Source organism: Loxodonta africana, chromosome 2, assembly GCF_030014295.1.
Source record: "Loxodonta africana isolate mLoxAfr1 chromosome 2, mLoxAfr1.hap2, whole genome shotgun sequence".
In the NCBI taxonomy this organism is placed as follows: Eukaryota; Metazoa; Chordata; class Mammalia; order Proboscidea; family Elephantidae; genus Loxodonta; species Loxodonta africana.
This window is the reverse complement of record NC_087343.1, coordinates 94215399-94359577: the sequence shown is the minus strand read 5'-3', so window position 1 is coordinate 94359577 and position 144179 is coordinate 94215399. Positions and strand designations below refer to the sequence as shown.

The following is a 144179-nucleotide window of genomic DNA, read 5'->3' as shown; positions in this document are numbered from 1 at the left end:
GTACTTCAGGTACCTGAAGGCTGCCATCATGCATTCACATTTTCCTTCAACCATTCCTCAAAAAATGAACCTTAGTATCCTGTTTGCTTTTACGTGAACCTATCTTAGATTTCTTATGGTGCATAATATTGAATAAGATATTTCAATTAACACAGCTAAAGTCTATACATTTTCTGATTGTACATATACATTGCAGGAATTAATGAAAATTACTCAGAAAAACACCAATAATGCATAATTTCACTACACAGAGGAAACTTTTTTTATGTTTATTTTTAAATAGTCAAGATTATACTGCATATTGCAATTTTTCTTACCTTTCATGTAGCATATCATGAGCATTTTCTCACGTCATTAACATATTTGTATATGCATATTTTTCATTTTAAACTCAATACTTTATTTTTAAATTGTATGAGTTTTTTCTTTTTTTTTTAGATGTGTTACATGGACATGGTACAAAATTCAAATGCCCTAAAGGGTTTACAGCAAAAAGCCGCAATCCCTGCCTTCTAGTTGCCCTGTATGTATAGACTAAAATTATCTGTTTGTTATGAATTTTCCCAGAGACAGTCCAATGAATAAACTATAATATAATAAATATAATATAGTGTGGTACAATATAAGATATTTCAGGCATTACTTTTTCAGATGCATAATTTTCTTCTTTGATTATGACATTTCATCACATGGCTGTACCATGTCTTTTCAATTACTCATCTTTAAAATTTTTTCCTATTATAAAAAAAGCTACTGTGGAATTCTCATAAAAAGACCAGACTTAGTGGCCTGACTAAGACTAGAAGGACCCCAGCGGTCATGGTACCCAGACCTTCTGTTAGCCCAAGACAGGGACCATTCCCAAAGCCAACTCTTCAGACAGGGGTTGGACTGGACTATACGATAGAAAATGATACTGGTGAGGAGTGAGCTTCTTGGATCAAGTAGACACATGAGACTATGTGAGCAGCTCCTGTCTGGAGAAGAGATGAGAAGGTGGAGGGGGACAGAAGCTGGCTGAACAGACACAGGAATACAGGGTGGAGAGAAGGAGTGTGCTGCCTCATTAGTGGGAGAGCAACTAGGAGTATATAGCAAGGTGTGTATAAATTTTTGTGTGAGAAACTGACTTGATTTGTAAACTTTCACTTAAATCACAATAAAAAATTTTAAAGAAATGCTAATGTGGACTGCCTTATATGTAACTTTCCATAAACATTTTAGAGTCTTTCTTTCTTTCTTTTTTTTAGAGGTGAAGTTTCCATATTTTTCTGAAACAAAAAAGGCATTTTTTAAAAAAGAAGTATAATATCAGGAATACTAACCTCTTTTTTTTTTGACCTTTTCTGTTTTTGAGAATATACACAGCAGAACATACACCAATTCAACAATTTCTACATGTACAGTTCGGTAGATTCTTTATTAAAGTAGACACCTAGAAGAAACCTGCTGCATCAAATAGTACAACTTTCCAAAAAATTAGCATTTTTTTTGCACCAGCCATGTGTAAGTGTCCATCTTGCCACACCATCAAAAGCATAGAATAATATTGTTTATTGATTTTTTAAAATGTGTTGTCTCAATTTGCTTACAACTGAGGATAATTTTTTCATATGTTTTATATTTTATATGTTCACTTGCTATTTTTATTTCCTCCTTTGGGTGTTCAAATCCATGTCATTTAAAAAAATCAGTATGTATGAGCTATCTATAAGAATATTGACCCAATGTCATATTTGTGGGAAATATTATTTGTCCCGCATATTAAACTCCTAAATGTGCTTTGGAAACACTGGTGCCAGTCCATTCCATACAATTAATGTAGTTAATTTTTTTTTAATTTTTACTAAATATAGGCATTACAGTTAACATTTATGTTGTAATACATTTGATCTCTTTACAAGTCTATTTTACTCACCAGGTTGTAAACTCCAAGTCCAAGGAACCTATATTAATCATCTTTCTATAGTTTGACATGGACATTGACCCGGAGTAGATAGTCTATAAATCTGTGACAAAAAAATGAGTGAATAAATGAAATTAGTTCGTTGGACTCTGCCTATATGGTTACAGGCTCTCGAAATCTTATGAATTCTGTAATGACCACCTAGAATTTAAACCAAAGTTAACATCAAGCTCTTTTAAAGTTTGTAGAACATCCTGCCCTTTCCAACTTTGAATCAGGTGAAAATTTGATAAATATGCGTTCTGTATCTTCATTCATGTCAATGAAACACAGTGCTTGCCCCCATAGCAACTGTGGATCTATATTAGAAACCTCTGGAGAGGTTGACTGCCATTCAGGAGTCAGAATTCTTAGGGGTTAAATCACTCAGCCATTTGCCAAAAATGAATTCCCCAAAGATACTAACATCTAGCCCTTTTTGCTCCCAACTTACAAGTATATGATGAGAAATATCAGTAAATACCTTTTGAGCCCAGATAAATATTGTCTGCTGAATTTTATTGCTGTTTGGAAGAAAATAACGTTTGACTGAAATGAATTCTTGTTGGTAAATCCACACTGTATTTGATTGATTAATGCTTTCTTTTACAGATAATCCCAGAGCATCCTTTTAATAATTCATTTGGTATGCTTGCTTAGGATCAAGATGATCTTGGCTGAGGGGTGAGAGTGATTAGAGGTGTTGGAGAATCTCAGTTGGATGAGTAAAGACCTAATCAAGTATAGATTGGAGGTAGGAAAGAAAGATTTCCATTCCATATCACTGGAACAGCTTTAGTTGTTCATGTTGTTTTTAGGTGCCTTTGAGTTGGTTTCAGCTCATAGCGACCCTGTGTACCACAGAATGAAACACGGCCTGGTCCTTCGCCAAGCTCACAATCGTTGTAGTACTTAAGCCCATTGTTGCAGTTACTGTGTCAATCCATTTCATTGAGGGTCTTCCTCTTTTTCACTGACCCTGTACTCTACCAAGCATGATGTCCTTTTCCAGGGACTGATCCTTCCTGATAACACGTCCAATGTATGTAAGACATAATCTCGCCACCCTTGCTTTTAAAGAGCATTCTGGCTTGTACTTTTTCCAAGACAGATTTGTTAGTTCATGAGCCTTCCTTTACTTCTGAGGGTTCGTAACTGCCTGAGAATATTGAAAAAGGACTTTTTCCCTAAAGTAGTTTGGATAGGATAATAAAGTACCTAGGTACAGGCAGCAGTTACTCCTGCCACAGACCAAGGTGTAGTGAATGGAAGCATCTGTTAATCAGCCAGAGGCTTTCCTGATCACATGGACCACTCTTTGGAAGGAATCTTCAGGTATTGACTTGGAAACCCTGGTGATGTAGTGGTTAAGAGCTACAGCTGCTAACCAAAAGGTTGGCAGTTTGTATCTACCAGGCACTCCTTGGAAACCCTGTAGGGCAGTTCTACTCTGTCCAGTAAGGTTGCTATGAGTTGGAATCGACTAGACAGCAATGGGTTTGGGTATTGGCTTGGCAGTTACATGGCTTCCTGGTTCTGGCAATGCATGGTAACACTGTTGGATCTCTTTCAAACCTTGACAATCTCTGTCAAAGCAGAGACTGTGGGGTCTGTAATTTACTAACTCCACTCTAGTTCACATAGCCTCTTCAAGGAGTCCATGGACCTTCTACACCCTCCACCACTCACTTCATAATCCCCCATTCCTGCAAACCAGGAAAACCTAATCTTTAAACTCCTGTGTATTCATCTTACCTAAAATTACCACAAACTGGGTGGCTTAAAACAACAAAATTTATGCTGTCATAGTTCTGAGGCCAGAAGTCTGAAATCAAGGTGTCAGCAAAGCTGCCCTTCCTCTGAAGGCTCTGTTCTTTGCCTTTCTAGCTTCCGGTGGTTGTTGGCTTTCCTTGACTTGTGGCTGCATTACTCCATTTTCTGCCTCCTTGGTCATATTGCCTTCTCCTCTTCTCTGTGCTCTCTTCTGTTTGTTGTTGTGTGCCGTCAGGTCGATTCCAACTCATAGTGACCGTGTAGGACAGAGTAGAACTGCCCATAGGGTTTCCTAGACTGAAATCTGGATGGGAGCAGATCGCCAAGTCTTTTCTCCTGTGGAGCCGCTGGTAGATTTGAACTGCCAACTTTTTGGTTAGCAGTAAGCACTTAACCACCAGGGCTTCTTCAGTTAAATCTAAACAGACCAAAATATGGTCCTCATAGACTTTCAGCAGGATGCCGTAGGTAAGTGAACATGATGCCCTGTGGGGCGGTTCTACTCTGTCCTATAGGGTCATTATGAGTCTTCTATTTTATAAGGAAACATTCATTGTATTTAGGGCCCACCCAGATAATCTAGCACCATCTCCACATCTCAAGGCCCTTAAAAATTAAATCTGCAAAAACCCATTTTCCAAATAAGGTAACATTCACAGGTACTGGGAAGTAGGACATGGACATATCTTCTTTAGGGCCGACAATTCAACCTGCTACATCTTGTTTAAGAGTACATTTTTTTCCCTTCTTTCAAGCTTCGCTTACTGAAACTTCGAAGAAAATTACAAAACCTCTTCTTTCTTCAGCACTTTAGCTTTTAAGATGTGTGTCTCCTCATTAAGAATTTCTTTAGAAAATTCAATCAATTCCTTTGTTTCAGTTGCTTTTTTGGGTGATTCTCTCTTCCCTGGGGCAAATGAATGCTACAAAAATGAAAAGAAAGTCACTATGACAAAAAGTAAATAATTCAGATCTTAAGATCTCCACTTTTCAGGCAGACAATTGCCCGAGTTTGGTGTTTTAGCACCTCTTCTGTTTCCCACAATTCCTCAAAGATGGGGACAGTTGTTCTCAAATCTCATTTGTACCTCCCCCTGCATCTCCTTAGCCTGGAGTAAATCATTTTATGTCAGATAATACACTCTAAGTTGGAACCATTAGATACTCTCTTACAATGTCTCCCTCCTATTTGAGAATAGTTTTTCTTCCTGTCAATATTTATGTTACTGTTTTAAGTAATATTAATAAGTTGCCACTTATTGAGTCACTATTAGGAGCCTGGCTATATGTTTGGACGTATTGCTTCCATTGCTAGAACAATCTTATGAGAAAGATAATGGTTTCTCCATTTTACAGATGGGGAAAAGAAGGCCCAGTGTAATATAGTAAGTGTTGAAATAAGGAAACAAACTCAGCCCTGACACCCAAACTCATGTTCTTTCTACTATGTCAGACTAATTTTCGGGTTTCCTTTGTAGGGAATGAAGCAAAATAGTAGTTGGGGAGTTCTGCATTCTGTCAGCTCTGATCTTACACCAGATGCGGCAAGTGGACTTTTCCCTTCCTTGATCATCTTCTGCCTCTGAGCAGAATCTTAAAAGGCCCATTCTTTGCCCTTTCTTAGCATTTTTTGCAAGTCTCACCTCATTTGGGGGCTTCAAGTTTCTTGACACTATACTTTAGTGCCCAGGTTACCTTCTTATAATTATCCTTGGTATGCGGTTGCTTTCTCCCAATGTTTCTGTCACTTCCAATTAGCCAAGCTATTCCTTCTTTTTGGTCAGAATTAGGTTCGCCAGTTGCTCCTACTACCCGCTGGGACATTCAATCATGAGAAAGGCAAGTCAAAAATTTGTCAGAAGTTTTGGTTTTAGCCCAATGAAACTTTTAAAAGGTGTCCAGTGATTTGAATTTTCTTTTTTTTGGATTGCGGTATTGCTACAAGTATCAACAAATAGTATACTGTAGGGTACTACGGTATCAATAATGAATTCTTTTATTAACAATTGTATGTGGCAGAACATGCTTGAAACCAGTTTTAAACGTCTCACATAAAACACGCTAAAGCAGTTCCATACTTCCTATTGTCTATATGTACACCTGGTCATTCTAATACATTTCCCTTTCTCATCCTCCCCCCACAATGAAGAATTGTGTCCAGAATTAATTTATTCGTATATCTCATTTTGAGCATAATCCCAGTCCAGAAAGGTAGGAGGGGAGAGAATACGACTTCTCTAAATTAAAGTACAAGTCACAAAGCCTGTGAATTAAGGTCGTAGAGCAGAGGGCCTGTGAATTTCAATGGGAAATATATTACACTTCAGTTTCTGCTAACCTGTAAGTGATAACCTGGGTAATCAATTAGCATTTCCTTCAATTGTGAATTTAGATCACAGTGTTTTATTAATACTGATATTTTTATCAGTAAATATCATAGATTATTTTCTTATCATGTTACTATAGTTGCAGATATCTCGAAATACAATTGGTATTACTTCAAAACTACAGATAATATTAGCCCCCCTGCTAGATTGTGTTATTTAATGTATAAAGAGGCACATATATAGCATACATTTGTTAAATGTTTTGATTACTGTATTTTAGCATAATTGGTTTCATTTATAATCCTATGCATTTTACTTAAAAACATTATTTTGAAAAGGCCTCCAGAAGCATCACCAGACTGCCAAGGGGATCCACAGCACACGTGCACGCACATACACGGACACACACACACACAAAATGTATGCAATATATATATATATATAATATGTACATATATATGTCGAGGATGCCTATTATAGACTCTGGCTCTGTGGCTAAGGGCATGTATTCTGGTGTCACACTGCATGGGTTCAAATTCTCTGGCTTAGATAAGTTACATACACTCCGATTCTTCACAAATGAAGATAATGATACCTACCTAAAAGTCTTGCTATGAAGAAGTGAAATAATATCTGTAAAGAGCTTAGCACAATGTCAGGCACACGGTATGCTATTTATCTCCACATCCGTCCAGTTGATAAGGGCTTCGTTCAGATCCTGTTTATCCTACATACAGTTTTTTTTTCTTTTTTTTAATGAGTTGTCACTGGCTTCATTTTAAAAGTTTATTATTAAATATTGACTAGTTTCAAATTAATATCTATAAAATACATGTATAGTATAAGGAAGAATGATATAAACAGGACTTATGTATCCTTCATCCAGTTTAAGGAAAGAAAAAAGTTTCCTTAAAAAGGATGAACATGTAATTTATTATCCAAACTGGGATACACTTGGGAGTGAAAGAGGGTGCTATGAGTCGTTACACTAAGAAAATAGGCAAACTAGGACTGTCCCAGGCAAACAAGGACTGTTCTGGCCAAACCAGCACGTATGATCACTCTACTTTTAAGTTCTTTGTATATCCCTTCCTTATTCCATCCCCTTCTCTCTTTAACCTGTTAACCCGTTGCTGTCAAGGTGATTCTGGTTGCTGTCAAGGTGATTCTGATTCATAGTGACCCTCTATCTTGAATTTTATGGCTATCATTCTTTTGCTTTTGTGATGGGTTTGCTTGGGAAGATAAGAGCACCACACTGGCCTGAGATTGCCCTTTTATGTCACTTCTGAAGCCAGGTCATGGCACGGTGGCTTCTGCATCTCTCTTGGGTTACTTGCACTGGGGGGAGCCAGGCAGCACTATGGAGAGGTGTTTGTGAGCAAGCCATCTTGGAAGTGATCCTCTAGGACCCGTTAAGCCATCAGATGATTACAACTCCGGTCGACAGTTTGAATGCTACTTCATGAGAGACTCTGAGCCAGAACCACTCAGTTAATTTGGCCCTGGATTCCTGACCCTCAGAAACTGCATGAGATAATGAATGTTTGTTGTTTTAAGATGCTATGCTTTGGGGTAGCTTGCTACACAGCAATAGAAAACTAATATAGATTTTGGTACCTGGAAGTGGGGTGCCAACATAACAAAAGCCTAAAATGTAAGAGTGCCTTTGGACAGGCAGTGGACAGAAGGTAGAAGGACTTACAGGAGAGTGTTAGTGAAAGTTTGAAGAGCCTTGAAGAAACTGTTTGTAGATAAATGATAACCTTTGTGGAGCTGCAAGTGACATCTTAAAAGAGTAGAAAAATTTTATTGGAAACTGGAGGGAAGCAGAATACCTGTTATGTAGTCACAGAAATTTTAGCAAATTTGTCACCTGCAGCTATGTAGAAAGTAAAAAATACACCTAATGAACTGTGTAATCAAGCTAATGAGATTTCCAGCCAGACGGGTAAAGATGCTACCTGGTTTCTTCTGGTTGTTTACAGTAAAATGTGAGAGGAGAGAGAATTAAGCTAAAGAAAGGACTGTTACACAAAAAAGGAGCCAGAACTTGCTGGATTTGAAAATTCCCAGCCTCTCCAAATGACAAACTTTCTTCAAACGACAAACTCTACTAAAATTAGGAAGTGGCTCTGAGCAAAGAACAAATTCATGACACTGCCAGGAAAATATGAAACTGAGGGTATAGTTGTAAAGTACTTTGCTAAGATCTCAGAAAGATTTTTATTCAGTCAAAAAGGGCACACCTCACAGAACCTCTCAATCAAATAACAGAGCATCTGAGAAGCTTAAGGGTATTGAGAAAGAAGTTTATATTGAAAAAGATTATGGGTGTTGCTTTTGTCTAGTGGAGTAAATTCCAGTAAGAATCACAGGAGACCCACAAAGTTTTAAAGAGAATTGTATCAGCAGAAACACTACCAGCTTGGACTGTAAAGGGACAGAGAGAGTGCCAAGTGAAAAGAGACTTTTGAGCACCCAAGCTTCTATAGACAGAAAGCACACAGATACAACTACACCCCTGCAAATGTGGAAAAGGAAGGATGACTAAGTAGGTGACTCTAAGAGCCCAAAAAGTCAAGATAACAGCCATTGAGAATTACTTCCTGGCCTTGATACCTAATCAAGGAACTGCCAACCTGGGCCCTGCTGGATTTCAGAATTTCTGTGAACCTATGTGCCACTAGCCCACGCCTCCCACCCCCCAGTTATCCTATCCATATTATATTGGGTATGAGGGGGCAGGAAATGTGTGTCTTTAATTTACAAATTTTCGGATCAAGAGGAACTCTGTTTAAGGAGCTGTACTTCCTTAAGTGCACCTGAAGAGACTAACCCATACTTGGACCTGATTTAGATGATGAGATTCTAGACTTGGAAATAATGCTGTAACGGAATGAAATTTTCTTTGGAGTTTTGGGAGGGGATAAGTGTATTTTGCATGAGAGGAACGTAAATCATTGGGGGATGGATTGTGATAGCCAGCCTCCAAGATAGTCCTTGATGACCCAATTCCTAGTATTCAACTCTGTGGTGCTTATTATAGTAGAAGGGATGGCATGTCACTTTGAGACGTTGTGGCTTCTACCTTTCTCTCTTGGATCACTTACTCTGGGATACATCAGCTGTCATGTTATGAGGACTCTCAGGCAGTCCTGTGGTGAGGGAATTCTGGGGGAAAATTGAGGATTTCTGCTAGTCAGTCATGTGAGTCGTCTTAAAAGTGACACCTCAAGCACCAGTCAAGGCTTCAGAAGACTGTGGCCCAGCAAACAGCTTAACTGCAAATCCGTGAGAGACCCTGAGCCAGAACTACCTAGTTAAGCCCCTCTTGGATCTCAGACCATCTGAAACTATAGTTGTTGTTAGGAGCCATCGAGTTGGTTCTGACTCATAGTGACCCTATGCACAACAGAACGAAACACTGCCCCGTCCTGCCCCATCTTTAAAATCATTGTTATGCTTGAGCCCATTGTTGCAGCCACAGTGTCAATCCACCTCGTTGAGGGTCTTCCTTTTTTCCACTGACCCTGTACTTTACCCAGCGTGATGTCCTTCTCTAAGGACTGATCCCTCCTGACAACATGTCCAAAGTATGTGAGACACAATCTCGCCATCCTTGCTTCTAAGGAGCATTCTGGCTGTGCTTCTTCCAAGACAGATTTGTTCGTTCTTTTGGCAGTCCACATTATATTCAATATTCTTCGCCAACACAATTCAAAGGCATCAGTTCTTCTTTGGTCTTCCTTATTCATTGTCCAGCTTTCACATGCATATAATGCGATTGAAAATACCATGGCTTGGGTCAGGCACACCTTAGTATTCAAGGTGACATCTTTGCGTTTCAACACTTTAAAGAGGTCCTTTGCAGCAGATTTGCCTAATGTAATACATCTTTTGATTTCGTGACTGCTGCTTCCATGGGTGTTGATAGTGGATCCAAGTAAAATGAAATCTTTGACAACTTCAATCTTTTCTCAGTTTATCACAATGTTACTTATTGTTCCAGTTGTGAGGATTTTTGTTTTCTTTATGTTCAGGTGTAATCCAGACTGAAGGCTGTGGTCTTTGATCTTCATTAGTAAGTGCTTCAAGTCCTCTTCACTTTCAGCAGGCAAGATTGTGTCATCTGCATAATGCAGGTTGTTAATGACTCCTCCTCCAATCCTGGTGCCCCATTCTTCTTCAGATTATTTGCTCAGCACACAGATTGAATAGGTGAAAGGATACAACCCTGACACAAACCTCTCTTGACTTTAAACCACTCAGTATCCCCTCGTTCTGTCTGGACAACTGCCTCTTGACCTATGTACAGGTTCCTCACAAGCACAATTAAGTGTTCTGGAATTCCCATTGTTCACAATGTTATCCATAATTTGTTATGATCCACACAGTTGAACTCCTTTGCATAGTCAATAAAAAACAGGCAAACATTCTTCTGGTTTTCTCTGCTGTCAGCCAAAATCCATCAGACATCAGTAATGATATCCCTGGTTCCACATCCTCTTCTGAATCCGGCCTGAATTTCTGGTAGTTCCCTGTTGATACACTGCTGCAGCTACTCTTTAATGATCCTCAGCAAAATTTTGATTGCGCGTGGTATTAATGATGTTTTTCTATAACTTCCGCATTCAGTTGGATCTTCTTTCTTGGGAATGGGCATAAATGTGGATCTCTTCCAGTCAGTTGGCCAGGAAGCTGTCTTCCATATTTCTTGGCATAGAAGAGTGAGCACTTCCAGCACCGCATCTGTTTGTTGAAATGTCTCAATTGATATTCCGACAATTCCTGGAGCCTTGTTTTTGCCAGTGCCCTCAGTGCAGCTTGGACTTCTTCCTTTAGAACCATCAGTTCCTGACCATATGCCACCTCTTGAAATGGTTGAACATCGACTAATTCTTTTTGGTATAATGATTCTGTGTATTTCTCCCATCTTTTGATGCTTCCTGCATTGTTTAATATTTTCTCCATAGAATCCTTCACTATTGGAACTCGAGGCTTGAATTTTTTTCTTCAGTTCTTTCAGCTTGAGAAACGCCAAGCGTGTTCTTCCCTTTTGGTTCTCTAGCTCCAGCTCTTTGCACATGTCATTATAATACTTTGCTTTGTCTTCTCCAGCTACCCTTTGAAATCTTCTGTTCAGTTCTTTTACTTCATTATTTCTTCCTTTTGCTTTAGCTGCTTGACATACGTAAGCAAGTTTCAGAGTCTCCTCTGATATCCTTCCTGGTCTTTTCTTTCTTTCCTGTCTTTTCAATGACCTCTTGCTTTCTTCATGTATGATGTCCTTGATGTCATTCCACAACTCATCTGGTCTTTGGTCATTATTGTTCAATGTGTTAAATCTATTCTTGAAATGGTCTCTAAATTCAGGTGGGATATACTCAAGGTCATATTTTGCCTCTCATGGACTTGCTCTGACTTTCTTCAGTTTCAGCTTGAACTTGCATATGAGCAATTGATCGTCTGTCCCACCGTCGGCCCCTGACCTTGTTCTGACTGATGATATTAAGCTTTTCCTTTGTCAAATTGATTCCTGTGTATCCCATCTGGCAAGGTCCATGTGTATAGTCACCGTTTATATTGGTGAAAATAGGTATTTGCAATGAAGAAGTCATTGGTCTTGCAAAATTCGAACATTTCGATCTTCAGCATTGTTTCTATCACCAAGCCCATGTTTTCCAACTACTGATCCTTCTTCTTCGTTTCCAACTTTCACATTCCAATCACCAGTAATTATCAATGCATCTTGATTGCATGTTCGATCAATTTCAGACTACAGAAGCTGGTAAAAATCTTCATCTTTGGCCTTAGTGGTTGATGCATAAATTTGAATAATAGTCGTATTAACTGGTCTTCCTTGCTGGCGTATGGATATTATCCTATCACTGACAGCATTGTACTTCAGGATAGGTCTTGAAATGTTCTTTTTTACAATGAAGGCAACACCATTCCTCTTCAAGTTCTCATTCCCGGCATAGTAGACTACATGATTGTCCGATTCAAAATGGCCAATACCAGTCCCTGTCAGCTCACTAATGCCTAGGATATCGATGTTTATGTGTTCCGTTTCATTTTTGACAATTTCCAATTTTCCTAGATTCATACTTCATACATTCCAGGCTCCAATTATTAACAGATGTGTGAAGCTATTTCTTCTCATTTTGAGTCGTGCCACATCAGCAGATGAAGGCCCCGAAAGCTTTACTCCATCCACATCATTAAGGTCAACTCACTTTGAGGAGGCAACTCTTCCCTAGTGGTCTTTTTAGTGCCTTCCCACCTGAGGGGCTCATCTTCCAGCACTATATTAGACAATGTTCCGCTGCTGTTCATAAGGTTTTCACTGGGTGACCCTGCTGGTATCTATCTGAATACCAGTGGCATAGCTTCCAGCATCACAGCAACATGCAAGCCCCCACAGTCCGAAACTGTAGAGGTAACAAATACTTTTAGTTTTAAGCTGTTAAGTTTTGGGGTAATTTGCTTCATAGCAATAGATAACTAATACAAGTTCACACATTTCTATTGGTTCATAGCAATCTTTTAAGAAAGTCTCTTTTAACCATTCGGCCCTCCATTTTCTCTCTTTCTGTGTCTCTAGCATATTTGCTTAAGTTAATTTTTCCATAGATTGGATTTTGTTGATTGCATAGTGTGATGTTTAATATGTTCTCTATATTTTCTGTAACTTGGTAAATGGATCTACAGCCTCAATGTCAGGTACAATTTTTTTTGGCAAAACTTTTTAATAGGTAGCGGAATATTTCCATTAAGAGGAACAATACTTGCTTGTCTGTCAAGTTAGCAACTGTTGAAGTACAAGAGCAAATCCATTTATTCATTAGGAATTTCAAAATGGCAATTTCCTAATTCTATAATTGCTCTTCATTGATTAGCTGGAACGTGTATATAAAGAGAAACTTTCCCCTCATGTTCTATTTTTTTTTAATTGAACTTTAGATGAAGGTTTACAGAACAAACTAGTTTCTCATCAAGCAGTTAGTACACACATTGTTGTACGATATTGGTTAACAACTCCACCACATGTCAACACTCTCCCTTCTCAACCTTGCGTTCCCTATCACCAGCTATCCTGTTCCTTCCTGCCTTGCAGTGCCTGCCCCAGGTCTGGTGTAACCCTTTAGTCTTGTTCCATGGGCCTGTTCAATCTTGTGTAATACTCCACTGTGTGCATGTACCACAGTTTGTTTATTCATTCATCTGTCGATGGGCATCTAGGTTGTTTCCATCTTTTTGCTTTGCGATCAATGCTGCAATGAACATGGGCATACATATATCTATTCGTGTGACAACTCTTATTTCTCTAGGATATATTCCTAGGAGTGGGATTGCTGGATCATATGGTATTTCTATTTCTGGCTTTCTAAGGAAGTGTCGTATCATTTTCCAAAATGGTTGTATCATTTTGCATTCCCACCAGCAGTTCATAAGAGTTACAATCTCCCTGCAGCCTCTTAAACATTTGTTATTTTCTTTTTTATTGATTCTTGCTAGTAATGGCAGGTGAGATGGCATCTCACTGTGGTTCTGATTTGCATTTCTCCAATGGCTGGAGATCTTGAGCATTTCCTCATGTGTCTGTTAGCCGCTTGAATGTCTTTGGTGAAGTGCCCGTTCATTTTCTTTGCCCATTTTTTAATTCGATTATTTGTCTTTTTGTTGTAGAGCTGTTGGATTTTCTTGTAGATTTTAGAGATTAGGCCTTTGATATGTAATAGCCAAAGATTTTTTTCCCGGTCTGTAGGTTCTTTTTTTACTCTTTTGGTGAAGTCTTTGGATGAGCATAAGTGTTTAATTTTTAGAAGATCCCAGTTATCTAGCTTATCCTTTGGAGCTTGTGTGTTGTTGGCTGCGGTTTGTATCCTGTTAATGCCGTGTATTAGGGCCTCTAGCATTGATCCTATTTTTCCTTCTATGAACTTCATAGCTTTTGGCTTTATATTTAGGTTTTTGATTCATTTTGAGTTAGTTTTTGTATATAGTGTGAGGTATGGGTCCTGTTTCTTTTTCTTTTTCTTTTTTTTTGCAGGTGGAGATCCAGTTTTGCCAGTACCATTTGTTAAAAAAAAAAAAAAAAAAGAAATCTGCCAGATGCTCCTTGGAAACTCTATGGGGCAGTTCTACTCTGTCCTATAGGGTCGTTATGAGTCGGAATCGACTCAATGGCACTGGTGCTGGGTTTATTTGTTAAAAAGACTGTCTTTTCCCCATCTGATGGGCTTCGGGCCCTCATCAAAGATCTGATGACCATAGGTAGATGGATTTATACCTGGGTTCTCAATTCTGTTCCATTGGTCAGTGTGACTGCCGTTGTACCAGTACCAGGATGTTTTGACTACCATAGCTGTATAGTAGGTTCTGAGGTCAGGTAGTGCAGGTCCTCCTACTTTATTCTTCTTCTTCAATAGTGCTTTACTTATCCAGGGCTTCTTCCCTTACCATATAAAGTTAATGATAAGTTTTTCAATTTCTTTAAAGAATGTTGTTGGTGTTTGGATCAGTATTGCTTTGTATTTGTAAATTGCTTTGGGTAGAATTGTCATTTTCACAATGTTGAGTCTACCTATACATGAGCATGGTATGTTTTTCCATTTATGCAGATCTCTTTTGGCTTCTTTCAGTAGTGTTTTGTAGTTTTCTTTGTACAGGTTTTTTACATCCCTGGTTAGATTTATTCCCAAGTATTTTATTTTTTTAGGGGTTATTATAAATGATATTGTTTTTCTCATTACCTTTTAATTGTTCTCTTTATTGGTGTATAGGATGCCAACTGATTTTTGTATGTTTACCTTGTATCCTGCAACTCTGCTGAATCTTTCTATCAGTTTCAGTAGTTTTGTCACGGAATCTTTTGGGTTTCCTATGTATAGTATCATATCATCCACAAATAGGGAGAGTTTAACTTCTTCATTACCAATTTGGGTGTCCTTTATTTCTGTTTCTTGCCTCATTGCTCTAGCTAGGACTTCCAACACAATGTTAAATAGGAGTGGTGATAAAGAGCATCTTTGTCTTGTTCCTGTTCTTAAGGGGAATATTTTCAGGCTTTCTCCATTAAGAATGATGTTGGCTGTTGGTTTTGCTTAGATACCCTTTACTTTGTTGATAAATTTCCCTTTTACACCTATTTTATTGAGAGTTTTTGTCAGGAATGGGTGTTGGACTTTGTCGAATGCCTTTTCTGCATCAACTGAGATGATCATGTGATTCTTTTATTTATGTGGTGGGTTACCCTGATTGATTTTCTAATATTGAATCATCCTTGCATACCTGGTATGTTCCTACTTGGTCATGGTGTATTATTTTTTTGATATGATGCTGAATTTTATTGGCTAGAATTTTGTTGAGAATTCTTGCATCTATATTCATGAGAGATATTGGTCTGTAATTTTCTTTTTTTGTAGTGTCTTTACCTGGTTTTGGTATCAGGGTTATGCTGGCTTCATAGAATGAATTTGGAAGTATTGCTTCCTTTTCTATGTTTTGAAATAGTTTGAGTAGTACTAGTGTAAGCTCTTCTCTGAATGTTTGGTAGAATTCTTCAGTGAGGCCATTTGGGCCAGGGCATTTTTTGGTTGGGATTTCTTTTAGTTACCTTTTCAGTCTCTTCTCTTGCCGTGGGTCTGCTCAGATTTTCAATGTCATTTTGTGTTAGTTTGGGTAGGTAGTGTGTCTCTAGAAATTTGTTTATTTCCTCTAGGTTTTCAAATTTGTTTAGGTATAGTTTTTCATAATACTGTGTTATAATCCTTTTAATTTCAGTTGGGTCTGTTGTAATGTCCCCCATTTCATTTCTTATTTGGGTTATTTCTGCTCTCTCCTGTTTTTCTTTTGTCACTTTGGCCAGTACTTTGTCGATTTTGTTGATCCTTTCAAAGAACCAACTTCTGGTTTTGTTGATTCTTTCTACTGTTTTTCTATTCTCTACTTCACTTATTTCTGCTCTGATCTTTATTATTTCCTTTCTTTGGTGGCTGTGGGCTTCTTTTGCTGTTCTCATTTGTTCAAGTTGTGTAACTAATGTTTCAATTTTGTCCCTTTCTTCTTTTTTGATGTGTGCATCTATTGCTATAAATTGACCTCTGAAGACAGCCTTTGCTGTGTCCCAAATGTTTTGGTGTGATGTGTTTCCATTCTTGTTTGATTCTAGGAACTTTTTTTATCCCATCTTTGATTTCTTCTATTACCCAGTCGTTTTTAAGCAGGGTGTTATTCAGTTTCCATGTAATTGATTTTTTTTCCTTACTCTTCGTGTTAATTTCTACTTTGATGGTGTTGTGGTCAGAGAAGATACTTTGTATTATCTCAATGTTTTGGGTCTTGTTGAGGGTTGCTCCGTGGCCTAAAATGTGGTCTGTTTTGGAGAACCTTCTATGTCTGTTGCAAAAGAATGTGTACTTTGCAGCTGTTGAATGGAGTGTTCTATATGTGTCTATGAGGTCAAGTTGGCTGATTGTACTTTTTAGCTCTTCTGTATCTTTGCTGACTTTCTTTCTAGATGTTCTGTCCTTTACCGACAGTGGTGTGTTGAAGTCTTCTACTATTATTGTGGAACTGTCATTTTGTCTTTTCAGTGCTGTTAGAGTTTCTTTTATGTTTTTGGAATGCTGTCACTGGGTGCGTAGATGGTTATTATGGTTAAGTCTTCAAGATGGATTGTCCCTTTAATCATTATATGATGGATCCTTTTTTTTATTCATTCTGTCACTCTCTGCCTCATGTACTATCTGGTTACTCAGTGGTACAGTTCATACAAGAAGGACAGGATAAATGCTTAAATGCCTGTAACGTAGTAGCAACAAACCTCATCTATATTCAGGAGGAAGGATGAGAACCAAGATCAGCACAAAGCTAATTTCTATGAGGTGGAGGTCAGACATACATCCACTCTCCAAATTCTTCACCATTTCGGATGCCAGCTGTACTCCCAGTGGCACTCTCTACTTCTCTGCTGGGTTTGATGATTCATTACAATGACCACACAGAACTCACAGACCATACTCGTGATTACGTGGTTTATTAGAGAAGTAAAAGGCTACAACTTGGGATCAGGATCAACTTGCAAGTAACAGGATACAACTCAGGAGACAGGATACAGTTAGTTAATCAAGACACTTTCCAACCAAGACAGCGCTCTACTTCTCAGATATGCCTGTAGGCAGGTGGCCCTTCTCTAGGCCATATCCACTTCTGGGCCGTCTCTCTATCTTGCATGCCACTGGGCAAGTGTTACAGCTCTCTAACTTCACTGACAAGTGGCTGGAGGCACACCACTCAACCAGCAAGCTTCTTGCTGAAGGCACTCAGCTCTCTCGATCTCCGTGGGTTAGCAAGCCCACCAGAGCCAGCTCACACCAGTCTCTTGGTTCCTGCCATTTGATCTGCTACTGCTGTTTCTCTGCTACTGGGCTCTGCTGTGGTTGCCACTGTTTCTCTGCTGCTTGTGCAATCTCCAATGTTACAACTTCTGTGTTTAGGAGGTTCTCAGTATAGGGACTGAGTCGAAAGAATATGCTCCAATCCAAGCTCTTCTTCTTGATGGTTGTAAGGTTCCCTTAACCTCTGTGGAATTGGCCCTTGTGTAAGGAAACCCCTTGTCAATTTCAAGGCATGATCCTCCCACCAGAACCACTAACTGACCCTTGGTAGGCCACAGCCACTGAATTTGCATAGTAGTTGACAAATTCCCTGAAAGATCACTTAATTCTACTGGGCGATTTTACACACCCTATTTGCATAGTAGACTACCAATCCCTTTGACAGTGTGTAAAATAGACCAATCACAAGGCAAGCTGCAACCCAGCCAAATATTTTTGGCAGAATTATAAACCTAAGGCCAGAAAGGCCATATATGGTGACAAAGCAAATGTACTGCAATACTTTTTTAAAATTGGTTTTCAGAACAATAAATTGATTTCATACCATCCTCTATGGTTGACCAACTATATACTTTTTGTTTTACTATCATTACGAAGTCATAGATTTAAAGACATTTGATAAGTTTTAATTCATTGCAGTTACTGTCCTTACTGATACTCAAATTGTACCATTTTTGGCCAATGGGAGGCTTTTCCGTTTTCTCCTGAGTCCGTTTGACATGACTCTAGTAGTCTGTGATAGCTTCCTTGCTATCATACACAGCAAAATGTTCCATGCTCATCTTGTCCATTTCATGTGTCTGTCTGAAATCAGCCACTACTCCAAGAGTTTGTGGTGTTTCTTGATGAACAGAGGTTCAGAATTTTAATGTATTTGAATCTATTCTTTCTTTATAGAGTTTGCGTTTCCTTACCACAAGATCGTAAACATATTCTCCTTGGAAACTCTGTGGGGCAGTTCTACTCTGTTCTATAGTGGTAACGGTTGTTTTTTTTTTTTCCTTTTTTTTTTTGTAAATGTGGGTTTACTCCTGGGCTCACTATTCTAGTAGAAATCAATTTTTCTACCCCTAAACCAATATAGGACTACCCTTATTACTATAGTTTTTTTTTTTAAACAGCTTTATTGATAAATAATTCACATACAATTCACCCATTTAAATTGTACAAGTCAATGATTTTTAGCATATTCACATGTATGTACAACCATCACCAGTCAATTTTAGGACATTTTTATCATCTCAAAAAAAAAAATTCATATTCTTTAGCTATCACAACACCCCCCCCCCCCCCGCCACCCTTCCCTGTACCTCATCCACCAGTGGTAAGCTCTAATCTATTTTCTGTCTCTATAGATTTCCCTATTCTAGATGTTTTATATGCATGGAATTATGCAATATGTGATCTTTTGTGAATGGCTTCTTTTACTTCTCATAATATTTTCATGTATCAGTACATCATTCCCTGAATAATATTCTATTCATGGATATACAAAATTTGTTTATTTATTCATCAGTTGATAGACATTTGGATTGTTTCCAATTTATGGTTATTATGAATATCTAATTACTACAATTTTTTAAAATAATTCTTGATATCTGATAGGTCAATTCTCTCCATCTTAAGTCTCCTTCTGAAGTATCTTGAATTGTTATGGCCCATTGCTCTTTCATATAGATATTAGAAACAGCTTGTCAAGTTCCTTGAAAAGTTCCTTTGAGATTTTTATTGAAATTGCTTTAATTGTGTAGGAGAGAACTATCTTCTTAACTCTAGTGTCTTGTAACACTTGACCATGGTATATCTTTCTTTTTTAATAATACTCTTTAAAGTGTTTCAGAAAAGTTTTATAACTTTTTTCCATATGTTTTATATCTTTTCTGAATTTGCTCTGAATTTGCTCCTAGGTAATTAATATTTTTAAAATGGCATAGTAAATGGAAGAAGGACCTGGTAATCTACTTCTAGAAAAATTGGCCAGTGAAAACCTTATGAATAGCATTGGAACATTGTCTTATATAGAGCTAGAAGATGAGCCCCTAGGGTTGGAAGGCACTGAAAATATGACCAGGCAAGAGCTGCCTCCTCAAAGCAGAGTCGATCTTAATGATGTGGATGAAGTAAAGCTTTTGAAACCTTCATTTGCTTATGGGACATGCCTCAAAATAAAAAGATACAGCTACAAATATCCATTAGTAATTGGAATGTGGAATGTACAAAATATCAGTTTAGAAAAATTGGGAGTTGTCAAAAAAGAATTGTAATACTTGAAGGTAGATATCCTAGGCATTGGTGAGCTGAGATGGACTAGTATTGGCCATTTTGAGTTGGACAACCATAAGGCCTAATATGCCAGGAATGACAAATTGAAGAGGACTGGCATCACATTAATTGTCAGAAAAGAACATTTCAAGATCTATTCTGAAGTACAATGCTGTCAGTGATAGGATAATACTGCCTACAAGGAAGACAAGTTAATATGACTATTATTCAAATTTAAGCACCAACCACTTACACCAAAAAATGAAAAAATTGAAGATTTTGATCAATTTCTGCAGTCTGAAATTAACCAAACATGCAATCAAGATACAATGATAATTACTGGTGATTGGAAAGCCAAAGTTGGAAACAATAGTTGGAAAATATGGCTTTGGTGATAGAAATGATGCCAGAGATTGCATGATAGAATTTTGCAAAACCAATGACCTATTAATGAGAAATACCTTTTTTAAACAACATGAATGGTGACTGCGGAAACCCTGGTGGTGTAGTGGTTAAGTGCTATGGCTGCTAACCAAAGGGATGGCAGTTCGAATCCACCAGGCGCTCCTTGGAAACTCTACTGGGCAGTTCTACTCTGTCCTATAGGGTCGCTATGAGTCGGAATCGACTCGATGGCACTGGGTGTGGTTTGGTGAAATGGTGACTATACGTGTAGAGGAGCCCTGGTGGTGCAGTGGTTAAGAGCTTGGCTTCTAATCAAAAGGCTGGCAGTTCAAATCCAGCAGTTGCTCCTTGGAAACCCTATGGGGCAGTTCTGTTCTGTCCTATAGGGTTACTATGAGTCGAATCGACTCAATGGCAATGGGTTTTCAGCAGTGACTACACATGTGGACCTCACCAGATGGAATACGCAGGAATCAAATTGACTACATCTGTGGAAAGAGATGATGGATAAGCTCAATATCATCAGTCAGAACAAGGCCAGGGCTGGGTGTGTGCATGATGGTTAAGTTTGTGTGTCACCTTGGCTAGGCCATGATTCTCAGAGGTTTAGCAGTTATGTAATGATGTAGTCATCCCCCATGATGTAATCTTTTGTGATCAGTCAACCAGTTGTAGGGGGAGATTTCTTGGGGGTTTGGCCTGCATCGAATATATAACCCAGTGCCATCGAGTTGATTCCGACTCATAGCAACCCTATAGGACTGAGTAGAACTGCTGCATAAAGTTTCTAAGGAGCACCTGGCAGATTCGAACTGCCGATCTTTTGGTTAGCAGCCATAGCACTTAACCACTACACCACCAGGGTTTCCACTGGATATATATATATATATATACACACACACATATGGACATTTTGGCAAAGCTCACTTGCTCTGGGTCCTGCACCCAGTTTGTCATCCTCTTACTTCCAGTTTTTGGGACTTGAGCCACTGGCCTGCCATATTGCCTGCTGATCTTGGGATTTGTTAGCCTCCAAGCCTATGAGCCAATGGCCTACTCTCTGACCTGCTGATCTTGGGGCTCATCAGCCCTTGCAGCTACATGACTCAGGAGAAGCCTCCAGCCTGACACATGACCCATGGATTTGGGACTAGTGAGCCTCTACAACTGCATGAGCCATTTCTTTGAGCTAAACCTCTCTCACTGGTTTTCGTTCTCTAGAGAGAACCAAAGACATTTGGTACCAGTTGTGGTTCTAGAGACACAAAATTGTAATGATGAATTTTCTAAATTGGTTCTCAAGTCTGACTAGTCTTACAGATGCCGATGACTCTCCAGTAGTAAAGTGCACAGCTAATACATGGTATGAAGTGGCAATATTAATACACAAAATATCACCACAAATAGATCAAGTATTGGTTAGAAGTGAGGCTCTGGGTGATCGCATGTTCGATACTTTCCTACAATTTTGTGAAAATGAGAATTATAGGGAAGCTGGTTGGTTGGTCTTCCTTTCACTAGACGGTGGTAAAAGAAAGGGATGAGCTCAGGGCTTCAGAATCACAGCTCAAGAACCACAATGAAAGACTTCAAAGTTGCCACAGAGCTGTTATTGGCAAAAATCAAACCTAGTCTTATCCTGAGTGACTGAATTACGGTGTCAATTGAATTCCTAACCTCAAATGGTGTCTGAAGTTAAAGTGAGGGCACTGATTCAGAAGAAATGGGATCTGGAAACTTGGGATGGAGACATATGGGCAGATAATCAGGAAGCTGAGAACATGGACCCCCCTAAATTCCATTGAATCACTCCTGACAAAAGAACCAGCCTTCTTATTACCATCTGAAGAGATCACTCCATCTTTATCTGCTAAGTTAGCCTCCCCAGTAAAACTATTATCACTTCCACCCTTATTTGATGAGACTGACCCAGCTGTGCCTGAAAAGTCTTTGTCTGATATATCGCCTGGTGTATCACATGTGGCATTGCCCAAGGTAGATGCCTTAAAAGACATTCCTGAATGTTCCCAGGACCCTACACCATCACCTGTTATTGTTTGTAGACCTATAACTAGGCTTAAGTCCCAGCAAGCCCCAAATAGTGAAGTACAAAGTGTGACTCAGGAGGAGGTACACGACACTCCGAAATAACTGCTTGACTTTTCTAATACGTACAAACAGAAACCTAGGGAATTTGCGTCAGAATGGCTATTAAGGGTGTTGAATAATGGTGCAAGGAACATAAAGTTCTATCAGTTTGAGTTTATTGATACAGGCCCCTAAGTACAGATTCTTTATTCAATGTTCCAGCTCAAGAGGTTAGGAAAGGATCTAATAGTTTATTTGGTTGGTTTGCTGAAGCATGGATTATGTGGTGGCCTACACTAAATCAAGCTGAAGTACCACACCTGCATTGGTATACCGTAGAAGAAGGTATCCAAAGGCTTAGGGAAATTGGCATGGTAGAATGGATTTATCAGGTTAGACCCACAGACCCACACATGCAGGGCCCAGAGCAGACACCTTTTGCCATGCTGATGAGGAACAAATTTGTGAGGAGAGCCCCAAAATACTTGAAGACTGCTGTGATTGCTATTTTATGTAAATCAGATTTGACAGTGGGAAATGCCCTAAGTGAATTAAGACACCTAACTATAATGGGGCTGAGTGGACCCCAGAGTGGTAGGGGCCAAGTGGTGACACTCAATCAACAAAGACAAGGTTGGCATGGTTACCATTATGGACAGCAGAGTCAAAGCAATAATTAGAATCCTCTGACTCATATGGATTTATGGCCACTTAGTCATGAGGTCAGGTTATTAAAAAAAAAAAAAATTTTTTTTTTTTTTTTAGCTCAGGTCTGTCTCACAGTGGGCCCAGTGGGTGCCTGAACCCATCCTGTAGTGATTTCCCCCATTCTAGAATGCAAAATTAGAATAGAAATACTCAGCAACTGGCAGAACCCCCACATTGGATTCCTGACAAATAGAGCAAGGGCTATTATGGTAGGAAAACAAAGTGGAAGCCATTAGAACTGCCTCTATCTAGGAATACAGAAAACCAAAAGTAATACTGTATTCCTGGAGGGACTATCAGGAGATTCGTGCCACTATCAAGGACTTGAAGATTGCAGGGGTGGTGATTCCCATCACATCCCCATTCAACTCGCCCATTTGGCCTATTCAAAAAATAGATGGATCTTGGAGAATGACAGCGAATTATTGAAAACTTAAACCAACTGGAGCTGCATTCCAGATCAGGTTTTACTGCTCTAGAAAATTAACACATCTCCTAGTACCTGGTGTGTGGCCATTGATTTGGCCAATGCCTTTTTCTCAATTCTGCTTTCAAAGGAATACCAGAAGAAGTTTGGCTTCACCTGGCAAGGCCAGAAGTACACCTTCATGTCCTATCCCAGAGCTATATCAATTCTTCAGCCCTATATAATCATTTAGTTCACAAGGACCTTGATTGCCTTTCCCTTCCACAAGAATCATACTGGTCCATTACGCTGATGAAATTATGCTGTTTGGACCTAGTCAGGAAGAAGTATCAATGACTCTGGACTTATTGGTAAAATTCTTGCCTGTTAAACCCAAAAAACCTGTTGGTGTCCAACTGATTCCAACTCGTAGTGATACGATAGCACAAAGCACAACTGCCCTATAGGGTTTCCAAGGAGTGGATTTCCAAGCTTGTGGATTCGAATTGCTGACCTTTTGGCTGGCAGCCAAGCTCTTCAACCACTGCACCACCTGAGCTCCATTTGTCTGCTAAAAAACCAAAACCAAACCGACTCATAGCGACTGTATAGGACAGAGTAGAACTGCCCCATAGAATCTCCGAGGAGCGCCTGGAGGATTTGAACTGCCGAACCTCTGGTTAGCAGCTGTAGCACTTAACCACTATGCCACCAGGGTTTCCTATTTGTCTGCTAGAGGTTGGTAAATTAATTCCACAAAAATTCAGGTGCCTTCCACTTCAGTGAAATTTCTAGGACTCCAGTGTTGTAGGATATGTCAAGGTATTCCTTCTAAACTGAAGGATAAGTTGTTACATCTGGCCCCTCCTATGACTAAAAAGGAGGCACAACACCTGGTAGGGCTCTTGGATTTTGGAGGCAATATATCCCTCTTTTGTGTGGGCTACTCTGACCTATTTATCAAGTGACTCAAAAAGCTGCTAGTTTTGAATAGGGCCCAACAAAGGCTCTGCAACAACTTCAGGATGTCATGCAAGTGGCTCTACCTCTTTGGCTATATGATCCAGATGATTCAACAGTGCTTGAGACATCAGTGGCAGATAGAGACACTGTTTGAAGTCTTTGGCAGGTCCCTATTTGTAAATCACAGCACAGACCCATAGGATTTTGGAGCAAAGCCCTGCCACTCTCTGCAGATAACTACTCTGCATTGAGAAACAGCTTTTGGCTTGTTACTGGGCCTTAGCAGAGACATGAATGTTTAACCATGGGACACCAGGTCACTATGTGGCCTGAGCTACCCCTCATGAACTGTGTGTTGTCTGACCCAGAGTCATAAAGTCAGAGTTTTACATTAAAGAAGTGGTATATATGATATCAGGCCCGAACAGGACCAGAAGGCACAAGTCAGTTGTATGAGGAAGTGGCCCAAACATCCACGGTCTCCATTCCTGTCGCATAACCTGTCCTCTCCCAGTCTGCACCTATGGCCTCATGGGGAGTTCCTTATGATCAGTTGACTGAGGAAGGGAAAACTTGCACCTGATTTACAGATGGTTCTGCGCAATATGCAGGCACCATTTAAAGTGGTCAGCAACAGCACTATAGACCTTTTCTAAGACCTCCCTGAAGGACAGTGGTGAAGGGAAATCTTCCCACTGGGCAGAACTTCTAGCAGTGCACCTGGCTGTTCACTTTGCTTGGGAAGAGAAATGGCCAAATGTGCAAATGTATACTGATTTAAGGGCAGTGGCCAATGGTTTGGCTGGATAGTCAGGGACTTAGAAGGAACATGATTGGAAAACTGGTGAAAAGGAAGTATGGGAAAGAGGTATGAGGACAGGCCTGGCTGAATGAGTTAAAGTGAAGGTATTTGTGTCTTATGTGAATGCTCATCAAAGGGTGGCCTTGACAGAGGAGGATTTTAACAACCAAGTGGATAAGATGATGCGTTCTGTGGAATCCAGTCTTTCTCTTTCCCCAGCCGCTCCTGTCATTGCCCAATGGACTCATGAACAAAGTGGCCAAGGTGAAAGGGATGGAGGTATGCAGGGTGTCTTAGGCTGGGTTCTCCAGAGAGCAAAACCATTGAAGTGTCTATATCTCTCTACCTATATGTGTATATATAGAGAGAGAGAGAGACAGAGAGAGAGGGACACTGAGATTTACACCAAGGAAATGGTTCCCACAGTTGTAGAGGTTGCAAAGTCTCAAGTCTGTGGTAAGGCTGGAGGCTTCTCTGACTTATGTAGCTGCAGGGGCTGGTTAAACCAAGATTGGCAAGTCAGGCGCAGGTCTCTGGCTCACAGGCTGTGGAGCATGAAAAATTCCAAGATCGACAGGTGAACTGGCAGGCCGCTGGCTCACAGACTGTGGAGGCTGACAGATCCTACGATGGGCAGGTAAGCTACTAGCTCAAGTCCCATGAACTGGAGGTCCAATGAACAGGAACCAACTGCAGGATCCAAAGCAAGCAAAAGTCCACGAGCCTTGCCAGAAAGTCCACCTATATTGGATACAGACCCGTGACCCCACGGAATCTCCCTTTCAACTGACTGGCTACTAACAGCAGATCCCATCATGGAGGTGATCACATTATATCAGTTCTCATCATGGAGGTGATTACATCATTATCTGACTGCTAACCTACATCATAACTGCCAAACTACTGAGATTCATGACCCAGTCAAGTTGACACACAACCTTAATGATTACACATGGGCTTAGTAACATGAACTTCCAGTCACCAAGGCTGACTTGGCTACAGCCACTGCTAAATGCCCAACCCGTCAGCGGCAGAGACCAATACTGAGTCCTCCATGACACTGTTCCTTGAGGCAACCAGTCAGCAACCTGGCGGCTGGATGATTACATTGGACTGCTTCCACCATGGAAATGGCAGAGTTCCTTCTTACTGGGATAGACATTTACTCCAGATACAGAATTGCCTCTCCTATGCATAATGCCTCTTGCAAAACTGCCACCTGTAGACTCAGAATGCCTTATCCATCATCATGGTATCCCATACAGCATTGCCCTGGATCAAGGGACTCACTTCACAGCAAATGAAGTATGACAATGGGCCCATCTTTATGGAGTTAACTGGTCTTACCATGTTCCCCATCCTTCTGAAGCAGCTGGCTTGACAGAACAATGGAATGGCCTTCTAAAGACACAAGTACAGCACCAGGTAGGTGGCAATACTTTGCAGGGTTGGGGCAATGTTCTCTAGGAAGCTGTGTATGCTCTAAACCAGCAACCAATATACAGTGCTGTTTCATCCATAGCCAGGATTCACAGTTCCAGGAATCAAGGGGTAGAAATGGGAGTGGCATCACTCGCTATTACCCATAGTGACCCACCAGCAACATTTCTTTTCCTGTCCTCCTGGCCCTAAGCTCTGCAGGTCTAGAGGTCATAGAAATGTTTCCACTTGGATACACAACACAGATTCTATTGAAATGGAAGTGAAGAAAGCCATCCAGCTACTTCGGGCTCCTCAGGTCTCTGGATCAACAGGCAAAGAAAGGAATCAGGATAATGGCTGGTGTGATAGTCCTTGGCTACCAACTGGAAATGGAATTGATGTTGTATAATGGAGTCAAAAAAAGAGTACATCTGCCATACAGGAGCTCCTTTAGGGGTGACTAGTCAATGGAAAACTACAGCAACCCAATTCTGACGTGTCTATCAATGGCTCACCCACTTCAGAAATTAAGGTTTGGGTCACCCCACCAGGCAAAAAACCACAACCAGCAGAGGTGCCTGTCGAGGGTTAAGGGAATACAGAATGCATGGTAGAAGGTGGTTCTAAATACTGGTTACAACCACGTGACCAGTTGCAGAAACAAAGACTGCAATTGTTACGAGTATTTCTTCCTTGTGTAAGTATCTCAAATATTCTTTTATTTATAAAATGTAAAATGTAAATGATGCTAGTACATTTTTGGTTGTACACCTATTAATTATATCATGTTAGGCACAAGTTTGACTTTGTAATTGCCTTTATTTAAAAATTGTGTATGGTTTAACACATGCACAGGTATTAAATTGTGAAGCAACGGACTGTGGTACTTAAGGTTGCGTGTCAACTTGGCTGGGCCATGATTCTTAGTGGTTTGGAAGTTATGTAATGATGTAGTTTGGCAGTTATGTAATGATGTAGTTTGGCAGTTATGTTATGGTGTAGTCATCCTCCATGATGTGAGCAGCCAATCAGTTGTTAGCGGAGTTTCCTTGTGGGTGTGGCCTGCATCCAGTAAATATACGTTCTAGCAGAGCTCACTTACTTGCTCTGGATGCTGCATCTGACTCGTCATCATCTGACCCCCGGTTCTTGGGACTTGAGCCAACTGGCCACCAATCTTGGGATCTGTCAGCCTTTGTAGCTTGTGAGCCAGTGCCCTGCTGTTTTACCTGCTGATCTTGGCATTCATCAGCCTCTGCAGCCTGTGAGCCATCAGCTTGCCATCTTACCTACAGATCTTGGATTCATCAGGTTCTGGAGTCAGTAAGCCAGTGGCCTGCTGTCTGACCAGCTGTCTTGAGTTCATCAGTCCCTGCAGCTACGTGAGTCAGAAGAAGCCTCTAGCCTGATGCCTGACCCACGGACTTGGGTCTTTTAAGCCTCTACAACTGCATGAGCCATTTCCTTGGGATAAATTGCTCTCTCTTTCTATATATATACACACACAAACACACTTCATTGGTTTTGCTTCTCTAGAGAGCCCAGCCTAGGACACTGCAGAACACACCATCAATTGCTCATATGCAAGTTCAAGCTGAAGCTGAGAAAACTGAAACAAGTCCACAAGAGACAAAGAACAACCTTGAGTGTATCCCACCTGCATTTGGAGACTATCTAAAGAACAGATTTGACACATTAAACACCAATAACCAGATGAGTTGTGGGATGACATCAAGGATATCATACATGAAAAAACCATAATGTCATTAAAAAAACAGGAAAGAAAGACAAGACCAAAATGGGCATCAGAAGAGACTCCAAAATCTATTATTGAACATAGAGTAGCTAAAGGAAATGGAAGAAATAATGAAAAGAGCTGAATAGATGATTTCAAAAGGTGGCTTGAGAAGACAAAGTCAAATACTATAATGAAATGTACAACACATGGAGTTAGAATAGCAAAAGAACAGAACACTCTTGGCATTTTTCAAGCTGAATGAACTGAAGGAAAAATTCAAGCCTAAAGTTGCAATATTAATGGATTCTATCAGTAAAATACTGAACAACCCAGGAAGCATCAAAAGATAGGAGGAATATACAGAATCACCGTACCAAAAAGAATTGCTTAACATTAAACCATTTCAGGAGGTACCATAAGATCAAGAATCGATAATACTGAAGGAATTTATCCAAGCTGCACTAAAAGCACTGGCAAAATACAAAGCTCCAGGAATTGACGGAATACCAGTTGAGATGTTTCAATAAACAGATGCGACACTGGAAGTACTCACTCATCTATGCCAAGAAACTTGGAAGTCAGCTATCCGGTCGACTGGAAGGGATTAATATTTATGCTCATTCCAAAGAAAAGTGATTCAGCAGAATGAGGAGATTATTGAAAAATATCATTAATATCACATGCAAGAAAAATTATGCTGAAAATAACTTAAATACAGTTATGCCAGTACATTGACAGGGAACTGCCAGAAATTCAAGCTGGATTCAGAAGACAATGTGGAATGAGGGCTATCACTGCTAAAGTCAGATTGATCTTGGCTGAAAGCAGAGAATACCAGAAAGATATTTTCCTGTGTTTTATTGACAATGCAAAGGTATTTGGCTGTGTGGATAACAAATTATGAATACCATAACGAAGAATGGGAACTCCAGAACACTTAATTGTGCTCATGTGGAACCTGTACATAGACCAAGAGGCAGTTGTTCAACAAGGGGATACTACGTGGCTTAAAATCAGGAAGGGTGTTTATCAGGGTTGTATCCTTTGACCATACTTACTCAATTTGTAGGCTGAGCAAGTAATCCAAGAAGCTGGACTATACGAAGAACGCCACATCAAGACCAGAGGAAGTCTCGTTAACAACCTGCAATATCCAGATGATGCAACCTTGCTTGTTGAAAGTGAAGAGGGTTTGAAGTACTTCTTGATGAAGAACAAAGACTACAGCCTTCAGTATGGATTATGCCTCAACATAATTAAAGTAAAAATCCTTACAACTAGACCAATAAGCAACATCATCATAAATGGAGAAAAAAATTGAAGTTGTCAAGGATTTCATTTTACTTAGATCCACAGTCAACACTCATGCAAGCAGGAGTCAAGAAATCAAATGAAGTATTGCATTGGGCAAATCTGCTGCAAAGACCTATTCCAAGAGTTAAAAAAGCCAAGATGTCACCTTGAGGACTATGGTGTGCCTGACCCAAGCCATGGTATTTTCAATTGCTTCGTATGCATGTAAAAGCTGGGCAATGAATAACGAAGGCTGAAGAATTGATGTCTTTGACTTACAATTTTGGAGAATATTAAATATACCATGGACTGCCAGAAGAACAAAGCTATCTTCAAAGTACAGCCAGAATGCTCCTTAGGAGGATGATGAGATTTCATCTTATGTATTTTGGACGTGTTATCAGGAGAGACTAGTTTCTGAAGAAGGAAATCATGCTTGGTAGAACCCATCGCCACGGAGTCAATTCCAATTCACAGTGACCCTATAGGACAGAGCAGAACCGCCCCATAGGGTTTCCATGAAGCAGCTGGTGGATTTGAACTGCCAACTTTTTGGTTAGGAGCCAAGCTCTTGAAGACCTCAATGTGATGGACTGACATACTGGCTGCAACAATGGGCTCAAACATAGCAATAACTGTGTGGTTGGCGCTGTACTGGGGAGTGTTTTATTCTGTTGTACGTAGAGTTTCTGAGTAGAAAACTACTGGACGGCACCTAACAACAGTAAATAGTATCTTCAAAAAATCATGTTCTAGCAGTTAATTTCTGCTGAAGAAAAATGCAATTCATTTTTATATATTGATATTATATCCAGAATCCTCACAAAAACTCAATCATATATTTGTAGATTCTTAGGTTTTTTTCATTTTCAATCTTCATATCTTCTATTCTTTGTTACTGCCTATGTGACCTAGGATCTACAATATAGTACTTATTCCTGATTTTAAGACTCAATAAAAACTAAATGAACATGTAAAGCTAATTTGTTTTAAACAGATTAGTTTTGTAACAACTTTATTGTCTCGATTATGATGGTGACTTAAAGAATTTCTTGACATAAGGTTTTATAAGAAGATATTATTATGTTATCTTACCTTATCCATTGCTGTCCAGTCAATTCTGACTCATAGCAACTCTATAGGACAGAGTAGAACTGCCCCATAGAGTTTCCAAGGAGCACCTGGTAGATATGAACTGCCGACCTCTTGGTTAGCAACCAGAGCACTTAACCACTACGCCACCAGGGTTTCATTTTATGTACATTAGTGGTCCTTAAAAATGTGCTTTGTACAATTTGTATATAATTCGCAGGAGGTATTCTACCAATTAATCAGATAGGTGATGTAGTCCTAGATATAACAGTAACCAACATATAAAGGAAACGGCCCAAGGAAGGCTACTGAAATATTATATATCACCACTCCTGACATTACTATCCTAAAACCAACTTTTATATTTTGATTTCTTCACTTTTACTCTTTGCTTTATAGTTAGGATTCTTCTTTCCAAGTGAAAGCAATCATAGATGGGACAATTTTGCATCCTTTTCCTGTAACTTAGAAAATAAACAATTTCCCTTGGAAAGACTAGTCTAACAGCTTTTTAAAATAAAAAAAATTTTTTTTTAAATAGCTAGATAATATTTGACTAAGTATACATGAGAGAATTTATCCATTCTCTTACTGTTGTATGTAGATCGTTCCTAATTTTTCACCATTATAAATACTGTTACAACTAACATCTTTATCCATTAAACATTTAAGGGTAATTTAACTGAAGTGATCTTGGCCACATTTATTTAAATGGTTATTTCTTGAGCTGGTGTGTGTGGATGTGTTTCTGGGGGATGGGAGGGGGCAATATCAAAACAGGGTCTCAGCTTTAAAGGCATTTACAGTCTAATGAGAAAAACAATACATATTGTAGAAAAAAAACCCACCAACAACTAAAAGGCATTATATACAAGAAAACGTATAATAATCCCATTCATTAAAGGTTAAAAAAAAAAAAAAGGGTAGCTAAAAATGCCTTACAACAGGAGCTAAACAGAAAAACCTTTTGGAAAAAATATGAAATTGGACTTTGAAAATGTGATAGGTCTTAACAGTTGAAAGTATTCCAGGTGAGCACAGGAGTGAAGAAGGAAATAATTTTTTTTTCTCAGAATCTTTCAACTCATCATAAAGCCCTAATGATAAGCAATAAAAATTTCTCAATGTTGGGCTCCAAACTCAATAGCCAAAACTACTCATTTTTTTTAATCTCCATCATCAACATCTTTTTTTCCCCTTTCATAATTCTCTTCGTTCCCTCAACTACCAAATGTATCTTTGTCAAATACCCCCATGCATTTTAAATACCAAAAAAAAAAAAAAAAACCCAAACTCATTGCCGTCGAGTCAATTCCGACTCACGGTAACCCTATAGGACAGAGTAGAACTGCCCCAAAGTTTCCAAGGAGTGCCTGGTGGATCTGAACTGCCGACCTTTAGGTTAGCAGCTGTAGCACTTAGCCACTGTGCCACCAGGGTTTCCATATTTTAAATAGAAATAGGTAAATCCCTGCACTTCAAGGTGTGTAATCAATACCAAAGCTTATAATTATTGCACAGGATAAGAAGAGGGGGAGACATTGCCTTAAAACATATACTCTACTATTTTAATTTTTAAAAAATGATTACTTGTGTAACAGATTCCTCACACTGTAATAGAGATAACTCTGTGAAATAGATACATTAAAGGATATTAACTAAGGGTTATCAACGTGCCATATAACAAATAAAGAACATAGAACTCCATGATCTATTAAAAATGATAAACATAACGAATACTGTGATTTCCTTTTGTGGTTTTATTTTGGCAGGAATGGATTCCACTGATAATAATTCCAATCTTACTGCTACACAGGAGATGCTTTGTGAACTTCAATGAGGCTGCCAGGTTTAGGATAGATTTAAGAACCACTGTGTCAGGAATGAAAGAGTAAGAATTCACTGGATGCGTTGTCACTGACAGGGTGATGGCCACTTTCCTTCTCCACAGTTTTTTCCTCAAGGATAGAAGCTGCTTCCCACATATAATCAGCAGACAACCCCAACTGCTCTCTACTATATTTAACCATCTGCACATGCCCTCGGGCTTGTCTATTTACAATAGCAGAAGTAGGACCCTTAGGGAAGTTCTGGATTCATCCCCAGCAGCAAGTGTTTAGCAAACTACTCCCCAACCCCAACCCACCTCCAGCTGTTTGTCAGTTCTTATGATTCTATTTCTTCTCTCATTGCCACCTATTCATTTTCCCACAAAATTTAGAGTAAAAGCAACATAACTCATACACTAGTTTCTAACCCCCTTTATAATTTAAACCAACAGCCCTAAGCATGCTTTGGTGTCTTTGGGCCATTTATAGCTCAAACATTATGCTCTTCAGATACTTTGACATGAAGAGTGAGACAATACCCCTACCTCCCCAACCGTTAACTTCTTCTGAAGCTTCCCAGTCTCTCTCCCCAGTTCCAACTTTAAGACATAACAATACATAGTAAAAAGAAATCCATGGATTAAATTGCAGATATAGCCACGACTTAAATAAGGATCCTCAAGTTGTGAGATTAATTTATAGGTTGAAGGTACTCTGTATATTCCAAGCCAGCCTCTAGTGCAATGTCTCATATAGCTAAATAAAAAGGCAGAAAGAGTTGACGGGTGCAGATTTGGAAAAGACAACACAAATTAAGAGGCATATTGGTGTTTCGCTTCTTACCACCCGATGCTAATTTTTTTTTTTTTTTTTTAACGAAAAGGAAACCGCCTATATTGGTGTGCTAAATGAACAGAAGCCTCTTCCTGGTTTCTCTGCTCTTCGTCCATGTCCTTCTGGCTTCAGTTGGTATCTGTGAATAGTGAAAATACTTCTCAGGATCAGATTTCACTGCCCTGTGAAGGGTGGAGCAGAAGGACCTACTAAGTCAGGGAGCAGAGACGACAGACGGACAAGTCGACTGAGGGGCAGGTCTGTGGAGATGGAAGTTTTCTAAGAACTGCTAGGGTCAGAAAAAAGGGAAGGTAAAAAAAAAAAAGGCGTGGCTGAGCTGAAGCAATTATTATGTTGCCTCAGCACCGGCACCGCCTGTGGTCTTCGCCCTCACTAAATCCACTAGCTCTGGGGTCTGCTCCCACCCTAGCCACCAACCTGTACCACCATAACCTCTCAGAGGAAGGATGAGCTCTGCCGAAAACACCAGCCTACCTCAGGATTCTCGCAGGCGCTGCAACGGCACGCGCCCCGCCCACTTACCTGTGCTGCGCCTGCGCCTCTCCCGCACGTTCTCAAGGTCAGCACCGCCCCCAGCCCTTGACCTAGCGCCCGCGGAAGTCGCTTTAGAGGACGCCTTGCGTCTCGTCACCTCTGCGTGGCGTGGGGTCGTCTGCGTTCAGAGGGGGGGAGGGACTTCCTGTCTCGCGCGGATAGAACTTCCGGCAGAGCCGGAAGACCCGCTCCCTCGCGGCCTCGAGAAGCTGCGAGACGGGGAGGGGAGGTCCCGGTCGGTCCCGGTCGGTCCCGGTCGGTCCCGGTCGGTCCCGGTCGGTCCCGACGACTCCTGGGCGTCTGGTCCACGACCTGTTCTTGGCGCTATGGTGAGTCGTCTTGTGAGGCTTGCAGTAACAGTAGTCGGGAGGGAGCAACTGGGAGGTCAGTCCTGTGAAGGGAGCCGGTTGGTGCAGGGTAGAACTCACCACCTGGCCGGGAGCGGCGTGCCCCTGAGGAAGCTGCATCAGTTCTCCCCGATAGCGAGACTCTGGCGCGGGGGTGGGGGGATCTGCCAGAAAGTGCTGAGTAGGTAGCCCTCGTGTTCTTGGCCTATTAAGTGTGTATGGCCCTTGTCGCCAGGTGGTCCCAGAGTTGACCTTTCCTGGCGGGTCACCTTGTCCCTCTTTCTCAGTCACAGAGCAGCGAACAAGAACTCCAGATTTTAGAAACGCTTTTAACCTGTCCAGGTGGATATAACGGGTTTTCTCGTTGTAGAGGATCAGCATCTGTCACGTATAGAAATGGCAAAGTCAGCTCGCCTGTTAAACCCGGTCCCATGGGAACTGTAAGAGTTACGTCAAAGATAAATCCAGACTTAGTAAGGAGAGACTGTTCGGTTATTGTAGTGCGGGGGGCGAGAGGGGCACGGAGGGGACTAAGCAAATAAGGAGACGGCTCTGACAGTAAGATCTATAAGCATGTAAAGGGGTCAGGGAAAAGGGTTTTTCTTCAATTCCATTTGCCATCGAGTCAATTCCGACTCTTAGCCACGGTAGAACTGCCCCACTGGGTTTCCAAGGCTGCAGTCTTTAAGGAAGCCGACTGCCACATCTTTCTTCCTGGTGGCTTCGAATTGCCAACCTTTTGGGTGGTTCGCAGATGAGTCCTTAACCACTGTGCCACCATGGCACCTTTTTCTTTAATAGGAGTAAACAAGGCTTCTAGAAAGAACTAGGTGTGGAGAAGTGGGATGAAAGGGTGCATGGTTGGACGGTAGATCAGAGAATATTTTATCCTGAGGCCAGCCGAGTCTAAGGGGGGGCTGCATACTGCCTCAGGCTGAAGGTGGGCCAAAGACTTAGGGAAAGGAGAATCTTTATTTTTTTAATTTTAAAAATTAACTCTATTAAAAATTTTTTCGCCTTTTTTTAATTGTACGTTAGATGAAGGTTTATAGAACAAAGTAGTTTTTCATTGAACAGTTCACGTATTGTTTTACGAGATTGGTTAACAACCCCACGAGATGTCAACACTCTCCCTTCTCAACCTTGGGATCCCTATTGCCAGCTTTCCTGTTCCTTCCTGCCTTGTAGTCCTTGCCCCTGGGCAGGTGTGCCCCTTTAGTCTTGTTTTGTTTTATGGGCCTGTCCAGTCTTTGACTGAAGGATGACCCTCAGGAGTGACTTTATTACTGACCTGAAAGAGTGCCCGGGGGCCAGTATTCTCGGTTTCTCCAGTCTCTGTCTGGTCAGCAATTCTGGTCTTTCTTTTTGAGTTAGCATTTTGTTCTACATTTTTCTCCAGCTCTGTCCAGGACCCTGTATTGTGATCCCTGTCAGAGCAGTCAGTGGTGGTAGCTGGCCTCATCTAGTTGTACTGGACTCAGCCTGGTGGAGGTGGTGGTAGATGTGGTCCATTAATCCTTTGGACTAATCTTTCCCTTGTCTCTTTAGTTTTCTTCATTCCTCCTTGCTTCCGAAGGGGTGAGACCAGTGGAGTATCCTAGATGGCTGCTCACAGGCTTTTAAGACCCCAGACGCTACTCACCAAAGTAGAATGCAGAACATTTTCTTTATAAACTGTGTTACGCCAGTTGAGCTAGATATTCACCAAGACCATGGTCCCCGCAGCCCTCATAGCCCAGCAATTCGGTACCTCAGGGAGTTTGGGTGTGTCTATGGAGCCTCCGTGACCTTGCCTTGTGTAAGTTCTGCTGGCTTCCCTAGTGCTGTGTACTGTCGTACCCTTCACCAAAGTTACCAGTGGTCTATTGTCTATTTAGTGTTTTTCCATTCTCACCCCTCCCCTTCCTTATAGCCATCAAAGATTGTTTTTTCGTGTGTGTAAACCTTTTCATGAGTTTTTACAGTAGTGATCTCATACAATATTTGACCTTTTGTGATTGACTTATTTCCCTCAGTATAATGCCGTCCAGATTCATCCATGTTATGAGATGCTTCACAGATTCATCATTGTTCTTTATTGTTGCTTAATACTCCATCGTGTGTATGTACCACAATTTGAGTATCCATTCATCTGTTGATGGGCATCTGGGTTGTTTCCATCTTTTTGCTTCTGTAAACAGTGCTGCAGTGAATATGGGTGTGCATATGTCTATTGGCGTGACAACTCTTATTTCTCTAGGATATATTCCTAGGAGTGGGATTGCTGGATCATATGGAATTTCTATTTCTAGCTTTCTAAGGAATTGCTGTTTCATTTTCCAAAATGGTTGCATCGTTTTGCATTCCCACCAGCAGTGCATAAGAGTTCCAGTCTCCCCGCAGCCTCTCCAATATTTGCTATTGCCTGTTTTTTTGATTCCTGCCTGTAATGCCAGGGGTGAGATGGTATCTCCTTCTGGTTTTGGTTTGCATTTCTCTAATGGCTAGTGATCCTGAGCATTTCCTCATGTGTCTGTTGGCCACTTGAATGTCTTCTTTGGTGAAGTGTCTGTTCATTTCCAGGGAAAGGAGAATCTTAACCAAAGTTTGGTTAACAAGCATTTTGTTCCTGTTGGTCAGTGGAGACAAGCAGTTCAGCTAATCATTTGTGAGGCAAAGAATGAGAACTTAGAGGATCTATGTCTGGCCTTGGAAACCCTGGTGGCATAGTGGTTAAGTGCTATGGCTGCTAACCAAAGAGTTGGCAGTTTGAATCTGCCAGGCGCTCCTTGGAAACTCAATGAGGCAGTTCTACTCTGTCCTATAGGGTCGCTAGGAGTCGGAATTGACTTGACAGCACTGGGCTTGGTTGGTTTGGTTTATGTCTGGCCTGTCATAGGTAATCAAGGGGGGCATCCGTGAATCTTAACTAAGTCATATGGAGAAGGGTGGTTCTTTGCAGTAAGCAGTTTTCCAGAACACTAAAGATTGGGAGGCAGGGGGGATTTAACTTTTGTTGTTTTCCCAGGATCACAGGGCTCAAGTAAAGTTCAGCATTGTCAGTTACTTGACTGTGTAAAAGGTTTCAAACCCTCGTATGCAGTCTTCCACCTTGGAATTTAGCTTCAGTTTGCCATCTTTTTTCAGGGCCACATGTGGCCAGTGTTCAGCTATTGTGCGTGTAATGAATAACTTTTGAGTGACTTGGAGACTTGACTGAGTGTGAAACAAAAAATTTCAAGGTAATGTGGTTCTTGATGCACTGTACTGGAAAACCTGTGTCTCCTTGGGTACTGTTTTTTTTTTTAACCTCAGTGAATAATATGCTTTGTATTCATTAAGATTTCTTTTAAGTCAATGAAATTAGACAGGGAACAGTAGAACTGGAAGGAACCAAAGAAAATAGTCTACCCCCCGCCCCCTCCCCCATTTTACAGAAGGAAAATAGGCAATCATTTACCTCAGGTAACAATAGTTTAGCACAGCCTGGACTAAAACTCACAACTTCTTACCTTTAAGTTCAGTTTTTGACTTTTGGGTCTGAAAAGTTTTTGACTTTTGGGTCTGAAAAGCTTAATTAAAGTCCTTAAATTCACAGTAGTCACAGAGAAGCTGAATGTGAGGTTGTTTCCAGTATTCTTTAATACTAGGAGTAGAACCTCCTCCTGCCAGCTCAAAAGAGTTTTAAGCTAGTGTAAACTCATGCCGTTTCTCAGACCATCTCTTAAGTAGTACCAGGGGCCAGACAGCTGACGATCGGTTGTGGCATTGCTTACATTTTTGGGTCAGTTACTTAAACTCAACTTTAGCTTTCTCAGTTATGAAATTGGTAATGTCTCTTTGTGTATGCCTCTGTGGTCAGTGCTTTGAATCCTTCAGAAGAGGGTTTAACCATTCAGTGAATGAACATGGGCTGAATTTAGGAATCAGCTTAGATGAATTGAGAACTTCTTTTCCACTGCATGGGTGTCATGATATGTAATGAAAAGGGTGCTAGACTTGAATTCAGAAGATCTAGGTTTTGCCCATTGTTTGAATTTGGCAAAATCACTCAATTTAGGTAAGAGTTCCAGTTCCTCCTAAATAGTGTGTCTTGAAGGGAATTAAAGCACCTTCTAGCTTATGATTATATGACTTTACTCAGGACTTTTTCCAAAATAGACCCATGTTTCTAATTAAGTAAAATTTAGTCTGATTTCTGCTGTTTTTCCTTGTTTTTTTTGGTTTATTAAGTTTGATTTATTTTACCATTTCCTTTTTTGTGTGTATAATCATACACTTGGAAGTACTTGGAACATTTTTCCGTGTATTTGGCCACGTATTTCACTTTTGTCTGAAATGCTATAGAGTGGGAAGCAGCTCTTGGGACATCTTGATTTCATTTTCATTTTAATTATATACACCATCTGGTCTTTCACTCTATGACATATTACGTACATCAAAACTCAGTAGATGCCTATGCATGTAGCAGGGTTCGCAGATTGTGAGTAAATGACAACAGGATTATGATCCACACTAAAATACTGAGTATTCACTCTAGTTTTTCTGCTTTCGCGTTATGGTGAAAATGGCGTCTGTAGAAAATTTACTAAAGGAATAAAACTTTTTGCTCTGTTGTAAATTTTAAAAATTACAGGCCAACTATAATACAGTAGAAGTCTTTCCATTTTTTAGACTGATTTTGGGAGAAAGGTAGCTTGGAGCTATCACCTGAAATTGCAGGTATCTCAGGGCCTGTTTTATGTGTGTAGCATCCTGTAGTAAGTTATTGCTAGGAATGTAAAAAATTAAAAAGGTTGCAAACCCCTGCCCTAGTCAGTCAGAGCTAACGAGAAGTTTTTTTTGGGGGGGGGGGGGAGGGGGCGGGGCATTATCTTTGGCAAAAGATAATGATGGCACTGGGTGTTTTTTTTTTAATGTGGTATGTTAGAAGAGAAATAAATGTAATAAGCTCAAAGAGTATAGAGGAGAGAAATTCTGGCTTGAGTTGGTGGTGTAGTCATGTAAAAAAAAATTTTTTTTTTTTTTTTTGTAGTAGGTGATATTTCAACTGAATTCAAAAAGCGAATTAGGACATTAGTTCTCAAACTTCAGTTTGCATAGAAATCATCTGTGACGACTTGATAAAAATGCCTGTCTGAACCCAATTATTGGGGGATGGAGTTGCAGAATCTCATTTTTAACAAGTTCTGCGGTCAAGTCTGAAGCTGGTGACCCTTAAACCACACTTTGAAGACTTTGATGGAGATGTTGAAGGTTCTTGTGTTAGCTGAGTGATAATCAAATCAGACATGTACAGCTTGAAGGATGGTTTCAGCAGTTAACCACAAAATGGCAGAGATTTGGGTTCCTTCCCAATTCTCTGAATTTCTTTTCTTCCTTCTTCACTACTTTCCTAAAGAGGCTTAATTGAAATAATATTATAGACGGCTTTCTTGTTTAGCATTTGGTTGACTCAATGTTAATTCTTAAGACTATGGTTTATACGTTGAGCTTTGGTCTATTTTGTTAGTTTAGTTCTTTGCTTTGGGGTAGAAACTTGAAGTGACTTAAATTGATTATAGAAAATTCGAAGATATTCTGAAGTGTTCATTTCTAAGAGATAACTATTGTTTTCTTGACATGAGTTTAGTCAAGAATGAACACAACTTACCCTCAAGGAGTTTCCCAGAAATAAATTTGTCTATAAACTGCCCTCCTACTCTTTCTGTATAACCTATGTTTGAGTTACAGAAAAAATAATCTTTAAAGTTCTAGGGATATGAATATTCTCTTAGTTTTGTTTGAATTGATTGTAACTTGTTTCACCAGGCAAATATTTTTAAAACAATGCTCTTTTTTAAGGACATTTGTTTAATCATTCTCTAAGTATTAAGCTTCATCTATATGCCGCATAGGAAACCCTGATGGTGTAGTGGTTAAGTGCTATGGCTGCTAACCGAAAGGTCGGCAATTCAAATCTACCAGGTGCTCCTTGGGAACTCTATGGGGCAGTTCTACTCTGTCTTATAGGGCTGCTATGAATCGGAATCAACTCAATGGCAATGAGATATGCCAGATACTATTTTTGGTAACCAGGATATAACTTTTACAAAATAATCTTTGCCTTTATGAAGCTTCTATTTTATCGGGAGAATCTGATTATAATCAAATGATGAGATAGATGCGTAATATGTCAGTAGTGGTAAATGCAACAATGGAAGATAAAGCAGAGTAAGTAGATAGAAAACAGTTGGGGTGGCTGTTTTAGAAAGAGCATTCAGGGAAGGCCTCAGTGAGGAAGTGACATTGGAACAGATTTGAATCCATATGTAAATATGTATTTTCTGTCTGGTACTTACCAGTAGAAATTTATGAACTACATCCTTAAATTATTGTAATCTATCTAAAAAACAGACAAAAAATTCACACTGTCTTCCGTTGTGTAAATCTTTCAATAAACTGATATGTCACCTTTCCAGTGAACAGAAAAATGATAGAAATTTGATTTAAAAAACCCAATGATAGCAATATTAACTTTTATTTAATAGATTGCATTTTTGTGCTACATATTTTTAGTCTTTTGAGTTGTTAACGGTTCTCAAGAGGATATAATGCACTCACTTAAAATAACCTGATTTTACACTCTGTCTTTTACTTATATAAAGTATAGTAATCCTGTTGGCAAAGTAGGTTAAATATCTTTTGTATTTTAGCTATAAACTTTAAGTTTTGGAAAAATGTCCTGGAATAATTTCAGTTTTTGTGGTACTTTGATTTGATACTCAGGATCTTAATATTGGATTATAAGTATAAATAAACAAATGACATTGAAAGTCCACTTAAACTAGAACTAGGAGACTTCTATAGCTTGGCTCTTAAGATTCTGTAACTCTGATGTGAATTGATGACTATTATTGATTTTAACTGTGTAGACTTTAGATTTTTGAGAAACATTGTGGACTTATGCTCCAAACATCCTATAAGGCACTAGGGATAAAATACTGAGTAAGATGGTGTTTGCTTAGCCTTCAAGGAAGTCGGTCTAGGAGGAGAAATAGGTACATGAACAAAACATAGTATGTTTAGTAGAATGTATATTGGGGACACAAAGGAGGAATATTCCATTTGTATGGGATTCAAAAAGGGTCTTACAAAGAAGGGTTGGTTGACTGGATCTTTAAGGGTAAGTGTAAGTTTGTATGGTAGATAAAAAATTGAATTTTGCTTGTCCTCAATAACAATAATAACTATTTATCAAGCAGTTAATATTTATCAGGTACTGTTCTAAGCCCTAGTAGTGCAGTGCTTAAAAAGAGCTTGGCTGCTAACCAAAAAGTAAGATGTGGCAGTCCGCTTCCATAAAGATTTACAGCCTTGGAAACCTATGGTGCAGTTCTTCTCTGTTCTACAGGGCCACTGTGAGGCAGCGGCAAAGGGTATGAGCATTTGATGTGTCACACTTGTTCCGAGATTGTCTCACAGTAATTCCATTTCTTTTACTCCGAGGGCCCTAAGGATTGGCTCTCTCCCTTTCCTTTCTATTTTGACGACCTATTGTTTGCGGATAGGGCTTTGTTTCTTCCCTGAGGTGCAAAAAAGAATGTAGTGTTATAGAGTACTTTGCCTTCCCTTGGATTTTAAGGTTTTCGCTGCTAGGAACATTGGGCAGAAGTCTTCTTTCCTTTCCTCCTTCCCTCCTCCCTCCCTCTTTTCTCGAAGATATTTTAGGGGAAATTGATCAAACCCTTGATGATAATGGGTTTTAGCAGTAAAAATTGTTAGAAGTAGAGAGGTTTGGGTTTTGAGGAGGAGATGAGATGTAAATCCTAAGGGACACTGGAGGGAGAAAGGGAAGCTTTACTCCACTAATAGAAATTACTTATGAAGAAGGAACTTCACAGGCTGTTCTGCTTCATATTATGTGATTGTAGACTGCCAGCAGTTAATGCCCAAATACTTGACAGTGTTACGCTGTGGCTGTTTTTCTTACCTACCAAAAAACCCAAACACGTTACCATCAAGTCAATTCCGACTCATAATGACCCTATAGGGCAGGTAGAACTGCCTCATAGAGTTTCCAAGGAGCGCTTGGTGGATTCGAACTATCAGCCTTTTGGTTAGCAGCTATAGTACTTAACCACTATGCCACCAGGGTTTTCTCTTCTTACCTAGCTAGGCTTAATACTTTTATCTTTGTGACAAGCAATAGAAGTCTTTTGAAACATTATTCTAAATTGTTTATTTCTTCATATAGTTATCTTTGTTTGCTCTTTCACAGTGTTTACTTGATTTTTGTTATCTTTTACCCCGTGAATGCTGCTGTTTGCCCCAATGCAATGATCCACTTAGAAAAAGCAATGTCATAGCTTTCTGCTTTCTTTTAGGAAGGTCATACGGTAGGATTCTATTCCACCAAAGTCAAGCTTCATTAACTTGAATGTCTATTAAGTATAATTATCATTTGAAAAGACTTTGGCTATTTTTACGTTGAGAATAAATGGATTAGAAAATGGTTCCACTTCTTTGCAGTATGTGGGCATATGTGTTTAAGTACTCCGTAACTAGAATCATTTGTTTTGGGATTCAATCTTGCTCAAAAGAAAAACCTTGACGTTTTTTCTCAAGTCTTGATTTTAGTGGAGATTAAATTCATTAGTAGAATTTTACTTGTGTTTAAAGTGATGCTTACTGACTCCTCCCTCCCGCTTTCCCCATTAGATCAATTAACATTAGGACAGTGAAGCCTCATTGTGTCATTTATTCCTAGACAGTTTAGTTGTCTGGGTAGGTCAGATGTTTCAGGTTGAATATACCAATCTTTTCTTTATAGTCTTTCTTTAGGAAGAAAGAGAAAGTAGGAAGTAATCCGGATAACTGTAATTAGAAATAATTGCTAACAAAATATGTTTTCTAATCATTAGGGTAAGAAAGGTTTGGAAACATTTATAGTAATGTCAGCCGTAACTTTGAGACTTTTTTAGTTTAATTTTTAAGATTAAATTTCATCTTTAAGATTAAAATTGTTTTCTAACTTGATTTCAACTAACATTTATTGAGTGCTTATTCTTGATTTTTATAGAGAGCTTCCCAATTAATCATTCTATCAGAAGCATTTAAGGTTATCATAGTTCTTTTTCTTGATAGCCACTAAAAAGAAAATTTTCAAATCATAAAGAATATGAATCATTTAAGAAGGGAGAATTTGCCAGGTATCTGAGATAGATTTTTTTTTTTTTTTTTAAACTGTAGATCTTTTGGCATTCACAAGTGTTCCGTGAGAGAAATTCCCACAAACCACTAATCAAGATGAGAATACTGGGCAGTGGACTAGGTCTGTTGCTTTACATTAACTTGGAACTCTAGTTTCCCTTCAGATCTCTTATAAATGTTGGTGGTGGTGTTAGGTGTCATCAAGTCAGTTCCGACTCATAGCAACCCAATGCACAACATAACTAAACACTCACTGCCCAGTCCTTCGCCATCCTTACAGTCGTCATTATGCTTGAGCCCATTGTTGCAGCCACTGTGTCAGTTCATCTCTTTGAGGGTCTTCTTTTTTGCTGACCCTCTACTTTACCAACCATGATGTCCTTCTCCAGAGACTTATCCCTCCTGACAGCATGTCTAAAGCAAGCCATCCTTGCTTCTAAGAAGCATTCTGGTTGTACTTCTTCCAAGACAGATTTGTTTGTTCTTTTAGCGGTCCACGGTATATTCAATATTCTTTACCAACACAATCCAAATATGTCAATTCTTTGGTTTTCCTTACTTATCGTTCCGCTCTCACATGCATATGAGGTGATTGAAAACACTGTGACTTGAGTCAGGTGCACTTTAGTCTTCAAGGTGACATCTTTGGTTTTCAACTCTTTAAAGAGGTGCTTTGCAGCAGATTTGCCCAATGAAATGCGTCTTTTGATTTCTTGACTGCTGCTTCTTGGGTGTTGATTGTTAGTCTAAGTAAAATGAAATCCTTGATAGCTTCAGTCTTTTCACCATTGATATGTTGCTTATTGGTCCAGTTGTGAGGATTTTTGTTTTCTTTATGTTGAGGTGTAATCCATACTGAAGACTGTGGTCTTTGATCTTCATCACTAAGTGCTTCAAGTCCTCTTCACTTTCCACAGGCAAGGTTGTGTCATCTGCATAACACAAGTTGTTAAGGAGTCTTTCTCCAGTCCTGATGCTCTGTTCTTCATTTAGTTCAACTTCTCGGACTATTTGCTCAGTGCGCAGATTGAATAGGTGTGGTGAAACGATACAACCCTGATGCATACCTTTCCTGACTTTAAACCACACAGTATCCGCTTGTTTTGTTTGAGCAGCTGCCTGTTGATCTGTGTACAGATTCCTCACAAGCACAGTTAAGTGTTCTGGAATTCCCATTCTTTTGAAATGTTATCCATAATTTGTTATAATTCACACAGTCGAATGCCTTTGCATAGTCAATAAAACACAGGTAAACTTCTTTCTGATATTTTCTGCTTTTAGCCAGGATCCGTCTGACATCAGCTGTGATATTCCTGGATTAATATTAGTTCATTTAATCCATATGAGGAAAGGATTATTATTCATTCCCATTAGCAATAACTGTACATGACAGGTTTTGATGGTGGTTTAGAATTGGTAAATCTGTGAATGCCAAAGATCTATTGTGTATTTAAAGTATTGCAATCATAGACAATAAGATCTGCTTGAGATTTTAGAGATCCTTTGCCAACTGTTGTCATTTTGTAGATAAAGAATGAGTCCCAGAGAGGGCTTGGTAATTGTTGTTAGCTAGTTAGTGACAGAATTACTTAGATCCTAATGTGTTTAATTATTTTACCCATTAAAATATACACAGTGAATGTGTCTTTCTAAACAGTTTATGTTAACATTGGGGGAAAAAAAAAAAGGCAGTTTTTTTGAATCATAGCAACCCCCCCATGTGCCAGAGTAGAACTGTGCTCTGTAGGATTTTCCATGGCTGATTTTTTGGAAGTAGATTGCCAAGCCTTTCTTCTGATGTGCTTCTGAGCGGACTCCAGCCTTTTTATTAGTAGTCATGCATGTTGACCATTTGCAGCAGTCTGCTTCCATAAAGATTTACAGCCTTGGAAACCTATGGTGCAGTTCTACTCTGTCCTACAGGGTTGCTGTGATTCAGAATGAACTCGATGGCAATGGGTTTGGTTTTTGGTTTTGGGTAGGAATGCATATTAGATTTCCTTGGTTTTTGTGCATCTTAAAAATTCAGAGTTAAACTTAAATTTTTATTTTAAAGTTATTTAATGAAGCTTTATTATTGTACTTACCCAAGTGTAATTTTTAGCTTATTTAAAAGAAAGTATTTGTAACACATATGTGTATTGAATTAAAAGGAGGGGATTATGTTGTAAAAATAGATGATACCTTTCTCTTAGATATGTAGAAAGCACAATGTATTGTCTTTTGATCTTAAAGTGAATGCTTCTTTATGGTAACGTTCAGTGCTTGCTTGAGAGTAGGAACCTGATTGTAGTGAAGTATAGTGGGCAAATTTATGCTTTATCCTTTTCTTTCATCTAAAAGGTAAATATTCATTCAACTTGTACTGAAAAATCTGTTATGCCAGGCACTTTGCTGGGAGGTGGGGGGTGGGACTGAAGAAATGAGATAAAATACAATTTTAGTGGAGAAGAGGCTCAAACTAGTGGTCACAGTTGAGTGTGATAAAGGCTATTTGGGAATTATGTATATGTTTTTTAGTAGAAGCTAGAAAGTTAAGGAAGACTTTATAGAGGATGTGAATGTTGAATAATAAGTAGGAATTGATTTGAACAAGATGATTTGTAAATTTCAAATATATGTCTTTTATTAGTTCCTTTGTATATAGACCAGTAGGAATATTTTCTACAATGTCAGAAACTACAGTAGTTAAGTAATAGTGGCAGAACTTAAGAAAGCCTTCTTTTGAACCTTTCGTTAGTTACTTTGCAGTACTATAATCAAACTTTTATTCCTATCTTGCCTAGAGATGAAGTGGCTTGTTAAAATCTTTAAAAATGTTTCATTTTCAGCAATATTTTAATGACTGGTATTGCTTTGAGATATTCCATAATTTATTCAACCTACTGTACTTGTGGAAAATTATCTTTTAAAATAACTAGTTCAACACCTATGTATTAAAATGCTTTGTAAAGTATATTTAATTAGAATGCCCTCTATTCTCGTGGCAAAAAAAAAAAAAAACCCTGCCCTCTGTTTTTGGTATTGTGTTTTTGTCTTACTAATTTATATTGGGGGAAATACTTTCTGGTAAGTTTATTTCTAAATTTAATCAAATTCTAAAAACTACCTTACACTACCACGTTCATGAGAAAGGTGGGAGCTGCTGTTTTTGAGCATAGTTTTTACCAACTTCATGTAATCCTTAAGAAATTTAGAATGTGTTAGAACATTTTGTTGAGGATTTATGCTTTTTGACCTTAGGTTTTAAACTACATTAAATTTCTTATTTCTTCTGAGTTGGGAAGTAGTAAAAATTTCTGCTTGTGCTTTTTACTTTGAAGAAGTTAAGAATGTATTTTGTGCTACTAAGCATTGATGCTGGCGAACCCAACTAATTCTCTAAACAATTAAATTTGAAAATCCACACGCGTGAGTTTTTGGGTGGCACAAATGATTACATGCTTAACTACTAGCCAAAAGGTTGGTGAATAGAACCCACCCAGAGGTGCCTCGGAAGACAGGCCTGAAGATCTGTTCTCAAAAGGTCACAGTCTTAACAGCCTTGTGGAGCAGTTCTACTCTGAGTCAGAAATGACTTGATGTCAACTAACAATAATATGCCTGAGTTCCAATCATAGTTGTTGATGATTGTGTTTTACAGTCCCCTTTCTCTCATTTTAGTTTCTTTATAATTTATTTGTGAATTATACTTTTGAGCTTTATGAAATTGCCATTTTGTAGATCAAAATAGTTAAATATCAGTGATTTCATATGATTAAATCAGTAGATCTATATTAAATATCAATAAGTGACCTTATTCTTTAGCTGCTTTCCTACTGAAGTCTTCCGTTATTTTCATTTCAGACTTAGCATAGGTCTTCCTTCGCTACTTTCAGACCAGTTTACTGTGTCTGTAAGGGCTGGAGCTATGTTTTAAAGCCATCTTACGTGCCAGAATAGCCCATGCATAATCAACCTGGGATAGACATAGTCTGTGGGAAAAAATTCTTTTTATTCATAATTATTTTAGGCAGCTTGTGTCTGCTTTGGTATTATATGGAATAATTTCTCTCCTGGAATAAATGTAGACAGTCCTGTCTCCTATTAAAGGACCTATTGGAAGTAACCATGTTTTAAAAACTCAGCTTGGGTCTGTCAGTCATCCTTGTGTATTATTTCATCAGACCTTTTCTTCTCAAGCTTTTGGCGTCTCTCACTCGCATTGCCAGAATGGTAATCCTGGTTTTTAATCTCATGACATTTTGCCTCATCTTCCTGACCATGGGTTGGTATAGTTATGCTTCAAGGTCTTCTCTCAAACTTTGTCCACTTTGGTGATTTCTTTGTTTTGATCAGCCACTTTGTTATCTTGCATTTTCCTATTCGTGTAACCTCTACCACGTCCTAAATCCGTATTGATCATTTTTATAATGTACCTAAGCTGCCGATCCATGCAGACTTGCAGTGGCTTGGCAATCATTCAGTCAATTCCTATGTTCATTTTTCCCTGTATTCTCAAAATGACTTTCAACCACCCACCCCACCCCCTTTGTTTTATAGCTTAACTCCTCACCCTATTCTGGCCTGTTGCTTCTGTTACCCTGGCTAAGTTCATATAACTTCTGAAAACCCGTTTTCCGATTTTATGCCTTTTCATATCTATCTATGCTTCTGTCCACTAGGTCTTATAAAGTTTCTTTTTATGCTTTTGATCCACACTTAACTCCTTTCTAGAATATTCAGCTCTGCCCCTAATGTTGGTTCCTTCCCTTTTGCATTAAGCATGTACACCCCCCGCCCACCCATATATATGAATCATTCTAGAAACCCTGGTTGCACAGTGGTTAAGAGCTCGACTGCTCACCAGAAAGTTGGCACTTTGAATTCATCAGCCGCTTCTTGGAAACTCTATGGGGCGGTTCTCCTCTGTCCTATGGGTTGCTATGACTTGGAATCTGCTTGACGGCAACAGGTTTATTCTTGCAGCCATCAGATTTTTCCTTTAGTGCATAGTTTCTTTAAGGAATGATTATGCCCATTATTTTCATATAATCACCTGATTTTTAATCTTACCTACTGAAACTTTCGTTACAGAAATAATTAGTAATCTCATGCCTAATTCCTTTATTTCCTCTAAATATCTTTTTTTTTTTTTTCCTCTTGTTTTTGAAGCTGTTTTAGTTCAAGCTCTTATGGTGTTGCTTGGACTATTTCTGTGGATTTTTTTTATTATTATTTAACCCTTTGTTTCCAATTACTTTTACCCCTCCCAATTTGTTTTTCCACTGTAGTGGTAGAGTTATCCTTCCAAATTACATTTGATATGGTTACTTTCAGGCATAGGATCCTGGACTCCTTTCCAAGTACTTGCAGAAAAGTCCATTTTGTGTAACACTTACTGAAATCTAGTCATGTGGAACTTTTCATTTTGGAGTCATGCCGTTTGCTCTCTTTGTATAGATAGATGTGCCTGCCTAAAATTCTCTTCCTTTCCTATTCTGATAGTAGAATACTTTTTTTTTTTTTTAAAACCCTGTGGGACTTCCTGATGTCACCTCTGTGAATCAGTCCTTCCCAGAACTCCCATGCTCCCATGACATTGGGCACTGACCTCTAACCGTACCACTTAGCACATTTTATTTGTAGGTGCCAGTGAAGTGTGGCACTTTCAAGAGTTGGATAAAATCAACACATGGTAGAAGAAATGAATTATATCCCCTTACCTGGAACTTAGATATGTATTGGTTCCAAGGTCTATGGTAGATTAGATTGCAGCCACATCAATGGTATTTACATATTGAAAGATAGAATAATTTTTAGATAAGTTTTATTTAAAGAAAGAGTATATCAGTAGGAGAGCTTATCAGTTGAAAGTCTAGAAAAACAGTTTAAATAGACAGAATTGAACATATGTATCCGGTACTATTTAAGATTGGGGGCCCTGGTGGCACAGTGGCTAAGCGTTTGGCTGCTAACTAAAAGGTCAGTGTTCGAATCCACCAGCCGCTCCTTGGAAACCCTATGGGGCAGTTCTACTCTGTCCTGGAGGGTCGCTGTGAGTCAGAGTCATCTTGATGGCAATGGATTTGGTTTTGGTTTTTTATTTAAAATTGGAAGTATTTTACCCTCTACAGAGCTCTTCTGTATATTTTATCAGACTTCAGCACTGCCTGAATGAAATATCCTTCAATGATATTTGTTGCGCTTTGCTCTAAATCACTGCTCATCAAGGAGCCCACTTGTAATTTGGCTTTCAGTGTAGCATTAGTGGAAACCCTTGTGGCATAGTGGTTAAGAGTTCGGCTGTTAACCAAAAGGTCAGAGTTTGAATCCACCAGGCACTCCTTGGAAACCCTTTGGAGCAGTTCTACTCTTTCCTATAGGGTCACTATGAGTTGGAATCGAATTGAATTGATGGCAACGGCTTGGGTTTTTTTTTGTTTTTTTTTTAGGTAGCATTAAGATGTTGGAACACTTAATATACTTGCATATCTTATCCACTTGGTAGTTTTGTATTTCACTGTAAATTAATTGATAAAACTCTTACAAGTTTTATTGTTATTTGTGTGCATTCTGAAAAGCTGAGGGTGCAGCCAAGGTGCTGTCCACGGGTGGACTGTCTGAGGCTTGTCAGCCCTCTTCCTTGAGTTGCTTTCAGTTTACAACTTACCTGTCAGTGGCTCTACTATTCTTCTGGTCACCCAAACTAAAACATCCTAAAATGACCTTTGAGACATTCTTTGGTTATATTCTACAGTTCCTTCATGTTCTGTCACATTCAAAGTTTGATTTGTTTTTCTTCTGGAGTAGCCTTTATGTTCATTCCTTCTTAGCTTCAAGAACTGCTTGTTCCTCAGGTGTTGTCTTGAACAGTGTACTTACTCTCAGTCTAATTTTCCGTATATGTTACTTGCATTATTTTATCTTCCTACCTCTGACTGCTTAGAAGTTTTTAAGATGATTTTTTTTTAACACTTCAGCTAAATACCTTCTTGTGTTTCTAAAGTCTCCCAACAATCTAACAATTTATCTCTATCATATTTCTCACAATTTTTTGCTGTATGCTAGAGTGTGCTTTTGTTGAGCTAGACTTTTCACTGTTGTCATTTAGCTCCGAATTCCCTTTTACATTTTCATCTAAGTGATTTCAGTTTTCTTAGGTGTCGTTTATCCTGTGAGATTTTCATATCCAATTTTTTGAATTTCTGTAGCTCTTAAAGTACTGTGCAATTTTGTGCTCAAGTATTGTATATTTGGTGTTACCTATTTTGTTAATCTTGTCTATGAAATAAGGAGCCTTGGTGGCACAGTGGTTAAGCACTCAGCTGTTAACCGAAAGGTCAACGGTTCGAACTCACCAGCCGCTTCGCAGGATGAAGATGTGGCATTTTGTTTCTGTAAAGATTATAGCCTTGGAGACCTTATGGGACAATTCTACGCTGTCATATAGGGCTGCTATGAGTTGGAATGGGCTTGACAGCAATGGGGTAATGGTTTAATCTTTAAGGAAGCAGACTGCCACATCTTTCTTCTGGAGAGTGGCAGGTGGGTTCAGACTGCCATCTTTCGGTTAGCAGCTGAGCGCTTAACTACTGCACTAGCAGGTTCCTTCAGTAGAGTTTACAGCCTTGAAAACCCTATGGGGCAGTTCTACTCAGTTGTAAAGGGTCATATGAGTCGGAATCAACAGCAACAGGTTTGGTTTTGGTTTTTGGTGTATGAATTAAGTTCTGTTAAGAAAAATTTTTTGCAGTAATGACGTTTCTTTAATAAATACTAAGTTTCCTACTGTGTTCTCTGAACTATTCTAAATGGCATTGCTGTGTTTTGGATATAGCAGTTAGTTAAACAGACAAATATCCTTGTGTCAAGGGCCTGATAACAGCCAACAAGATGCTGGATGAATATTAGGCAGATAGTTTTTAATATGTACTTGTTAATTTAATTTTCATTTTCTGTTTATGATACAATTTCTGTAATGACATAATTTGGATTTACCATGATTTTTTTTTTTTTTTAACATTGTTGTCACATAATGTATGTTGATACAGCTCTTATCACCAAAGTAAGAAAGACTGCAGCCCTACTCCCTTAAGAAATGCTACTACAGGTCCTCGTCTCGTACCTGGGCTGTTGTCTTAGGACTGGTAGGCTGTTCTTCGCCTGTTCTTTAAATTGGCATCCAGAATGATTTTCCACAAATACTGATCTGATTATGTTGCTTTTCATGGTTTCCTATTGCCTTCAGGTTAAATTCTAAACCAGTTAGTTTTGCCCTTTAGTATCTGGGTTCAGTCTACTTTTTCTGTCTTACCATGCCATGTAAAGCAGTTATCACTGATGGTCTACCAAACTTTTGTTGACTTATGCCTTACCTTCCAGAGTGTCTTTTCTCAGCTTTTTTGCCCTTAGTTTCCCTCTCTCCTTCTGCTGTGTTCCCATAGAATCCTCTTTCTATCCTCTTAAAATTCTGTATTATGATAGTCTGTTTACTGTCCTAGTAGACTGGCTGCTCATTGATGGCAGGGACCTCACTCCGTTCTCGCTATTGCTAGTGATCTAATGCTTCACACAGGCAATTTGTTTTTCTCAGTGCATTTGTTGAATGCAGTGGACATAGTGAAAAAAGCATTAGGTTAGAAATTAGATAAGCCTGTAACTGGGTAGTTTTGCTATCTTGGTTGTTTGGAACCTGATTTCCTCATTTGTAAATTGTTCAGCGATGGTGCATTTAAATGCTCGAAGTGTTAGTTCTAAGATTTATATGAACCAGAGTTCAAATGACAAAGTTTATGCCTTCTTTGGTAGTATGATTGTTTGAGCATTTAGAAGTCTGTCTCAACGTGCCTTGCTATCTATCACTAAAACATCTAAGCAGTTCAGAAAAAGTAGGAAGGTCAACGGGTAATGTTTTCTTTCTTTTTTCTCCCTTCCACTTGCTTAGGGAGATGATAATTGAAACCATTTGGGCTGGTCTGAGTCCCAAGTATATATGCAAATATGCCTTTTAATGGCATACAACGCATTTGTTGTTTCAATCTGTTTGTCAGCAGGAGAGCCAGTTTAATGAAACATAACAAAATGTCAACTCCACTGAGGTTGACACAACATTCAGAGTTTGAATTTTAAAATTACACCATGTATGTATTTAAGTTTTGAGAGTTTTATTGTCAGTATTGACAAACAAGATATAGTATTGCTATTTGGTGTATTTTATTTCTTGGAGAATTGTTTAATTTTCCTTGGTAAGAATTTTTTTTTCCAAGCCTACCCAGAAACTATTACTGACAAAAATTGAAATGATCATTCTTCTAGAGACTAAAGGCAAATAACTTTTCTTGCTCTTCATGGCCTCAGGTTAATAGATGTTGGAAAGGTTGAAACCTAAGTTGCCCCAACATTTCACCCTTTTTGGGTGCTTATGAGCTATTTCATAAACGACTTTCCCCAGTTCTAGTTATCAAGAGAATCAGGGCCTAGGGGCAGTAAATACAGACAGAAGCCATCTCTTTGGTCAAGTTATTGTTTTGAAGCCTTAATAAAACCATTAAGGCTACTTGAGTCAATGACCCATATGGTTGTGTGTTTGAGACTTCAGCTCTGATGGGCTTTAGTAGCTTCGCTGCGCCTTTGCCCAATTTAACAGTCTCCTGTTGTGAAATTTATGTTTAAGTTCATAGCTAAATTTGTTTAATTGTCCTCCTTCAATTAAATGGGAATAATTGAAAAATATTTAGGGAATTTGATTTTTAAATTAAATTTTTCAAAAATTCTGCTTTTGTATAAACTTTGACATACATAAATGCTAAGTTGGACAGTGAAGACAGAATATTAGAATTTATTTTTAAGTTTTAAATTATTGTACGTCTTAATGAAGGTGATGCTCTCTATTTTAATACGCTAATCCCTGGCGTGTACACTGTAATTGTCAATTGTGTAGTAATATATAAAATTTGACCTGTGCTTAATATTAACGATGTCATAAGATTGATAATATAATTCTGGAAAATGACTTCCGTTTTGAAAATATATTCCAAAGACTGTTTTCAAAACATATATGAAAAGGAATAACTGGTAAAATATTTTCTCAAAATTTTAAAATTACCTTTCTAAAAGATTATGTAGATTCTTACATTGGGCTAAAAATGACATATTTTCTCTCAGTAACGCATAGTCACCTAGCAGCAGATACATTCCAGAAAAGATTTACTGAGTTGTGTTAGAAAGTTGGAAGAATACTTTTATTATATAACAATATGTTCAACACAGTATACAGTTGAGGTTTTTGGAAAACATTTTCTGCTTCATTTAGAAAGAGGAACATGGCATAATAAAGGAACGGAGTGAGGTTGCACTTTTGCATTGAACATTTGTTAATCAAACAGTAACTGCAATACCAAAAACATGCCAGCTGTATCATAGTGTTTGTTCTTCTTAGGGTCAGTCTCTTTATCTCTTCTTTAACTCCATCTTCGAGTTCTTTAAGTTCTTTAGAACCCACTTCTCTCTTGTGTACCAGAAATACTGCTCTAATTTAGAGCACCATTTCTTGTCTGGGTTATTGCAGAAACCTAGTTGATATTTCTAATTCTAGTCAATCCAGTTTGCTGATTTTTTTGTTTGTTTTTGCCTTCACATACACCCTTGAGAGCGGGTCCATAAGCTTAGTGATTTGGAGGAAAGGGAAAGAGTTGGGCCAGATGTTCCCTTCCCCAGTTCCTATTTTACTAGATATACCTTCCAGATCAATCTTTCTGAAATACCGTTTAATAGCTGTGACATTTATTAGATGTGACTAAAGATATGATTTCTGTTGTTAAAGAGCTTACACTCCAATAAGTCATTAATACATGTTTGTGAGAGGTGGCAGATTCTGTGAGACTATCACTTATTTTATTCAAGGCTAGGTTGAGGTCTACTTTGTCCAAAAAAATTTCCCTGACTAAGAAATAAAAACAAAGCATCTTTTGTTTTTAAGCCTGTAGTCTCGAATAGACCAACCTGACACACTTGCTAATACACTTCTTGGCCTTGCTCTGGCTGAAACAGTTCTTTGTAATGGCATTCATTGTATGGTTATTGCAGAGCTTCTATCACAAACCATACAGAAAATAGGGTAGTAAATTCAGGTGATAGGAAATAGGAAAAAAAAAAAAAAGCTAAAAATGTAACCTTTGATGTTAAATTAATATTAAAATGGTCTAGACCTTAACCCAGTTGGTAGAATTCAAGGCATTAAAATATTTACAGATAAAACATTATTGGAGGTGGGCATGGTGTGTGTATATATATATATATATATTTTTTTTTAATATAATTTTTATTGTGCTCTAAGTGAAAGTTTACAAATCAAGTCAGCCTCTTCACACAAAAACTTATATACACCTTGCTACATACTCCCAATTACCCTCCACCTAATGAGACAGCCCGCTCTCTCCCTACACTCTCTCTTTTCGTGTCCATTTCGCCAGTTTCTAACCTCTACCCTCTCATGTCCCCTCCAGGCAGGAGATGCCAGCATAGTCTCGTGTCCACCTGATCCAATAAACTCACTCCTCACCAGCATCCCTCTCCAACCCATTGTCCAGTCCAATCCATATCCGAAGAGTTGGCTTCGGAAATGGTTCCTGTCCTGAGCCAACAGAAGGTCTGGGGGCCATGACCACCGGTGTCCTTCTAGTCTCAGTCAGACCATTAAGTCTGGTCTTTTTATGAGAATTTGGGGTCTGCATCCCACTGCTCTCCTGCTCCCTCAGGAGTTCTCTGTCATGTTCCCCATTATGGCAGTCATTGGTTGTACCTAGGCACCATCTAGTTCTTCTGGTCTCAGGATGATATAGTCTCTGGTTCATGTGGCCCTTTCTGTCTCTTGGGCTCGTAATTGCCTTGTGTCCTTGGTGTTCTTCATTCTTCTTTGATCCAGATGGGTTGAGACCAATTGACATATCTTAGATGGCTGCTTGCTAGCGTTTAAGACCCCAGATGCCACTCTTCAAAGAGGGATGCAGAATGTTTTCTTAATAGATTTTATTATGCCAATTGACTTAGTTGTCCCCGGAAACCATGGTCCCCAAAACCCTGCCCCTGTTACACTGGCCTTCGAAGCATTCAGTTTATTCAGGAAACTGCTTTTGGTTTAGTGCAGCCGTGCTGACCTCCTCTGTATTGTGTATTGTCTTCCCCTTCACCTAAAGTAGTTCTTATCTACTATCTAATTCATGAATACCCCTCTCCCACCCTGCCTACCTCCACCATCTCGTAACCACAAAAGAATGTTTTTTTCTCAGTTTAAACTATTTCTCAAGTTCTTATAATAGTGGTCTTATACAGTGTTTGTCCTTTTGCAACTAATTTCACTCAGCATAATGCCTTCCAGGTTCTCCATGTTATGAAATGTTTCACAGATTCCTCACTGTTCTTTATCGATGCGTAGTATTCCATTGTGTGAATGTACCACAATTTATTTAATCCATTCATCCGTTGATGGGCACCTTGGTTGCTTCCATCTTTTTGCTATTGTAAACAGTGCTGCAGTTAACGTGGGTGTGCATATATCTGTTCGTGTAAAGACTCTTATTTCTCTAGGATCTATTCCAAGGAGTGGGATTTCTGGATGGAATGGTAGTTCTATTTCTAGCTTTTTAAGGAAGTGCCAAATTGATTTCCAAAGTGGTTGTACCATTTTACATTCCCACCAGCAGTGTGTAAGTGTTCCAATCTCACCACACCCTGTCCAGCATTTTATTATTTTGTATTTTTTGGATTAATGCCAGCTTTGTTGGAGTGAGATGAAATCTCATGGTAGTTTTGATCTACATTTCTCTAATGGCTAATGATCGTGAACATTTCCTCATGTACCTGTTAGCTACCTGAGTGTCTTCTTTAGTGAAGTGTCTATTCATATCTTTTGCCCATTTTTTAATTGGGTTATTTGTCTTTTTGCAGTTGAGTTTTTGCAGTACCATGTAGATTTTGAAGATCAGGCGCTGATGGGAAATGTCACAGCTAAAAACTTTTTCCCAACCTGTAGGTAGTCCTTTTACTCTTTTGGTGACGTCTTTGGATGAGCAGAGGTGTTTGGTTTTTAGGAGCTCCCAGTTATCTAGTTTTTCTTCTGCATTCTTAATAATGTTTTGTATACTGTTATGCCATGTATTAGGACTCCTAACGTTCCTATTTTTCTTCCATGATCTTTATTGTTTTAGATTTTATATCTAGGTCTTTGATCCATTTTGAGTTAGTTTTTGTGCATGGAGTGAGGTATGGGTCTTGCTTCATTTTTTTTTGCAGATGGATATCCAGTTATGCCAGCACCATTTGTTAAAAAGACTGTCTTTTCCCCATTTAACTGTTTTGGGGCCTTTGTCAAATATCAACTGCTCATATGTGGATGAATTTATGTCTGGATTCTCAATTCTGTTCCCTTGGTCTATGTATCTGTTCTACCAGTACCAGGCTGTTTTGACTACTGTGGCGGTATAATAGGTTCTAAAATCAGGTAAAGTAAGGCCTACCACTTTGTTTTTCTTTTTCAGTAATGCCTTATTTATCTGGGGCCTCTTTCCCTTCCATATGAAATTGGTGATTTGTTTCTCCATCTCATTAAAGAATGTCGTTGAGATTTGGATCAGAATTGCACTAAATGTATAGATCGCTTTTGGTAGAATAGACATTTTCTAATGTTAAGTCCTCCTATCCATGAGCAAGGTATGTTTTTCCACTTATGTAAGTCTCTTGGTTTCTTGCAGAAGTGTACTGTAGTTTTCTTTGTATAAGTCTTTTACATCTCTGGTAAGATTTATTCCTAAGTATTTTATCTTCTTGGGGGCTACTGTAAATGGCATTGGTTTGGTGATTTCCTCTTTGATGTTCCTTTTGTTGGTGTAGAGGAATCCAACTGATTTTGGTATGTTTATCTTGTATCCTAATACTCTGCTGAACTCTTCTATTAGTTTCAGTAGTTTTCTTGAGGATTCCTTAGGGTTTTCTGTGTATAAGATCATGTCATCTGCAAATAGAGATACTTTTACTTCTTCCTTGTCAATATGGATGCTCTTTATTTCTTTATCTAGCCTAACTGCTCTGGCTAAGACCTCCAACACAGTGTTGAATAAGAGCAACGATAAAGGGCATCCTTGTCTGGTTCTCGATCTCAGTGGGAATGTTTTCAGGCTCTCTCCATTTAGGGTGATGTTGGCTGTTGGCTTTGTATAAATGCCCTTTATTGTGCTGAGGAATTTTCCTTCTATTCCTATTTTGCTGAGAGTTTTTATCATGAATGGGTGTTGAACTTCGTCAAATGCCTTTTCTGCATCAATTGATAAAATGTGATTCTTTGTTTTGTTTATGTGGTGGATTACATTAATTGTTTTTCTAATGTTGAACCATCCCTGCATATCTGGTATGAATCCCTCTTGGTCATGGTGAATTATTTTTTTGATAGGTTGTTGAATTCTATTGGCTAGAATTTTGTTGAGGATTTTTGCATCTATGTTCATGAGGGATAAAGGTCTATAATTTTCTTGTGGTGTCTTTACCTGGTTTTAGTATCAGGGATATGGTGGCTTCATAGAATGAGTTTGGTAGTATTCCGTCCTCTATGCTCTGAAATACCTTTAGTAGTAGTGGTGTTAACTCTTCTCTGATAGTTTGGTGGTACTCTGCAGTGAAGCCGTCTGGACCAGGGTTTTTTTTGTTGGGAGTTTTTTGATTACCTTTTCAATCTCTTCCTTTGTTACGGGTCTATTTAGTTGTTCTACCTCTGTTTGTGTTAGTTTAGGTAGGTAGTGTGTTTCTAGGAATTCATCCATTTCTTCTAGGTTTTCAGATTTGAGTACAGTTTTTCATAGTGATCTGATATGATTCTTTTAATTTCAGTTGGGTCTGTTGTAATATCGCCCATCTCATTTCTTATTTGGGTTATTTGCTTCCTCTCCTGTTTTTCTTTTGTTAGTGTGATCAGTGGCTTATCAATTTTGTTGATTTTTTTCAAAAAACCAGCTTTTGGTCTTGTTAATTCTTTCAATTGTTTTTCTGTTTTCTATTTCATTTAGTTCAGCACTAATTTTTATTATTTTTTTTCTTCTGGTGCCTGAGGGTTTCTTTTGTTGCTGTCTTTCTTTTTGTTCAAGTTGTAGGGATAATTCTTTGATTTGGGCCCTTCTTTTTGTATGTGCATTTATTGATATAAATTGGCCTCTGAGCACTGCTTTTGCTGTGTCCCAAAGGTTCTGATAGGAAGTGTTTTCATTCTCATTGGAATCTGTGAATTTCCTTATTCCATCCTTAATGGCTTTTATAATCCAGTCTTTGAGCAGGATATTGTTCAGTTTCCAAGTTTTTGACTTCTTTTCCCGTTATTGATTTCCAGTTTTATGGCCTTATGGTCAGAGAAGATCCTTTGTAATATTTCAATGTTTTGGATTCTGCTAAGGCTTGCTTTATGACCTAATATGTGGTCTATTCTAGAGAATGTTCCATGTGCACTAGAAAAGAAGGTATACTTGGTAGTTGTTGGGTGGAGTGTTCTCTGTACGTCCATGAGGTCAAGTTGGTTGATTGTGGCATTTAGATCTTCCGTGTTTTTATTGAGCTTCTTTCTGGATGTCCTGTCCTTCACCAAAAGTGTTGTGTTGAAGTCTCCTACTATTATTGTGGAGCTATCTCTTTTCAATGCTGATAGTTTGTTTTATGTATCTTGCAGCCCTGTCATTGGGTGCATAAATATTTAATATGGTTATATCTTCTTGGTGTATTGTCCCTTTAGTCATTATATAGTGTCCTTCCTTATCCTTTTTCATGGGTTTAACTTTAAAGTCTGTTTAGTCAGAAATTAATATTGCCGCTTTTCCTCTATTTTGATTGTTGTTTGCTTGATATATTTTTTTCCATCCTTTGAGTTTTAGTTTGTGTCTCTAAGTCTAAGGTGTGTCTCTTGTAGGCAGCATATAGACAGATCTTGTTTTTTAATCCATTCTGCCACTCTCTGTCTGTATTGGTGCATTTAGTCCATTTACACTCAGGGTAATTATGGATAGGTATGAATTTAGTGCTGTCATTTTTATTTCTTTTTTTGTGTGTTGTTGACAGTTTCTTTTTCCCACTTAATTTTATGTGCTTAGTTGATTATATATTGTCCTTTACTCATATTTGTTGTTGTTGATTTTGTTTCTGCTGAGTCTCTATTATTTTCTTGTATTTTATTTTGATGAGTAGGATAGTTTGTCTCCTTTGTGGTTACCTTATTATTTACCCCTGTTTTTCTAAATTTAAACCTAACTTTTATTTCATTGTATCGCCGTATCTTCCTCTCTGTATGGAAGGTGTATGATTACATTTCATAGTCCCTCTTTATTATTTTAATGTTGTTTTCTTTTATATAATAACGTCGCTGTTACCCTGTTTTGGGCTTTTTTTTTTTTTTTTTTTTAATAATCTTGCTTCGTTTTTTTGGATTTCCCTGTCTGGGTTGACTTCTGGTTGCTCTGCCCAGTGTTCTAGTCTAGGGTTGATACCTGATATTATTGATTTTCTAACCAAAGAACTCCCTTTAGTATTTCTTGTGGTTTTGGTTTGGTTTTTATGAATTCCTTAAACTTGTGTTTATCTGGAAATGTCTTAATTTCACCTTCATGTTTAAGAGACAGTTTTGCTGGATATATGATTCTTGGCAGGTAGTTTTTTTCCCTTCCATTTTTTAAATATGTCATCCCATTGCCTTCTTGCCTGCATGGTTTCTGCTGAGTAGTACGAGCTTATTCTTATTGGCTCTCCTTTGTAGGTGACTTTTCGTTTATCCCTCGCTGCTCTTATAATTCTCTCTTTATCTTTGGTTTTGGCAAGTTTGATTATGTCTTGGTGACTTTCTTTTAATATCTACCTCATGTGGAGTTCGATGAGCATCTTGGATAGATATCTTCTCATCTTTCATGATATCAGGGAAGTTTTCGTTCAACATATCTTCAAAAATTCTCTCTGTTTTTTCTGTTATCCCTCTCCGTTCTGGTACTGCAGTCACTCGTAGGTCATTTCTCTTGATAGAGTCCCACATGATTCTTAAGGTTTCTTCATTTTTTTTTAATTCTTTTCTCAGATTTTTCTTCAAATATATTAGTGCCAAGTGATTTATCTTCGAGTTCAGAAATTCTAGCTTGTACTTGCTCAATTCTGCTCCTCAGACTTTCTATTGAGTTGTCTAATTCTGTAATTTTATTGTTAATCTTCTGAATTTCTGATTGCTATCTGTCTATGGATTTTTTCAGGTTATTAAACTTTTCATTGTGTTTCTGAATAATCTCTCTAATTTCTTCAGTTGCTTTATCTGTGTGTTCCTTAGCTTGTTCTGCGTATTGCCTCATTTCCTTCCTGATGTCTTGAGGGGTTCTGTATATTAAACTTTTGTATCCTGCATCTGGTAATTCCAGGAATGCACTTCCATCTAGAAGATCCCTGGATTCTTTGTTTTGAGAGCCTGTTGAGGTGATCATGGCCTGTTTGTTTATGTGACTTGATATTGACTGTTGTCTCCAAGCCATCTATAAGTTATTGTATTTGTTTTTGCTTGCTTACCGTGTCATAGCTTCTTGCTTTGGGTTGTTTTGGTATACCCCTGTGGGTTGCTTGAGTGAGCTAGCTTGATTATTTTCGCCTTTGGAACTCTGACGTCCTGTCCCCAGATGTCTAGAGCTGTTATCAGGTTTATCAGTCTAGGAGTCCATTCAGTTTTCTTGTGTGAATTCAGGTCAGGTTTTTAGGTAGCTGATCATCAAGTGTGTGGTACAGGCCCTGTTCTACAGTCTTAGAGGGTTAGGGGTGATTGGCGCATATACCGGTATCTGATTGCAGCAGGGGGTCATGCTCTGAACAAGGTAGGGGGCTGAGAATCAACCCCTAAGTGTGTCTGAGGAAAGCGAGTCCCTTTTCCCTAGAGTGTGCAGGTGGGTGGGTTCTGCAGACGGACCATGGGCACCCAGAGTTTTTGGTTGTGAGGACTGGGAGGTACCAGTTATCTTTGGACCCCTGTCTCAGGTTGCTGGGTGACCTGAGTGGAGGTACCAGTCCCTAGGTCCGTGATGTGGGTAGGTGAGGACCTTGTTTAATAGGCAATGCAGTGTCAAACATCAAACACTCACTTCTCCACTGCACAGCTGAAATGGTTGGAGCTTGCCAACAAGGGCCTATTTCAGGAGACACAGGTCCATGCAGTAGGGAAAGGTGCTCAAAGTCCACGGACGGTTTATGCCTGGACAGGAGCCGCTTCTGTCCTGATCTCCCCCAGTTAGTGGAGCTATGAAATTATCTTTTCCTCCAATTGCAAATTTTTTCCTCCCCCACGGCCAGGAGGATGGCCCTAGGTGCTCAACAGGGTCTATCTCAGGCCCAGGATATTCAGCCGCTGAAGCTGGTTTGGGGGGGGGTTGGGGGGGCAGCGGTAAAATATATGCAAGTACTTTGCTTTTGCCCAACGCACCGTTCTTCTCAGGTTCCGGAGGCATGAGTAGGCTGTGTGGCTGGCTGGTTCTCCCTGAGGAAACTGTGGCCGAATGCTAATACCAGCCCACCGCCGTTGCCACTGCGGGAATGGTGCCTGAGGGCTCCCCGCGATTCAGGTCCAGTAACTCCTCTCTGCTTCTGAACGGTCTCTTCCTTCCCCTGCCCCTCAGTTTGTTTTCTCAGCTTGCCTTTGAAGCTCAGGGCTCCCAGCTTGTCACAAATATACTCCTTTCACTTGTTTTTTCGGGTCTTTGTTGTAAAGAGGGCTTGCTGGAAGCGTTTGTCTATTCCGCCATCTTGGCTCTGTCTCCGGCATGGTATATATTTTAAGAGCCATTTTTACTTCCTTTTTTCCCTCTGTCTTTATTTAATCAGTTGACCTTTTACTAATTGATTTGTAGGAACTGTCTCTGTGTGTGATATCAAATAAGTAAAATTATCTCTGTTTTAAAAAAAAATACTTTATTGTGTTTTTGATCTCTTTCCGATGTGAGTTACAAATACTTTTTGTATTTTGCTTTGCCTTTCGAGTTTGTGGAAACACTGGTGGTGTAGTGGATAAGGGCTACAGCTGCTTAAGCAGAAGGTCAACGATTCAAGTCCACCAGGCAGTCCTTGGAAACTCTGTGGGGTAGTTCTACTTCGTCCTGTAGGGTCGTTAGGAGTCGGAATTGACACGATGGCAATGAGATTGGGTTTTTTTTTTTTTTTTGGTTATTCTGTACCAGGCACAATTCCTACCCACAGCTTGATGAGGTCAGTTGAAGTGTTAGCTCCATTTGATAGAAGAGGAAATGGAGGTGCAGAATGGTTAAATAACATGTTCAGAGTCATACAGCTAGTAGATGGCAGAGACCAGATACTAACCCGGGCAGTTTGAGTCTAGAGTCCAGTTCTCTTAAACCAATATGCTATACTACTCCCTTTTAAGTTTTTATACTTTTCTAATGTGTGTGTGTGTATTTATTTATTTTTTTTCTGGGTGGGGGCACATTAGGTTTGAGGTAGCAGACCAACTTTATTTTTGGACTGCTTAGATTAGTTGCCTGGAAGACTTTTTGGATAAAATTAATGGATAAAAGAAAATTACTGAATATATGTGTTATAGATGATATAAAATTGGCTTAATAGATGGTTATTCTAAAGCTTATTCAAGCAAATAAGGTCTAATAGCCGCAGAACAACAGTAGCTTATTGGAGCCACGAATTGTACTTTTTCCTGTTGGAATCATTAAATGTTCAAATATCATCTACAAGCAGTTATGAGTTTTTCATGATTCTCTAACCCCCAGCGGAGCCCTGGTGGCACAGTGGTTAAGAGCTACGTATGGCTGCTAATCAAAAAGTCGGCAGTTGAATCCACCAGATGCTCCTTGGAAACCATATGGGCAGTTCTACTCTGTCCTATAGGGTCTCTATGAGTTGGAATTGACTCTACGGGCAATTGTTTTGGTATGGTCTTTTTTTTTTTTTTTTTTAGGTAAGAGAAGGAGGAACCAGCAAAGGGAACCGTGTAGGACTAATTGACCCTTAAGGTGAAAGTAAAGCAGGGGAGAGTGGTTAGCTGTTTGAGATAATGCTGAGATTTAAGATGAGGACGGATAATTTGGCAGCACAGAGTGATCTTGATATGGTAGCTTTTGCAGTGGAATAGGCTGCAGCAGAAGTCAGATGGAAACTGTGTGGGATATGAGAAAATGAAAACAGAACAAATCTTTTGAAAGGTAGCTATGAATACCAGGAAGGGGCAGGAGGGCTGCAGTAAAAGGGTAAATTATTAATTTTTAGAAAGATAAAAGAGATTTATAGGTGTGGCAGTGATGGTGGGAAGGTTTTTAATAGAGAAGAGGTTGGAGAAGATGAGGAAAGAGGCTATTTGGTGGTTGAGATTTCTAAAGCTCAGAGGATGCATCCTGAAGCACAGATACAGGGGTTTACTTTATATTGTAGATGCTTTATAGTAGTAGAGAATATAGAAAAAGGTGGATCCAGAAGAAAGAGACTTACTGAGTTTGGGGTTGGCAAATGAGGGCGTTCCCATTTGATGGTATTTATTTTCTCTGTGAAGTAGAATATGTCATTTACTGAGTGGAAAGTTGGAAGTTTGAGGGGGTGTTGGAGATGTGAGGAGGGCGAGGATTTGAATTAGCCATTGTGAAAAGTAGGGGGGGATAGATGAGAAAAGTTAAGAATTGTTGGACATTATTGAAGGCCCACTGGAAGTTAGTGGTGAAAACATGAGTCAGATTTTCTTTTCTAGTGACTTTTGGGCCAGTTCTGCCTTCACACTCATTATAGTTAAATGTTTAATTATTCACTACCACCCTAGAGGAAGAAAGGCCTGAGGGTCTACTTAAGAAAATCAGTCAATGAAAACCTGCAAATCACAGTGGTCCAGCCTGCTACTGATCATGGGAATGGCACAGGATTGGGTGTTCTGTTATACATGGGGTTGCCATGATTTGGGGACCGTCTCAATGGCAGCTAACAACAGCCGCTACCACCCTAGCATTAAAACATAGGTATGCCACTATTAAAACTTGCCAAGCTAGTGTTTCAAGTATGTTGAGTAAATTGGAGAAAGATGAAGTAATCACTACTTGATACCCTTAACTTATGCAGAACGTTACTTCATTCACATAGATGGTGACCCTGAGGTAACTTGTAGAGGATTATGAGACAAGACTAAATATTTGAAGTGTAAACTTATGTGGTCTTCAGTGACAGAATAACACATACTTTAATAATAAACTCATTTTTATTTCTCTTAAAATGTAATTTTCAAAATGTATAGGAGGTTTAAAAAAAAATTTTTTTTTATATAGGAGGTTTTCCAGCAATTTCCTCAAATCCAGATTTATTCATTATTAAGCATGTTTATTTGTTTTTACACAGGGTGTGATAGGCATACAGCTGGTCGTTACCATGGTGATGGCCAGTGTTATGCAGAAGATTATACCTCACTACTCTCTTGCTCGATGGCTACTCTGTAATGGCAGGTAAGGCAAGGATAGGCTGATTGTGACTGGGACTTTCAAATCTATTTAGTTTACCAGGTTGATTAACTTCCTAAAAGTTAAGTGCTAATTCTTGTTTCTAAAAGTATGACAAAGGGAAGTTTTGGGAAAATTATAATTTTCTTATTTCTCTTATTTGAGAAGTTGGTGGTTTATCTCTTTAGCACAGAGGTAATAGGGTCGTGGTCAAGAATTAAATTTTCCCTTCCCTCAACATTGTTCTGTCCATGGCCACCAAAAATACTGCATATCTTTTTCAGTTACCTTCAAGAAAAGTTGGTCAACAAGTGGGTAAGGAATTACAGTTTGAGGTGCTTAAATATTTTCACTGTGGTTGGAAAAATGGCTCAAAACATATGTTCTATTACTGGTGACTTGTTTGAGAGTTTAATATTAAAGTTGCAGGTTCTTTGTTTTACTGCAAAGAATTTTAAACTGTTTAATTTAGCAAGTAGGTGGAGTTCTTTTGCACTATAATTTTACAACAGCCCCCACTCCTGCCACAAAGGAGCTAAGTTGTCTTACTGAAATATGTACAGTAAAATAATAAACTCGGAAGTAAAGAAGTTAAATATAGGTGAGATAGTGAGGCAAAAGCAGAAGTCTGCACACAGAAATGCGTGCCAAACGTCCTGTGTAATTATGAACAGTAAATGATGAAGTTGGTACCATGACTAACTTTTGAAACTTACTCCAGTATTCATTGCCAATAAATGACCACATTCTTTATTTGTGCTTTGTATGTTCATTTTCTTTTATTTACACCCTCGAAGATAAAGAATAATGTACAGTTCTAACCTTACTAATGATTTCATATACTGTGGTAACCTTTTAATCAGGGCTATTCGATCTACAAAGTTTAAATCTCATGTATATTCTTTTTCCATATCAGTGTTTAAATAAGGAAAATATTACTTTTCCAGATACTTAAAAAATTTTCAGACCATGCTGAAATTTATACACACAGCACATACACATGTATATGTATATGAACGTATGAGACAAGAGCTGTTGAAAAATGTGTGTTTTATTAGCAAAGTAAACAATAGCTAAAAGTTTTGGTAAAAGTTGAAAGCCTGTCAGATCTATTTATAGGTGAAAACCAACTAGTTTTTGATTATGGCTTATAATAAATTTCAAACATTTGTTTTATAAATAGGTTCATTATGCCCTGTGCAATCTTGCTTACTTATTTTGCTTAACAAAACCTTTTTCTGTAGATCATGAAAGGGTAAAAATGAGATAGACAAATTATCATTAATTCTCAATTAATGGCATCTGATTTAATTTTCCACAGAGAACTGTACTTTTCCAGACTGCATGCGTCTCACACAATGAGACTTCCAGATCTTTTTTGGCTACAGAGATCTTGGCAGTCTTGTCTCATTTTACTCTATATGCATTTCCATGTTATTACGTATTCCACTTTGCATTTGTTTCTATAAAACTTATATTTACCAGTAAAACTAGAACTTTAAAGATAGAAAACTTTATTCTCTTCTCTTCGCTAATATTAGAATAATATATTATATTTAAAATCTTTACTTTTTTCACAAGATTGTGTCATAAGTATATGTATCTGCTAATTTGAGGGGAAGCTTAGCCTTTAAAAGTAACCACAAAGTTAATTTTCTTTGTTCTTCACTTGTTTCTGTAAACAGATTAACTTTAGTCTTAGTTGACACTCTTTTATGCCAAATAAGGTTCCAAGGATGGCACCCAATATTTTCCAGTATAGTTACTCTTCTGCTATTGTTAGCTTCATTTCCTCCCAGTTTTGTTTTTTTTTAAAGATCATATACCTTTCTTCGTTGTTAGTCCAGAAGTTTTCAAATTGCTGAGTTTCGTCACCTAAATCAGTTGAGTAAGATAATTGATTTTACCCTTTGGGGATAATTTATTTTTTTTTAACCAGCCTTTTTTGAAATGAAATGATAGTGTTTTAATATCAGAAATATCTAAAATCCCTGTTAAATAGCCCATGGAAAAATATTATTGATTCGAAATGACTGGTTGCATTTTAAAGCACATGATGCAGTTGGGTTGAAGGAAGAGACAAATATGAGGGCATTCTTTTTTTTTTTTTTTTAATAATTTTTATTGTGCTTTAAGTGAAAGTTTACAGATCAAGTCAGTCTCTCACACAAAAACTTATGTATACCTGCCTACGTACTCCCAGTTACTCTCCCCCTAATGAAACAGCCTGCTCTCTCCTTCCACTCTCTCTTTTCGTGTCCATTTTGCCAGCTTCTGACCCCCTCCACCCTCTCATCTCCCCTCCAGGCAGGAGATGCCAGCATAGTCTCAAGTGTCCACCTGATGCAATAAGCTCACCCCTCATCAGCATCCTTCTCTAACCCATCGTCCAGTCCGATCCATGCCTGAAGAGTTGGCTTCAGAAATGGTTCCTGTCCTGGGCCAACAGAAGGTCTGGAGGCCGTGACCACCGGTGTCCTTCTAGTCTCAGTCAGACCATTAAGTCTAGTCTTTTTATGAGAATTTGGGTTCTGCATCCCACTGCTGTCCTGCTCCCTCAGGGGTTCTATGAGGGCATTCTTTAAGGTTGCTATAAGTTGGAATTGACACAACGACAATGGGTTTTTTGGTCTTGAAGGTCCATAAAATGCTTCAAGGAATTTTGAAGGGGAGAGGCTCCTGAAGGACTTGGTAGGTTAATCATGAATGTGGCAGAAGAAACTTGTTCTTAGTTTTTGTATATATCATCTTACTATTCACTCATCATACTGGTATCATAACAAAATTGCAAATAAACATATTTTTCTTAGACATTATGGCTTCTCTTTTTGTATCACGTTAATTAATGTCTGTCCTTATCTCTCAGCAAACTCTGTCCCTTTTGGGATAGAGGGTTTGAAGTAGCACCTGATCCTAGGATGTTGATTTAATGAGTAAGCCTACCATTTTTCTGAAGGAGTCAATACCTTGAAGGAATAAGCAGTTTTAAAATTAGTAGCCTGTTGATTTTTAATATACCAAAATTGACTAATTTTCTAGCTCTTGTTAAATAACATATATTGTTTTTATATCTATTATTTCACTTGGATCTGTACACTCTGAGCTAGTTGTGTTAGGTTATGTTATGACTTCAAAAAAAAAATCTCAGTGTTAAATTTAAAAGTTCCTCACTCTGTTTCACTCAGACAGGAATCAGAGTCAAATGGAGTTAACAAACTGGTGGGAGTTGAGCAGCTCTTCAGAGAGGTCCTTCATACAGTGGTGATTCAAGGATTCAGCTGTCCTTGAAGTGGAAACCCAGTGATTCTAGGCTTCCCTCTTGCAAGCCTGGAGTCCTCTGTTAGATGCTATGTCAAGGAAAAAGAGAGTTGGCTATGGCTCTTCCAGGAAATCCTAAGGGTCAGGCTTAGAGCGGATACTCATTTCTGCCCGCATTACATGGGCCGGGGCCCTGGGACTGGTTCTGGCCAAAGTGCAAGGGAGGCTCGGAAATGTAATTTTCATTGTACCTAGGAGCAAGCTAAAGTGGATTCCTTCAGCCAAGAACCAAACAAAAACTAGTCATAAGGCCGTTTACAAGAAACAACAACTTTTGGAAGAATAGAAACTCAGGCAAGTTTTTACCAGCATGAGTTAGCAATACTTACCAGCATAAGATGGCAGCTATCATTTAGTCAAGATAAGCCAGCTTAGCTTTCAGTGACCAACTTTCCCAAAACAAAAGGAATATTAAATATGATTTAATTAAACCAGTCAAAGCAAAGGGCAAGGTACTTACTCATCTAAGCTTTAAAAGAACATTGTAACTGTAAACTCAGCACCTTATACCATTTCCAGTTTGGAATGCTCCCTGTTCGTAAACAGTTTCTCACTCAATAAACCCTGCTAATTGTAATTGACTAGTTGATTAGCCTTTTTTTCTTTTCAGTAGTAGTATATGGTTTCTCTTAACTATATCCTCATGAATTCTCTATGACCAGATAGCCATTGCTGTCAAGTCAGTTCCCACTTCTAGCGACGTTACAGGGCGGAGTAGAACTGCCCCATATGGTTCCCAAGGCTGTAATCTTTACGGAAGCAGACTGCCACATCTTTCTCCTGCGAAGAGGTTGGTGGGTTCGAACCACTAAACTTTCAGTTAGCAGCTGAGTGCTTTAACCACTGTACCACCAAGCCTCCTTCTGTGACCAGATAGCCACCTTTTATTGTAAGTGAAATTAAGGGGCACATAGCTAAGGATGAAGTAGAGCCTAAGAAATACCTATTTTTCAAAGTATACCTCTACTTGCCCTTTGAGATTAAGTCATTCCACATTACTAAATAAAAATCATCCTGTGACTGTCAGATTTGGTTGAAAGGATTCAATCTAACAGTTGCTTGGGTCACCTAAAGATAATAGTTCTATGTCATGTCCGGTTACACCACTGATTTGTAGCCAAACTATTCCCTGCATTCTATTGTAATTAAAGTTCCTTTTTGTTTTGAAGTTTGCTTGGCCCCTCTTTTCACTGAGAGGTAAGTGATAGGTTGCATTCTTTGTACATTTGAATAGTGGGTTTTGCATGAGGAGTAGGATATTGCTTTTTCTCCATAATAGCTTCTTCGCTGAACCTGCCTTTCACTTTCCTGATTGTTGAGCTCAAGCCTCATGCATTTTTCTCAGCCCCTGTATCTCCCTAGTTTCCTCACTTTGGTCTGCTGCTTCCCTTCATATGTCCCTCATTGAAAATATATCATGGTCAGATTTACTCTGATTTTATCTCATCCCATATTGGGCAAAGAGAGTGTGACTCAGAATATTCTACTAAAATTTCCAACAAATAACCTTCTTATTCAATTATTCTGCTTTGTTTTGCTTGTTATCTTTTGCATGTTACCTGATCCAAGAATCTGCAAGTTCCCTTTGGTAAGAGAAATCTACTATTCAAATGCACAGTAGGTGGGACCTATGACCTAAGGGAAAGGTTTAAACCTTCAGCTATTACCCTTATGGAATGCCTGAGTCCCTGCTCCCCTTGCCTTAGCAATCTTAACTTTCAGAATGTTCATGATACTCTTGAAATTTCCAGCAAATAATGGGACAATATGTATATATAGCAGATGATTTTTTAGCTGCTTATACTGAACAGGGTTTTGAGGATTAAAAGCTGTTGTTTTCTCAGTGTTTTTTTTTGTTTGTTTGTTTTTTTTTAATTCTCAAAATTTGGAAGATTATTTTAAAATAGACTAACCAAAATCAAAACCAAACCCATTGCCTTTGAGTCCATTGAGACTCACAGCAACCTTATAGGACGGTGTAGAACTGCCCCATAGGGTTTCCATGGAGCTGCTGGTGGATTTGAACTGCCATTCTTTTGGTTAGTAGCCAAGCTCTTAACTACCACATCACCAGGGATTCAGAATGAAGACTAAAGCTGCCTTTAATGTCCTAGGTGCGTACCTTGGAGTAGTGTTTTGTAAGACTATTAAAACTTTTTTAGCTTACGATATCAATACTAAACTTTTCCATGTTTGTTCATGTTCAGTTTTCTACTTTAAATTTCTGGTGAAAATATTTTAAGTGCGTGTGCCATAAATGGCACTGCTGACTAAATTTTAAAAATAAAGTCTAGGTCAGTATAGTCTGTATTTTCTGATTCATTTCTTTCCACTGTTATTGAACGACTTTAGTAAGAGTAGTAACTGTCTGAGATTATTTTATCTAAGAGCTTTATAAAAGAAAGCCATTGAAAAATTATGATTTTTTAATTTTCATTGTGCTTTAAAAGTTTACAAATCAGGTCAGTCTCTCATACAAAAAATTTCTACATATCTTGCTATATAACCCTAATTGCTCTTCCCCCTCATGAAACAGCACACTCCTTCCCTCGACTCGCTATTTTCATATCCATTCGGCCAGCTTCTGACCCCCGTACTCTCTCAACTCCCCTCCAGACAGGAGATGCCAACATAGTCTCATGTATCTTCTTGATCCAAGAAGCTCATTCTTCACCGGTATCATTTTCTATCCCAACATCCCGTCCAATCCCTGTCTGAAGAGTTGGCTTTGGGAATGGTTCCTTTCTTGGGCTAAGGACCATGACCATAGACCAATAAGCCTGGTCTTTTTGCGAGAATTTGGAATCTGCATCCCACTGCTTTCCTGCTCCCTCGGGTTCTCTGTTGTGTTGCCTGTCAGGGCAACCATCAGTTGTAGCTGGGCACCATCTTGGTCTTCTAGTCTGAAGCTGATATAATCTCTGGTTTATGTGGCCTTTTCTGTCTCTTGGGCTCATAATTACCCTGTCTTTGGTGTTCTTCATTCTCCTTTGCTCCAGGTGGGCTGAGAGCAATTGATGCATCTTAGATTGTTTTCCTGTTTTCTGTTTCATTTAATTCTGCTGTAATTTTTATTATTTGCTTTCTTCTGGTGTCTCAGGGTTTCTTTTGTTGCTCTCTTTCTGTTTATTCAAGTTGTAGAGATAATTCTTTGATTTTTGGTCCTATCATCATTTTGTATGTGTGCATTTATTGATGTAAATTGACCTCTGAGCGCTGCTTTAGCTGTGTCCCAAAGGTTCTGATAGGAGTGTTTTCATTCTCATTGGATTCTTTGAATTTCTTTATTCCATCCTTGATGTCTTCTATAATCCAGTCATTTTGGAGCAGAGTATTATTCAGTTTCCAAGTGTTTAATTTCTTTTCCCTGCTTTTCCTGTTATTGATTTCTACATTTATGGCCTTATGGTCAGAGAAGATGCTTTGTAATATTTCAGTGTTATGGATTCTGCTAAGCCTTACTTTATGACCTAATATATGGTCTATTCTAGAGAATGTTCCATGTGCACTAGAAAAGAAAGTATACTTGGCTGCTGTTGGGTGGAGTGTTTGGTATATGTCTGTAAGGTCAGATTGGTTGATTGTGGCATTTAGATCTTCCATGTCTTTATTGAGCTTCTTTCTAGATGTCTCGTCCTTCACTGAAAGTGTTGTGTTGAAGTCCCCTACTATAATTATGGAGCTGTCTATCTCATTTTTCGATGCTGTTAGAGTTTATGTATCTTGCAACCTTGTCACTGTTGTTGTTCTTAGGTGCCGTTGAGTCAGTTCCGACTCACAGTGAGCCTGTGCATAACAGGATGAAACACTGCCCGGTCCTGAGCCATCATTACGATCGTTGTTATGCTTGAGCTCATTGTTGCAGCCACTGTGTCAGTCCACCTCGTTGAGGGTCTTCCTCTTTTCCGCTGACCCTTTACTTTGCCAAGCGTGATGTCCTTTTCCAGGGACTGATCCCTCCTGACAACATGTCCAAAGTATGTAAGACACAGTCACGCCATCCTTGCTTCTGAGGAGCATTCTTGCTGTATTTCTTCTAAGACAGATTCGTTCATTCTTTTGGCAGTCCATGATATATTCAGTATTCTTCGCCAACACCACAATTCAAAGGCGTCAATTCTTCAATCTTCCTTATTCATTGTCCAGCTTTCACATGCATATGATGTGGTTGAAAATACCATGGCTTGGGTCAGGCCTACCTTAGTCTTCAAGGTGACATCCTTGCTCTTCAACACTTTAAAGAGGTCCTTTGCAGCAGATTTACCTAATGCAGCGCGTCTTTTGATTTCTTGGCTGCTGCTTCCACGGCTGTTGATTGTGGATCCAAGTAACATGAAATCCTTGACAACTTGAATCTTTTCTTCATTTATCATGATATTGCTCATTGGTCCAGTTGTGAGGATTTTTGTTTCCTTTATGTTGAGGTGCAATCCATACTGAAGGCTGTGGTCTTTGATCTTCATTAGTAAGTGCTTCAAGTCCTTTTCACTTTTAGTAAGCAAAGTTGTATCATCTGCATAACACAGGTTGTTAATGAGTCTTCCTCCAGTCCTGATGCCCCGTTCTTCAGATAGTCCAGCTTCTTGGATTATTTGCTCAGCATACAGATGGAATAGGCATGGTGAAAGAATACAACCCAGACGCACACCTTTCCTGTCCTTAAACCAATCAGTATCCCTTTGTTCTGTCCAAACAGCTGTCTCTTGATCTATGTAAAGGTTCCTCATGTGCACAGTTAAGTGTTCTGGAATTCCCATTCTTCGCAATGTTATCCGTAATTTGTTAGGATCCACACAGTTGAACGCTTTTGCGTGGTCAATAAAACACAGGTAAACATCTTTCTGGTATTCTCTGCTTTCAGCCAGGGTCCATCTGACATCAGCAATGATATCCCTGGTTCCACGTCCTCTTCTGAAACCGGCCTGAATTTCTGGGAGTTCCCTGTCGATATACTGGTACAGCCATTTATGAATGATCTTCAGTAAAATTTTGCTTGTGTGTGATATTAATGATATTGTTCTATAATTCCCACATTCGGTTGGATCACTTTTCTTGGGAATAGGCATAAATATGGATCTCTTCCAGCCAGTTGGCCAGGAAGCTGTCTTCCATGTTTCTTGTCATGGACGAGTGAGCACCTCCAGTGCTGCATCTGTTTGTTGAAACATCTCAATTGATATTCCATCAATTCCTGGAGCCTTGTTTTCACCAATGCCTTCAGAGCAGCTTGGACTTCTTCCTTCAGTACCATCAGTTCCTGATCATATGCTACCTCTTGAAATGGATGAACATTGACTAATTCTTTTTGCTATAATGACTGTTTGTATTCCTTCCATCTTCTTTTGATGCTTCCTGCATAGTTTAATATTTTCCCCATGGAATCCTTCACTATTGCAACTATTACCTTGTCATTAGGTGCATAAATATTTAATATGGTTATATCCTTCTGGGATATTGTCCCTTCAATCATTATATAGTGTCCTTCCTTACCTTTGTGGTGGGTTTAACTTTAAAGCCTATTTTATTGGAAATCAATACTGCTGATCCTGCTCTTTTTTGATTGTTGTTTGTTGGTATATTTTTTTCCATCCTTTGAGTTTTAGTTTGCTTGTGCCTGTAAGTCTAAGATGTGTCTCTTGTAGGCAGCATATAGACGGATCGCGTTTTTTTATCCATTCTGCAACTGCCTGTCTCTTTATTGGTGCATTTAGTCTGTTTGCATTCAGTGTAATTATGGATATGCATGAGTTTAGTGCTATCATTTTGGTGCCTTTTTTGTGTGTTGTTGAGTTTTTTTTTCCCCACTTAATTTTTGTGCTGAGTACTTTATATATTGTCTTTTCCTCTTATTCGTTGTTGATTTTGTATCTGCTGAGTCTATTTTTTTCTTGCATTTTAATTTTGATGAGTAGGATGGATAGTCTCCTTTGTGGTTACCTTAATATTTACCCTTGTTTTTGTAAGTTTAAACCTAATTCTTATTTCTTTATATTGCCTTGTCTTCCTTTCCATCTGAAAGATTTGTGACTATGTTTCTAAGTCCCTCTTTATTATTTTAATGTTGTCTTCTTTGATGTAATAACGTTGTTTCCCTGTTTTGAGAGTTTTTTTATCTTGATTTATTTTTGTGATTTCCCTATGTCAGTTGACATCTGATTGCTCTGTATGTAGCATATACAGAATAGCATCTGGCTATTCTGCCACCTTGGGCCTACCTGAAAAATTAATACTTTAGTGAAGAACACTGTGCAGTGTTCTAGTCTTGGGTTGATACCTGATATTATTAATCTTCTAACCAAAGAATTCCTTTTAGTAAGAATTCCTTTTAGTATATCTTGTAGTTTTAGTTTGGTTTTTATGAATTCCCTAAACTTCTGTTTATCTGGAAATGTCCTAATTTCACCTTCATATTTGAGAGACAGTTTTGTTGGATATATCATTCTTGGCTTGCAATTTTTTTTTCTTCAATGCTTTATATAAGTCATCCCATTGCCTTCGTACCTGCATGGTTTATACCGAGTAGTCTGAGCTTATTCTTATCGACTCTGCTTTGTAGGTGACTTTTTGTTTATCCCTAGCTGCTCTTAAAATTCTCTCTTTATCTTTGGTTTTGGCAAGTTTGATTATGATATGTCGTGGTACCGCCTTTTAAAATCTACCTTATGTGGAGTTCGATGAGCATCTTGAATAGATATCTTCTCATCTTTAACGATAACGGAAGTTTTCTTTCAACAAATCTTCAACAATTCTCTCTGTATTTTCTGTTGTGGTAATCCAGTCACTTGTAGGTTATTTCTCTTGTTAGAGTCCCACATTATTCTTAACACTTTTTCATTTTTTTTAAATTCTTTTATCTGATTTTTCTTCATATATATTGGTGTCAAGTGCTTTGTCTTCAAGCTCACTAATCCTGTCTTCCACTTGCTCAGTTCTGCTCCTCTGACTTTCTATTGCGTTGTCTAATTCTGTAATTTTATTGTTAATCTTCTGAATTTCTGATTGGTGTCTCTCTGGATTCTTGCAGCCTATTAAATTTTTCATTATGTTCTTGAATAACCTTTTTAATTTCTTCAACTGATTTATCTGTGTGTTCCTTGGCTTTCCCTGCATATTTCCTGATCTCCTTCCTAATCTTGTTCCTGATGTCTTGAAGAGTTCTGTATATTAATCTTATGAATTCTGTATCCGGTAATTCCAGGAAGGCACCTTCATCCAGAAGATCCATTCATTGTTTGTTTTGAGAGCTTGTTGAGGTAGTCATGGTCTGTTTCTTTATGTCACTTGATATTGACTGTTGTCTCTGAGCCGTCCGAAAGCTATTACTTTATTTTATGTTTTACTGTATCCTAGCTTATTGCTTTGTTTCTTTTTGATACGCCCAAATGGGTTGCTTGAGTGGGCTAGCTTATTTTCACCTTTGGAGCTCTGATGTCGTGTCCCCAGATGGCTAGAGTTGTTACCAGGTATATCAGTCTAGGAGTCCATTCACTTTTCTTGTATGAATTCAGCTCAGGTGTCCAGGTAGCTGACCATCAAGTGTGTGGTACAGGCTCTGTCCTACAGTCTTAGAGGCTCAGGGGTAATTGGTGTAGCTGCTGGTATCTGGTTGGATCAGAGGGTCATGCTCTGAACAAGGCAGCGGGCTGAGACCATCCCCCGAGTGTCTGTGAGGAAAGCGTGTCCCTGTTCTCTAGAGCGTACAGGTGGGTGGGTTCTGCAGACGGACCATGGGCCCCAGTGCTTAGGACTGGAAGGTACCAGTTATCCTTGGACCCCTGTTGTGGGTGGCTGGGTGAACCGAGTGGAGCCACCAGTCCTTAGGCCCCTGGTGTGGGTAGGTGAGGACCCTGTTTAATAGGCAAAGCAGTGTCAAATCTCAAACACCCACCTCTTCACTGCACAGCTGAAGTGGTTGCAGTCTGCCAACAAGGGCCTGTTCTCCTGAAATGTCACACACGAGTCCATGCAGGGGGGAAAGGTATTCAAAGTCCATGGACCAATATGCCTGGACAGGAGCCACTTCTATTCTGAGCTCCCCTGGTTATTGGAGCTGGTAAATTATCTTTTCCCCAGCTGTGAGTTCATTCCTACTCCAAGGCTGGGAGGATGGCTTCAGGCGCTCAACAGGGCCTATCTCAGGCCCAGGGAAATCAAAAGCCTCTGAAGCTGACTTGGGGCCATGGGACACAGTAAAACATACACAAGTAGTTTTGCTGAGCATTCTTCTCTGCTTCTGGAAGTGTGAGTAGGGTTGTGGCTGGCTGTTCTTCCCTGAGGAAACTGCGACAGAACACTACCACTACCACCACCACCCCAACCCCCCGCAGCTGCTCCCAGGAGTGGTGCCTAAGGGATCTCAGGGATTCAGGTCTGGCAATTCCTCTCTGCTTCTGAGCTGTATCTCCCTCCCTCTACCGCTCACTCCGTTTTCTAACTTTGCCTTTGATGTTCAGGGCTAATAGCTTGTCATAAATATAATTGTTTCACTTGTTTTTTCGGGTCTTTGTCGTAAGAGGGATCGCAGGAAGCATCTGGTTATTCTGCCACCTTGGCGCTACCTGAAAAATTAGTACTTTAGTGAAGAACAACTGCAGATTATCTTTATTTTCTGTGAGACACTGCTGATAATCTGAACATAAGTGAAAAAAGCCAAGGTAAATATCATAAAATACGCTAAATTTAGTGTGTTTAACTAAAATGCAAGAGTCTCAGTGTTTTAATTACATTCTGTTAATTTTTTTTTCCTCCTACGCCTGTGTTATAGAAAACGATGATAAATTGATTTTAAGGAAAAATAAGAGGTGAAAATACATGCCCATCACCCACAGAAAATCACTGTAAATTTTGTTGTGTTACTGTAACTGAACGAGGGTTCTTATCCTGTCGTATTAGCTGATCAAAATAAGACGAACGCCACACCACCAGTTGCAAGGGAAACAGAAAGTGGAAATTTATTGTTTGCGCAGACAAGGAGCAACATGGGGTCTAGTGACCATAAGGCCATGTGCTCACTGTCTGAGGGCATTGGGAAGTGTTTTATTTCTCGTGGCATCTGGGGGTTGGGTTTGGTGCCCAGAACTCTCCACCCTTAGCCCTCCCATGTCTGCATTTGGAGGTTGGGATGTTGAATCATGTCGGCGATGTTCAGGTCCAAGGACAGATTTGAAGGCACAGCTCTTCAGGTCCTGCGCGTGCACTAAAATCTTGGTTTGCGCATGCACAGGATTCTGGCACCAAATTCAAACTGCTGTTCGGGCCGCAGCATGGTCAGGCCAAACTGCAGTTAGAAACTGTGGCTTGGTGGGCTGCGAGAATGGTGGGGAACCGTGGCAGAGTGGGGGGAAGTCTTGGTGGAGGCTTCAATTCCCCCTCTAACAGGTTCCTTTTAATCTTAAAAGGGGTTTAGGGCTTGAAGGTCTTATCTTCTGTAGCGTCTTGCTGGCTAGGGGCGCTGGCATAGAGCTGGGCTCTAGCTGGAACCTGCTCGGGGGAGATGCAGTGATATCAGCATCGCAGCATCATTTGCAGGTGGAACTTTTGAAGCCTGGAAGACACAAACTTTACTAAAAAGTTAAATAAACAAGGCCTGAATATGACCATGGCCAAGGATGTTAGAAGGGGAAGACACCAAGTTAAGTTTGGGATTTTTGCCTTTACTATATCTCAGATATCTTGTGAAGTTGGGCCTTAGTTGAACTCGTGTGGCCATTTATTACGGAGGGACTCGAGTCCTCAACAAGGGGCCAGGAGTCCTATTAGTGCACCTGACCCAGTTAGGATTAAACTCAGTGTCCTCTTTAGCCTATTACCCAAGTCTCTGCTGGAGGCCCAGTACATGCGGACGTTGGTGCCTGAGAGGCACAGAAATTTTAGGGGACATTGACTGGTGGTTGTGACAGGGCCGATGTAAAGAGCTGTCTATCTACAGCCAGGACAACAAGCCTGGCTGGGGTCACTTGGACACAAGTCAGACCCACCCACTCAGACACATCCACCGGGGGCACACAAAGATTCAGTGATGGCACAGCAACTGAGAGTGGCACTGGCTCGTTCGAGCCGAGTGCTGCTGTACAAGTTCAGGGCCAGGGGAGCACAAAGCCCAGGTCGGCACACCCGGCACTCGGGGCTTTGGTATTTTTTTCTTGTGGCATTGTAAATGTGTTTCAGAGGTAAATGAGCGTGCTCGGGGGTGTAGGCACCATGTGGTTGGGCAAGCAGTAGTCAAGGAGCAAATAAAAAGTTCTTGGGAAATTTTTGGGTATCTTTTCTGCATGGTATCTCCATGTAACAGACTTGGTTGGTCAGATTCTAATTGGGGTTTTAGCAGTGAAGTCAGTGAGGCCCTGGATAGTCTGTTGGACAAAGTCCTTATTGTAATTAATGAAAGATGGGCCCAGGGGGAGATCCATCGCATGGAAAATCTAGTGGTTTTTTTAGTAGGTGGAGGCACCTGGACTGGGACTGCCTGCGTCTACGTTGTCTCTAGTTCTGGTAGGAAGGGTGAAGAACACCTAGTGATCTTTTTACTGGAGAGCATTTGAGGTGTTTGTGAGATGATTATCCTGCCATTCTGTGCGCCCTGTTTTTCTTCTAGAGAGACACAGGAAATAAACAAGCCAGGATATAAGGCCGTTTATAGGTGATAAACTTGAACAGAGTCATGACAGTCGACTGGCACAATTGTCTATCACTTTAAATCTTCTGAAGCCTGCAGGTCTTGTTGGTTGGTATCGTGAGGAGGAGCCGGCTTGATATGAGTTGTGGATCCATGCTCCCTTTTTGGCAATCTTGATTGCAGTGCCAGGGGTTTATTCGCCTGCCAGGTCTATAGTGCTCCAGGTCTTGACATGGAGAAAGAGACTTCAGGTTGTGGAAGAGTCTTGTTATGTACCTGTAAAGAGAGTCAAGCACCCCTGCCACAGAATACAAATACTGTTTAATAGCGAGCTAGCTTTGTGCATGTCTCTCTAGCATCCAAGGTATCCTCAGGACCCAGAGTAATGAAGCCTTCTCATAAGTTCTGGAGGAGGGGACACCCATACATAAGCTCAAAAAGGCTTACCTTAAGCTTGGTTTGAGGTGCCTCTAGTCCTGAACAGAGCCAAGGGAAGGGTCTTAGCTCATGGGTATTAGGTCTTCCTGCAAGGTTTGGCCCAGTGGGCTTCAGTAGTCCAGTTAACCTTTTTCTTGCAGTCTTTTTCTGGAACATATTCCTGGTGCATAGTCTCCTCTTATGCTGCCAAGAAGATCTTATCTCTTTTTTTTTTTTTTTTTTTGTAAGTAGTGGTCTTTAATATTAAGAAGGACCATACAGAATGATAAGTGCTGCAGAGCCAGCTGCTCACCATACTCTAAAACCTGATCCCGCAGCAGAATAAATCAGTATATTTACATTTAGGTTTTTCCTGGAAACCCAGGACAGCCCAGTCTAGAGCCATCCTTCCCTTTCTTGTCTACCTTTCTACTTCCTTCTCACCTTTTTGTTTTTTCTTCATTCTTCTTGCTTCCTACCCTTTTACTCCTCCAAGCCTCATCAGTTGTTTCTTCCCTGTCCAGCCCCTATTTTTGCAACTATAAAGGTCTTCTGGAGCTTATGGAAAGCTAGAATCAGTCACTACTACTGGGGTCAGAGTTCTTGCTACTCACTTGGCCTCTAAGTTGGCCCTTTGGTAGTCTTGGGCCACTACTGTGTCTTCTTGTTGATGTCTTTTGCAGTGTAATCCAGCCAGAGTAGTGGAGAGTGACACCATCTCAAGGAGTTGTAAAATCTGTTGGCCATGTTTGATTTCTTCATTGACCCAATTTAAAAGCTCTCTTTGCTTCCACAAAGTCTCATATACATGTAAAACTGCTAACACATAGACTGAATCTATATAAATGGTCACTCTCTTGGACTTGGCCATCTGTAAGGCCTCGATCACCACAGCTAGCTCAGCTTTTTGGGCTGGGATCCATCTGGGAGAGTGTTTGCCTCGAGGACCTTGGTGTGGCTGACAACTGCGTAGCCCTCTCTCCTTTGGCCACCCTTGACAAAGTTACTCCCACCTCTGAAGATCTCTAAACTGGCGTCTATTAGAGGTTGATTTTGTGGGTCTGGACAGCTGGCACGGACCAGGCCCACTGTCTGGACACCGTCATGATGGAGTCTCCAAGGGACAGAGTGGGAAGAGGGGTGGCTGAATCTGGAGCGGCAACAAATTGGACCTATGCACTGGGATTACCAACCAGACAAGTCTGGTATTGAGTTACACGGTACTCTCTCGGGACAGCCTTTTTGCCAGTGGCCCTCTTGTTAACAATATGCACACTGGTTCTCTCCCAGCAGGGCCCAGGGCCAGGCCTCACTAGGGTCTGCGGGTCTTTTCCTCCTAGGGGGCCTATACCATTCCTATACCGTTGCTGGTGTTGCCGGTAGGGCAACCTGGCGCTTTCTGCCTTTGTCTTCTTCCCTGTTGTTATAGACCTTGAATGCCAACTCGACTAGGTGTTTGATACTCATAGTTACTCTTCTGTTTTGTGAAGTTGGTTCCCAATATGCAGGGCACACTGCCTTATAAAAATATCATTGACCATGTGAGCATTTGTTGGGTCCTTTGGCTCTTGATCAGTATATTGTCTAAAGGCTCCGTAAACTCTTTCAAGAAAGGTTGCAGGATCCTCATCTTTACACTGGTTGATTTCATGTACTTTGTTCCAATCTAAGAGCTTAGGCACTCCACATTTAAGGCTCACTAAAAGTTTCAGTGTCGGGTGAGCCTACCATATTCCACTGTGCAATTATGGTCCCATTGGGGTCTTGAAGGGGGAAAATGTCATCGACTGCATCACTGGTCCTTCGAGCATCATTCGCCTCTAGGCTTCCTCTCCGGCCTTGTCTAGGACCATCTTCTTCTTTTCCGCGATTGACAGCCTGCCCAGTTGAAATCAAAAGAGTTAAAGATGGCAGTAAATAGTTCATAGAATTTCTTTGATTTCTCTCGACGTCTGGAGGTGTTTTTCTTCAGTTAATCAGGTCCACTGTACTAAAGGGAACGTGGCTCTGTTCACCACTGGAGTTGTTTGGTGGAGGGGATACTGGCTGGGGGCTAGCCCTCCCCCTTGGCTCTGTTCTGGCTTTGTGGCACTCAGGACCACATTTGTCCCTCGATAGTGTGTTGTTCTCCCACCCCCACCCCCCACCCCCGTTATGGGGAGATGGCAAGGGAAAATCTCCAGGACATTTGAACTGCGTTCCCTGGTTAATTTTTCACCCTTTCCCCCTGCCTGGCATAGGTCAGGAGGTGAGCCGCGCACGCTGCTGGAGTTGTAAGGGCTGTTCATCACTAATCTGGGCAGGGTGGACTTTCTCTTTTGCGCACAATTGCAACTGAATTTATCTCAGTTTTCTGAAGTACACCTTAAGAGTGAACACCTTGGAGTGTTTTTAGGATTATTCCTGTTCCTATACCTACACACTTGGCGCGAAGACACACAGACAAAGAACAGCAGTTTTAAACACATTCAGACAGAAGGACACCCACCCCCCAAACTAGAGGAAAGCCCACCAGACAGACAGACAAGGAATAACAATGCAGAAAGGATGTCCTCTAAACCAAAAACCAAAACCAGGGCTTAACCAAAACAAATGACCATAAATTAAATTACCTGTTTTCTGCTGTTGGAGAACAGAGATAGAAAGAAAGGGAAAGAAAAGAGTATTCTGAAAGAAAGATTATCGCGATGGCAGGGCAACCTCTGAGGGACTTAAATACCCTCTGTAAACTACCGATTAACCTTGGGTGATCACAGATGGACAAAGATCGTTGCCGATGGCAGTGACCTGATGCCTTTGGTTCCAGATGGGGCGAGGGACCTAGCTTTTAATATTTCCTATTCGTATTTTTCCCACATGGTTCTGATTATATTGTATGTGCAGTTTTATATCATGTTTCTTTTTGCTTAACATATTAACATAAAGCATTTTGATACTTTATTTTATTTTTGTGACCGTTGTTATTAATTGCTACGTAAAATCTAAATCTGATAAACTAGAAAGGCATAGTGCGTTGTTGTAAGCAGGCAGTGATTTTGCCGAGATAGGCATATCAACTAATAGCAAAAGAAAAGACTGAAAAAGCATAGCAGATAGTAACCATTTGGTATGGAGTCTCAGGCTCTTTATGGAGCATTGATTGTTGAAGAATATCGTGCAACCGAACTTCTGTGTTTTAATTTGAATTCATGACCTCAGACCAGATGGCCACTCCATAATGCCAGGCAATTTTTGTATGCTCCACTTCTCAGACAGCTTTTCAACCCTAATCTTTTCTCCTCAAACCTCCCACATGTTTGTCTCAGCATCAGTCTTAAGCTGCTGAAACTAGAACCCATCACTTTCATCTTCACACCACTAAACCTACAACCCTCATTACATTTGCAGCTCTTTTTATCTTCCGTGTATTTTAATTTTGGCCTGTAGAGGCCTGCCCAATTCCTATATTTGTGCTCTAGACCCTGTTCTCTCTCCCTTTCACCCAGACTTTGCTTCTTAGGCCATTCCATTTTATTTTATCAGTTGCTCCATTTCTTTTGGGTAATTCCTGTCATCACACATACTTGTTTGCTTCAGTATTTCCCAGTAAAAGTAACAGCAACAAGTAAAGAAAACAGAACTCTGCCCCCCCCACTTAAAAAGCAAAGCCCCTTCCATATCCACTCCCTAGTTGTTGCCCTGTTTCCCAAGTTTGTCACATGAGCACAATCATGTAATGACCCCAAATTATCTCTGAGCTCTAGATGTTAATATGTAGTTGCCCTCTTGACATTTTCACTTGATGTCTCATAGAGACTTCAAGCTCAGAATATTTAAATTCTTGATTTCTTTGTTCTCTCCTCCATCTCACAAAATGCAGAACCATTTCCCTCAACTCAGAATGTAGACATTATCCTTATCTTTACTTTTTCTCCCTGTGTCACTACCTCCGGACCATCGTCGATACCTTTTGATTCAATGTCCAAAATATATCTACCTGCTATTCATGCCCCCCCCCCATTCACACAGCAACAAAAGCAATCTTAGAATGTAAAGAGAATTATTTCTCTGCCCTCCTTCAAGAACATTATTTTAGCATAAAATTTAAACTCTGTACAGTGAACTGTAAGGCTTTGTATGATCTGTTTCCTGTTTATCTCTTCAGCTTCTCTTTATATCTCTATGCATATGGTACTATTGCCTCATTAATTTTTTTAGTTACTGGAATATTCTTGCCTCTCTCCTTTTAGACATGCTGTTCTCTGCCTGAAATGCCTTTCCCCTCCATCCTTCTCATCCTTTAGGTTGCTGGTTAAATGGCATCTCAGAAAGGTTTCCTTACCTAACAACTAAGGCTTTTTTCACTCATTCTTACCACTTCTTTGTTTCTTTCATGTGGAGTCACAGTTCGTGTGTGTATGTATATAATTGATTAAATTCTGCCTTCCAACTAGAATATAAACGTCAAGAAGCCAGGGACTTTGGCTTTTCTGTGATTATATCTTCATTGCCTAACAGAGTACCTGGAACATAATGGGTTTTCCGTAAATGTTTGATGAATGAATGAATCATGGATAGATGACTGAATAACAGATTAGAACTGAGTGGGCCTAAGAGTATCTTTAGATTCCAGCTTTGAACAATTACTGTTATTACTGAAGATGGCCTTAAGTTACCTAGTAAGAGGTATAATAAATGTAATCCCTTTTTAAAAAGTGGGATCACAAAATAAGATTAAACAAGCTTAAATATATCTAAAAAGGAAATGGCTTATAGAAAATTTTAAGAATCTTAAGTAGTTCATTATTATAGGGCTGTAAATATAACCTGTGTTTTCGTGTACTGAAGGAGTTTTTTTTACTGCTTACTATTTCTCAAAATTAAACTTTATAAATGAGTTATTTCTTAAGTGTTCTTCTAAATGTTGTGGGTTAAAATTCTGGACTTAAATTAAGATTTCAGGAACTCCCTCCTCACCCATGTTAATTCTAGTTTAGGGACTTTTTGGTTGGGATGTGTATTTTATTTTAAAGCCATTAAACTAGGAGGGAAACAGCTAATTTTGGTTCATTGGTGATAACGTGGAGAGGGTGTATGGAAGATAAGGCCTGAATATCAAATTTAGCTGACTGTTAGATAGTGATGGTTGTTGTTGTTAGGTGCCATTGAGTCAGCTCCGACTCGTAGCAACCCTATGTACAGCAGAAGGAAGCAGTGCCCGGTCCTGTGCCATCCTAACAATAGTTAAGCTTGAGCCCATTGTTGCAGCCACTGTGTAAAATCCATCACATTGAGGGTCTTCCTCTTTTTCGATGACCCTCTACTTTACCAAGCATGATGTCCTCCACGGACTAGTCCCTCCTCATAACATGTTCAAAGTATATGAGATGCAGTCTTGCCATCCTTGTTTCTAATGAACATTCTGGCTGTACGTCTTCCAAGACAGGTTTGTTCGTTCTTTTGGCAGTCCATGGTATATTCAACATTCTTTGCCAACACCATAATCCAAAGGCATCAATTCTTGTTTGTTCTTCCTTACTCATTACCCAGCTTTCCCATGCGTATGAGGCTATTGAAAAAACACTATGGCTTGGGTCAGGTGCACCTTCTTCCTTAAGGGTGACATATTTGCCTTTTAACACTTTAAAGAGGCCTTTTGCAGCAGATTTGCCTGATGCAGTATGTCTTTTGATTTCTTGACTGCCTCTTCCATGGTGGTACCACTAGGTAGGTAGTATCAGTTTCTGTTGAGTTTACTCCAACTTCATGTGCGTCAGTAGAACTGTGCCCCGTAGGGTTTTCAATGGTGGATTTTTAAAAATTAGGTTTCCAGGCTTTTCTTCCAAGGTGTCTCTGGATGAGCTTGAACTTCCAGCCTTTTAGTTAGCTGAGTGCATTAACAATTTGTACCACGTAAGAACTACTAGGTAAGACAGTAAATTCAGAATGACCAGGAAGATGCTTGGGAGCAATAAATGATTTGTTTGGATATTTTGGCTATGTGGTGGAAGTAAATACCTTCGGTTGTTGAAATCCTAACTGACATAGTCAAGAGTAAAGGGCTTTGTGCTAATTCTTAAGCACATAAAGTTTGAGAATTCTCAAACTAAATTAAAGGAGGAAAAGAAAGACTACCTGTCCCTGTCAGAGCATTAGAACGACTGTTTTTAACTATCAATTCCTTCTGAGTAAATGAAGGATGAATAGAGAATTTTAATGTACTCCTGCAAGCTTGCCTGCAGAATTCACTCCTATTTTATTTCAATAATAAGCCTATATAACCTTAATATATATTACATTGTCAGTTGTAAGAAACATGTACGGACAGCATTGCACGGCCTGGCATGTAGTAATTGTTTAGTTAAGTGTTCACTGGATTTGAATCTAAAATTTTTTAAGGCTTAAGCAGTGCTATCTGTTTCAGATACTAGTTTTTCACTTGACATTTCCCAGCAGTATCTTCACAAACTGGAAACTCGGTAAATATTTGTAGAGTAAATGAATAGTTCTAGTAATTTTAATTGCTTTATATAAGAGGATTCTCTTTTTCTAAGTTTGAGGTGGTATCAACATCCTACAGAAGAAGAATTACGAATTCTTGCAGGAAAGCAGCAAAAAGGGAAAAGCAAAAAAGATAGGTAAGTTATACTGTTGAGCATGTGAGGTGTTAAATATTTAATACAATTTATGTACATGTATTTTGTGCTTTGGTTAAAGGCACGTTTATTAATTGTGCCTTACACAGTTGATATACTTGAGATAAAAACCCATGATCTAAAATAATTGAATCATGCTTTCTTATGAAAATATTCAGTAACCTAAATGTAGAAACTAAAAGCAGTGCTTATTATTTTACTCAAAAATGATTAACTTCATTCTTCTTCTAGTTTAAATTGTGAAAATAAGATAGCCATCATATTAAGGAAATTTTTCGTGAGGGAATGAATTGGGGAGAGATTTAGAACTCATGTCTCTATCCTGCAACTCATTTGAAGATGTTATTTGGTTTGAGTTCTTCTTCAGGTTTTGGCGCTACTTATTATTGCGATGTTGGACAAATTGACCTGCTTTTGGTGTTATTTTTCTCATCTTTAAAATAAAAAGAGTAGATTGTACAGTAAAATCTGTGAAAGCCGGAACCCGTGTAAGGTAGAAACCTGTCAGAGAAGGAAAACTAAAATATTTTCCGCTAATAGCAAAGGAAAGTGGTAAGACTACCCTGTAGAAGGCAGAAAATTTGTGAGACATGACAAAACAAGACAGCCCTTTTGAATTCTTGCTTTCACAGGTTTCTCTCTATAATTTCATAGGTCTCATTCAGCTCTTAAATATTTATATCCATGTTTAAAGTTTCTGAAGAAAATTGCCTACTAATAAACCTCACTTGAATGGACCACAGTAGCCCCATCTGTGAAATGGAGGGACTGGCCATAGTCATTTTGAAGGACCTTTCAACTCTAAAATTTTATATCTCTTTGAATTGACTTCTAGGGAAAATTGCGTGACAGCTGGGTTCTCTGAATGGGCCTCACTTTTCTTAGCTGGGGATCCAGGAAGACTCTGCCTCTAAAATCATGATTCTAAAGCATTATAAAATGTCCGTGACAACAGTTTGTCATTAAATTTCTCATGTACGTCATAAAAATGATATTAACCTGGCCTAATCATTAATGGTTGTTTGGCTTGAAATTAGAAAATTGAAAAGACTGTCTTTTCTGATTTTACTTCCATTCTCTTTTTTGCTTACCATTACAAATACACCTTAAAGCTTGTTTTAATATTTATTGGAAACCTTCCTACTTTTTATTCCAGTAGTTGTGTTCTTTAATATTTCTGCCTAATAGTTTTTTTTTCAGTTCCTGAATTGCTTTTTAATTATTCCAGCTCTACCTTCTGTGGCTACAGTGTTCAACATTTATAAAATTTAGTTATGTACTATAGTATTCATTTTGCAGATATTTGGATGCTTACCATAGCCTTGTACTCAATAATTTTGTTATTTTTTAATGATAAACTCTTATATATAGAACATGTTTAACACTTATAAAACATGCACTGATGTCACTGTCTTGTTCTAGTAGCAGTAATTATTGGTTGATCTGTTGACATAAAATAAGTTTTTTACCAAGCATTTTTCTGTTTATATTTAAAAATAAATGCAAAATTCTTCTCTAGTATTGTAATTAGTGTTATTAAAACTGGATTTATTACTTTCTTTACATGTTTGGGAAACCCTGGTGGCATAGTGGTTAAGTGCTACGGCTGCTAACCAAAGGGTCGGCAGTTCGAATCCACCAGGCCCTCCTTAGAAGCTCTATGGGGCAGCTCTACTCTGTCCTATAGGGTCGCTATGAGTCAGAATCGACTCAGCGGCACTGGGTTTGGTTTGGTTTGTTTACATGTTTGATTTTCTTTTAAAAATTAAGTTTAGGAATGATAATGTATACCTGAAGAATTCCTCTATTTTCTTCGACCTCTGATTCTTAGTAAAAACCACTCTGTGTTGCCTTTCATGAATTTCTCCTGAACGTAAATCTTAATATGTTTTTTCAACTCTGACTTGTATATAGTGTCAGTTCTGTTTATATGTATATGTATATCTGTGTGTGTGTGTGTATATATATATATATAATTGCAAAGACATGTGTACTTTGTCTTCATTGTTTTTACTCTTGTGCTTAAAGAAAGTTTCCATGAAGATGTTAGGTTGTCTAAAATCTACAGAAGAAAAAGTAGAAGAAAAGAGGGTGAAATGCTAAGCTAGCAACCAAAATTTTCTTCTTGTCATTAATTTAGGTAACTCTTTCATTGCTAATCTATAATATCATATAATAATTTACATCCACATTTTGTGATACCTTCTGAGCACCTTACCTGCTCCTTTTAAATGAAATATTAGAAATACTGTGTATCTTTTTCACTGTGAAATGTAAAATCACGTTTGTAATTAGTTGATACAAACACTTAGGTAACTTGTTTTTTTGTGTCATCTGTCTGATTTTTACAGGAAATATAACGGTCACATTGAAAGTAAGCCACTAACCATTCCAAAGGATATTGACCTTCATCTAGAAACAAAGTCAGTTACAGAAATGGATACTTTAGGTAAGGGAAATCCGTAAATCTCAATTTTATATTATGTTAGTGAAAGTACTCAAGATTTTGTCTTTTGTGGGTCATTTTTTGGTTGGTTGTTTGTCTAATCAAATCCGTTATACAGAATATGAAATCTAAGAGCTTTACTTTTTCAAAATTAACTTTTACCTATTGGGTATCTGTGAATATATCACTTAGGTTTTCTTTCTCCCTTTATCTCAGTTTCTATAATTGTATAATAACTATTAATTTTAAGTTTAAAGTGAAAATTTACATGAAATTATGTTGATCCTAGAAAGGAAAAGAATCTAAGGTGTTGTTATTTAAAACAGTGTTTTCCGAACCTGCCTGCACATCAGAATCATTTGAGTGGCTCTTGAAAAATAAAGATTCCCCAGTTCTACCCTATGAGATTTAAATGTAGAGTGGGTTCTGGGAGTCTCTGTTTTTCAAAGTACTCCAAGTGATTTTGAATTCTGCCCAGGTTTGAGAATCACTGGTTTACATGATAAATGAGGAAAGGAAATAAAATAATACTTTTTTTTTTTTTTTAATTTTGATAGTCTAATATAAAGAATCATCATACAGCTTGGCCCTTCTTGGGTTAAGTCACACCACCCTCTGAAAAAACTTGAGATTTATCTAGCATCTCATATAGAAATATTTTGTGAAATAAAGTGGCTTTAATATATCTAAAAGTATGAATATGGAAAGGTATCCTACAGTCCAAAAATGTTAACGAGGAACAGTATGAATCATTTGTCTAATATTATTCAGACTTTTAAGACTGGTTATGTCATCTTTTTTTCTTTACAGCTATCTTTTATGCAAAATTAAAAACATTTCAAAGTACTTTGACTTTCTGATTAGTAGTTGTCACATTTGTTTTATTATATGTTATGTGGTACCTGTACAAAATGTCCATAAATATATACATATAATAATAAATATACTTTCTCCCTGGTTGTTAATATAGTTTTTATCATTTTTATACTAATAGTTAATATTTACTAATGATCAAATTGACTACATCTGTGGAAAGAGATGATGAAAAAGCTCAATATCATCAATCAGCTAGGAAGACAGGGGCCAACAGGAACAGACCATCCATTGCTGATGTGCACATTCAGGTTGTAGGATGACATCAAGCACATAATACATGAAGAAAGCAAAAGGTCATTAAGAAGAAAAGAAAGAAAAGACCAAACTGAATGTCAGAAGAGACTCTGAAGCTTGCTCTTTAACATAGAGTAGCTAAAGTGAATGAAAGAAATGATGAAGTAAAAGAGTTTAACCGAAGATTTCAGAGGGTGGCTCGAAAAGACAAAGTATAGTATTATAATGAAACTTGCAAAGACCTCAGGTTAGAAAACCATGAAGGGAAGAACACACTTGGCATTTCTCACACTGAGAGAACTGAAGAAAAAATTCAAGCCTCAAGTTGCAATTTTGAAGAATTCTATGGGTGAAATTTTGAATGATGCAGGAAGCATCAAAAGCAGATGGAATGAACACACAGAGTCACTGTACCAAAAAGAATTGGTTGACTTTCAGCCATATCAGGAGGTAGCATATGATTTTGAACCAACAGTATTGAAGGAAGAAATACAGGCTGTACTGAAGGTGTTGGCGAAAAACAAGGCTCCAGGAATTGATGGAATACCAATTGAGATGTTTCAACAAATGGATGCTGCACTGGAAGTGCTCAATGTCTATGCCAAGAAATTTGGAAGACAGCTACCTGGACAGCTGACTGGGAGACCCATATTTGTGTCCATTCCAAAGAAAGGTGATCCAACAGAATGCAGAAATTATCAGACAATATCATTAATATCATGGGCAAGTACAATTTTGCTGAAGATAATTCAAAAATGGTTGTAGCAGTTCATCAACAGGGAATTGCTAGAAAGTTAAACCTGATTCAGAAGAGGACACAGAACCAGGGATATCATTGATGATGTCAAATGGATCCTGGCTGAAAGTAAGGAATACCAGAAAGATGTTTACCTTTGGTTTATTGACTGTGCAAAGGCGTTCCACTGTGCGGATCATAACAAATTATGAATAACATTGCAGAGAATGGGGATTCCAGAACATTTAATTGTGCTCATGAGAAACCTGTACATAGATCAAGAGGCAGTCATTCAAAGAGAGTAAGGGGATACATGTGGTTTAAAATCAGGAAGGGCGTACATCAGGGTTGTATCCTTTTACCATACTTATTAAGTGTGTATGCTGAGCAAATAATATGAAGAATGGGGCATCAGGATTGGAGGGAGACTCATTAACAACCTGAGTTATGCAGATGACACAACCTTGCTTGCTGCAAGTGAAGAGGACTTGAAGTACTTACTAATGAATCAAAGACCACAGCCTGCAGCATAGATACACCTCATATAAAGAAAACAGAATTCCTCACAACTGGACCAATAAACAACATCACGATAAATGGAGGAAATATTGAAGTTGTTGAAGATTTTACTTGAATCCACAGTTAATGCACATGGAAGCAGCAGTCAAGAAATCGGATGAAGTATTTATATAATTTACGTTAGTTGTAATGTATTTATTATTAGAATCCTAGTAACTGTTTCACAGGTTTATTTCAGTTTTTGTTAGCTATCTGTCATACGAACCCCTTAAAGAACAGGAACATTTGAAGGTTACGTGACTGTTTGCTCTGAGCGAGTTTACTGGAACCTTTTGTGAGTGTGGGCAGGCATGGAGAATCAGAATGCTACTTGGATTTGTAATAAAATTTGAAAGCCTTTGGAAATGGGTATTTGTCTGTTTTTCATCCATTTCCCTGTTCTCCTTTCAGAAAGTTATTCTGTAGTTCAAAGTGAGTGACTTTTCTTTTTCCTTCCTTTTTTGAGTGTGGAGTGGGTAAAGGAATTCTGTAATCACTGTAAGATCAATCTTATAGTCCCATGAAATTATTAATTCTGATAGAGCAAAAGAGCTAAAGCAGTTAAAGTATTTTGAAGCAAATGAAAAATTAATCCAATCTAAAAAGGATTTGGGTTTTTAAATATTTTATTGTCACCCTGTGGAGACAATGAAAGTTTTGGTTACTTTGGTTTGATATTTTTAATAGGTCTTACTTTGAGTTGTATTTTATTTTATTTAAAACACTGCTTCTATAAATGTGTGATTAAAAAGTACAGTGCGGTATAACTGTATTACATTTTACAACTAAAAAATTTCCAAAGCAGTATAGATTGTTTTGTTATGTGCCAGTGAGAACATAAGAATTGGCCTATGTACATGTTATTTATGCTCACATTTTTAGGTGGCCTACAAGATGATGTGATATTTTGGATTACACTCTGGCAGAAGTAAATGAGAATATCTGTACCTTCTAAGAAATGTAAAACAGCTGATGCAAAGGGAGATGGGATTATATTTACTTTCAGAAGATGCTGATTTTAATGCACATCCTTCGGGTGAAATAGTTTGTTGTAGGGGTGTGGTTTTATGGAAAATTGACAGGCATTTCATCAGCTTTTCTTGATGATCAGAAGAGGAAATAAAGTATTTATTTATTAATTAAGTTTGCAGTAACTCACAAAATTACTAGTCCTCCATAGTGTAGTTAATAATTGTAACATGAAATAAAAGATAAATCCGTTGTGTTCTAGGCCTAGTTGTATTCTGAAGTTAAGGTATCATATCTTAGATACTTAGAAGAAAAAAAGAACTTGATTTCTAATTCCCTTAAAAAATAGCAAATCACTTAAGAAAATACCAATACATTTGTAATCATATATTTTAACAGACTTTAAATATATTTTGGTAATATTTTTGGGTTTATTTTAATTATTTACATTATGCGGTATTAAAATTTAGTTTTGGATGCTACCATTCTCACTCCATTTCCTACCTTTTTAGACTTCCATATTTGCAAGCCTTACGTAACAAATCAACAAGTAGGATTCTAACAGTAGTCTGGCGTGTTTAAAGTTGATTATGGATAAATCTCCGTAAGTATTTATAAGAGTTTAATTAAAACTTTTTTTTTAACTTATTTTTCAGCATTACATTACTTTCCAGAATACCAGTGGCTCGTGGATTTCACAGTGGCTGCTACAGTTGTGTATCTAGTAACTGAAGTATACTACAATTTTATGAAGCCAACTCAGGAAATGAATATCAGCATAGTTTGGTGCCTGCTTGTTTTGTCTTTTGCAATGTATCCTTCAAAACATCATTAATGTTAATATTAATTTTTGAATTTGTTTTCCTTATGCAGCTAATGTCATTAGAAGTTATCTGTGATTTAAAAATTAGAGTTATTCTTTGTTGCAATCCTTTTTTTAATTGAAAACTTTTTTAAGGTACATAGTTTACTGCCTTTCCTTTTCTACCTTTGAGTCTCATGTCACGTAGGCAGCCACTTTTACCATTTTTTAGGTATTTCTTTTGGATTTCCCGCCTTTTTTTGGTTTATTTGCAAAAGGCCTCAGTAATTTATTTTCTTTTAAAACAAAAAAGGCATTAAATGAAAGTAAGCTTTTGTTTGCTTTTTAGAGCTAACGTATTTTTATTTCAGAACTATCATGCCTTCATTTTAAATAATATTGATAATGTACAAAATGAAGTATATTCCTTGGTCAGCAATCTGAAAATTTCATAATAGCCTGTCCCCTCCTTGACTCTCTCTCTCTCTTTTAAAATTTTGTTGTGCTTTAGGTGAAAGTTTACAGCACAAATGAGTTTCTCATTCAAAAATTTATTCATGAGCTGTTTTGTGACTTTCTATATTTTTCAATATTATGTGACAGTACTGTTTCTTTAATTTTAGATGTTATTGCACCTTTCTCCCCATTCCCTTTCCTTCCCTTCTTCCATTCTCCTGAAATATTTATGAGGAATTTTTTAATTATATCAGTAGTTTTACCTTGTTATGCTTATGGAAATATTTATTGCTGAGCATTATAGTGTTTTTGTTACCTTTCTTTTATTGAACAATTTTTTATTTTTGCTAAATAGAAAGTAACCTCCTGCACAGAATTCTGAACCTCAGCACACCCACTCCTTATTTATTGACATGGTTGTATTCCAGAGACTAGGTTCTTAAGCAAAATAGGCATTATTGCGAAATGGAGGATGACTACATTACCTAACTGCCGGATTACATCATGACATAACTGCCAAACCAGTGAGAATCATTGCCCAGCCAAGCTGACACATAGCCATAACCATCACAGCCAACATTACTCTCGTCTTGCACCTCAGCGTTCGTTATTGGCAGACATACGTCATTAATGCACAGATTAGTCAGTCGATGTTTTACTGTTGTCGTAAATGCAAAATGTTGGGTAACGAGATAAGAAGTGAGGAGTAGGTGTAGTTCAAACATATTTCTATTTTGTTTTCCCCCATGGAAATGTCCTCCTGGAACTCTCAGTTCTCTAAACTTCATAGCTTTTATTCTGGGACTTTATTCACTGTCTTCCTAGGAATTCCCTGTAGCTTTTTCTGGATCCCATGATCTCCTCTTGATGTATTCTCCTATAGTGTCCTTAGAAAGGGTGGTAAATTGCTTTTTAAATTTTGCATGCCTGAAAATACTTTTATTTTTTTTCCTTAAACTTGACTGATAATTTGTTTCAGCAGAAAATTCTAAGAAAGAAATAATTTTTCCTCTAAAATTTGAAGTCTCTTGAGAACTTGGATGCCCTTTTTCCTTTGGTATATGCCTCCCCTTTCTCCCTTACACATACTTTTTGGAAGCTTTCTTCATCCTTTTGATATTCTGAAGTTTCACAGTAACATGGGCATTTTTTTTTTTTTTTTTACTAGTTGTGATAAATTCTGCAATGACCCTTTATCTGGAAGCTTAATGTCCTTCATTATTGAGTAATTTTTTTTTTTCTTGTTTTTTTTTTTTTTTACATTTAAACATGTCTCCTACTTTGTCCTCCATTTCCACCTTTCTAGAGGCAATTTCTTCCAATTCCATTAGTCATCCGTATGATATTTACCTCCATGCTTCTATATGCTTATAAGGTCACAGCTTAATTTTAGATTTAGGCATTAAGTATTGCCATTGCACTAGGGAAATGAGGATTTAGCACATCTCCCTGAGTTGTCATGTACCACTGATCATTCCTTTTCATCACTTCTTCTACATATAATAATGCCATATTTTTTTAGAGCAATATTCAGTGTTAACATTACAGCAGCATAAACACTATTTACAGATAAATGCTTGTCTTAATTTTTCATTTGCCTTATTTTCTTTGTACATATCGTTAATTCAACCTCAAACTTTTCTGGTTATAAATCTCAATATGTTCAGAAGCATTGTTTAACCTTCCTACCTGATACGCAGCTGTGCCCCTGGAATCATAGAGTAACCCATTATCATCTTTTGGGGGATTCTTTTTGCATCTCTCCATAACTAGAGTTCCTTTTTCTTAAATTCCATGTCTTTCTCCTACTTGACTTACTCTCATAGTGATGGAGCATATCCTTCAGTACCAAGTTCCGAAAGGTTGCATGGAAAGTACATTTTGCAGCCTTGTACATCTGAAAATATTCCTGTTCTACCCTGAAATTTAATTGATCTTTTGGCTGAGAATGGAATTCCAGGTCAGAAATCATTTTCTTGATAATTTTGAAGGCATTATTTTATTCTAGGTTCCATTATTAGCCCTGAGAATTCCGGTTGCTGTTCTGATTTCTGATTTTCATGTATCCAGTTTTTTTCTCTGTGGAATCTTTGTTGTTGTTTGCCTTTGAGTTGGTTTCAACTCAGAGTGACCCCACAGGACAGAATAGAACTGCCTCATAAGATTTCCAAGGCTGTAGTATTTACAGAAGCAGATTGCCACATCTTTTTCCCATGGAGCAGCTGGTGAGTTTGAATGACAGACCTTTTGGTTAGCAGCTGGGCACTTAACCACTGTGCCACCAGGGCTCCTTTGTGGAATTTTTACCATCTTTTATTTAGCCAACTAGTGTGATGAAATTTTATTATGTGCCTTGTTGAGGGTCTGTTTTTATCCATTGTGCTGCGATTTCCCCAATCCAGAAACTCATATTCTTGAGTTCTAGAAAATTTTCCTTAATTTCTCTCTTCTTTGTTTCTCAAAGGTTTATTGTTTAGATATTGGATCTCCTAGACTGGTTCTCTGAGACTTGCATTTTCTCTCTCATATATATATGTTTTCTAGAATATTTTTCTCAGTCTTCCCAGTCCACTGAGTTTTTTGTTTTTAATTTCTGCTCTAATTTTTGCTTGTATTATGATCTATTGTTTTATACTATTTTCTTGATTTTCTCTTTAATCTTTTAACCCTTTTGTTAACAGTTTTTATATCAACTGTTATTTAATTTTTAAAATATTTTTTGTTATATTTTCATACCATTCTTGTGTCATGGATATGTAATATATTTTTATCTCTGAGGATACTAATATTTTTTAAGTTTTAATTTGCTCCTTGCATTGTTTTCTGAGTCCTGCCCTCCCCCCCCCCCAGTTGCTGTCATGTTGGAGATTGTTTTCAAATGTGTGGTGATTTTTGGAAGTTTTGTGTAAGTGGCTAGAAGTTACTGAGTAGTAGACCTTTTTGTAGGTGATTGTGTGGGGACCTGCCAGTGTCTTTGGGGGAACCTCTAAGTATCAGTGTCTGTAAAGAGCCCTGGTGGTACAGTGGGTACATGCTTGGCTGCTAACTGAAAAGTCAGCAGTTCAAACCAAGGCTTCATACCTCGACTCATTCTGGTTTGAACAGCTGCTTAGAATTTGCATTTCCATTCCAGATATTCTGAATCAGAATGTACAGTTTAACCAGCTCTGCAGGTGATTCTTATGTATAATACATTTTGAGAACTGCTGCTCTACAGGTGATTCACAGAATTGGTCCCTAACCAGCGTCTTTAACTGGCATCACCTGGAAACTTGTTAGAAATGCAAATTCTCAGCAGGAGTTAGAACTGTTGGAACCACACGAAAGCCCTGGTTCAAACCCACCAGTTGCTCTGTGGAAAAAAGATGTGGCAGTCTGCTTCCATAAAGATTAAACCAAAAAAAAAAGAAAAGAAAACCACACCTGTTGCCATTGAGTTGATTCTGACTCATAGAGACCCTGTAGGACAGAGTAGAACTGCCCCATAGGGTTTCCAGGGAACGGTTGGTGGATTTGAACTGTCAACCTTTTGGTTAGCAGCTGAGCTCCTAACCACTGCACCACCAGGCTTCCCTGTAAAGATTGCAGCCCTGGAAACCTATGGGGCAGTTCTGCTCTGCCTCGCCTCCCCAACTCCTTATTGTCACTTTCAGTTTTGCATGGTACCACTAAGCCTAGCCTTCTCTGCTTCAGCATGTTCAGATAGTAACCTTTCTGGGTTCTGCCGCAGCTGGAGAATGGCCGTCACCTAATCTGTCTGATTGGGCAAGACAAGATCTGGGAAGCCTCATCACTACTAATACAGACTTGCAACCAACCTTCTTATTTTCACCCTTAATGCAGCCCTTCCTTGAGAGGTACCTGGAGTCTCTAATTTCTGACTTTTGCAGGGCTTCTGGTACATGAATTGGCTCTTCTTTGGTTCCTCCCTTTGCAGACCCCCATAGTAGACAAAGCTGAAACCGAAATTAGTTACTGCTTGTCCATCTACTTGGCTGCTTTCCAAAATTTTGTTGCTATCTCTTTTGTTACCATTTCTTCCTGTGGGTTTTTTTTTTTTTTAACTCTTCTTTCTAGATGGCTGTTTCTGCTGTGTGCTAGCCTGTTGCAGACCCTCTTTCTTATATTCAAACAAACAAACAAACCGGTTGCCGTCAATTCTGACTCATAGTTACCCTGTAGGTTCGAACCCTCAGCCTTTTGGTTAGCAGTTGAGTCCTTAACCACTGCGCCACCAGGGCTCCATTCTTATATACTCTCTTATTTAATTTAGTCAGATTTTGGGAAATAAAAGTAAATGCATGTCTAATATCTTTTATATTCATCTGGAGACAGCTGAACTTTCTTTTAAAGCTGTAAGCAGATACAAGTTTAAATATATGGTATGATTTGAACATTTCATCACCACATTTCAATAGTGCTGCTTCTCTGTGGACTCTTTTGGAGATATTTAGATGTAATTTAGACCAGATGGGTCAGAACAACGCCTTAACAGTTAACATCTTCACAAAGCATATATTGTACTGGGTAGAAACACTGATCATGTGTATTAGTTGACAAATAGCCCCAGATATCCAGTGTTGTACTGATTTCAAGAACAGATTAAATTCAAGCATTTAAAATACTGTTCTTTAATTGTATAGTATTAAATATGTGAAAATACTATTCAATCAAAATAAGGACCCATCAATAGACATCACCCATAAATTCAAACCAAACCTGTTACTCTCAAGTCAATTCTGACTCATAGTGACCGTATAGGACAGAGCAGGATTGCCCCATAGGTTTCCACAGAGTGGCTGGTAGATTTGAACTGCCAACCTTTTGGGTAGCAGCCGTAGCTCATAACAACCGTGCCACCAGGGCTCCAGTAGACATCAAGTCATTTAAAACACTGAAATTATTTTAACTTGATAATTTGTACCAGCTAGCTAAATATCATGCTGTCTTTTTCATCTTAATGATTTCTTGTGTTCTCTGAAATATTGTTTATTATGGAATACTGTTCTTGATTTTCTTCACAGCTTATACATATGATGTTAAATTTTTATTTAGACCCTCAATGAGATGAATTGACACAGTGGCTGCAGCAGTGAACTCAAATATAGCAATGATGGTAAGGGTGGCACAGGACCAGACAGTGTTTTGTTCTGTTGTACATAGGGTCACTCTGAGTAGGAACCAAATTGACGGCATCTAACAACATGTGGAAATGCGAATTTTTTATACGCAGTTTTATTTAATGTGATACAGCCCTTGAAACCTAACTACTAAGAGAAATTAGAAAAATGTATTTGTGAATAGCAACTCAAATTATTGTGTGAATAAATTTTATCTTTCCTTTCATTCGGTGATGCCTAATGATGTGAGAGCTAAGGTCGCACACAGTTTTCTGCACTGAACTGTCTTATGTATAGTTTTAAGTAGTGCACTGGTGAAAGTCACCAAACAAAGCATCCCTGCAGGAACATAGTAGCTGGCTGTTTCTCCATCCCAGAGAGGACAGAAAGCGGTGAAGGGCTTTAAAATACAAGCTATTTTCTGCCAACTGTTACGTTTCACTTGGGGGGAAGGGAAAAGGAAGGAAAGTAGAATTGTGTATATACTTAGGTACATGATTTTCCTTTGAACTTGAGGCATGTGAGAAAATAACCTCTGCTTCCTTCGGTGGCATGCAGGAAGAAAGCCAGACTCAAATGCCAGATATCCAGATTAAGACCAAGGAGAAGTCTGTTCATAGTATATTTTTATCTTAGTTATAACATACCTGGTATGCCTTTCACACCCTATGAACGTTGAAGTGACCTCTATCTGGCATCTCTTTATTATTGTAGAGGACTGTTGATTAGTCAAATACATTTCTCTATTGATTACATAGGACAGTCCAAAACCAAACCAAACCCAGTGTCATCGAGTCGATTCCGGCTCATAGCGATCCTACAGGACAGAGTAGAACTATCCGGTAGTTTCCAAGGAGATCCTGGTGGGTTCGAACTGCCACCAGGGTTTCCCATAGGACAGTAGCTCCACTTAATTTGAGAGTCACACATACATCAGTTGAATCAGAAATTCTCTGCCGTTGTTACTGATGAAATGTCCTTTGTTAAACTGGTCCCAGATTTAGACACCTAATTTGTTTTATATCCATGGTCATTTTGGTTTTTTCCTTATGAGTTGTATTTAACTTAATAATGTAGAGTCAGCAATTATAATTTCTGTACAATTGTACATTCTAAAATTATAAGAATGACTTTTTAAAATATATGACACTAAAATCTTGAGCCTAAGACTTCTGTATCTTGTCATCAGTTTTGCTTTCTGCTTCTACTGAATTGCATATTCATCTCAGCTAACATACCTCCCTCCTGTCTCACTCCTAAATCCAGACTAATTTTCAGCTTTAGTCTCTTTCCCATTTGTAATTGTGACCACTTTCTTTGACCAAATCCATGCGTCTCATTTGTGCCAAGTTATATGGCATAGGGTAGATACAGGGTGAAGAAGGCTTTGCAGTGAGGATGGAGCACTTCTGGTAAAAATCATTGCCCATGACATATAGTCAACTGGAGAACTGGCTGCTGATTTTTTTGAGTATGAAGCATATCATTTTCACTTACGAATAAAAGAAAAGGAAAAGGTTAAAAATGGTACTTGCAAAAAATTCAGAGCTCCTTTGGTGAAGGTAGAACTTTTAAAAGTTAAAATACAGTGTATAATTTTTTTTTTTAAGGAAACTTTTCTTATGAGTAAACCGTGGCACCGAGAGTAATGCTGAGTTAGTTACATGAATTTGAGTGAGAAGAAAGCTGTTCTACAAAGAATTATAAACCTATTATATTTGGTTAAAGGACTGGATCATTAGTCAGATTTCCAAAGTGCTTGTCTTTCACATTGTGGAAGGTTTAAAGTACAAAACCCTATTATGTATTTTTTATGGCCATATTTTAAATTTTTAATTTGCCTTGGTTGTAAGACATGCAAATTTTTTATGAAGGAAAATGCAGAGAGAGGTTTAAATTGGAATCTAAGGTTTTCTGTGTTTAATATTCATTTCTGTATGTATATTTGTAAACTAAATGTTTACAGATTATCTTGTATTTGTTTGCTGAGGGAAATAGATAACTGCAGCAGGTCAGCACAACTTAGTCACCATTTTTAAATTGTATACAAGTCCTAAATTGCTACATTTGCACTTCACAAAAATGTCCTGGTTTAGATTAATAAGCAAAAGAAACAGTAACCACTGAACAGACTACATATCAGATCTCCCAGTGAGAAAGGGACAGAGAGTCAGAGCTGTTGAATCTGATCCAAGGTACCTGTTTTGTCTTGGAAACTTTTATGTAGCATATTAATGTCAAAGCTTGTTTCTTTTATAAACTGGAGGAGATCTATGACGTTAATACTGCCAAATTACTTAACTTTCAGGTCAGAAACCTAGAGTTTTACAGGGAACTTGGGTAATAGTACCTTATTTCTGTCTATTATAATTGAATCTGACTTCTTTTTCCTTGCCTGGAATGTAAAGTTTTAAGGGCAGTCTCTGTTTTATTTTAATCAAGAAGATTAGTTAATAGATTTTGGTTTTGTTTTGTGTTTGTGTGTTTGTTTGTCTGTGAATAAAGTTTGTGTTCTATGCTTTTAAAATCTTTGGCTCTTACTTCCCTCCCATAACCTGGTTAGTTTAAGGCTGGCTATAAGCTTTTTTGTGTGATGGGGTATTACTGAACATGCATAATGCTTATTTACTTATATTTGAGAGAATTTTAGATTCTTTTTTTCTGTTTAATTAAAAAAATTGAACCTTCACATCTAAAAAATTTTTTTAGTTAAAAACCATCTAAGTATTTTTTTTTTTTAATTGGAAGACAGGATCAGATTATCTTTTGAAATGATTTTCTCAGTAGGCCATAAGGATTAATGTACTTCTTTCACTTCCAGAAAATTGCTTGAATGCTAACATGGTCTACTTTAAAAAGATAACAGTAAATAGTATGAAAAAATTTTTTGAACCTCTGAAAAATTTCTGCTAGTTCTTTAGGGCACTGTATCACATTCGTGTATTGGCAACAAAATGTTTCTTTTCTTAGACTATGGACTTTTTTTTTGGTTCTTGAAAAAGTAGTGATAAAATCTGTTTGAATAATTTCATGGTAACCCAAGTTAGGTGTAGAAGATGTGTTTTTGTAATATGAAAATTGGGCCTTTAAAGCGATGGGAATTCAAACTAATACAGTAGTACCTTGGTAACTGTGTGCTAATTAAATTGTTATCCTATATCTGGAAGCAGTTTGCCAGTTGAGAACTAGAAATGAAACTTGTTTGCCACTTCACCTTGAAGGTAGTCATATTTAAAATATTTCCTCCTTGTAAATATTCTTCACCTGTTCTTTATATATATTTTTTTATTTTGTTGAGAATATATGCAGGAAAACACACACCAGTTCAGCAGTTTCTCCATGTACCACTTAATGACATTGATTATATTCTTTGGGCTATGCAACCATCCTTACCCTCTTTCTGAGTTGTTCCTCCTCCATTAACATAAATTTGCTGCCTCCTAAGATTCCTGTCTAATCTTTCGAGTTGCTCTTATTGATTTGATCCCATATAGATAGTTCTTAAAGGAGCATAATACTAAAGGCAAGCATTTTTTACCACTAAAACTAGACAGTCGTTTGGTTTTAAGAAGACTTGAGGGAATATTTTTGGTTTAAAGTTTAAAAATTATCTCAGGGCAGTAATTTCAGGGGATCATCCAAACTTCATGGCTCCACGAAGTCTGGAATCCATGAGAATTTGAAATTCTGTTCTGCATTTTCTCCATCCCCCAGCTAGTCTTTTTTATTTCCTGTTACAGTGTAAGTTATATATTTGTACCGGTCAATTATGACCTAATTCCAATTGAGAAAAGTGTTAATGTTAAATTAGAACATTAAAAACCTCAGCCATGTAGCAGGAAAGAGAAGATCTTACTTCCCTAGCATTCTCTTTGCTTCAAAGGTTGAGATTTTGTAATATCAAGGAAAATAAATTAACACTTAAAGTAAGTAGTACTCAGGGATTAAAAAGGAGAAAAAAATTAACTGCAAGAAAAAGAAAATGACTATTTGCGTCAGTAGTTTTCTATATGCAGTTTTGAGTGTATTGTTTTTAGGTGCTCTCGAGTTGCATCCGACTCGTAGTGACCCCACGTACAGCAGAATGAAACACTGTCCAGTCCTGTGCCTTCTTCGCAGCCTTTGTTATGCCCAGTGTTGCGGCCACTGTGTCGATCCATCTTGTTGAGGGTCTTTGTCTTTTTTGTTGACCTTCTGGTTTACCAAGCATATTGTCCTTCTCTAGGCGCTGGTCCCCCCTCACATGTCCAAAGTATATGAGACATAATCTTGCCACCCTTTCTTCTAAGGAGCATCCTGGTTGTACTTCACAGGCACGTCTGGCCATGTGGTGGTTCTGGCAGCCAGGAACAAAAGCAGCCAAAGGGTATTTCTGGAGCATAAAATGTTAAAGAGTCTCTGAACTGCGACTTCCCAGCACCTACTACAAAGGAGAATTTTGAGTGTATACTAATAAAATGTTTTTTAAGGTTTAGTTTACAGAATGATCTGTGAGAATAATAGAGGGATAGAGATAGGGAGAAGAGCTTACTCAGAGTGAAGATCCTTGACTGATACCGTTTCTTTATATATCAGCACTTTGCCTGTGAAGGAGAGTATATTCAAATTTTAAGATTTTATGTTAATAGTGTCTGAGAAGTATAGGAAACACTTCCATTAGGGGACAAAATGAAGCCCTGGATCTAATCTCAGTGTGAGATTCAAAAAGTAAAACATAGAAAATGTGCCCACACGTGAATTTGTATGTACCTTCTACATAATGACAGTGTTTGGCTGCTATTCATAAGGTTTTCACTGGCTAATTCTTTTCAGAAGTAGACCGCCAGGTCCTTCTTACTAGTCTGTCTTAGTCTAGAAGCTTAGCTGAAACCTGTCTGCCATGGGTGACCCTGCTGGTATTTGAATACCAGTGGCATAGCTTCCAGCATGACAGAACTGAAAAGATGTCTGGGGAAGAGCTGCCTCCTCAAAGTAGAGTCAACTTTAATGACGTGAATAGAGTCAAGCTTTCAGGACCTTCGTTTCCTGATGTGGCACAACTGAAAATGAGAAGAAACAGCTACAAACATCCATTAATAATCAGAACCTGGAGTATATGAAGTTTGAATCTAGGAGAATTGGAAATCATCAGAAATGAAATGGAATGCATAAACATCAACATCCTAGGCATTAGTGAGCTGAAATGGACTCTTATTGGCCATTTTGAATTGAACAATAAATACAATCTCCTCTGGGGGGGGATGGCAAATTGAAGAGGAATGGCATTAGCATTCATTGTTACAAACACTTCAAGATCTATCCTGAAGTACAATGCTGTCAGTGATAAGTTAACATCCATATGCCTACAAGGAAGACCAGTTAATACAATTATTATTCGGATTTATGTACTTACCACTAAGGCCAAAGATGAAGAAGTTGAAGATTTTTACCAACTTCTGCAATCTGCAATCGATAGAACATGAAATCAGGTTGCATTGATAATTACTGATGATTGGAAGGAGAAAGTTGGAGACAAAGACGGATTGGTAGTTGGAAAGTTATGACCTTGGTGATAGAGACGATGCTGGAAATCTCATGATAGAATTTTGCAAGACCAGCAACTTCTTCATTGCAAATACCTTTTTACCCCAACATAAACAGCGACTGTACACATGAACCTCGCCTGATGGAATACACAGGAATCATATCGACTACCTCTCTGGAAAGAGATGATGGAAAAGCTTAATATCAGTTAGAACAAGGCCAGGGGCCTACTGCAGAATGGACCATCAATTGCTGATATGCAAATTCAAGTTGCAACTGAAGAAAATTGGAACAAGTCCACGAGAGCGAAAGTAAGAACTTGAGCATATCCCACCTGAATTTAGAACCCATCTCAAGAATACATTTGGTGCATTGAACACTAATGACCAAAGACCAGATAAGTTGCGGAATGACATCAAGGACGTCATACATGAAGAAAGCAAGAGAAGGACAACATGCTTGGTAAACTAGAAGGTCAACAAAAAAGACAAGAAAGCAAAACAGGAAAGAAAGAAAAGACTAAAATGAATGTCAGAAGAGACTCTGAAACTTGCTCTTGAATGTTAAATAGCTAAAGGGAAAACAAGAAATGATGAAGTAAAAGAACTGAACAGAAGATTTCAAAGGGTGGCTCGAGAAGACAAAGTATTATAATGACATGTGCAAAGACCTGGAGGTAGAAAACCCAAAGGGAAGAGCATGCTTGGCATATATCAAGCTGAAAGAACTGAAGAAAAAATTCAGGCGTCAAGTTGCAATGTTGAAGGTTTCTATAGGCAAAATATTGAGTAATGCCGGAGGTATCAAAAGAAGATGGAAGGAATACAGAGTAACTATACCAAAAAGAATTGGTTGACTTTCAGCCGTATCAGGAAGTAGCATATCAGGGACTGATGGTTCTGAAGGAAGAAATCTAAGCTGTATTGAAGGCATTGGCAAAGAACAAGGCTTCAGGAATTGAAGGAATACCAACTGAGATGTTTCCACAAACCAGTGCAGCACTGGAAGTGCTCACTTGTCTATGCCAAGAAATTTGGAAGACCGTTACCTGGAAAACCAGCCAGAACAGATCCATATTTATGCCTATCTCAGAGAAAGGTGATCCAACAAAACCCACTGCCATCGAGTCAATTCTTACTCATGGTGACCCGATAGGACAGAGTAGAACTGCCCTGTACGGTTTCAAAGGAAGACCTGGTGGATTTGAACTGCTGACCTTTTGGTTAGCAGCAGTAGCAAAAATTATCGAGCAATATGATTAATATCAGATGCAAATAAAATTTTGCTGGAGATCATTCAAAAGCGACTGCAGCAGTATATTGACAGGGAACTGCCAGAAATTCAAGCCGATTCAGAAGAGGACGCAGAACAATGGATGTCATTGCTGATGTCAGGTGAATCCTGGATGAAAGCAGAGAATACCAGAAAGATGTTAACCTGTGTTTGACTATGCAAAGGCATTCAACTGTATAAATCATAACAAATTATGGATAACATCGCAAAGAATGGCAATTCCAGAACACTTAATTGGGCTAATGAGGAACCTGTACATAGTTCAAGCGGCAATTGTTGGATCAGAACAAGGAGGATACTGTGTCGTTTAAAGTCAGGAAAGGTGCATCAGGGATGTATCCTTTCACCATACCTGTTCAATCTGTGTGCTGAGCAAACACTCTAAGAAGCTGGACTATATGAAGAAGAATGGGGCATTAGGATTGGAGGAAGACTCATTAACAACCTGTGTTATGGAGATGACAGCCTTGCTTGCTAAAAGTGAAAAGGACTTAAGTACTTACTGATGAAGATTAAATACTAAAGCCTTCAGTATGGATTACACCTCAACATAAAGAAAACAAAAATCCTTACAACTGGACCAATAAGCCAACATCACGATAAACCAAGAAAAAATCGAAGTTGTCAAGGATTTCATTTTACTTGGATCCACCATCAACACCTATGGAAACAGCAGTCAGGAAATCAAAAGACGCATTGTATTAGGTAGATATGCTGAAAGAGACCTCTTTAAAGCAAAGATGTCACCTTGAAGACTAAGGTACGCCTGACCCAAGGTCATGGTGTTTTCAGTCGCCTCAGTGAAAGCTGGATGATGAATGAGGAAGACCAAAGGAGAGCTGACAGCTTTGAGTTCTGGTGTTGGCGAAGAATATTCAATGTATCATGGACTGCCAAAAAAACGAACAATCTGTCTTGAAAGAAGTACAACAGGAATGCTCCTTAGAAGCAAGGATGGTGAGACTGCGTCTTACATACTTTGGAGATATTATCAGGAGGGATCAATCCCTGCAGAAGGACATCATGCTTGGTAAAGTAGAGGTTCAGCGAAAAAGAGGAACCCCCTCAACAAGGTGGATTGACACAGTGGCTGCAACATTGGGCTAAAGCATAACAACGGTTGTGAGGATGGTGCAGGACCAGGCAGTATTTTGTTCTGTTGTACGTGGGATTGCTATGATTCGGAAACAACTTGACAGCACCTAACAACAATCTACATAGTGAAGAAGCCTTGATGGCACAGTGGTTAAAGCATTCGAGTGCTCACCAAGATGTCTGCAGTTTGAAACCACCAGTAAGTAGCTCGTGGGAGAAAGATGCGGCAGTCTGCTTTTGTAAATGTTTACAGCCTTAGGCTCTGTGGTCTATATGAGTCGGAATCCACTTGACAGCGGTGGGTTTGGTTTGGGTATCTACACTGTTACCCTATAGAACAGAGTAGAACTGCCCTGTGGGGTTTCTAAGGCGGTAGTCTTTAAGGAAGCAGATTGCCGCATCTGTCTGCTGCAGTGTGGCTGGCGGATTCAGACTGACAGCCTTTTGGTTAATGGCCGAGAGCCTGACCACTGCACCACCAAGGCTACTTTTGTAACCACAAGTTTTAGTGTCCGTTAAACTCCAGTACGCAATGTATTTATTTTTATAGTGGGGTTAAGTATGGACCACGACTTTATTAAAATTGACATTGAATTTTATAAAATGTTAATTTTTATCAAATATGTATACATAGTTTATAAAGTTAAAAAGTACTATAAGTATTGTACTAGAAGCCAAGAGTTCTGTTCCCTACCCTTGTGCTGCTGCTTCCATTCCTGTTCTAGCTGCAGCTTCTGGCTTTTAAAAATCTCGATGTTTCTAAATATCAAGCTTATCCTCCTAACTCTGAAGTCGTCAATTATGGTAGATGTGGATTTTTCTTTTTAAACTATGCCTTCCTCTCATTTATATTCTTAATCTGGTTACTCATTTTTTGGTGAAATCAGCATTTAATGATTAGTTATTGTGCCTATGTAAATATTATTCAGAGGCAGATGTCGAGAAGCACGGTTTCTTTTGCAATGTTTTTTCATTAATAGGGGAGGTAAATGTATTTAAGAGTTTGCAGTTTTGACCATGTTATTAATTCAGTATTCTTATTTAATTGGTTGTAGAATTCTGGGTTGTCAATTTTTTTCTTCATAATTTTGAAGACATGGCTCCATGATCCTCAGCCTCCAGAATTGCTGTAAAATACTCATACAATATTATCATGTGTAATTCTATGATTTGGCCATGTCCATGTTTCCAAGCTCTCATTCAGTAGTCTCCAAACGTCCACTTAAGCCAGAATGGCGTATTTACTGTCTCCTGACTATAACAGCTACGCCATCTTAGCTCATAATCTTTTTTATCATCTGAACTGCCCTCTTCTGTTCTCTCCACCTAATCAAAGACTCAGCTCAAGCTCTACAACCTTCGTCAAGTTTACCTTTATAGTGTAGGTATGGAAATTTTTTTTCTTCTTTTTAAACATAAAGCTTTCTTATTACTAGGTGTTAAGATTTGTTCCATATACAATATGAATTAAAGTGTAGAATTAATACTGTTTCAGCTTACCAAAATTACCACGTAATATAATATGGCTGTGGTAAAATTCACCGAATTTTTGAGCATGTACTGTGTGATGTTGGTGAAGAATATTGAGTATACTTGCTGTCTTAGTTATCTAGTGCTACTGTAACAGAAATACTGCAAGTGGATAGCTTCAACAAAGAGAATTTATTCTCTCACAGTCTAGTAGGCTTAAAGTCCAAATTGAGGGCGCCAGCTCCAGGGGAATGCTTCTCTGTTGGCTCTGGAGGAAGGTCCTTGTCATCAATCTTCCCCTGGATTAGGAACTTCTCCACGCAGGAACCCTGGGTGCAAACAATGTGCTGTGCTCACAGCACTGCTTTCTTGGTGGTATGAGGTCCCCGTGTCTCTCTCTCATATCTCAAAAGAGATTGGCTTAAGACACTATCTAATCTTGTAGATCTCATCAATATAACTGCCACTAATCCGTCTTGTTGCATCATAGCGATAGGGTTTACAACACATAGGGAAATCATATCAGATGATAGAATGGTAGACAGTCATACGGTACTGGTAATCATGTCCTAGCCAAGTTGACAGACATTTTGGGGGGACACAATTCAGTCCATGACATTTGGGTTGCCAAAAGACAAAAAAAATCAGTATTAAAAGAAGAAATACAACCAGAATGTTCCTTTGAAGCGAGCATAGCGAGACTTCAACTTGCCGGCTTTGGAAACATCATGAGCAAAGACAGTTGCCAAAAAGGACATCATGTTTGGTGAATTCAAGGGCCCATGAAAATGAGGAAAACCTCAATGAGATGGATTGATACAGTAGTCACAACAGTGGACTTGAAACAAACCAGTGACCGTGAAGATGGCACAAGACTCAGCAACTTTTCATTCTGTTGAACATAAGGTCACCATGAGTCAGAACTGACTGGAGGGCACCTAACAATAATAGCTATGTGGTATTTACTGTTCTCAGTGCTCTGATTACAGTAGCAAACAAGAGACAAGAATCCTTGACCTCATGGAGTTCTACGTTTTAGTAGAGATTTTTTTTCAGTTCCATTTGAAAAATTCCAAGAAGTCATAGTTGTGCTCTTCAAGTCAGCAGCTGGGACTCTACATTTATATCCAGTACCTTAAGAATAGAGGAGGGCCATTTTCAAATAGGGCAACAAAGGACAGCTTTCTTTTAATGAGCAAGGATGAGAGTACTTGTTCTTGCCCAGCCATTTCTGAATGAGGATTCTTCAGATTTTGGGAATGTTTGAGCTATTTATTTGATCTATTTACTTCTGTCAGGGCATCACACCTCTAGTTTTAAAAAATTGCATGTGTTTCTGCTTAACTACTACATGAATTAGATGCTGTATATAGTTTTGTAAAGGCGGTATAATCAACTGTCATTAAATGCTAAGACCCTGTATCCAGGTTTAAATCCCAAATGCATTTAATCTAACTGTGGAACTTGGGCAGGTTCCTTAACCTTAGTGTGGCTAATGTGAGGACCAAATGAGTTAAAGATAATGAATGTGTGACACATGGCATGTATTAAATGATGGCTGCTGTTATTTTCCATAAAGTTATATAAAAATGGCTTTTCTAAATATTTGTTACTGAGTATTTGTTTTTTTACTTTCAAGGAGAACAATTTGGCATAGAGGAGATCTGGGTTCTAGCTTTGGATCATCTACTGCTTTATTAATTGAATCAGTGAGGGTTCAGATAAGATGATCTCTTTTTAAATAGGTGAGCATGTTGAAGGCTTGGCTGTTTTGGAATACTGAATTGGAACTTGTTTTCTCTAGTTATTTGTTTAATCATAACATGGAGTGGATATCCCAGATCCTTAATTTTTTACCAGTGGCTTTTAGTAATTCTCAAATTTTAAATTGTAGAATGATTACAGCTGATTCTGGTGATGTGCATTTATGTATTCTAAATGTAAACTCTTTGACAGACATTCACAATACAGATGGTTCCCTAAAGTAACTCTTCCCTGACTTTTTGTTACATTTTTACTTCCTTCCAAAGGGCACCCGAGGATGCCCTTTTGTCAATAAGTATGTTGTAGAATCAAAACAAAGGTTGTAGTTAAATTATATTAGAGTTCAGGTCCTGTAATGATGGTTGTGTTTAACTCCCACAAAGTTATTTGTGGTTTTTCCTGAACTCTTCCTTCTGCAGCAAAGTTCTATTTTCATTAACTACACACTATTTTAAAGTAGAAGATGGTGGTGAAAGATCAGTCTGTGTTACCTTTGGATTTTTTTTCTTCGTCAAAGCAATGGCAGTATTGATTGTAACAGAGAACTATCTGGAATTTGGACTTGAAACAGGTAATAACTGTGCAATTTTAAAAACCAGTTTTTCTTTAGTGTTAGTTTTTACTTCAATATATAAGTAAGTTTTATATTTTATAATTTTTTAAAATTGTTTTTGCAGTACAGGCATACCTCATTTTTTTGTGCCTCACAGATATTGCGCTTTTTACAAATTAAAGGTTTGTGTCAATCCTGCATCGAGCAAGTCTATTGGCGCCATTTTTCCAACAGCCTGAGTTCACTTCTTGTCTCTGTCACATTTTGGCAATTCTCAAAATATTTCACACTTTTTAATTACTATTATATCTGTTATGGTGATCGATGAGCTTTCATGTTACTATTGTAATTGTTTTGGGGCACCACAAACCATGCCCATTTAAGGCCGCAAATTTAATTGGTAAATGTTGTGTATGTTCTGACTGTTCCACAGACAGCTGTGCCGCCCATCTCTTTCCCTCTCTCAGGCCTCCCTATTCCCTGAGACACAACAGTAGTGAAATCAGGCCAATTAAAAACCCTACAGTGGCCTCTACGTGTTGAAGTGAAAGGAAAGGCCACACATTTCTCACTTTATATCAAAAGCTAGAAATTATGACGCTTAGTGAGGAAGGCATGTCGAAAGCCAAGATAGGCCAAAAGGTAGACCTCTTGCACCAAACAGTTAGCCAAGTTGTGAATGCAAAGTGCTACTCCGGTGAGAACACAAATAAGAAAGCGGAACGGCCTGTTGCTGATATGGAGAAAGTTTTAGTGGTCTGGATAGAAGCTCAAACCAGCCACAACATTCCCTTAAGCCAAGGCCTAACCCAGAGCAAGGCCCGAACTCTCTTCAGTGCTATGAAACCTGAAAGAGGTGAGGAAGAGGCAGAAGGAAAGTTTGAAGCTAGTAGAGATTGGCTTACAAGGTTTAAGGAAAGAAGCCATCTCCATAACTTACGAGTGCAAGGTGAAGCTGCAGCAAGTGATCCGGAAGACCCAGCTAAGGTAATTGAGGAAGGTGGCTACACTAGACAACAGGTTTTCAGTGTAGACAAAACAGCCTTATATTGGAAGAAGATGCCACCTAGGACTTTCATAGCTAGAGAGAAGTCAGTGCCTGGCTTCAAAGGACAGTTTGACTGTCTTATTAGGGGCTAATGTAGCTGATGGCTTTTAAGTTGAAGCCAGTGCTGATTCACCGTTCCCACAATCCTAGGGCCCTTAAGAATTACGCTAGGTCTACTCTGCCTATGTTCTATAAATGGAACATCAAAGCCTGGATGACAGCACATCTGTTTACAACATGTTTACTGAGTATTTTAAGCCCACTGTTGAGGCCTACTGCTCAGAAAAAAGATTCCTTTCAAAATATCCCTGCTAATTGACAATGCACCTGGTCACCCAAGAGCTCTGATGAAAATGTACAAGAAGATTAATGTTATTTTAATGCCTGCTAACAAAACGTTCATTCTGCAGCCCGTTAATTAAAAAGTACATTTCATGAGGTTATAGCTGCCACAGAGAGTGATTCCTCTGATAGACCTGGCCAAAGTAAATTGAAAATCTTCTGGAAAGGATTTACCATTAAAAACATATGGGAGAAGGTCCAAATATTAACAGGAATTTGGAGGAAGTTGATTCCAGCCCTCATGGATGACTTTGAGGGGGTCAAGACTTCAGTGGAGGTAGTAACTGGAGATGTGGAGATAGCAAGAGAACTAGAAGCGGAGTCTGAAGATGTGCCTGAATTACTGCAATCTCATAATAAAACTTCAATGGATGAGGAGTTGCTTCTTATGGATGCGCAAAGAAAGTGGTTTCTTGAGATGGAATCTACTGGTGAAGATGCTGTGAACATTGTTGAAGTGACAACAGAGGATTTAGAATATCACATAAACTTAGTTGATAAAGCAGTGACAGAGTTTGATAGGATTGACTGCGATTTTGAAAGAAGTTCTACCATGGGTAAATGCTGTGAAACAGTATTGCATGATACAGAGAAAACTTTTGTGAAAGGAAGAATCAGTTGATGCGGCAAGCCTCACTGTTGGCTTATTTTAAGAAATTGCTACAGCCACCCCAACCTTCAGCAGCCACCACCCTAATCAGTCAGCAGCCATCAACATTGAGGCAAGACCTTCTACCAGCAAAAGGATTATGACTCACTGAAGGCTCAGATGACAGTTAGCATTTTTTAGCAATAAAGTATTTTTTAATTAAGGTATGTACATTATTTTCTTTAGACAATGCTATTGCACACTTAACAGACTAAAAAGTATAGTGTAAACGTAACTGTGTCCTGGAAAACCAAAAAATTCGTGTGGTTGGCTTTTTTTGGTAGTGGTTAAGAGCTGTGGCTGCTAACCAAAAGGTCAGCAGTTGGAATCCAACCAGGCCCTCCTTGGAAATCGTATGGGGCAGTTCTACTCTGTCCTATAGGGTCGCTATGAGTCAGAATTGACTTGATATCAACAGGTTCACTTTATTTCGGTGCCCTGGAACTGAACCCACAGTATCGCTGAGGTATGCCTGTATCTGCAGTGTTCGAAATAATTCTCACTATTTTAAGTGGAAGCCCTGGTGGTGCAGTGATTAAGAGCTACGGCTGCTATCCAAAAGGTTGGCAGTTTGGATCCACCCGCAGCTTCTTAGAAACCCTATGGGGCAGTTCTGTGCTGTCTTGAAGGGTCACTATAAGTTACTCAACAGCAGGGAATTTGTTTTTATTCTTAAATAAGATCTCCCTTCTAAATTGTTTCAGCTGTTTTTTGTTTACCTTTTCCAAAAAAATACTGTCTTCTTCCCTCATTTTTTCTTATAGTTTCTGTAATGCTGAAATTTACTGGAATAAAGAGTTTATGCCGATTTTATTCACACTCATGGAATGTACAAATATCAAAGGAATGTTTTCAAAGACTGTTTTTGCTAATAACCAAATTGTATTCATGATGGCATACTAATTAGCACATCAAAGAGCTAAGCTAGTCACTTCAAAATTTAAGATGCTCTGTGTTCTAGCATTTCATTTCTAAAGAAAGATTCTGTTATTTTACCCCTGTGATAAGAGTAATCATTTTTTTTTTTCCAACAGGGTTTACAAATTTTTCAGACAGTGCGATGCAGTTTCTTGAAAAGCAAGGTTTAGAATCTCAGTAAGTTTTTGAAAAATTAAGCGTTATTTAAATATCACAGATGAAATTTTTAAATTTTCTATTTTTATTAAGGTAGTATTTACAATAAATGGTTCTTTTAAATCAGTGAGAATTGTTTTTAAGTTAGGCTGTCACTCTAGAAACATTCTTACTCATAATTTCTGTATCTTCTTAAAGTTAATATCTTTGATAGAATTATTTTGATTTGCTCTTACTTAATTCTTTCTGCATCCAAAGAGTAAACTAAATTGGTATCTGTGTCAAACATCCATTGTTGTTATATTTGTGACTAAAGACATGTCTGGTTTATTAAATATGGCAATTTGTAGTTCACTAAAATCTGTTACAGGTTCTTAAATAAGAGTAGTCTTTTTGTAGAAATCTTATTTTATTATTTTGGTGATTAGAAGAAAGGAAATTCTTACAAATTAACTTAAAAATTTATCAGCTGTTTTTTTCCTTTTAATTTATTTTTAGGAGTCCTGTTTCTAAACTTACTTTCAAATTTTTTCTGGCCATTTTCTGTTCACTCATTGGGGCTTTTTTGACATTTCCTGGATTACGACTGGCTCAAATGCATCTGGATGCCCTGAATTTGGCAACAGAAAAAATTACACAGTAAGCGGAAAATGTACATAAGCACATGCAGATAAATATATGTTTTCCATCTTAATGAAGGTATATTATTGTAATGAAATCATACATTACTGTTTTAAAAATGAATAACCAAGTAACCATTCAATGTCACACTACTCTTCTTACTTTAAACAAGGTTCTTTTATTCACTTCTAAGTTTTCAGTCCTGTGTTAAAAATGTGTGTATTCCATCAATTACTAAATTTGTTTTACCCGCTAAAATGAAAACATCAGTATTTGTTAGTTCTTTTTACTTCAGAAGTCTGTGCTCAGGATATTGCAAACTACAACTGAACTAAGGCGCTATGAGAAATGTTTCCTTAAAAAATCAGACCATTTTATTGAAAAATATTTTATATAAATTTCTTTAAATAATTTATTTTTTACTTAACATAGTTGATGTTCAAAAAATTTTTAAACTAAAAGCTATATACCAAAGAAATTTTGTCTTAAGTTATTGATCTGTTGTTAAGAGTCTTGTTAAGAGTTACTTCATTTTGCAATTGCTAATACTGTACAGTGTTATATATCATAGATTACTTTTTACTACCAAATCCTGTTTTAGTTTTCAAATGCGAAAGTATTGAATCAAATCTCTACATATAGTTCAAAGCTCATTTAATATATTTTTTTAAGTTTTCACAGATTTTTTTTTTTTGTTGATCTAGACACGTTGGCAGAAATCTACTTCAACTCATAACTAGATCCCAAGTTCCCATCTCCTCTTTTTGTTATGCAGTGAAGTTCAAGTTGAAAATGTTCCATTGTGATAAATGTACTATAGTCATTAGGTTTCTCTCCCTAAGTATATTTCCTAACATTTCTGTTCCGTGAAGCCCTATATTTAATGGTGCTGATTCTCTACAGTCTTTTCATAGAAACCTTTCTGTAATCATCCATATCTCCCTTACCTATGTCATTTTCCTTTATTTTAATTTTAACAGTCTGTTTTTCCCTACCTCCATTTTCTACATATGCTTTGTGTGCGTGTTTACTTACTCCCACCTCCTACTATACACTCCTTCGCCCCCAAAGCCCCCCCTTTTCCCTCCTTTTACTCAGCATGCTCTTGGCTACATCTTGCCTTTCTTCCACCACCCGTCTCTCTAATGGCTTCCTTCAAGACAAAACCTGGTTCTCCCCCTCCTCTCTACACACACACTTCAGTCCACTAACCCCAGTGTTATGATTTAAATAAGCTGAAAAGGGTGGGTGGAGGGGAGCCCTTCACAAGCTACTGAAACCGCTGTGGGCTGCTCGTTGATACTAGAGTGTTCCCTAGCAACACTGCATACCTAATACTGCTTTTTTCTTCCCCTGCACTCGATGGTTTACTCAGGGTGTAGGATGAAAGAATCACTTTATAAAAACATTTAAAGCAATTAATAGGGGCTTGGAGGGGGCACATTTTACTGTCCTTTTCAGCAAAATGTGGTTTCTTTTTAAGAATTCATTCTTTGGAGATTTCGTGTTTTGTTTTCAGTTTATGGCAGCGCCTGCTCCCCCCCATTGTGATGTAGCACTCTGCCTTGATAAAAGGGTGTGGGCAAGCTAGTTCTGTTATGAAAGTACCATAACTGGCACAAAGAACAATATTGTTCTTACCCCATGGCCAGGCACTAGTTTTTGTTCTAATGATAGAGGCTGGAACCCAAAGTTCTACATTTCCCTATCAGGTGTTTGTGCTTTCCTTATCCAGCGCCGCTTCCACACACCCTCACACAGATTACTATCATTTGCGTACGTAGTGATATTTAAAAATGTGTGTGTGTATTAAAACTGGAAAGTGCGGTTGATAATGAAAGCAGTACAAGTGTAATAAAATGACTAGTCTGAAGAATTTGTCTTTGTTCTAAAATAAAAAAAATCTTCAACAACAGTCTTTCCCTGTAGGGTAAAATCTTGGAGAACAGTTAACAATGAAGTTATAGCTCAGACCTGAAACCCCTTTCTGTATTGGGTAGAGTGCCTTGTTAGGAGTAATATAAATTTTCTTGGTTTATGTAAGATAGGAAAATTAATTTCAGGTATGTTAATAATTGTCCAAGAATAAATTAAAATGTGAATTAAGATTTTGATAATGTACTTTAAACCCTGTATATGATTATTATATATTAAAATGTTCATCTGTTATAAGTCATAGTAGGTTTTGTCTGCCATATATATACTTTCTACTATTACGGGCCTTGGCAATCACTATCACTTACTTGTGAATAATTAGAAGACACTTCATGTCAGCTATGCTGAACAGTACCGGAAGATGACCCCCCTGTATTGAAATGCATTGAGTTTATTGTGTAAAGTTAGAGAATCATCTGCTTCCATAAAGATTATAGCCTTGGAAACCCTATGGGGCAGTTTTACTCTGCCATCTAGGGTTGCTATGAGTCGGGGGTATTGAATCACAGGTATGGTATTGGATTGTTAAAAAACGCTCAGCTAGAATCGAACAGATTTGAATTTTATTCCTACCTGTGCCTCTAACTTCTAATGTCACCATGAGCAAGTCATTTAACCTTCTGAATCTAAATGTTGTCATCTGAAAAATTACGATAATGACTGCCACACTTAACTAACATCACATAATTTGGCAAAGCTCAAATCAGTGTTAAGTGATAGTAATAAATATAAAATGTTGATGATACATAGTACTTTAAAGTAGAATACTGAAGTACATTCCTAATTTTATACAGATCAAGTTTCTGTAGTATGAGACTATTTTGTTTCTGGATATTTATCTTTATTTCTTACATACTTGCAGAATATTACTTCATATCAACTTCTTGGCACCTTTATTTATGGTTCTTCTCTGGGTTAAACCAATCACCAAAGACTACGTTATGAACCCACCATTGGGAAAAGAAAATATCCCTTTGTAAGTATGGGTATTTGAGGACTAATTTTTATTTAATTATGTAATTAAAGTGTTTTCTTAAGAGTTACATACTGTACCTAAGTTTTTTAATGATGAAACTAGGAGACTATTTTTCAAACATTAATAGAAATGTTAAAAATATTAAATTGAAGATGCAGACCATTATTTAATTTTTTGTGATCCTCATTAATATTAGTTATTACCTTGCAATAATATTATTTTGTGCACTTGTAAGTTTTTCCTTTTCTTCATTTAATGTCCAGTTGTCATCATTCATTTTTCTGTTTTCATTGTACCTACTTTTTAGATAACTTCTGTAACTTTTATTTTTTTAATTATAAAAATCATGGGGAAGAGTAGTAGAAATGAAAACTCATATACTCAGCCCCTATACTTAATAGTTATTAACATTTTTCACATTTGCTTCATTCTTTATTTTTGATGAAGTATTTTTCAAGTAAATTAGAGAGATAACATTTTACCCCTAAGTACTTTACTATGCACTTCTGAAAAATAGACGTTTTCCTACATAACAACTAACACATTTAACTTATCACAATTAACATTAAAAATATTTCCCTAACATTGTTATATAATGCTAGTTCCTATTTCCCTAGCTAGAACACAGGCCCGGAGGGCAGAGCAGGCTCTGAGATGGTGAACACAGGGCTTGCAGGAGTGAGAGTGGAGCCCTGGAGGCGGCTTGGAGAAGGGAAACTCAGACCCAGCACAGGAGGAAGGTGAAGTGGTTAAGCCATGGGCCCTCCATTCACATAGCCCAACTTTATCCAGCTTTGTCTCCTCCAGGCCTCCTACTCCATGGCTGGACTTGTCACAGAGCCCTGCTGACACAGTGGTTAAGAGCTGTGGCTGCTAACCAAAAGGCTGTCAGTTCAAATCCACCAGCCACTGCTTGGAAACCCTATGCAGCAGTTCTACTCTGTCTGTAGGGTCACTGTGAGTTGGGATCTACTCAGCAGCAATGGGTTTGCGTTTTTTTTGTTTGTTTGGACTCGTCCCAGCACAGTGATAAGCACATCAGTAAATCTTAGCTGTTATTATTTCTATGATCATATTTTCTAAACAAAACAAAAAAAATCAGACAAATGGGTGGTCTGAAAACAAACAAAAATTCCTCCATCTTTGCATAACGCCAACTTTCTCATTAACGACGTGGTCCTTTGAAACTAACCACATTGATAAGTGAGGAGCGGGTGTATACATAATAAAGCCTTTGTTCCATCCTCATTTGTGACCTCTATGTCTAACAGTTCAAATGAAGCTACATGATCACCTCTTCTTCTGTGCCTTTTCTGTTTCCTAGAAGTTATTCCTAAGAGTTACTCCCCTAGGCAACTTTTTCTGTGTTGAAGTTTTAGTTATTTTCCTGGGTTCTTACTACTAGACAGGAGAATAGGTGATAATGGAACCTATTTGGGGAGGAATGTTGTAAAATTTTTAATCTTTTCCTATTCTTTTTTATACCCATCGATTCTAGCCTCATAGTCTTAAGAATTCGAGGGAGATCTACCAAAGTGCCAGATCCTACAATCATTTATTAAGTGCCTGATACATGGCTAGAGATTAGACTAGAGGCTGGGGGATGGTCTTTGTTACTTTCAAATTACTCAAAATGTAGTCCTTTATCAAAGCAGAAACCATAGTCCTTAAAAAAAAACATTAAACCCAAAAAGACATCAGAAATCATCTCTGCTTTCTAAAGTCCCTTAGAAAAGGACTAACAAAATTAAAACTATTCCCCTAACATTGTTATGTAGTACTAGTTTGTATTTTCCTAGTTAGAAAGCAGGCCCAGAGCACAGAGCAGGAGCTGGGATTTTGAACATTAGGCTTGCAGGGATGGAAGTGGTCTAGTTTCTGAAAAGATATCCCAAGGGTACATCTTCTTACCTGGAATTCTAACCTTATCCTTGAGGAATTGCTCAGACCTGAACCAGCTTCAGTCAGTCATGTAGCAGGCTAAATGGTTGGTGAATAATTTGAGACATCTGATTTCTTAAGGAAGCCCTGGTGGTGTAGTGGTTAAGAGCTACAGCTTCTAACCAAAAGAGATTCCACCAGTTGCCCCTTGGAAGCCCTATAGGGAAGTTCTACTGTATCCTATAGGGTCACTGTGAGTCGGAATTGACTTGATGGGGATAGCAACAGGTTTGTTTGTTTTCATCTATATAATATACCGGAATTCTTGATTTTCCATGATCCCAGTTAGGCACTCGGCAGAGTGAAAGAGCCTATCCAAATATCAATACAATCAGACAAAACTGGAGTCAGTGATACATGGCTCGTTCACTTGATTAATTCCACAGGCACTCTCCTATGGTTCCCTACTCCTAATTTCCTTCTTTCTTTCTCCTCATCTCTAGTTTAAGTGGTACCCAACTTCTGTTTTAATTTCACAGGCAGTTTTTCTTCCATGGAAGAAAACAGATAGAGAATCCCAAACGTTGCTGTCCTTTTTCTTCCAGATATCTATTACTTCTTACACTCCCATGATACATTTATCTGTCTGATTCAGTTATGCAAGTGAAAGTATTACATGTATGTCTGTGGCAGAGTGGGATTCTTTTGTCATCTCCAACTGTAGCTAAAATATAGATTTCCTATATCTTAGCGTATATAACTAGCATGTTAGCATATTAAATGGCCTTTGAGAGTACCATATCAATGTTTTATCTGTAGAATGACAGAAGCTACATTTGATACTCTGCGACTGTGGTCAATAATCCTGCTGTGCGCTTTGCGGTTGGCCATGATGCGTAATCACATGCAGGCTTATTTAAACTTAGCCCAGAAATGTGTGGATCAGTTGAAGAAAGAAGCAGGACGAATAAGTACGGTTGAGCTACAGAAAATGGTAAGTTTTATACTGCAGTCAAAATGAAAAATAGCATATATTATAAGAAAAAACATAGAATTTGGCTTCCTTTAATAGAGAATGATTTCATCCCCTAATATCCTTATTGTAATAAATGAGGTCATCTTAAGCTAACAGCTGTCAGAGACCCTGATCTGATTTTGGTGATAAGTGAAAACAGGGCTTCAGTTGCCCTTCCTCTTCCTGCCTAAAGTGCTTTAAATGCCATATAGTTGGGTGGTGAAAAGCTGTAGTATGCCTACTGTTGCTAACTGGGACCCTTCTAAAATTTAAGAGGTGTTACAATATATTGTCCAGAGTTTATGGCTTAAACAGTTAGGAATTAATAGTTTTAGTGCTTAGATTTATTCCTTTTAATATTAGTCCATGTACTTCAGCATGAAACTGAGTATTTAACTGAATGGCGATTCCAAAGAGTTGGAAATTTGTCCACCATTATAGTAGACCTATAATCTGATCAGAGATTTGGTGTTGAGTCGCCTGTTTTTTACTGTCTTCTATAGTTTTTTTTTTTCCTGTAGTTAGCATTTATCAAGATTCAAACAACTTTTCTGTTTTTTCTTTCATATATTTCCATATTCTTCATAATTTGACCTCAATCAAATATATTCATGTTGAATGGGGATTTAATGTTTTTATTTATGAGGGGCATGTGTTCAAATATGACTGCCTGTTTTAGGTTGTTGTCCTTAGAGATTTTAGCCATTTTGTTATTGTCTTTGAAATGTAAGTGAATATATGCCATTTGAATTTTAGGGTTATTTCTTCCTATTTATACTAGCCACTTAAGAACTGTCTTTAAGTGATTTATTTTAATATTTTCCATTTTTTAAAACTTGTCTTCAACCTTAAGAATATCAGAGACTTTCTGACATCAGAATTTGGGAGCATTTATAATGAAGTGCAAACTTGTTAACATATAACTTCCTTGCCAAGAAAGGATTACTTATCTCTTAATTCAGCTTGACTGACAAAATTTTATGAAAGTTTAAATCACTCATAACATGTCAACCATATTAGACACTTTAAGAATGTTGTTGGTTGCAGGTGGCTCGAGTCTTCTATTACCTTTGTGTCATTGCACTGCAGTATGTGGCACCTCTGGTTATGCTGCTGCACACAACCCTGCTTCTGAAAACACTAGGTAGGCATGCCCTGGCAACTGGGAAACGTGTTGTTTTGCTTCCTACCTATAATAATAATGATTTTTTTAGAAATACGCCTCTTTAATTTGTGTCTCTCTTAAAAGTTTCAAGAGAAAGCATGGGAAACTTTTAGCTGCAAAAGTTGATCCATTGTCTTGACTGAAAACTCAGGCCTATGTATTATTTTTTAACATAATGCTTATAAGAATTGGTTATTAAGGGTTACTTCCTAAAGTTAGACTTACTGAGTTAACTGCTGAGCACTGTTGATCTTAGTTCTTTTTGTGTTTTAAGAGGATGATTCTCTTTAAAAACATTACTGTTTTAAAGGTGTTGTTAGTGTCTAACATATAAATTATTAAAAGATAAACTTGTAAACTTACTTGAATTACAGAATCTCTTCTTAAACTCTCCTTTGGTGAGTTCTACTTTAGATAACTTTTGGGGAAAAAGTAAAGATTTCTCAGTGAAAAGACAAAGTCCCGTACAAGTCTGTTCATTGAGCTGTCAAGTCCTTGTGTGATGTTCTTCAAAAGCTATCTATTATTATAATGATCATTTCCTTTCTCTTAGATCAGGTAATCTGCCAATGTAGGAGTTTAAGAAGCACAAAGGAATTGAAAGTATTGGGTAGGATTAGTAGATACCATAGAGCAGGCATGTGTCATAGAAGGGTGTGCGTCAGGGTTGTATCCTTTCACAGTACCTATTCAATCTGTATGCTGAGCAAACAGTCCGAGAAGCTGGACTATATGAAGAACAGGGCATCAAGATTGGAGGAAGACTCATTAACAACCTGCGTTATGCAGGTGACACAACCTTGCTTGCTGAAAGTGAAGAGGACTTGAAGCACTTACTGGTGAAGGTTAAAGGCTATAGACTGAACATAAATCAAAACTTCTCACAACTGGACCAGTAAGCAATATCATGATAAACAGAGAAGAGATATGAGATTGTCAAGGATTTCGTTTTACTTGGATCCACATTCAACACCCATGGAAGTAGCAGTCAAGAAATCAAAAGACGCATTGCATTGGACAAATCTGCTGAAAGAGATCTCTTTAAAGTATTAAAAAGCAAAGATGTCATCTTTAGGACTAAAGTGCACCTGACCCAAGCAATGATGTTCTCAGTCGCCTCATATACATGAGAAAGCTGGACAATGAATAAGGAAGACTAAAGGAGAATTGACGCCTTTGAATTGTGGTGTTGGCAAAAAATACGGAATATACCATGGACTACCAAGAGAATGAACAAATTCTGTCTTGGAAGAAGTACAACCAGAATGGTCCTTGAGACTGCATCTCACATACTTGGACATATTGTCAGGAGGGCTCAGTCTCAGGAGAAGGACATCATGTTTGGTAAAGTAGATGGTCAGCGAAAGAGGAAGACCCTCAACGAGATGGATTGACACAGTGGCTACAACAGTGGGCTCGAGCATAGCAACAATTGTGAGGATGGCACGGGACCAGGCAGTGTTTCGTTCTGTGTGCATAGGGTCGCTATGAGTGGGAACCGACTCGACGGCATCTAACAACAACAAGAACATAGAGCTGGCTATAGGTATAAAACAAAAATGAAAAACAAAAAATAAAAGTAAACATTACAGTCAAGTCAATTCCAACTCATAGTGGCAGAATAGAACTGCCCCACAGGGTTTCCAAGGTGGCATAGTGGTTAAGAGCTATAGCTGCCAACCAAAACATTGGCAGTTGAAATCCACCAGGCGCTCCATGGAAACTCTATGGGGCAGTTCTAATCTGTCCTGTAGAGTCGCTATGAGACAGAATCAACTCAATGGTAATGGGTTTTTTTTTTTTTTTTTTTTAAATCTTTATGGAAGCAGACTGCCAGATCTCTCTCCTGTGGAGTGGCTGGTGGGTTCGAACTGTCAACCTTTCCGTTAGCAGCAGAGCACTTTAACCACTGTGCCACCAGGGCTTCTCAGATGTCCTTTACGGGTAGCTCACTTATAAATTATGTGACTCATATCCTATCCATCATAGGAAAGTATATGATGAAAAAATTTCTGGAAGCTATTAATAGTCTGTTACTGAAATCATAAATATTTTCTGGGAAAGACATTTATTCTGATATTCTAAAGGTAGAAAAGATTTCTAAGAAGTTATTGAATCAGTCCCTGTTACTCAGTGTAGGTAGTTTGATTCATGTCTTGTACAAGGAATTGTTATTATTTTACCAGATTTTAGTGCAATTTATTAAAAGTAATTTAGGCGTTTTGTTTCTATATGTACCTTTACCGTTAAGACCAGATTACAGCTTAGTCAAGTTAACTGAAATTATTTACCAGATATATAGAAAGATTATTATTTTACTTTAATTTCAGCGTAAAATAATTTGTTGTGCTACTAAACTTTTTGTTCTTAATTTCAAATATGTGTTAAAGAATTTTTTTTTTAAAGAAGCTTTGGAATTAGTTATTCTTAAAGTTTCATTTATGTCTTGAATTTTCTAGGTAATCATTCCTGGGGGATTTATCCAGAAATGATTTCCTTGCCAGTGGATAACAGTCTGCCCTCCAATTCTGTTTACTCTGAATTACCATCCGCTGATGGGAAGATGAAGGTAACTGTTACACAGATAACAGTGGCACTGAGCAGCTTAAAAACCGTTTTTACTCCTCTGCTTTTCCGAGGACTTCTGTCTTTTCTGACCTGGTGGATTGCTGCTTGCCTCTTTTCTACAAGCCTTTTTGGGCTTTTCTATCACCAGTATCTGACTGTGGCATGAACCTCAGTTAACACTAAAGGATATACAAGTCACACTTTAAATTCAAATATTTGTGGCCTTGAAGGGTTGAAGAAAGCAGACACAAAGGGAAAAAAAGGCATATCAGAATATCTTGTTTTAAATACTTCCTCTGTATTCTCAGGGTGAATTAATGTTATTTAAAATCACAGAATAAATTGATAACTGTTGTACTGTGGCATTGGAATTTTAACTCTTTGTATTAACTGATGTGAGTGGGCTATCTACAAGGGTGATGCTTTTGATTACCTTGGTTTACAGAAAGCCCTGGCAGTCTTTGAAACTTCTCATGTGACTCCAGTTATTGATTGATTGCTTTTAATAGTATTAAGGTACTGTTAATACTCAGTATTGGCTGCCTGTAGAACAGTCTTCAAACTGAGCCATGCTTTGGGGAGGAAAGGGAGTGAAAGTCTCTTCTGTTGGCAATGTTTTCTCTTCAGATAACAACAGAAAATCCAACAGAAAGGAAGAAATAGCTACTGTATATTACAGTAAAGAAAGCTGCATAGTTATTTTAAATTTAGTGGAGATGTACATGCTTAATATCTATAAGTACTGCTGCTTGAGAGTAGCAAGAGTATTGTTTTAAATGTATTCTGTCCAACTTGAGAGTTCTTCTAAAATGATTGGCCATATGAACATTTGCAATCCTACTTTTAGGTTTGGGCCTCCCATATTTTATTTTATTCTGTGATCCGAAATGGTTCTTTTTAATAGCCTAAAAATATTTATGAATACTGATCAAACTTTAAAAAAAAAAATACTTTATAATCCTGCTGACTACCTGTATATATTGTGTGTGTATATATTATATATTAAATATATAATATATTGAGATTTTAAAAGATGAAAATATTGGATCCTTATAATACTTTAAGTTGTTGAATGTATGTTTTTAAAAAATGATTGAATGAGATGTATTTGTATCTAGAAATTTTCTTTCTTTTGGAATGAGATTAAAATACATTTTAAAAGTTCAGCAGAACAAGCAATTTATTTGTGTTGCCTATGTATGGTATTACTTCAATTTTTGTGAATATTTAGATGACTTCCCCCAAATTAAAATTCTGTCTTGTCATTTTAAAAAATCGGAACCTTTCCTTTTCTGATCAAATCTACAGGTATCATGTAAACTCTTACTTAAATAGGACTTGTTTTAAATCTGTGATTTCTGGAATTGGAAATAAGTAAGTTGTTATTTTGTAGGCTGGCAGTTGAGATAATCAATGGATACATAAAAAAAAAGGGTAAAAATCTTTTTGATGCCATTTACATCTAAAACCCAGAATAAAAGATTAAGGTTATAAGAGTAATATAAGAGACATAACATTGGTTTGTTTTTTAAACACTAGAATTTATAAATGAGTCTTCCATGTAACTGTCTTGGGAGGCCGTATATTGTGTTTCAGTGCTGCTGCCATTATTGAAAGTATTTTTGAAACTCTTTGAAATTACTTTCAAGGCTTCGGATTCACATTCATTTGAATAATCTTGGTATATCAAATTCCTGGTTTTTAGAGTATATTTAAATATCTTTTCGAAATAAGTTTTTGAGCTGAATAAATCTCTTGGTCAAGATGAATCGTGAGCATAGCCTAATGATACTGCATGTTTATTTCCAAAAGAAGCATTCCCTATATGTCTTGAAATATATCAGAATCACCAAAATAAATATGTGAAGATGACATTTGGCATGTGAAAGTTCTCGTATGTATGACTCAAATAATCTCACATGGCATTTTTAACTATTCTTATTAAAAAGCTGCATTCTTAAAATTATAATTAAATATTTTGAATTTTAAGATGGTACAGTGGGATAATATGAGGGAAAAAGGCATAGAATTCATTATTGGACGGAATAACATGTATGTCTGAAATTTTGTTGATTCATCCTTTTTAGCTTGGCACAAAGTGTACATTATTTTAAATAATGGGATTAGTTTGAGATTTCTTCAGACTTTGAAAACAAATTTTAAGAGAATGATGGTTGTAACTATTAACTGATTTATTTAAATGTCTTGTATTTATACTAAGAATTGTGTGTTTTAAGTCCAAAAAAGTTTGTACTTCAGTTTAAACCAAACAGTATTTAATATCCCAAAATTAGAACAGTAGTTATTTTTTTATATTAAATTCTGGTCAATGTAATATGCTTCAAAGATAATTATTTTATTATATATATGTTTGCCATATCAGCGAGGAACCCTTATAATCTTGCTTTGTATGATTTATAAAATTTTATGTGATAACTTGTCCCCCCGTTGCACTATAAAAATCAGTGTCCCTCCTACCCCTGTTGACTTTTCTGAAGTGAAAAGCATATAATTTTATCTTGATATCCATGTTTATCTTGATTATCTTTGATATTTCACCTAGAATTCCAATTGGTATGCTTAAAATGACCAATGCACCCAAGCAAAATAGGCTCATTGTCTTATTGTTTCTGATATAAATATCATTGGTAAAATAATGACATTTCTTCTTGAGTTATGATTCAGAAGAGATAATCATCCATTAATGGAATTGATAGGTCCAGGAAGCAATAAGTAGAGATCATTTTGAAACCTATAATTGGAACTTCATTGGATAGGTTTTATTCCTTCAAATGAAAATTAAATTCTCAGTACTGCAAAGTATAGGGCCTCAGCATTCTCTGAATTCATACAGTCTTTCTGAGCCATCTCATAATAGAAAATGGTCTATCATGGTATGTGGCTCTATTCAGCGAATAACGCTAAGTGATTTTTGAATGCAGATGATCTTGTATCTTCACAGAGCTTTAGGTGGCTTAAAGAATCAGATTTGAACACACTTATGATCCTAGAGCTTGAACCCAGTGTTTGAAATAGTTATACAGTCTCATCTTTTAACTCCCACTCATCTCATTATGTCTCTATCCTAGCTTTATATCTGAGCTGGCTAAATGCCATGAAAACTCTGACATGGACATAGGCATGGTCAACCTTTCCCTTTTTTAAAATGGTAAACTCTCACTTATTTTTGTTTTCCTAAAGAAGAAAAACCAGGTATAGCCTTTTTATATGTTTGGCTTCTGTTATTACTGAACTTTTTAGCTACAAACTAACTTTATTTGAGTTGGATGGACCTATCCTTAATAAGTCTGAGGCTGTTCCATCTGCCTCACCGCCCCCCCCCCTTTTTTATTCATTTAACTCCCTACATATGCTTACTGTTCTTTCTTCCATTTGGCAAAAGACAGTTCATTTTCTTAAATGAAGTAGCAGCGTAATTTTATGAAAAGAATGCTTATCTAAGAATTGGGAAACATGTCTTCACAACCATTTCTGTCATTCACAACTGATTTCTGTCATTAACTATACCCCTTGTCCCACTTATTAGAACATTCAACCCATGCTAGTTAAATAAAACTGAATTGTCACCATCACAGTTGACGTCAGTTTTATCATCTGTAAAATGAAGAGTTTAGATTAAATGTGTGGTTCTATATTTCCAAGTTTGATGTGGATTTCTCTTTGGGTTAGTACGAGAAAAATGTGTAAGTATTTTTCACTTCAGGACTAGTTAGAAGTCATGTTACTGAGAGGACATTCGTTTCTTATTAGTTGAAAATGAGTTCACAAAGGGTGTTTTCTCCAGGATTGTTTTAGTTTGTGCTCATTTAATTATCTGTTCAGTATTTATTGTCTGACGTGTGTCAGAATCTGTTCTATGTGCCTAAATACAGCAGTGAATAAAACAGCAATATTTCTGGCCTCCAGAAGCTTAGAGTCTGCTGGGGGGGATGCAGACAATGAGTAAGGTGACATGAGTCAAATATAGAATATGTTAGATAGTGAATAAAGCTGATGAGTAGCGAAATTAGGGAGGGGGAATATGTAGTTGGAGGGCAGGGGTACAGTTAAAATTTTAAGTAGTGTGTCTAGGGAAAGCTTACTGAGAAGATTATTTCAGAGTAAAAACTGAAGGAAATGAGGACCATCATAGTGGTTTTTGTTTGTTTTTTTCCTTAAGTTGCTGTGTTTCATTGGTAGACAAAACACCCCGATTGCTGGGACTTGATTAATAGTGAGGTCACTAAGGGAAATTAAAAAAATATAAAAGTATTATATATTCAGTTGGCGTGTTGTAAAGGAAAGATTGTAGCCATTGAATTTAGTGCCGTTTGCTGATAAACAGTTAAGCATGCAACAAATATAATTTCCTGAGTCTACTTTTTATGATTCTCTGTCAGGTGTTCATTTTTTTTTACTTCATTTGGACATTTTTACATTTTATTTCAGTAGACCTTTTGACAGCTGAAAGGATTTCAGAAAAGTTGCAGGACCCAAGACAGATGTATCCATTTAGCAAATAAATTTCACCCATAGTTCTTCAATCTGTCAGGTATTCTGCTGAGGAGGACAAATTTGGATAACACATCTTACCACAATTTCAAATTATATAAAACGTTAAAAGTGTAATACAGTTTGGGTATGTTAAGTATCTTGCTGAAGTATTAAAAAGGAATAAGATACGGATATTTTTTTAAAATAGTGCTCAACAAAAACTAGCTTTAGCATCTGTTTTGTTTATTTGAAATACTTTTTTTTCTGTGTTCTACAGTGAAACAATTTATACATAGGAACGCACATTTCTAAAAGATTAAAAAATTGAAATCATGGCAGTAAAACTAAACTAAGTAGGTAGCTATAAAACACAGGAATTACTGTAATTCTATATGTATATTCTTTCATTTCTGTTCTTGATAATTCCTTAGAACATGAGATGTAATTCCTCCCCCCATATTTAAACTACTGTCATTATAATACCCATTGCCATAGAGCAGATGCCAATTCATAGTGACCCTATAGGACAGGGTAGAACTGCCCCATAGGGCTTCCAGGGAGCGGCTGGTGGATTTTTTTGACTAGCAGCTAAGCTCTTTCTTAACCACTGCCCTCCAGAACTCCATGGTAGGTTATCCAAATACCTATTTTGGATAAGTGGCTGATGTTTAAAGTTAATACTATGTCAGGGAGGAAGGCAAATATCAACATCAGAGAAAGAACTGAGTTTTAGGAATAAACGAGATTTTATTTAAAAAATAAAACCAATTAGTAGTAAAACAAAAAATTATTTGGTCATTTAAAAATTATTTATTTTAGTATACACTGGCATTCCAATTTTAATAAATTTATTAAGTCACATAAGGTCCAATCATGATGTTAGATTACTAAAGCCAACTAATAAGAAGAAAATGAAAGATTATGCTTCTGAAGGACTCTAATATGGTGGAAACATTTTGACAAAGCAAGGAAAATCTTAAATGTGTTTTTCTTCCAAAAGCTATTGTCATTTGTTCCAGTTTTGCTTTGTTTAAAAAAAAAAAAAAAACTATCCCAAAACTTAATAACTTAGAACAACCACTTTATTATGTCCTGATTTTGTAGGTTGGGAATTTGGACAGGACACAGTTGGGTGATTATTCTGCCACATGGTATAAAGTGGAGTTACTCACTGGTATTCAACTGGACTAGTCTGGATGTTCAAAAGGGTTCCACTAACATGCCTGATCCCTTGGTAGAGATGGCTAGAAAGCTGGGCTCAGCCCCCTTCTCCTCCCATTCTGCTTATCAGGACCTTTTTAATGTGGTCACTCCAAATGGTTTGGTCAGGTGGTATAGAGCTTCCTGAGCAAAGGTAGAACCTGCCAGCCATTTTAAAAAGAAGTGCTAGATTTGGCACTGTAGGCTATTGGTCAGTGCAATCAAAGACCACAGATTGAAAAAGGCGGTGGGAGGGCAGACCCTACCTGTTGGCAGAATGAATGTCAAAGAATTGATAACCATCTTTAGCCATATTTCAGTGGATCTTAATAAGAAAGCTATTCATATTAGTATTCAGTACAGAAACCCACAGCTTACTAAGAAGCATTTATATGTCAAAAAGAAAAGGCTAACATATTGGACAGGGCAAATATCCAAAGTTTCCATTATCACAGGAAGCTCTTTAGTGCGTTCTATACCCCCATCCCACCCCCCCACCCCCTCACCCCCCAAAAAACTGCATGTATTGTTTGGTGGTCATTTCTCCAAAAGATGAAGCTAGAACTTTAATAATACAAACACTTGTAATATTGGTAAGCAAGCACTTACCAAACTCCTTAAGATCCGTTTGTTAATAACTATGACAGTTTATTTTCTGACCAGTTTTCCACATGTGCAGCTTGACAGTTGGGCACACTTGGGCTCTTGTATTTAAAAAAAAAAAGAAAGCATTCAGACAGGTTATATTTCTTTTGGTCAGTATAAATAGGTGGTATACTAAAAGTGAAAAGTAATCTTAAAATTGGCTCACCTCAGCAAAATATGCAGAATTTTGACTGAAGTATGCAAAATTTTTAGATATAACCCTAATGGTAGAATGGGCTCTTTTGTAGTTAAGTATGTTCGATCCTGTTGTGATGGTTTTAAACCCTGGAATGAATGCTTAGGTTATGTTTCAATATTACTGCATTGAAATATAGTGAAATAGGTATCAAACTGCTATCATTCACAAGTTGTAAAATAAACATTTACCAAAGGAGTGTCTTTGGATGTTCTCTTTGACTTATAGCTAGCAGAGCATTACTATTCAAAATTTGCATCTTCACATCGTAAGTTCTTGTCTCCCTTCTCCCTACCATAGTTTTAAAATTTTAATTAAAATTACAGCACCAATATTACTAATAACGAAGAAAAACTCTGAAGGTCAAGAATTCCTTGTGGTTTTTTTTGCTTTTGTGTTTATCTTGTGTCTGTGTGTTTTGTCCACAGAATAAGTATAGCACACTAAATATGTACAGCCTGAGAACTGTGTCTGAAATTCACTTGAAATGAACGAAGATTCCCCCCCCCCAGTTCTTGATTTTAAAGTTTGGCTTTTTAACTTAATTTTGAATATGTAAAACATTTACATGGTTCAAAAACAAATTCAGAAAAGATTCAGGAAATATTCTTTAAAGAATTCTTACAGTGTATTATGAATGTGGAAACCCTGGTGGCGTAGTGGTTAAGTGCTACAGCTGTTAACCAAGAGCTTGGCAGTTCAGATTCACCAGGTGCTCCTTGGAAACCCTACGGGGCAGTTCTACTGTCCTACAGGGTTGCTATGAGTCGGAATCGACTTGACAGCAGTGGGTTTGGTTTTTTTTTTGTTTGTTTGTTCTTATGAATGAATGTGTTTTGTAATAGGATAACATGTAATTTTGTACTAATAACAGGACTAGAGGCAACCCAGTTAATACACTACTTTGCTGCTTTCTGCTGTAAATATATTTAAATAAAAAGGTAGCATGTCATTTTAAAAGACAGTGAAGTCTCCCAAGGTTTGTGTAAAAATGGCATGGTGTCGGATCTCATCTAACTTTAAGAGTGGGAGAGAGAATCGCCATCAACATCAGCCCAACGCTGATTCCTATGAGGTGGACATCAGATATACTTCCATCCTCCAACATTTTTACCAATTCTGACACCAGCTGTCCCTCCCGTGGCACTCTACTTCTCTGCTGGTTTTGATAATTTGTTGCATTGGCTACACAGAACTCACAGACTCTTCTCACAATTACTGGATTTGTTAGGGAAGTAACAGGTTACAATTCAGGATTAGGAGTGACTCAGGATACGGTTATTTGGTCAGGACAGCTTCTCAGCCATGTCTATAGGCAGGTCTCTCTCGGCCCTCAGCCTGGCCTCTGCCGTGATTGGGCAAGTGTTACAAAGCTCTTTAGCTTCGCTGATCAGTGCCCAGAGACACCCCACTCTGCCAGAAAGCTTCCTACACGAAAACACTCAGCTTTCTCACTTCATGGGTCAGCAAGCCTAGCTCTGCCACCATGTGCTAGAGGCACTTATTTGCATTATTAGCAGGCTGCCCAATCCCCTCGGTGGGCCACAAGCAACTTATTTGCATAGTCCCACCCATTTTGTGGGAGTCACAAGGCCATACCTAGTAGGGCCATACAATGTATTTCACTGCGTCACAGTATGGTACTTGGGAAATAATTGCCTAACAGGGGAGGGGCTCTGTCAAAGGAACAAACCTGGTCTGCTCCTTCAAGAGATTTGCCAGATTTTGAAACTGCAGTTGATCCTCTTATTTACAGATTTGTATTGCGAATTTGACTGCTTGCTAAAATGTGTTTGTAACTTCAAAATCAGTACTTGCAGCACTTTTGTGGGCATGAGCATGTGCATAGCAATGACAAATTTGAATTGCCTAACACATAAGGGGGTTCATTATTTGCTCATTCAGTGTTCATAGGTACTTTATAGAACATAACTGTTGTGAATAATGAGAACTGACCACCATATTTTACACAAATAACGTGTGTTATACATTTTTTGCCAACCATGCCCTCCCTCTGTGAGGTATTTTCATAGGTCTGCTGTGCTAGGTTTTTTTACAGCAATGTGTAAAAAGTTTAGCATAGCATGCTTACAAAAATATCTCATGGGAGGAGGGAGTGGTTAGCAATATATATATATATATATATATATATATATATATATATCACACACATTATTTGCATAAAAATATAGTTGAGAAGCTGGATGGCAGGCCTCTGAAAGGTAACACTTTATCTTCCACTGTCAGGAATAAGGAAATGGAGACCAACCAGTATGGGTCAAATTGAAAGCCCAGGAAAAACAGGCATAGAAGCAGGAATGAAGTAAAGGTAGACTGAAAACTAAAACTACAGCCCAACCCTGACCCAGTTGAAACCATGATTGGATTTAGGTGGTGAACTCTTCATTCCACCAAATAGTAAAAAAGAAAGCCCTCTATCATGGAAAAAAACCTCTGTGGTTTTTATAAACAGTATTTGGCATACAATTGAAAATTACTAGATGTATGAAGAGGCAAGAAAATGTAACTCATAATGGAGAGACATTGTATAGAAGTAGACAGTGATTTTAACAACCATGTTTAAAAGATAAATATGAAAAAGAATGGAGTCTTTCATAAGAACATTATTTTTAGAATTCAAACGAATAATGTAGAAGTGGTAAGTATGGTATCTAAAATTAAATTCAGTGGACCAATTTAACAAAAGATTGTACATAGCAGGCCATTAAGATTAGTGGACTGGAAGGTAAGTCAATTAAAAATGCCAAATCTGAAGCACAAAGAGACTAATTAATGGAAAAATAAATCCAAGTAAGAGTATAAGAGACATGGGCCATGCTGCAAAGATTTGGCATGATAATTGGAATTCAAGAAGAAGGGAGAAAGGGCATAGGAAGAGATTATGGACAAGAGTTTTGCAAACCTGATTCAAGAAGAAAAGTAAATTCTAAACAGGATAAATACATAGAAGAGCTCAGCTAGACACATCATGGTAAAATTGTAGAAAACTGAAGACAGAATATCTTAAAAACAGTCAAAGGGAACAAAAGGCACATTATATTCAAGGGGTAACAATAAGACTTAAACTGACTGCTCAACAGAAATAATGGAAAGCAGAAAACAATGGAACTAGATCTTCAATATGTTGAAAGAAAACTGCCACTGTAGGATTCTGTGCCTTTTAGATATGACAGTGAAATAAAGATTTTTAAAGAGAAATAGAGGGAATTTGTTTTGAACAGGATGGTACTAAAATATTTAATAAGGGATTTCTGCGTAATGAGGAAAATGATCCCAGGTGAGACATGGAATGCAGAAGGGAATGAAAGACAACTGTACATATGCAAGTAAATAAATGATCACAAAACAATAATTGAATGTGGCATTTAAAATTTTAATAGAACTAAAGTTCATGACAACACAATGCAAAAGGGAAGGGGGTAAATGAACTTAAAAGATTTGTAAATTTCTAGCAATATCAGGAAAGCAGCAAAAAGAACCATTTGTATTTGTGATAAAACAAGATGTTACACTAATTTCAATCAGTAAAATTATAATAAGTAAATAGAAGAGGAAAATGAAATAATGTTAGTTCAAAAGATAGGAAAAACGAACACAAGACAGATGAGACAATGAGATCAAAAGTTGTAGAAAACCTATGTCAGCAATTAGATTAAGTGGACTAAATACCCCAAATAAATCATAATTCCACCAATCTTTTTACAGAAATTACAAGCTGATTCTAGAGGTTAAATGGAAATGCAAAATACCTAAAATGACCAAAGCATTTTGGAATGGAAGAACAAGGTTGGAGGACTTGATGACTGTAAAGTTATAGTAATTAAGATAGTGAGTTACTAACATTAAGAATAGACAAATAGATTGATAGAATAAAAAACCAAACCCATTGCTGCCGAGGTGATTCCTACTCATGGCAACCCCATATGTTGCAAAGTACAACTGCTCTATAGGGTTTCTTGGCTGTAATCTTTACAGAAGATTACCAGGCCTTTCTTTTGTGGTGCTGCTGGGTGAGTGTGAACCACCAGCCTTTAGGTTAGTAGCCCAATGCAAACCTTTTGTGCTACGCAGGGACCTTAACCGGTTGCCATTTGAGTTGATTCCAACTCATGCTGACCCCATATATGCAGAATAGAACTGCACTCTGTAGGGTTTTCAAGGCTGTGACCTTTCTGAAGCCTTTCTTCTTAGGTGCCTCTGTGTGGGTTCAAACTGTCAGTTTTTGGGTTAATAGTCAAATGCTTAGTTATTTGTGAGAAATAGACTCACTTATACAGTAATTTGGTTTTTGATAAAGATGTCAAAGCAATACAATGGGGAAAGTCATTACAACAATTGGCGCTAGAATAATTAGATGTACACATTTTCTAATATAAACTTTGATCCCTACCTTACAATATACAGAAAAATTCATTCAAGAGGCACCATAGATGTACAAGTAAAAGCTAAAACTGTTAAAGCTTTCAGAGGAAAGCATAAGAGAGTAACTGTAATTTTAGGGTTGGACAAAGGTTTATTAGGACGTGAAGCAGCAACCATAAAATTTTTTAAATGATAAAATGGATTTCCTTAAAAAACTTCCTCTCCAAAAAAAAAAAAAAAAACCTAAGAAAATGAACAAATCACAGCCTGAGGTAAAGTATGCAAAATATGAGAGAATGGGTGTTTTAAAATAAAGCTTATGGAATGGGCAAAAACGTTGAGTAGGTTATTAAAATTCAACTAAAAGCACGTGAAAAAATGTTCAACCCTTAGTAAATTGTGATGAGCCTGGGTGGGTATAGTTTTCCTCATGTTTTTTGAGCTAAGCTGCACTGAGGTTCACAGATCAGTGGCTTTCCATCTTAGACCAAGTTAAGAACTGACCAGTTTTTCCATCCAGAGAAAAGAAATGGAAATGAGGCATAAGTTGCTGTGCATTGTTGGATTTTATATCTATTTTCTGGACAGCTTTTTCTGCAGAGGAGCGTTGAAAGAAAATGGTGTTGGGTTCTTAAAAGTGCCTAGAATAGTTACCTTAAAAAAAAAAAAACAGTGCCTTCGAGTTGAGTCCGACTCATAGCGACCGTATACCTAACATGCAGTTAATATCCTTGCCTGGATCAAGTATAAAAGGACTTTCAATTATATAATCAGACATCTGCAGTAAGGTTGATAATAGTTGTCTTTGTCTCTTTAAATATTGATTCTGCTTGAGAATATTAAAATTCTTGGCAGAAGTTATGGATTCAGTTTTAATAAATGCATTTTAAGTAGATGAACACATTCTGGTCTTGTCTCTTCATTTGAGAAATTAGAAATATGTTTATTATTCAGCTGTATTGGTTGCTGTCTTGTAAAGCAATTAAAAAAATTTTTTTTGTCTGTAAAGCAAAAAAAAATTGAAATGGTCCCAATGCTCAATTCATTTTTTTTTTTTAGTTTTTTTGATAGTTTTAGTGCTTTGTCTTCACATTTATTGGAGCCCTGGTGGTGCAGTGGTTAAGAGCTGTGGCTGCTAATCAAAAAGGTCAGCAGTTGAAGTTTACCAGTTGCTCCTTGGAAACTCTATAGGGCAGTTCTGCTCTGTCCTATAGGGTCACTATGAATCTGAATCAACTCAACGGCAATGGGTTTAATTTGGTTTGGTTTTTCTTCACATTTATTGATCTTTTGCAATGTCTAATCTAGTGTTTATCTTAGTGTATTTTTCATGCAGACATTGTTTTACTTTTTTATCTTCAGAAGTCCAGTTTGGATCTTTTCCTATTTTTTTCATGTCTCTCAGTGTGCTCATGCTTTACTTTCCTAGTTATAAGAGCTGTTTCAGTGTGTTTGTCTACTGACTCTTCTGTGTCATTTGGAACTTGTTTCTATTGATTGGTTTTTCCTCTCATTATGGGTCATATTTCCCTGCTCGTTTACCTGCCTGAAAACTCTGGACGCCAGACATTGTGAATTTAACCTTGTTTGGTACAGAGTATTTTTGTATTTCTTGAGCTTCCTTCTGAGATGTAGCTAAGATATAAGGAGATAATAAGTTATGAAAATGTTTATTTTTATGAGGCTTTCTTTAAAGCTTCATTAGGCAAAACCAGGGCATCATTTAAATTTAGTGCTAATTTTTACCCACTGCTGAGCCAATATCCTCTGGATACTCCATCCCCATCCTGTATTAGCCCCAAGGATTATTCTGCCTGTTTCCCCCCATCCCCTGGTGGTTCTTTCCTAACCTCATGTGTAGACTAGTACTCTGCTGAAGACTCAAGGGAAACCTCTGAAGATTTCTAGAGCTCGCTCACTCTGCACCTTTCTCCTCCCTGGTACTTTGCCCTGTTAATTCTGATTGCTTTGGTTTCACTGAATTCTCAACTCAAGAAGATCACCGGAATCTGTGTGTGTTATCCCCCTTGTGCTGTGGCTTAGACATTCTCTCCAGAGAGTAAGCTGGTGCAAGCATAAGAGTTCCCCTCATTTTCATCTTCCTTCAGGGGTCACTGACCTATGCTGTGTGTTGGTCAGTGCCTGAAAACATTGTGTAATTTGTTCAGTCTTTTAATTCCGTAAGGTAAGAATACGTCTGGTCCTTATTGCTCTGTTTTGGCTGGAAGTTGAAGCCCCCAGCTTGTGGTTCTAATTTGTTCCCATCCAGAATCCATGCAGAGGCTGGCTTCCATTCACATGTTATTTTTTAACAATGAATCACGCAACATCATTAGTCATCAGGGAAATGCTAATTAAAACCACAGTACGTTATAGTGGTTAAGAGCTCGTTTGTGAACCAAAAAGTGGCAGTTTGAATCCACCAGCTGCTCCTTGGAAACTCTAGGGGGCAGTTCCACTCTGTCCTGTACGGCCACCATAAGTCAGAATTGACTTGATAGTAACTTTTTTTTTTTAAAACACACCCAGCAAGGAGCCCTTGTGGCACAACAGTTAAGCTCTTGGCTGCTAACCAAAAGGTTGGTGATTGAGACCTACCCAGGAGCTCCACGGGAGAAAGACTTGACAATCTGGTTCCTTAAAGATTACAACCTAGAAAACCCTATGGAACACTTCTACTCTGTCACATGGAGTCACTGTATGTCAGAAATTGACTTAATAGAACCTAATAACACACCCAACAAAATAGCTAAAATGAAAAATTCTGACACCATCAAATGTTTGCAAGGATGTGAAGCAACTGGAACTTTCATACCTTGTTGAAATGTAGCCACTTTGGAAGCACTACAACCACTTTAGAAAAAATTCTAACAGTTTCTTGTAAAATATATACCTGTCCTATTCAATTATACACTTGTGTGTTTACACAAGAGAAATAAAAACATCCATAAGGACTTATCAAGACGTCATAGCAGCTTTATTCATAATAACCCCAGGTGTTCATCAGTTGGTATATTTGTGCAAGGGAGTATTACTCATGGAGTACATATACATTCCATTTATATGAAGTTCTAGAGTAGATAAACTAATATCTGGTTAATAAAATTAGAACAATGGTTGCCTCTGGGGGTGTGTTGGAGCGGAGATTGGGATGGAGCATGTCGGAACTTTCTAGAATAACAGTTCTACATCTTGATAAGGTTTGGGTCACGTGTATGTGACTCAGAATTCAGCAAATGTACACTTAATATCTGTGCACTTCATTGAATGTAAATTTTTCCTCAAAAGAAAATAAATTGTAAAGACATTAAACTCTGGTTAACTGTATACATGCTTATTTAGGGAAAGTGTATTGATACCTGTAATTTCTCCTGAAATGCACCAAAAATTTAATAGATTGCTAGAACTATGTATAATGGATAGATGGATAATTGCATAATAAAACAAGTATAATAAAATACTAATGGTAGAATCCAAGTAGAGTGTGCATGTGTATGTGTGCTCACTGTAAAATTCTCTGAACCTGGCTGTATTTTTGAAATTTTTTTATAATGTTGAAAAAATAGTGTATTGTGAACAGGCTTACACTAACATTTTTGACAATTTAATGAACAAATTTATTGAAAAAGGCAACATACCATAGTGGAAGAAGAAGAAATAGAAAATATTAATAGCCTTGTAGCTATTAAAGAAATTAAGTCCATTATTAAAACTTACCCACAGAGGGCTTCTGGCTCTTATGGCTTCATCAGTGAATTTTGCCCAGTAATTCAAGAAGTAACACTAGAGACTGGAGGAACCCCCTATACTAAACCCCTTTAACTTGGAGCTTCAGCCTTTCTGGGAAACTGCCTTCCAGCCAAACAATACACAGGCCTATAAAATAAACTGTAACACCCGAAAAGAATGTGCTCCGTAGAACAAACAATTATATGAGACCAAAAGGGCAACATTTGCCCAAAAGCATAGATGAGAAGGCAGGAAGCGGTAGGAAGACCAGATCAGAGGGAATGGGGAACTCAGGGCAGAAATGGGGAGAGTGTTGACACTGGAAATTGCAACCAGTGTCAAGGAACACTTTGTGTACAGTTTGTAGAATGGAAAAATAATTTGCTCTGTAAACCTTCACCTAAAGCACAATGAAGTATTAAGAAAGAGAGAACACTAATCCAGCACACACTCTTCTACAGAATGGAAAAAGGGTGAATACTTCCTCTCTTTGAGGCAGAATAATCTTGATTCCAGAGCCTGATAAAGGTATTACAAGAAAGGAATTTTAAAAACCAATCTCATGATGGTAGATGCAAAAATCCTTAGTAAAAATATTAGCAAATCAAATCCAGTGATACATAGAGTAATGCATCACAACCGAGTAGGCTTTACTGTAGGTTAGTGAGGGAAATTTGACAGTTGAACACAACATAATTTTTCAAGGTAAGTGAAAAATGTGTGGGCCTAAACCTTATGTTTCAGAAAACACATTTGATGAAATTCAACAACCATTCATAATAAAGTCTTAGAAAATTTGAAATAGAGGGGGAAAAAAATTTTATCTTTAATCAGATGAAGACCTACCAAAAACTAACAGCAAATATCATAATCATGAAGTGCAATATTGAAAACAATGTTCAGAAATGAGACAAAGATCCCTACTATGACAACTTTCATTCAACTTTGCGCTGAGGTCCTCGTCAGTAAAGCAAGACAAAAAAGGCATTAAAATCAGAAAGCACAAACAAAACTCATTATTTGATGATACAATTGTGTACCTAAAATGTCCAAAAGGACCCACTAAAATATTAAAAAGTGAATTTGGCAGGGTTCCTGGGCATAAAGTCAAAAAATCAGTTGTACTTTAAAATGTTGCCACTGAAAATAGCATAAAAATAAACGTAATGCCTAAAAGTAAAAGATGTGCAAGACCGCTACGCTGCAACTGCAAGACGTTATTGTGAGGAATTGAAAAATTTCTAAATAGAGGACTAGAACATGATCATGACTTGGAAAGCAATATTATAAAGGTATCAATTCTCCCCCAAGTTAATATATAATTTCAATGCAACCTCCATCAAAATCTCAGCAGATATTTTTTGTGGCAATTAACAGGTGAATTCAAAAATCCATTCGGAAATGCAGAGGGCCCAAGAACTCTTGAAGAAAAACCTGGAGGATTTAAGTGTGAGAAATGGCCTTTTCATTAAACAGTGGTGGGTCAGTTTGATACCCATATGGAAAAAAGTTTATTTTGATCCTTAAACCATACACAAAAGTTAATTCCACATGGATTGCAGATCTAATCTACATGTGACTTTTGACTAGGCAAAGATTTGTTAAATTGAATGCAAAAGTGCTAAAATTGGAATTAGACTATTAAAAACCTGTGTTCATCAAAATACGATTGAGAATAAAATGGCAACCCTCAGAATAGGATAAAATGTTCTCAACAGATATATCCAAAAATGACTCATGCCCAGAAAATACAAAGTACATTTACAAATCAATTATATATATATTTTAAAACAATAAACCCATCGAGTTGATCCCAACTCGTAGCGACCTTATAGGACAGAGTAGAACCGCCCCATAGAGTTTCCAAGGAGCACCTGGCGTATTTGAACTGTCGACCTCTTGGTTAGCAGCCTTAGCACTTAACCACTATGCCACCAGGGTTTCCTTTTAAAACAATAGATCTTAGAAAATAGAAAATGGGCACCTCACAAATAGAGACACCCAAGTGGGTAATAGCATATGAAACATGTATAACTTCATCAAACCTCAGGAAAATGGACATTAATACTAAATGGAATACCATCACACATTGACCAAAATGACTGAAGTTAGAAAGATGGAAAATATCAAATGTTGGCAAGAATGTGGTGTATTAGAACTCTAGTAATGCAAATGAGAATGTAAATTTGTATAACCAATTTGAAAAATTGTTCAGCGGTTTCTTCTAAGGCTGAACGTGTGTTTCTTAGGACAGCAGTTTCACCAGTAACAACCACCAAAGTCCATACATATATTCATCAAAAGCTGCATATTATACCTGACAGCAGTAATTCTAATTGTCCCAAAACTGGGAAGTAGTCAAATGTCTTTAAGTACTAGAATGGATACATTTGTGGTATGTTCTTAATGGAATACTACACAGCAATAGGAATGAGCAACACTAGAATGAATAAGGCACAATGGAATAAAAAAAATATATACTATATAGTATTTTTTTTATATATATATAGTATAACCATGGGAGTAATCTACAACTACATGCAACACTGGATGAACCTCACAAACATAATATTGATCCAAAGAAACCCATACAATGAAAGATGCTTTGCATTTATAAACCAGCTGCAGTTGAGCCCATTCTAACTCATGGCGATCGCATGTGTTTCAGAGTAAAACTGGCTCACAGGGTTTTCAATGGCTAATGTTTTGAAAGTATATCAGGCCTTCCAAGGCACCTCTAGATGGACTCAAACCTCCAACCATTTCAGTTACCAGCTGAGCGTATTAACTGTTTGCACCACCCATGGACTCCAATTATGTTGTTAGGTGCCATGGTGTCAGTTCCCACTCATAGCAGCCCTATGTATAATAGAACAAAACACTGCCTGGTCCTGCACCATCCTCATAGTCATTATACTTGAGCCCATTGTTGCAGCCAGTGTGTCAGTATGATGTCCTCCAGGATCTGACCCCCCCCCCAACATGTGCAAAAGACAAAGTTCTGCCATCCTCCCTTCTAAGTAGCATTCTGGCTATACTTCTTCCAAAACGGATTTATTCTTTTTTCTGGCAGTCCATGGTATATTCAATATTCTTCACCAACACCATAATTCAAAGGCATCGATTCTTCTTTGCTATTCCTTATTCATTGTCCCACTTTCGCATGCATATGAGGTGATTGAAAATACCATGGCTTGGGTCAGGTGCACGTTAATCCTTGAAGTGACATCTTTGCTTTTGAACACTTTAGAGAGGTCTTTTACAGCAGATTTGCCCAGTACAATACATCCTTTGATTTCTTGACTGCTGCTTCCATGAGCATTGATTGTGGAAGTAAAATGTAAAATCCGAATAAAATAAAATCCTTGACAACTTCTGTCTTTCCTCCATTTATTGTGATATTGCTTATTGGTCCAGTGGGGAGGATTTTTGTTTTCTTTATGTTGAGGTGTAATCCATACTGAAAGCTGTAGTATTTGATCCTCATCAGTAAGTGCTTCAGGTCCTCACTTTCAGCAAACAAGGTTGTCATCTGCATATCACAGGTTGTTAATGAGTCTTCCTCCAATCTTGATGCCCTGTTCTTCACATAGTCCAGCCTCTCAGATTATTTGCTCAGCATACAGATTGAATAAGTATGGTGAAAGGATACAACCCTGATGCACACCTTTCCTGATTTTAAACCACACAGTATCCCCTTGTTCTGTTCAAATGACTGCCTCTTGGTCTATGTACAGGTTCCACACGAGCACAATTAAGTTCTTCTGAAAGGCCACAGTCTTGAAAACCATGGAGCAGTTCTACTCTGACACACATGGGGTCACCATGAGTCTGAATCCACTCAACTACAACTAACAACAATATAGTCAAATATATTTCCTTGGTCTTCTAGCTGAGAAGGCCTAGAAGGAACAATACATTGGCTGCAGTTGGCGTACCTGCCACCTAGATATTGGTTTCTAATACCATTCTTCAATAAAAGGAACCAGGACTCCTTAGGGAAATGGCTGATTCTAGGACTGGGGCAGGAAATATACAAGATGAGCATGGAGTATCTTGTAGTGTCAGAATGTAAGGAAGTGTGCAAAAGTTAAAAAAAAAGGAAAAGTACTCAAAACACCAAAAAGCATCCAATAAACAAAAACCAAACCAAACAACAACAAAAAAATGATGGGACTATGTCAAAGGGACACAGGAGCCAACTGAAAGAGCTCCTAATGGCGAAAGGAACAATTTGATCAGCACAAAGGTAGTATTGGACTATAACCCAAAGTATAAAATAAATATTCATGAGTTCATAATGATATAAATAAATGGCAAAGAATAGACAAATCTCCCTAGCAGAAGAATTTCAAATAATTTAGATATTCTCCCTTCAAGGAGGGGGGCATAGCTACTCACTTATTAAGTGTGGTCTGTGCATAATGATTTCCATGGAAAGAGTGGAATATGGGAAAAGGGAAACAGTAATTTTTCAGTGGAGAAGCCTGACAAACGTCCTGTCTGCCTAATGATCAAGGTTAGCATCAGCAGTGATAAGTAAGTCCTGTTGATAATGTATACCCTTATGAGAATGGCGCTTTACATCTGTAATTCCAGTCTAATCATGAGAAAACCTCAGGGAAATCCCAATTGAGGGATATCCTACAAAATATCTGACCAGTGCTTCTCAATACTATCAAGATCACCAAAAACAAGGAAAGTCTGAAAAACTGTCAAAGCCAAGAGAAGCCTAAGGAGTCATGATGACTGACTATAATGTGGCATCCTAGATGGAATCCTGGAACAGAAAAAGGACATTAGGTAGAGGCTAAGGAAATCTGAATAAAGTATGGACTTTAGGAATAATAATCTACCAGCATTAGTTAATTAGTTAAGATAAATATTAATGCAAGATGTTGGTAATAGGGGAGGCTGGGTATGAGATGTAGAGGACTCTGTGTACTATCTTTGCAATTTTTCTGTAAATCTAAAAAAGTTTATTTTAAAATATATAGAAAGTTTATCTAAAAAAAACAAAAACCAAACCCAGTGCCATCCAGTCGATTCCGACTCATAGTGACCCTATAGGACAGAGCAGAACCGTCCCATAGAGTTTCTAAGGAGTGCCTGGCAGATTTGAACTGCTGACCATTTGGTTGGCAGCCGTAGCACTTAACCACTACGCCACCAGGGTTTCCGTTTATCTAAAAGCACAGCTTATGGTCAGGATTCTGAATATGATGGAGTTTTTGCTCTTCTTTGGCAAGAGGAGAATTTGGACAATATAACATGTTTTTCATGAAGCTAAATTCATACAATTTAAAGAATTGTCCGTTATTCTGAGATTGTTTTTAGACTTCGTGGTGTTAAAATATCTTTCATTTTGAAATGATGGTAACAGTAGATTTGGTCTGTTACAAAATAGTTGATTATTGGTTCCTGAAATCAAAAAGTCTAAGAACCACTGTTCTGGGTTTTAGCAGCCTTTGGCAGTCCAGTTCCTCAAAACTCTGAGACATTTGCTCCTCTTGCTGAGCAGAACCAAAATACTATTGCTTTATGGTTTTTCTCTTACATCTACGTCTTCATTTTTTAAAGAGTCTAGATGGGTATCCTGTGCTTTCTGGCACACTTGAACAAATGAAACTAAAGCAGAAGAACCAAGTAAAATAAAAACAAAGGTTTCCCACAAACTCACCTGGCAGCCAGTGGCAAAAGAAATGCCAGAATATCCCATAGTTCAGAATCCAAGAAAATAACTTATCAACTCCAAGTTTCTCATCTGTGAGGAAGAAAACGAAGACTTCGGAGATTACGGCACTGCAAGGCAATGGATAAAAAAAAGGTGAGTGGTAGAAATCTGTCCATAATGGGACCCACACAGGTTAATCCCGGGTTTTTTTGCTTTAGGGTGGAGTGAGTTGTCTTTTGTTTGTTCGTTTCCTAGATTATAAGAGTTGGAAGTCCCAGTGACTAACCATTTAAGGTTATCTAAAAATATTTTAAACCTCTGTCAAGTTCTACAACTGCTATTGCCTTGTGGCAGTTACATAAAAAAAAAAAAAAAAAAAAAGCAAGGTAGAATTCAGAGTGTTTTTCTTTGATAGTTGTACCTCCACAAACTAAGTATGTATGTTAGTGATGTGCATCCTTCATTCAAATGTACATTAGTTTTTTTTTCATTCAAATGTACAGCTAACATTAGTGGTTACTATTTGCTACTGTAAGGAGCCCTGGTGGTACAATGGTTAAGCACTTAGCTGCTAACTGAAAGGTCAGTGGTTTGAACCCACCATCTGCTGCTCCATGGGAGAAAAGACCTGGTGATCCGCTCCAGTAAAGATTACAGCCTAGGAAGCCCTATGGGGCAGTTCTACTCTGTCCTATAAGGTTTCTAGAAGTCAGAATCTACTTGACAGCACACAACAACATATGTTGGCTGTAGAAAGATGAACAACACAATCTTTGCTTTGAAGGGGCTCTTAATATAGTTGAGATACATGTTTGCCTTATGATATGGTAAATGCTTCACTAAGGGTTAATATAAATTTGATTTTTTTAATA

The 144179-nt window shown here is 38.0% G+C and overlaps 1 protein-coding gene and 1 long non-coding RNA gene across 5 annotated transcripts; one reads left to right on the top strand and one right to left on the bottom strand.

Moving 5' to 3' along the window:
- Positions 1–33288: 33288 nt before the first annotated feature.
- Positions 33289–33958, bottom strand: LOC104845709 (uncharacterized). The gene is made up of 2 exons (XR_775632.3): positions 33836–33958; positions 33289–33431 (listed from the first exon to the last, which is right to left on the bottom strand). It is a non-coding gene; the product is annotated as an uncharacterized LOC104845709 (long non-coding RNA).
- A 70-nt stretch (positions 33959–34028) lies between these two features.
- On the top strand, positions 34029–129168 carry TMEM161B (transmembrane protein 161B). Of its 4 annotated transcripts, none has more exons than XM_064273896.1 (12): positions 34029–34176; positions 85716–85799; positions 87846–87957; positions 88169–88266; positions 92293–92449; positions 109579–109730; positions 112786–112846; positions 113324–113464; positions 116244–116357; positions 119058–119232; positions 120301–120397; positions 122878–129168. In XM_064273896.1, exons 4-12 carry the CDS (start codon positions 88254–88256, stop codon positions 123150–123152), a joined length of 1185 nt encoding a protein of 394 aa, XP_064129966.1. In that variant the 5' UTR covers positions 34029–34176; positions 85716–85799; positions 87846–87957; positions 88169–88253; the 3' UTR covers positions 123153–129168. The 4 variants fall into 4 exon arrangements, with proteins under 4 accessions (XP_064129966.1, XP_010586562.1, XP_023401376.1 ...); XM_010588260.3 differs by lacking the exon at positions 87846–87957 and adding an exon at positions 64735–64838 and having other exon boundaries at positions 122878–129167; XM_023545608.2 differs by lacking the exon at positions 87846–87957.
- The last annotated feature ends 15011 nt before the right edge of the window (positions 129169–144179 follow it).

What these genes read in the sequence shown, in the direction of transcription:
- TMEM161B (XM_010588260.3), top strand. An exon ending in AAGCAAGGTTTAGAATCTCA is followed by an intron (nt 112,847 to 113,323) that starts GTAAGTTTTTGA and finishes ATTTATTTTTAG; the next exon opens with GAGTCCTGTTTCTAAACTTA. An exon ending in CGGTTGAGCTACAGAAAATG is followed by an intron (nt 119,233 to 120,300) that starts GTAAGTTTTATA and finishes TGTTGGTTGCAG; the next exon opens with GTGGCTCGAGTCTTCTATTA.